The following is a 111272-nucleotide window of genomic DNA, read 5'->3' as shown; positions in this document are numbered from 1 at the left end:
GAAGAAACAACAACAACAACAAAAAGAAATGGAGTACGGAGAGGGAAAGGTGACTTCTTGAGAAAACAAGCTGGGGTAGACATAAAAAAGAATTTTCATTAGATGCATAAGTAGAAGTACTTGGATCTAGTAAGGATAAAGAAATGAGATAGGAGACGAATAGGACAAGTAGGACTTAGTGGACATTTGAGATGGGGAGGGAATTTTATGCTTGAAAAAAAATCATCATTTCATTATGGAAATTATGGTACAAATAAATGTGATGCCAGAGTGTTTTTCAGACATTACTGACTCCACGTCCTATCCCCCAATATTACGCTTTTAGTATCCCAAATTTATAATGGAGAGATGTGGACACAAATTGATCAACATATGAAGCATTCATTAATTTGGGGAATGCATTCTGAGACATCCAGTAGATAATTTTTAAGGGAGCTCAGCATTATGTATGTTTGTAGCAACACTCCCCTTGAGTTCCATTTTGCAGCCGTAACTGTTTAACATGTCTACAAATCAAACTCCAAGCTCTTAGCTAACTACCTAGAAAAGAGAACACATAACAGTTGAAGAACTTGCTAAGTATTGCATTATATTATCTCAGTGGTGGAGACAGCAGTACAATCCAGGTCCTCAACACAGCAATCTACTCAAACCATGGGAGTCTCTCCATGCTCCTGTGAAAATGCTCACCTCCCGGCACAGTTTCCAGCTTCCTGTAAGAACTGAGAAGGAGTCACCAGCCTCCTTCAAGCTAAAAGTGTTTTGTCCCGGGAAACAGGGGAACAGATCTCTGCTGCCATCTCTCAGTAACTCGAAGAATTGGTGGAACAAGCAGATGTCGGTTTCAATGTTAACATCTATATCACTGCCAACATTTTTGTTGGTTTTGGTTAACTTCAGATTTTGAGAAACAGCATGGAGAACATTATCCTATTTGCACCATTGTAGAAGTCACAAAACTGCACTTAATATGTACTATATGGCAGCTCTGCTCTGACTGGCAAATGAAGTTAGTTTATCTTAAGAAAGCTTTGGTGTTTTTTCATTTCCACATTTCCAAACTGTCTCTAGGAAGTTACTGGTCCTGCTGCAGAAATGTCTCATTTCCTTTCACAGCTGCTGCTCAGCCACTACAGCTTACAGCCTTGTGTTTTTTTAAGACAAATCAAAACAATTAGAAACATTTTACCCTAAGATACCAAACTCTAACGTGTCCCTGGTGGTTCCTGACTAGTGAAGCCATGCATGCAATAAGGATGGAAATCTGTGATGATGGGGCTGGGAAGACGTGCAGTGGTGGAATCAACTAAATTATCTCAAGATGAGATACATCCATTTGTGAGTCAGAGCCCACCATCCATAAGTAAAGGCATGGAAACAGTGCTGTAAGGCTTATATTTTGTAGGAGAATGGTGCATTGTCTGTGGAGCCATTGTCTCCGCTTAAAACTCATATGCATTTGAAGTTACAGCAAGGATTGCAGTCCACAGACGGGCTTTCCTCGTGGTTACTTGGGCTCTAAAACTAACCACTGACAGAAAAACAGGCCTCATTCACAAGAGCAAGGCAGGGAAGTGAGGTGTGAAAGGAACCCCCTGAATCATCCTGTTGGAAGAAAGGGAAACAGACAAATTACTGCCAAGGTCCTGGTGGAGCAGATGTTTTACTTGCTGCTTAAGCACCCCCGATTCCCTGCTGGTGGATTTCACCTAGTTAATATTGTTTCCTCTTTTAATAATTGTTCCTTTTTCTATATGCATTGACTCCATGTTTCCAAAGGATAAGGCTTTTCTTCAGGACTCAGGAAAAGCTTTTCTCCCCCTCCCCCCAGCTTCCTGGGGGAAGTCAAGCCAGTCAAATCTGCTTTAGATGGTAATTTTATGAAAACCTGAACATTACTGCTCTTCATAACAGCTGGCAGAAAGGTTACAGCTACACTGTTCTGACTCATCTTAAGAAAAGGTTTGTCTTGTGCAATGAAGGAAGCAGGGGCACTTTGGGAAAAGTAAGATGTGGTCATGTAATTAAGGAATTTAACAGAATGCATGTGCCTCACATCAGAATTATATTGCATTGGCAGCCTTAATTATATCATTTATTAACCTTAATTGCATGATTTTGCCTCCTTTAAGTTATTATTTTAATATTTCCTGTACATACTTTTAGTGAAGTGTAAAATCTCTTACTTAACTGTTTCATCTTATTAATCATTAAAACAATATGGATGTAGGCAGATGCAAACAAATACTGTATGTTTACCTGATGTAAATATATACATCAATATGATTGATCTTTTGCATAAATAATTAGCATTACACAAATATATGCCTAGATGAAATGCAGCTACCTTTTTATTTAACCAACTTCAGCATTTCTTTTTCTTAATTAATAGGTAGATGTCTTCTGAAGACATTAATATTCACACACATACTAATTTACTACTGATACAGGCCAGTTAAGTTTATATGGAAATAAACAATTCAATTGTGATGAAATGACATGCACAGTATATCAGCACCCACTCATTTTACTCCTGCCGTGCACAAAATGGGATTGCAACTTGAAAAGTCACTGGCAGAGTCATTACTTTGCCCAGTTCAGAGGAGATACCTCCCCATGATCTGTCCTGTATCTTTCATCAATCTATTTTCTTTGCTTTCAAAATATCAGTTAGAAATATCACACAATGCTCCCAAGAAGCATCAGAGAGTGTGAGATGACACATTTTTTTTTCTTTCTCTACCCATTCTCAGTTTGACAAAGAAAACAGATAACGTATATTCTTCAAGTAGAAACCTTTATCCTGACTACAATGAAGTCATTTATGATTCATCTGTAGGTGTTTCTCTGCCTTGACAATAAAAAGGAGTCTTTCAGCTGTGCTTTGCTAACACACTTTGCCTATGGCCAGTTGAAACTTGAATCACTTTTCCTAGCCAGAACAAGCTGTGGAACATGTTGTGTTGATTGTAAAGGGCAGAGGTGCCAGTGGAGTTTTACATCTTCATTTATATTCCAGTCCCAGTGTAGCTGGTTTGAGAGAAGCAGGAGGGTTTTCTGAAGTATTACTGATGGGTCTTTTTGCTTGTACTGGAGTATTTTGGTCTTGTCTTGGGGGCACTGACTGGATTAAGGGTCATACCTGGTACACATCTTGAAACTCATTTCTTTGAGGATCGCAGATCTAACTTGAGCCAGAGCTAAGTCTGATGAACAATGCTCTTACCTAAAGTTCACTTGATAACTAATTATAGAAGATTATGAGTTCTTAGTCAAATTCTTATTTATAGGCAAGTCCATGTAACAAAAAATAGCAAAAAACCAAACCAAACCAAACCAAACCAAACCAAACCAAACCAAAACAAAAACAACAAAAAGCCCCCCTCTAAGTTGTCCTCTTGTTGGTAACCTTAGATAGGCACAACATTGAATTGGCCACTTTCTTTTCTTTTTTCCAGAAAAGGGTCTCTGAAATGTAAGATGAGTAACAATGGTAGCAGCTTCAGCACCCATCCAGCTGCATTCCAGCAAAGTGGTCTCTGAATGATCGAACATTTTTCCATGAGAAAGAATTAGACTAGTTGTCATGTGTACTTTGTTTTTCAACACCTTTTGAACTTTGCTCCTAACTTTTGAAGGGGAGAGGAAAGAGAGAAAGAGGGGAAGCAGCCAAAAGATCTGTTCTCCTCCCTTTTCCCCAAAGTCATCTGATTTCCCGAAAATCCCTAATATAGACCAGTTCTGTGTACTCCCCCATGCAACCTGAGCCAACAGAATTGTGCAACTGGTTCTGGAAATTCCCCTTTCTGTCGAATGCTGGTAAGTAGAAGTATCTCTTCTGAACGGGAAGGCTGGAAAGCTACATCCCACAGATAGGGGGTGCTGCGATATTGCGAGTTAGAGCAGTCTTCCCTAGATCTCAAGCCCGGGTATGTTTAGGGGGTGTGAACACGAACAAAAAAGAAAGAGAAGAAAAGGGAGAAGAAAACCAGACACAAACTAGGGAGAGAAGGTAAATATTCAAACATTAGAAATGGGCAAGGCAAACATTTGTGAGCATTACTCTGTGTGTGACAGCTAGAAGGGGCAGGACATGCATTCCCCCAACCCCAGGGTCCTATTATATTTTTTGGGGTGCTGGAGGGAGTGAATTGGGTATCTTGGCAGGGAGGGTGCTGTCTTAATTTGCTATGAATGGGAATGCATCAGCGTGGTGTTTGGGGACACTGAGGGGTATAAGGGGAGAAGAGGGGTTTTAGTGACATGATAGAGGTCATCTCCCCATTTTGTCAGTGCTGAGCCCAGCATCTCTTCTTGATGCTTGGGATTGCTGTATGCAGGAAGAAATGATGATATAAAACTTGCTTTTGAGGCAAATCATTGGCATATTCCCCACAAATTGGGGTATTAAGATCTTTGACCTGCCTACCAGACACACAGCTGCACAGACATTAACGAGTCACACTGTTTTTGTCCCAGACTGTAACTCCAAAGTCCAGTTCCTGATAGCTTTCAGAAAGGAAGATCAGCTTTATCCAGATGTGGTAAGTTATTGAATCTCCAAGGGAAATTCTGGTTTGTTAATTATTTTGTTTTATCAGTCAGGTGTTAAGACTCCCCTGTTCAGCTCCTGCAGCATTCCCAGCTTTTAGAGGGCTGGAGAATAGACCAGACAGCAGGACTGAGATTGCATCCCTTCTCGTGAAGGGTTACAGGAGAAAGACCAGCCCCATACAGCCACAACATTGAGCATCAAACTCCAGAGGCTGGAGGCCATGCTACATATTACATACAGCCAAACACCAGACTTTCCCCTACTCTATGCAGTTCATATGCAGGCAGAGCAGATCTCCACAATGTTATTTTCTTTCCTCTTCTCAGGTGCCTTATCTTCTTCTGTCTTCCTGTCTGGGCTGACGCAGCCTCCATGTACGGTGAGATCTTGTCCCCTAATTATCCTCAGGTGTATCCCAATGATGTGCAGGAGTCTTGGGAAATCCAGGTCCCCCCAGGATATGGCATTCACCTTTATTTCACACATCTGGATCTTGAACCATCGCAGAACTGCGAATATGACTTTGTGAAGGTACTGTCCCCCATCCATCCTCATGTGAGAAAAAGATAAGAAGATGAGGTAGAGGGCAGAACGGCAAAGCTGCATACAAAGCTTTGGGCTGGAAGAAGAGATACATGCTTCCTGTTCTGAGCCCCAAGAAGCCCAAGTGATTGAGTGTATCTGCACTAATAGTGATGAAAATGGTTTGAATTTTGCTTCATAACCATATGAACGTTGTCTGCCAACTGAGTGTCCCATCTATGCTCGTGTCCGCATGTTTATGTTATATCCAGAGGAAGAGCCTTCTTCACCATCACTAATGTATTCCTATCGCCACGCATATTATTAACTAGTGAATCATGTGTATAAAAGGGCCATTTTCTTAGAAAGGGCATTGATTTTCTGTCTCTGAAATTTTTCTGTTAGAGTTAATCTGTAAGTAGACATAGACAATTTAATGCAATCAGAAATTGATTGGAAATTATGAGAGTTAAAAACAATTGAAGTCAAGTGGGTGCTGAGATGAAGTGCAGTGATCTGTTGTCCTGAGCTGTGCTGTTCTTAAAACTTAGAGCCCCAATAGCTCTGTATCATGTTGTCTTACAAAGCACTAAAGATCAAACATTTCTATCTAAAGAGAAAGAAACAAGACTAGCCTATCCTGCAATGGCTATGTGTGAAAAGGGGCAGTAAGATCAGGTGCAGCACCAAAAGAAGACATTGAGAAAAGACCAAGGTGGGTCTGTAAGATGGATGAGTTGTAGTAAGAGCTGTAATAACGTCTCTTTTTGCAACAAACTGATGATAGACTGCTCTGCAGACCATCAGGGTTCTGTTTCACAGCCTTAACTGCAGTGTTAATTTTTTATACAAATGGGCCTCAGGAAAGAATGTTAACAGAGAACTTTCTGGATTAATTTGTATCTGAAAAAATTAAGACATATTTCAGAGCTTGGATGTCATTAAGAGGGAACACTCCTCAAGCATCTTGCAAATGTCGAGAGACTCGTTCTCCAGAGGCTCCATTCAGCTGTAGGGTCTCAGGAGTCCCTGCTGGCTGTCTGCCACCCTTGATTAGCTTTGTGGATCACATAGCAGTTTTGGTATGAGAATGGCCCCTCCTGCTAGCTATGTGACATAGCTATGCCCTGGAAGATCTATCCGAATATCTTGAGAAATGCATGCAACTTTGAAGTCACTGGTTGGCCACTTGTAACCTGAAGGAATCAAATATTGGTCATTACACATATTCCAGTAGTGAAATAAGACCTTTCTCTGCATCTTTCTGCAGATCCTATCTGGTGTCCATGTTGAAGGCCTGCTCTGTGGACGAAAGAAACCTCGTGTCCCTGGTTCCCCGATTGTGGAGGAATTTTATGTCCCTTATAACATGCTGACTATGACCTTCCAGTCTGATTTTTCCAATGAGGAACATTTCACTGGTTTTGCAGCCTACTATGTTGCAGTGGGTAAGGCTAGAACAGCCTCCTCTGAATTTCTGTGGTGTCTGGGACTAAGAGTGTGAGGAAAGCTAAAGGAGGGATTTTCTTACAAGAATACCTTATTTAAAAGAGATCCCAGCAGGCAGGACTGCTCTCCAGTATTACCAGTTTAAATGCTGCTATAAAGATCTCTTTTCCTTGATGTCTGCTAGTGTTTACTTCACTTTCTTATCTTTATTCTGCCCTCAAAACCCTCTCCACTTTTTGGCTCACTCACTTTTTCTTTTCACACTTGCAGACTTGGATGAGTGCACTGATTTTGTGGAGGAACCTTGCAGTCATTACTGCAATAACTATATTGGTGGTTACTTCTGTAGCTGTCCACCAGATTATTTCCTTTATGAGGATAAGAAAACATGTGGAGGTAAGAGACCTACACACGTTGTGGTCAATGGCAAGAGCTAATTTAGGCTGAGAGGGATACTGTACTTGGAAGACCTTTTCTATCAACCCTTTGAACCTGTAGTGACAGATAATGTATCTTGGAAAGAGCAACATCCCAGTGCAAAATCTGAACTGACAGTAGATCCTGACTTTGGGAATTTCCATTAACACGTTCTTATTTTTTGTGTCAAGAAAATTAAGAAACTATTAAATAACCTTCTCTGAAGATTGTGATGGAGACCCTTCCTAGCACATCTAGGAGACACTTCTAGCTGTGAATCTTTTAGTCCCTGAAAAAACAGAGTGCTTCAAAGAAGATCCCCAAATGGCCAAGGGGCTGCTTGGCTTGAATCAGAAAATGGCAAAGTCACAAATGGGGCATGTTGAAAGGGGTATAATATGAGGACCTGAGCATGAGAAAGAGAGGCGCAAATCACAGATAGACAGTAAGAGAAAAGATGGGGGGATAATGAGATGACACTAGGAGATATTAAGCCAGAAAGCAAAATTAAAGATGTGCTGAAGCTGTCCCCTAATACTGAGGACTCCAGGAAGTCATCTTCCAAGGGATGGGCCAGAGGTGCCGTTGCTCAGGCCACTAGGAGTTAAGGACCCTGGCAAATTGCCCCTGGTTTCAGTTTGAATGAAAGATGTCATATTGTGATGTGGTTAATCCAGATGACAGGGGCGACTGGAGATGTAGTGGAAGAGGGGATGTTTATCTACTTCACACATGAATGAGTTCCTTTCTGAGTCCTACCTGTATTCCTTCCTCAATCCTAGTGAACTGCAGTGGGAATCTCTTCACTGAGCCATCAGGAGAGATCACCAGCCCCAACTATCCCAATCAGTACCCAGAGAACTCGCAGTGTGAGTACCGAGTGGTTCTGAGGCCAGGCTACTTTGTGGCATTGACCATACACAGCGGGGACTTCGACGTGGAACCAGCTGATTCGAAAGGGCGCTGCCACGACAGTTTAACAGTATGTGTGGGACTTAGGGAGGGGCGTCAGGGTGCTCTGGGTCTCCCTCAATCCTCTCATATCAAGCAGATTCTCTGATTTCTTAACCATAATTTCAACTATATTGCCTTTTAAAGTTCATGGGAATTGCTCTCTTTCTATTGATTCCAATCAGTATTTCTCATTTCTTCTTGTTTTTTTCCCAGTTTGTCTCTGGAGAAAAGCGTTTTGGTCCCTACTGTGGCAGCAAATTCCCAGGTCCTCCAGAAATCAAAACTAGGAACAACATTCTTGACATAATCTTCCAAACAGACCACAAAGTACAGCGCAAAGGCTGGAAAATACGCTACCATGCGGATTGTGAGTAAACACTTGGGAAAGCATTTTATTGGCTGCTGAGTCAGGGAGAGGGTTTGTCCCAGGAGGTCAGATTCATGATGCAACAAGATGTTAACATGTTCACAGTTACTAGGTTTGCTGTACACAGCTAAATGGCTATTGGCGAAACAGAGGATGCCTGTTGACTGATGAAAATAATGACTGGGGAGAAAGAAGTTGGGAGTTGGAAGGAGAGTAAATCTCAAACCAGTTAATCACCAATATCCTCCTTTCTCTCCAAAGCCATAACCTGTCCCAAGAGCGTCATCCCCAACTCTGTTCTCGACCCAAAGAAGGACAAGTATATCTTCAAGGACAATGTGAAGGTGACCTGTGTGGAAGGCTATGAAATTGTGAGGGTAAGTTACATACAAAAGCACACACACTCTCAGCAGCATCCTGCTCCTATTTCCTTCCAGATGTTCCAAGCACCTGTGGGACTCAGAGTTTTCACCACAACTGTAATAAGTGGGAGCTTCTTCCAATAACTTTGAGGACCCTCCACTGGAGTGCCTATTTCAGAAATGTTTCACTGACAGTGACTGACACAGGCCATGTGTTCTTTTCCCCAGGAACGGGACAGCCTGATGACCTTTCACTCCAGCTGTCAGGACAATGGTGAATGGAGCAACTCTCACTTCCGCTGTGTTCGTAAGTGACCCATCCCTGTATGGAGGGAAGCAGTCAGGAATGGAGTCTTTATGCTCTAGACTAGGAGGAAGGTGAGGATTGGGATGTGAGCACACTGAAGGGACAGAAAAAGTAAGCACTGATGACCACACAGGGACCAGAGGAGCTGAATGGTTCCCCACTTTACAAGAAAAAAACAGGCAGATGGGTGGGGATGTTCCTTTGATCATTTTTGATCATTTCTGTTTCTTCTCTACAGCTGTGAACTGTGGTGAACCTACGCCTATTGACAATGGCCAAGTCATATACATCTCTGAACTTCATGAGCCTCTGTATAAAGCCATTTCCCGCTATATCTGTGATGCACCTTACTATACTCTAAAAAACAAAGGCGAAGGTAGGCATTGCCTGTGCTACACAAATACGTTCCTTTAATCAAAAGCCTAAAAAAAGGTACTGGCATCATCCTGGAACTGAGATCATGTCCCTACAGGTTAATCCTGGGAAAAGGCTCCTGTTGATATGGGGTTGCAGCCAGTAGTTTTGTGTTACATTTTTGTTTAATGCATTGTCATAAAGTCCATAACGTACTTGGGCTGTTGATCTTAAACATATTAGTAAGCCCTCTCTCTAGTTCCCAGGTGTATGAACCACAGAGATTTTTGTCACATCTGGCACACATTTCTGGTGAAGAAGTAAAGGACTTATGAGACATATTAGATGACATCCCTCCAAAATAGGGGCAGAAATACCCTAGTGGAGTAACAGACTTCTAGGGGGATCTTAGTAATCCCCCTCTTTACCAAGAGGTGCTTGCTTTGGATGTGAGAAGGTCAATACATCAACTTATACAGTAGCTACTTATCTCTCTTGATCTTGAGCATATCTTTATGAAACTCTTTTTTTTTTCTTGTGTTTTCCAAGCGGTATATCAGTGCTCAGCCAATGGACTATGGGTCAGTGAAGAGATGGGAACAGAGCTACCAAAATGTGTCCCAGGTACTACTAGAAACTGTGTATATATGCTTGTGGTGTGTGAAGACCACTACTTCTTTCATTTCTCTGTTTTTAAATTGTTAGGCTTGAAATAACGGTTGATTCCTTCTATGTAGTTTGAATCGTATTAGACAGGATATTTCTGAAAGCTGTGAGCTCCTAAGAAAGATCAGTGGAGAAAGCAGAAAGAAACTAGTAGGAAAGGTAGGCGACTCAGTAGGATGTCTGACATAACAGGACCTCTTCAAGTGTCGGTGTGTGCTTCTGCACCAGTTTCCCCACCTTCTCAAGTTTTTCAGAGCTTTGAATCTCTGTTTGCTTTGGTGATAGCAAAAAAACCTGACAGATCAAAAGAGATATCCAACAATGCCATACTGGACCTTTCCTTCTTCAGTCCTTCCCAGGCTACACTGGGAGCTGTAGCTTCTCTTCAAACTGTTCCTAGGTTCAGCTGTCCACTGGGCACTACTGGTGCAGTACTATAGGGAAAGAACTTTCTCCACTCTCACCGGAAGTCATAGCCTCAGCTCTTAAGGAGCATCTGTTGTTCAGTATTCAGCTATACTTACTGGGTCTGACAATTCAAGGAATGTTGCTGTTCAGAACCTTTTAATCACCTTTTTGCTGTATGTACTTAAGGGACACTGAGAAGGGAAGTAGATGGGTACTATTCCTGCTCCTGACAGCAGATAGTTATGGCTGAATCTTAATTTCCATCTGATACAAAGCACTTTAAATCTTATATATTTTGCAGGCTGTTTAGATTACCACTGCACTCTTAGGAGGCAGCATCCCTAGGGCTAATGATACACCATGCCTGTTCAGTATACCAACCTCCCAAATCCTCACTGGCATTTTACAGTACAAGGCCCAGCTGAGGATGATTCAGGTCTCTTAAAGGCCAACCCAGCCAGTGACTTGGGCTACACCAATGCACAAAACCATTAGAAAGCAAATAGAAAGATGAAGCCATGGGAATTTACTACCTTAAAGGAGATTATAAAAAACATAAAGCCAGACTTTTCTCAGAGGGAGGCAGCCAAAGGACAAAAGGCAATAGGCACAAGCTACAACAAAGAAAATTCTGACTATATGCTCCCTGAGAGCATTGAAACAGGTGAACAGGGAGGCTGAGGAGTTACCATCCTTGCAGATGCTCCGAAGTCACCTGGACAAGGCCCTGAGCAATCTGATCTAGCTTTGCAGTTAGGAAGGCAGGGGGAAAGGCAGATAGGGATGGCTTCCAGCATAAATCTTTTTATTGTTCCACGAAATTATTTAACAAAGACTATTTCATTTAAGTAGCTGTAATTCTTTTATCTCTGACCTACGTGACCAGGGGTTCAATGCAAATGAAGCATTGTGAAAAGAAATCAATTTCCTTGTTATGTCAGAATGATTGGCCTAATTTTTGCCCTTATGTTCTTATTTTGCAAAACCTTATGAGTTCTTACTCAAAGATCATACAGCATCTCTGCATTTGTGAGACTCACAGATAAAATCTTCATTGACTCACTGCTTAAGATTCCACACACTGAAAGAATGAGGAGGAAAAAAAAACCATCAATGACAAATAAATAGAAACAAGAACACTTAACTTGAAATGATCTGGAGTTCAGATAGATATGGTTTTAGCTATCAAAGCTAAAACCTAACTATCTAGTGTCAGATTTCTAAGAACTTAAGCAAATGTTCTTTCAAACACAATCCTTTTGCCTACAAGACATATCCAGCAAAGCAGACATGCTAAGCAGAATATGATGAAACTGTGAGTTTGAAATACTCCGTGCTGGTTGGGTGACAGCTGTTGTGAATGTTCTGTTTTCTTTCCAGAACAAGATTTGAAAGTGGGTATTTTTAGCCTATATTGAATGTTGACTGTATTTTTGCTTAAGTTTTCTTGAATTTTTCTGTAAACATTAGCTGCAAACCCTGGGACACAGAATATAAATTACTCAGAGCTAAAAAAGGTTTACAGGAGACAGAAAGGAGGGCACTATGGCTTTTTAGAAGCACCAAAGAATTTCCGACTTGTAAGTGCTAACATCTGGTTCTTTCTTTTTTCTTTTCTTCCTAGTCTGCGGGGTGCCCAGTACACCCATCCAGGAGACAGCAAAAATTTTTGGAGGAACCCGTGCAGAAAAGGGCAACTTTCCCTGGCAAGTCTATTTTGAATACCCAAGAGGAGGTGGGGTGCTCATCTCTGAGAGATGGGTGATGACTGCAGCTCATGTGCTGGAGGGATATGACAAGCCCACCATGTATGCTGGTGTAATCAATGTTGGTGGAGAATCTTTAATCCGGGAGGCCAAAAGGCTGACTGCAGAGACTTCATTTATCCATCCTGCTTGGAAGAAGCAGCCTGCAGAAAGTAGGACTGATTTTGATAATGACATTGCACTACTGAAGCTGAGTGAACCTGTGAAGATGGGCCCAAATATCTCACCCCTCTGTCTCCCTGGTAAATCACCTGAATATGAGCTGCAAGAAGGGACTCTGGGCTATATTGCTGGCTGGGGCCAGAGAGAGAGAGGAAGACTGCCTATTTATCTTTGGAAGGCCCAGATTCCTGTGGTGGACATGGATGAGTGTCGTTCTGTTAAACCAGAGGGCTCTGCTGATTCCAGTGCTTACCGATTCACTGACAATATGATCTGTGCTGGTGGTGGCAAGGACAGCTGCAAGGGGGATAGTGGTGGAGCTTATGCCATCCAAGATCCCCTTGATGACAGCCGGTACTATGTGGCTGGGCTGATCTCCTGGGGACCAAGATGTGGTACCTTTGGTCTTTACACCAAAGTAGTGCGTTATTTGGATTGGATTAAAGAGACAATGAGCAAGCATGAGGACCCAAAAACAAGGCAGGATTAGCTCTTTATACCTTAAGCACTGTCACTCTTCCTAAATGTGAGAGTCTCATACTAAGTTAGGAAGGCTGACTATGATCTGTTCACTTTTTGTGTATAACAACCCAGCGAGGTCATTGTCTCTGTGCTGAGTGGAGAGTTAGGAATATGTATCATTCTCTCCCTTTGTCCTTATGTTTGGGAATATAATTTCTCTTTCTTCCTCCACTCATAGCAGCAGCAGAAGAAGATACTATTCTAAATAAAGAGGCCCCTTCTGTTTTCTCTCATTTTTTCTATCCCATCTTTTCTCACTTAGATAAAACATAGTCATGCTCCACCTGACAGAGACATATTAATGAAAACAAGAGAGAATAACTGTTGATTCCCAGGGTATGTTCAGAGCCTGGCTTCTGTATTTCTTGTATGATTCAGAATATCTAACAGCATTAAAGAATGTCCAAATCTGCTTATCATGTGCAAATTGCCTTTTTTCTCAGATTAGAGCTAGTTCTCACTGAGACTCCCTAATCAAGCAATCCTGTAACAACCCACTGTGCTGCCAGCTCCAAGGCTTTTGTTAAGGTGTAAGTTGTGGTACCTAACCTCTCTACCTAGGAGTATGTTTTGAAGTTCTTCTGAGCTGGTTGCATCTCAGTGACCAACCATTACCGGCAGTAAGGATTTCATACTTCTGCACCAAGCCGAGCAGAAGAAATATCTTCAAACTTCCTATATTCACCTACCCTCAGGTAGATTTTTCAGGATACCTACTTCAGGTAGGTATTTTTCAGACTTTGTTGTGTTAGATAAGAAATAAAGGTTGCTTGAATTAGGGAAGGCAGTATTATGGGAGAATATTACTTGACATGCTGTAGGGGTGTCTTCTGCTCCAGAATGCTACTTCAGGTCCTGAATTTCTCATAGATATTTTTCCACTAAGATGGTCAGGGACTGATGTATATAAAGAAAGGCTGAGGGAGGTGCGTTTGTTCAGCTTGAAAAGGAGAAATTTAAAGGGAGATCTTACTGCTGTCTTCAACTCCCTAAAGGAGACTTAGAGAGAAGACAGAGCCAGATTCTTTGAAAAGGTGAACAGCAGAAGGACAAGAGACAACAGGCACAGATTGCAGTAAGGGAATTTCTAATTGGACATAAGTATTTTCTTCTCTCTGGGGGTGTTTCAGCACTGGAACGGGTGCCCCAGTAGGCTGGGTAATCTCCATCCTTGGAGGTCTTCAGAGCTTGCCTAGGCAAGGTCCTTAACCTTTGAACTTAGTCCTGCTGCCATCAGAGGTTCTTCCAGCCTAAATTTTTTTGTTAGTCTATAAAATGGTGAGGAGGGTCAGTGCAGTGCTTGGGACACTTCATATACATTTCTGCACTCAGCTCAAGGACCTTCAATTCCTAACCATGTATGACATCCAAACTGTCATTTTGTTGTTGGGCTAGTAACTATATGTTACATTCCTGAGGAACTGTGACCTAGTGGTTATTGAATGTTTTTTTCACAGAATTACAGATGGTTGAGAATCTCTGGAGATGATCTAGCCCACCCTGCCTGCTCACGCCTGGTCACTTATAGCACTTTGCCTAGGACCATGTCCAGTTAGGTTTTGAATATCTCCAAGGATGGAGACTCCATAACCTCTCTGGGCAACCTGTTCCAGTGCTCAGCCAGCCTCACAGTCAAGAAGTTCTTCCTCATGTCCAGATGGAACTTCCTATGTTTCAGTTTGTGCCCATTGCCTCTCATCTTCAGGTTCCTCTCCTGATCACCACAATCTTTCAAATACGATTGAGAGCGGCCTAGCATTGACATCCTCCAGCTTCCTCAGCACTCCGGTGTGTATCCTGTCAGGGGCCATGCACTTATGTATGTCCAGTTTGTTTAAGTATTCCTTAACCTGATCTCCAGTTAGAGAAAGTCTTCCTTTCTCCAGACTTTCCACCTGGTCTTTGAGGAAGATCTCTTCCATATTTTTTTGGAAGTGGCTTCACACAGACAATTTATTTTTGCTCCCCTCTTACCCACCTGCCCCCCACACCCTTTGAAACCATATAGAGTTTCAGAGTGGTTAATCTTTCCCGTGGTAATTTTGTGACCACTGAGCAACTGCCATATGGCCATTACAGACCAGGAAACACTTTAGTAGTAGGTAAAGCAATCTCTATAGAGGTGCAGTCTGTAAGTTGCTTTTGGTGGTGGGGAATATTAAGTAGTTATTAAAAACAGAAACAAAAATGTAACACATCTGCTCACTATAGCAATGATTTTAATATTGATAGAATCTCACTGATGCCAACAGGCATATGCAGACTGTACTCAGCGCAAAGTACTACATCCTTCAAGAAGGTCTGCTGTGCTGCAGGCTTCCCATGCCACAGCGAAGTAGACTGCAGTAGCCTTATGATATCAGACAATATGCTATTCAGACAATAGCATCTTGGATGTAACGAAATTTGCCGATAGTGGTAACGCTACATCCTATAGTTAGATTGCATCTGAAATAATTAGAATGTCCCCAAAGGCTTCAGCCAATGGGACAGCAGCTTTGGCGAGTTTTGATGATGCCACCAAGAATTAAACAATGCGGTGGCCTCCAGAAGCCTTCACGATGAGGCCAACACGCTCCGTGTGCCCGAAAAGCCTTTGTGACATCATCATGAGCGTCAGACAGGACTTGCTGAGTCTGGGAACCTACGCTATCAGGGATTCTTCGGCTGTAAGGACAGCAGCATTCAGAGCCTGTCCTCCCTTATTATCCCTTTGATCCAGTCCAAGTAGTTGAGGACCTTGGTATAGAAACCATAACCTTGGGCACAGCCAATACCCCAAGAAACAATACCTGTAGCCACCCAGCGACCACTCTCTGTATCTAGAACTGTGAAGACACTCCCACTGTCCCCCTGGCAGGTATCCTTTTTGTCTATGAGGGAGCCAGCACAGAACATGTTCTCAGAGAAAACCATAGGTATCTCTCTGTTCAAACTATTTAGCCATCTCTGACACCTCTCCCGAGCAACTGCTGGCAGGTTTACATACTTCAAATGATTTGAAATAAAATTTTTTTCAACACCAAAGCCACTTACATAGCCCACATGCCCATCCAAATAGAACGTTGTGTTGGTAGCATCTGGAAGACAGATGGGCAGAATGGTAGGGCCCAGGGTTACTGGGTATTTCAGCTCCAGCAGTGCAATGTCTCCATTGAAGTTGTACTCATCTTCCGGGTTGTAATCTGGATGGATAAAGATCCTGTGTACAGGGTGGTTACCCATCTTGTGGAGCTCTTCTACCTGAGTGTGGCCAAGGAAAATGTTAGCCTTCTCTGCTACTTCGTCCAGGCTTTTATTGCTCAGTCCTGCACCTTTGGGGAAGATAGTATGGGCCGCGGTCAAGATCCACCGATTGCCTAGGAGTGCACCACCTCCACGTCCATGTATGCCAGTCAGAGCCTGCCAAGGGAAGTTGCCATTCTTTGCTGACCTGCCGCCCAAGATCCGCTGGACTTCAGTAACAGGTTTGACTGGCTTTCCACACACTGCAAAGAGAAGCAAGGAGATTGTCACACCCTCTGTTACACTGGCTGGTCTCTCTCCTTCCTACAGCATCTCTTTGCTTTTCAACTTGATGTTGTTTTTATCTTCCTGGATGGATTTCCCTGTCCTCCTTCAGTGTCATTATTAAAAATATTTCTTCACCTTCCTCCCTGCATGTCCTCTTTGCTATATGGTAACTTCCAGCATGGATTGCTAAGCATCAGACAAAATTAGAGCTTTTTACTGACCTGGCAAACAGATAGGAATCTTCCCCTGGCCATCTTGATCCACCCAAGTTCCCTCAGGAGAGCAGGTGAATCTTTCTGGAAGATGAGACAGGAAGTGAATGAGAAACAGGCCTGCAGATGTGGAGTGGGAAGAAAGAAAGGGTACCTCTTTCCAGGGTATCCCACATACTGCACTCAGCCCTTCCATCATAAAGGCACCCTTTCCCAGGAAAAACCCTTTGCAGTACAGTCTGAGATGTTCCCTTTGGGATAGCATGTTCATCTCTAAGCATCTCAGTTCCAGGTGAAGAATGGTAAAGTTCAGGCACTGCTTCTATGGAAGAAAAGCCTAAGGAGAAAGCTGAGCGAAGTCTAACTTCAGTCCACATGCTCACAGAGCACTGTTTGAGCTTATTTAGCTCAAAGAATGGAGAGAAGAAATAGGGAACTTAGATTCAACTCTCTCATCTCTGCAGTTTGCAGAGAACAGGACAACTTGGTTCCAAGCTAGTTCCAGAAACAGGAATAAGATGAAGCAGCTGCCAGACGTGTTCAGTATAAATTTCTGAAGCTATATTACAGCTCAGCTAATGTATATGTCACTTCTCAACACATATCCCAATACCTCTAACGTTATTGCTCTTCTTAGAAAGTTTGTTAGTATATCAAATGCTAGTGACTAAAAATAGTTTCCATACAATTTATCTTACACTTTATTAAAAGCTCTCAATAAAGTGTTTGCTGTTTGCTTTGAACATTGACTAAATCACAATCACCTCTCAATCAGAGTTTTACACACTCGATACTTACTTGTTGTTGATTATTATTATCCTCAGCTGCTTGTTCCTGGCCGCACAGAGTGTTACCTCTCTTAGGTATGCTGCACAATTGTCTGTGCTGGCACTCATATCGAGGAATTGATTCAGGTTAAAATCCTACATTTTTTTGGGGTGGAGGCTAAATGAGTAGCCAGGGCAAGGAAATCAGGAACTCTTTATACTGTTGTTGTAAACCAAGTTCTGGTATAATCAAATCAAAGCTCAGGTGCAAACAGAAGGCAAATGAATGGTTTTGAATGTTCCCTTAAATATCTGATCAGCTACATAAAAATAGATTTAATCTATGTGTATAATTAGCCCCCAGATGTCTCTAGTGCTGGACAAAATTCTAAATAGGGTGAAGAACATTACACTGGAGTGGAGTGTGAGTTGATTTAATGCATCTGTACTATCTTAGGTTTGTGTGATCAGCTCCTCAGGTTTCAGAATTTGGGTGAATCCAGGATACTATGCCCCATATTTCAGTGAAAGAGTGAAATCCATCAGAAAAGAATCATGACTACAGATGCAAGAATAAAACCCTCCATAAATGTTTAAGGTGTACCTGGAAAAGGAGCATGAAGGATTCTGGGAACTAAGCAGTGTGGGAATAGGCTGAGGCAACAGGCCTCTGGATCTGCACTGCAGAGCCATGAAAACACCGGAGAGCCTTTGCTGAGGAAAGCAAGATCCTCAGGCCTGAGGAATGCAGATAGAGGTGATTCCGTCTGGAGATCTGAGAGGGCTTTTCATGCATAGAGTTCAATATCTGTGTGAGATTAAGACTCACCACCTCCTTTTCTGGTGACAATGTGGTAGTATGGCGCATTGCACTGATACGTGATCACTGACTGGTAGCTGTTGCTTGCCGGTTTGTTAATATAACGAAATGCTCCATTGGCCAGTTCTGTAGGGTTGCCACAGTTAACAACTACAAAAAAGGAAAAAAGAACAAGGAGATGAATCAAAGACAGACTTATTGACTGTAGATACAGGCTGAACTTAGATGGTGGCCATTATGTGAATGATGGAGAGGACCAGCTAGTACAGCTGGTGGAGAGGGATAGTTCCAAAACTGATTCCAGACTGCATATATTTTGCCTTTAGATGTTACAATATTGTATCAATACTTTAGTGATATTCTAAGTATTTTTGTAAGGGAGGAAAAGCATTTAAGATTTTACTGGAGTTTACACATGTAACACAGGTCAACAGCGGGCAGTTGGAGGAGATGAACTACACGGATCCTTCCAGTCAGGCAAATTGAGTCATAGAGGATGAAATCTCCACCTGTTCTTGGAGGGATAATCCAAGACAGGAGACATATTCCTAGTTCTCAGTTCACTTACTCTCACAGCGAGGCATTGATTGATGCCATGTTCCATCAGCCTGGCAGACAGCAGTGAAAGACCGCAGCTTCTGGTTGCCCTGCATGGGAGAGAAAAGCATCATCACTGGCTATATACAACCTGACATTCCCTTCCCCACGTCAAAATATTATCTGCCCATCATTCATTCCATTGCCATTCAGTTTCCCCTCTGCTGCCCTTTCCATATCCTGGCCTCACCCCTTGCTGCCTTCCCTCCATTCTATGTTTGCCATAGGCTACAAATTTTTCATAGTAGGTCAAGGCAGCAGTAGCCAGCAAACCTCAAAATGTGACAAGACTGTGGCTCTATCCAGTCCTGGGAATAGGATGGCAAGGGAGGCAAGTAACATTTTTTGCTTCTCATGTCATTTCATAACCTTCCAAAGAGAAATTATTGCTCCCTGGTATTTCCTGGGATCTTTGTTCTTTTGTCTTCTACCAGAGCTTGCTCCTGTGTGAGACGGGATGCATAAAGGAGGGGGCTAGGAAAGAAATGGATACTGGAAGAAAGCCTACAGAAGTAAGGAAAAACAGATACTGAAAGAGGCTGCCCGAGTGAACTCTCCAAAAAAAGCTTTTCTGAAATGTGAAAGTCTTACAGAAACTGAAGAGAAGCTAGAATGTAGCTGAAGGAGAGGATAACGGATCTCACCTTCATCAGGTTATATCCAGTCTTGCAGCTGACAATGAAATAGTCCTGAAATTGATACACAGGCTGCAGGTCTCTGATGATGGTAAACTGATCCCCTGGCACAGGCTGTGGGCACCGGATTTCTGTTAGAGAGTGGGATGAAGTGAGTGAATATTAACAAATGGCATAGGTAGACTACAATAGCCTCTGGGAAAGAAAATTCGTACTCTCTGAGGTGTAGTGGATCTTCCAGCCACGGCTGAACCCTGACTCATCAGTGAGGAAGAGTATATCCACCTCATTGCTGTTGGTTTCAATGCTGCCGGGTGACGCCTTGCCACAGAATTCACCAATCTCTTTCCCTTGTGCTTGGATCTGGCAATGAAAACACAGATCAGAGAAAGAAAGATACTTGTATACCTCTCTGCTCCAGTATTCCCGTATCTGTCCAGACTGAGTTTGCTACAGTGTCTATCATGGTGGACAGGGCTGGATGACTGATCCATCTTTGCTGGTATCTGCACTATCAGATCAGAACAAAGGGATCAGAACAAGCTCTGCTTCTCCTTTATCATAGGAATCAGACTTATTAACCCATTGAATCCTCAGATTAGAGCAAAGGGAGATGAAATTGGAAGAAGGGGGACATTTTTGGCCTATTTTGGGATATTGAGTCCTGTGACCCAGGGCTCTGACCTCAGAACAACGGTACTTAAGAGTGCTGAAGGCAGGACAAGGTAACAGCTCAGTCCTTCATGCTGAAGCACTCTCCTTTTACTGATCCCAGATTTCTTGTCCCAGTGGTGGTGTTTGCACAATCCCTGTCCAGGGCTGCCAGCAGGGCTGGAAGCAGAGTTTGCTAATCTGGAGTTCTGGTACCTTGAGCTGGTCATAAGGACAGTGGACTTGCTGGTGGTCATCAATCTCAAAGGGTTCCAAGAACTTGAGAATGATAGACAAGCCTTTCTCCAGACGGATGCTGTAGTTGCACTGGAGGTCCTCAGGATAGGGCTGGGGGTACTCAGGGCTGCTCAGGTACCCAGATGCCTCTGTGAACAACTCACTGCTGCACTCCACTAGTGGAGAGGAAGAGAGTAGAGGTCACAACAGGTGGCTATGTCTTCTGTTACCCTGTCAATCACTCTCAAAATCATCCCTTCCAGTCTGGAAGTCTCCCACCCTTACTGAAGAGCTCCCATCCCAGAACTCTCCTCGGTTTATCCAATCTTTCAATTTACAATCTTTCAATCTATTCAGGCTTTCAATTTACCTTTGCAAGAGTGCTGATCACTCTGAAGCTGATAGCCAGGCCGGCAAGAACAGAAGTAGCCAGACACATAGTTGTGGCAGAAATGCTGGCACACAGGTCTCTCATCTTCCCCAGCAGCATTGTTAGAGGCACACTCATCTATATCTGAAAAGACAAGAGATACAGGGATAAGGCGAGGAAAGAGATAAATCTATCTATTGTACACTGAAAGTACATAGAGATCCACATCCCGCTCAAGGCTTCTCTTTATTTGCTTGACAAGAAGAAAATTTGTTTGGAGTCACATGGGCTCCCTTCTTTATGTTGAAGGTATCACCTACTAACCCACAGCTTGGTAATAGGCCAGGAAGCCCTTGTAGGGAATGACTGTGCCATGGTCTTCATTGGAGAAATCAGAGTGAAATGCCAGATGCATCCTGTTCCCCTTAGATACAAACTCCCTTATTCCAGGGTGATTGCCTGTGGTTGACCCAAGCTGGCCACAGTATCGGCCTAGGTTCTTCTTGTCTGCTGTGATCTGCCAAGATAAAGGGGAAATCACTGTAGCTTCATGAGCTTCAGACTGCTCCATGCATCACTACTAATCAGACATGAGTTGCCAATACTTGTTCCACCCATTACCATCTTTAACACCTTCCCTTTCCTCTGAGGGAAAAGTCAGAGGAGACCAGGAGCTAGTGAAAAGTAATTGTATGTGGTGGTCACTAGATTCCCGTCTCCATCTACTCATTGGCCCAGGTATCTATTGCCCATACCTTAACATAGTCATAGAAGCAAGACTCGGATGGCTCCAGGTCAAAATGTCTGAAGGTCAGCTTCACCACAAAGCCTTTTGGAACGAGGATATCCCAGTTGCTGATGTTGTTGTTGGGGTATGGCCTGGGAAAATTAGGGGATCTAATCTCCCCAAAAAGCTTTCTTGGGACTGGACTGGAACTGATCACTCCAAAAAAGAGGGAGGATGCCAGAAAAAAAAGAAGGTACCTGTGAACATGGCAAGTAAATTATAACATAATGCAGAACTAGGTCATCCAAAACCAGAGGAGACTTCACAAGTGCACTGTCTAGTGGAATCCAAACACGGCAGGCCTGATTGTAGGTCCAGCTTCTGGCTTGTGTCACTCATGAACAAAGAAGACTGCTGAAATCGCAACATCAGCAAAACCCAGGTACCAGCAAGGCACTGTGATCCAGTCAAGGAGATGCATCAAACCAGGAAGCAGTTTGAAGAAACATGGGTGAATTCCCTGAGCAATGGCTGCTTGTTCCCACTGGTCATGGGGTGGGTCCATTGGGAACGGGGCAAGAACAGCATGAAGGCAGAATTATCAGTTTAGTTCCTTTTGACTTTGGGCCAGGAGGTCATTTCTGTTCATTGCTACTCTAGGATCTTTGCCCAGTTCATTTGGTTAGGGTCTGAAGACCGCAAGCTCAGTTTTCTGGGGAGCAATCCTGCAGTGCCTCCAGTGCAAGCCTCTGCCCAGCAATGCCTGATTCTCTCTCCTGCAAAAAGCTAGGCCTCTTCTAGGGGAAGAGGATCCATGCAAGGCCTCATTTTTTCTCATTCTGCCTCCTCTTTCCTTCTGAGAAATGGGACTATTAGCTTTCCTCCAAAACACTCACTGTTCACATACCATGAGAAGATCAGCGAGGAAGATCCTTCTCCCTTAACCCTGTCTACTGGCAGAGGTTTAATGGAGGGAAAGTAGGGCATGAGTTTGGCCTTTTTGACTCCTTCCTCTTACTAGAAGGGTCTAATTCTCCAGTTCCCTACCCAGAAAGATGCCATTGTGCCTCTCCCCCCCCAAAAAACTGGCCACACTCACATGTCCATGTGCTCGTCCACGTTGCCCACGCACCTCTCCCTTTCCTTCCTGCTTTCCCAGCCGCAGCTCCAGAGCTGTGACCAGCTGGAAGCCCTTGGCCCCTTCAGATAGGTGGGGGAGAGGCAGAGGGAGGGAAGAGCAAGTCACATTACAAAGTGTCTGGCACAAGAATAGTACTTGTTAGCCCGGTGACTGCTGCCCTCTGCTGCTGAATTGCTGGAATTCCGATATTGACATTGACCTTGGAAACAGATTCAGGGGAATGCTTTGGTGGGCTGTTATATCCTAGCAAGGCAGATGTGATCCATCTCTTCTACAGAAGAAGGCAAGAAGGCAGAAAAATGATTACTAGAGATCTCTCACTACCATTTTACTTGCATTCCAACAACTGCTTTGAGTTTGTTTGCTCCTAAAGACGTCCTCCTACAAAGACTCCCTCATTTCTTGGCAGTTTTCTGGTATAGGAAGAAATTCATAAATTTTAGTGTTAACAAATTGTTCCATGTAAACTTAAAAAAATCAAACTGTCAAAGAAGTCAAGTCTTTCTCCATGCTGCTTTGCTGAAGAGCACTTCACAGTCTTTGAGATATGAACGTGAAGCTTCAGAGAAAGCAAGAACTTCAAACCTCCGACATTTGAGGTACATAGATATTAATAAAACCGTACAAAATTATAGAATTAAAAACACTGTCAGAATGAATCCTTTCTCAAAGACTCTTCTCATTGGTGTTGTACAATTGTCTGAAGCATTTTTAGGATAAAAAAAGACAGATAATGCCTTTGCTATTTAATAGGAAAGCAAAAAGACACAGCAACTTACAAACACATGTCTGGCTTTTATCATCACAGTGCCCAAGTCTGTATTATCACATTCTGTGGCACTAACTTCATGAAGTTTAACATTTCTCGGCTTTCAGATTTTGAGTTAACCAGTAAGACACCATTTTAGTGTTTTCCTTTAGAAGTTTTGGATGATTTCAGAGAAACTAACAAGTTGTTTAAATGAAAACCATAGGAAATAGTTTGTATCTATGAAAACATGTTGAAATAGGATGAATATAGCATTAAAAAGAATGAAGTAAATTTCCTCAGGGTATTTCTGGAAGTGTATTGAAGGTTAGAGAACCTGTTCATCACACATTTTTGAGTTATTGTCTGAAAAAGATCACATAAATACATAATTAGTGCCTCTGTCATAAGAATGCATAGCCCCACATGTTAGAATTAGGATTAACTGGAGGATATTAACCCTAGTACTTCCTGATTTCTGAACATTTCCTTTGCGTGAACATCTTAGGTAGCGCTACTGCTGTCCTGTAAAGGATCAGGTCCTGCAGGCTTACTGGCCCATCAGAAGGGAAGCTTGTGCTCTGTGACCACATCCAGAAAGAAGCTGCCAAAGACTAAAAGCTATTTTCCAGAAGACCTGTTACCAACAGGCTGATGAGAGGGACTCTCTCACTTGCAAAACACTGATAGACAGAAGGGTTTTGGGATCATTTGTAAAGAAATATAATTCCGATGTGTTCTTGACAAATAACCCTTCATGCATAAGGAACTCCTGAAAGTTCCTAGTGGCGCTTTCAAGGCAAATCCCCTTTTTTTTTTCCTTTCCCTGCCTACACAATCTGCGGTACTAGGAGAGTGCTTTTACCGGTAAAGCAAAGCGTGATAGTCTGGGATGTGCCTGTCTGGAGCAGCTCACCTCTTACACGTGTTCAGCAGAGCTACCTGATTTGACCAATATATCTATGCCCTCAGTCTTGCACCAGTGCTCCTACTGGTGGTATCCCCCTTCAGATACTCTGTGCAATCCTCTCTACAGAAATATGGTAGCTAGGAAGTGTCAGATACCACTTGTTCCTAGGGAGGAAGTCTGTTCCTTCCATTGCTTATGGGTAGAATACATGTAACACCACAGAACTCCAAAACTAGCATCTATTTGCTGCCTCCTTGATTCAGCTGGGTTACAAGACACTGGACAATCAGTCTTGACAATGACAGTGCAAAGTAAAGATACTGAAGGAGACTGGGAACAAAAACTGCTCTATAGCCTAGGAACATGCATGATATCATCATCTGATGTGCGAACTCCCTCATTTACTGGGAAGGAAAAGATGGAATGGATACTTGATTCTCCAGCCTCAAAACACATCCAGGAAGGACAGAGAAATACCTCTGTTGATCTCCAATGGCTACACCACTGGCCCTACAGAACACTCCCCTAACCAGAGCCACAGACCAGACTCATCTGTAAACACTGATCTTCTTTCCCTGAGCACTATACCTTCAACCCTTCGGACTGACTATCTAATAGTCAGACGTCTGTCTGGTCTTTCATTGACTTTTTGGGACACTCCACCACTAGTCTCAAGGCTTGGGCTTCACACAGCCAGGCTTGTGCCATCCAATGGCTTAAAACTTTTCCAGATAAATCGTGTCACTCCTGCAGCTTATGCTGAAGTGGAGAAGGACAGGGGCTTCCTTGGTAACCTGCTCCAAAAGAACGCTCAGGACTGTAATAGCTGGTCTTCCTCCTGGTGTGGCAAGCGGCAGCAGCACCTTGGAAGTCTGTGTCTTCTAAATCATAGAGCAAAGCAAAGTGGAATATGCCTGAAGGGATATGGTTCCACAGCACTAGCTACTCTCTGACAGGCAAGAGCAATGACAGAACATACTCCCAATATCAGACCTTATCACCAATCTTCCACTAGCAGCCTCACTTCCTACAGGCTTGTCTAAACGATACAGTGTGGTTGTACAGTCACCATTTGGCTTAGGCGTGGGCCAAGCATCATACTTACACATGGCTACAGAAGAGAAGACAATAAGTTATTAGTGATGGTAGTTACTACTGAAACTCTGGAATGGATTGGAATACTATCTCTTATGATTATTATGTCTGTGGATCACCTCAAGTGGATATGTTTCCTATCCATTTTTCCTATCTGGAAAATTTGTTCTATTTGTTCTGGCACAACTGGATTGCTTCCTGAATGCAAGATGCTGTCATGGATATAATGGTTGTCAACCACTCAGAAGCAAACCACTTATCATATCACCTCAGAGGCTTCCATGAGAATTATGTGGACTATTGAACTCTGGCATAGTTAACTACCTAAAAGTAATGGCCATCTAAAATCAAACCAGGATGTAGGCTCAGAAAGGAAAGTTTGTACTGGTACAAACCCCCCCCCCCCCCCCCGGTACAGTGCTTTTCACGCCCTGAAATTAGTTGATTATTTGTTGATCACAGTCTGGAGGATATCAGCCTGGACATGGTGAAATGAGCTTGATTTTGGCGATCAGAAACAGCTCAGAAAGGCTCTTACTGTATGGAGGACTGAAAGGAGGATAGCAGTTTAACCAGGCTTTGGCTGCTGTCAGCCAAAGTTCTGCCTCTTACAGCCTGACAGCATTATGAAAGTAATGTAGTCCTTCAGGACTAGGAAGGGTCCTGATGACAGACTGTGTCATGGAGGTAGGCATGGAGCAAATAAATGAAGTGTCATACGACATATGCATACGACAGGTGCCAGCTGGCCTGGCTATGATTGCCCTTGGAGTTTGATTGTGTCTCACACAGTGGCATCCTTGCACTGTTGATATGGACAGGGTGTTGCAGGATGTACTGTCTTCAGAACAACCTTCAGGAGCGTGAAGTCAATACTTACAGGTACAGCTGCAGCTTCCCCATCCTTTGCTTTTTGTGCATTCTGAAGAAGGGCTCTTCTCATGGCTCTCATCTTCTCATTTCCCTGAAAAGAAGCTCTTTGGAGAATACTACTTGCTAGATCAGCTGCCGGAGGAAAAAAAATCATTTTCTCAGCATAAAAAGAGCCCATATTTTCAATATTTACTAGCTTTTGGCTCTTTGTGATGTTGGTAGCCGCATATTTCTGAATACCCAGCCCTTCAAACTTTGTGGGGGAAACAAACTCAGGTTTTCTTCAGAAATAACTTTCTGTAGGTATGTCTACATCCCTTCAGATGTCTTCATGGAAAAACACCTCTGTCTTTGGCACTGGTGCCTCTTTTCAGGGAATCTTACCCTCTTTGGGTCTGTCCTTTGTTTCTTGATTGTAGAGAGGAGCTGTGAGCCAGGGGAGCTATGACAGCCATGGGGAGACAGCACAAGAAAAGCCAGGAGTACTGGGAGCAGAGGCACTAGTCTTGGTTTCTTTCACCAGTGCTGGGAAGAGAGCCTGAGACTTCCTCAGCTTCTGGACATGCTCATGAGTGCAGTGAACATGGGTTAGTTCCTATAGCCTTAGTCCTTGTATTGCACACAATTAAATGAAAATCCTTAACTCTGGGGACTATTTCTGGTTTCTAGCTGTTCTGCTTGAGGCCAAGATCCTCAGAAAAACATGGTATGTCCCCAGAAAGCAAGAGTTAGTGGTTTGTACATGTGGCTGTGGAAGCAGAGGCAATCTCATTCTTGCCCCCTCATTCTTGCTGACTTGGGCTAGCAATTTCTGCTTTCCAGAGGGAGCTGAGGAGCTGCATGTCAGGGAAAGGGTTTCATCTGGGGAGTGTGGAGGCTACTTCAGAGGAGAGAGTAGAAGCAGCACAGGGAGCTGTGAGGTGCTGGGCCAAGCCCCGTGGTGGTGGCACCTACTGCCCTAAGCAGGCGGTGTGGCTCCGGCGCTGCTCCTTTCCTGCCCAGCTCTTATTGTGAAGAGATCCTCAGTGCAACTCAAGCTGCATCTTCCTCCCCACCTCGGCCTACCCTTGCTGCCTGTCTCCCCGCCCCTGCTCTCCCACAGGCCTGGCCCCATCAAGCTCCACCACGCCCTCCTGCCTCGTCCGGGGCAGGGCTCCCGAGGCCTAGGGGGAGGGGTCCCGAGGCCCAGGGCCAGTACAGCCTGCTGCTGCCCAGCGGCAACAGCCTTCCCTGGCTGCCTTCCCACAGCAGCCTAGAGAGCTGCACGGGCTGCTGCCAAGTGAGACGCGAGGTAGAAGAAAACACACTGTGACAGGGGTCTCAGCCCACTTGCATCTTGCTGTTTTTTTAATCCGTGGGGAGTCTGCTCTTGAAAGTGAGGATCCAGCTTGGGCTGCTCCTGCTGACGGTCGGGCTGGGACCAGAGAAGCAGTCACTTCACTTTCTGAAAGACCTGAACACAAACCTCATCCTCAGCCGTCATGCGCTGGGGGAAAGGTGGGGATGAAAGAGGAGTTTAGCCTGGATCCTTTCCGTCTCTCCTCTCCACCTCCACCCTCACTTGGCTCCCGGCTGCTGTGCTCCAAGGCAGGGCTGCGCCACTGCCACTGCCCATTGCCCACAGCCCTGCCTGCCCTCTCGGCTTGTCTCACCTCCCAAAGCCCCAACTGGTTACATTGCGGGCAGGGAAGAGACATCAGCTTTACGGAGCTGAGTTAACTTTGAGGTCATGGAGGCGGATGTTTGTGTGAAGTGGTCATTGCCTCTGAGGAGCCAGGGCAGGCGCCTGAGAGGAGCTGGAAGGATGCTGCACAGGCTCCTTTACAGCCCTCACATCCACATGGTGTATCCCCCCATTCTCTGGGATATAGCACGCTACACCAGACCCCTCCTCACCAGATGCAGCAGATCCCCATTCAGCCAGTGCCTCCAGCCTCTGTTCTTCTTCTCTCCTAGCTGCTCACACACCAGCTGATCACCTTCCCAGGAGACAGTTGTCTGAAAAAGGAGGAGAGGGGAAGACATAATCCCAGGAAAAGAAGGTCCTGGCAGTACTGATTTCCAGGGCTGACATTCACCATTCCTCTCAGACACATACTAAAATGCAGTCCCTGATCTGACATTTTTTTTTTTTGTGGCTCCTAGGGACTGATGCTTTTTGTGGGGGGTGAATGACCCCTTGGCTCTGCAACTGAGTACTGGTAAGTGGGCTGAGTTTCTGACTTTACAGAGCTTTGCTACAGAGGGTAGTATCCTCTGTGTCCCCAAAGAGCTGGTTTTCTAGCCTTCTGGTATACATACTTCTGCTGTGGGATATTTGCTCATAGAATCACTTACTCCTGGACCTCCAAGATAAGACCAGCTCTAAGCTGGGCTCTCTCCTGGTTCATGCATCAAAAACTGGGTAAGTCCCTAAATTTCTAATCTAGCCTAGGACCCTGACACACCACCCTGCTTGGGCTTCTCACCTGGCACTTGCGTCCATCTACAGGTCCCAGGTCTTCCTCAAACTGGACTCCCAAGTCAAAATCCATCACATAGTCTCTCAGGGAGGTGATTGTGCGGATGATCATGTGATCTCCCGTGTGGATGATCTCTTTATCGGGCTTCAGGAGGCAAACCAGTTTCCGCAGGACCACATTGATATCTGGAGGATGAGATGGGAAGTGCAAGGTCTGTGGGCTACCTATGCACCTCCTCTAGCTGCACCCTTGCAGAGCTCCTCCACCTCTTTAGCTGGGGAGTCCTGGCCATGATACCCCTCCTTCCCTCCACCACATTGTGGGGGTATCACGGGGCTAAAAGTGAGAGTCACAGACAAAAGGATCAGAGGGTTCCCAAATCTTTTCTTCCTCCTGCCTTATTCTTTGGGCTACCACGACTGGAGACCGAAAGAAGGAAAAGGGGAGGAAGGAGCTGGAGGGGAAGGTTGGAATTACCTAAAGCCCGCAGGTAATTGTCCATATTCTCTTGAGAGACGAAGCGGTAATAGCCGGTGAGGTTAGGAGGCATCTCGGGGCAGAGGACCTGGCCTGACGGAGAGGACGAGAGCGGGGAGTGCTGCCTGGCAAGGACGGGACAGGCATGGGGGTGGGTGCGGGTGAGCTCCCGCAGCCGGGCGGTCCCTCTCTCTCTCGCTTAGCGAGGTCGGCGGGGCAGCCCAGCTCCGGGCTCCTTGCTGCAGTAAGAGTCCCCGCGCCGGCAGGCGCAGGAAAGGCCTGCACTGCCTCTACTCCCGCCGTCCCCGCCTCAGCTCTGCAGGACGTGAGGGCAGCAGGTCGCCTCCTCGGAGGCGGTTTTTGTCAAACTCCTGACTGCCAAGCAGCAAGCAAGGCCCTGTCCCCTCCTCGCTCCGTGACGCTAGTGGCTGCGAGCTTCCTCGGAGCAGTGCTCTGAGCCCTGCTCCCCGCGGCCCAGCCCGTCCAAGCCGTCGAGGAGGCGCCGTGGCAGGCTGGCAGCTCCGCCTTGATTGACCCTGTGTGGCTCGAGGAGCGTGTGCGGCGGGGTCTGGACGCTTTGGCTGCTCCCTACCCGGCATCCTCCGGCCCTCCGCATCCCACTGCAGCGCACAGCAGCTTGCTAGGGCGAAGCCCCGAGCGCCGCTAGGGGAGGCGCCCCCTCCTCGGGTTGCAGCGAGGGGCGAAAACAGCGGCGCGCCCCCGCAGCTCGGCTGCCCGCCCCCCTGCAGCACCTGGCCGGCGGGCCCCGCGCATTGGCTGCCGGCGCCCGCCTGTCACCGCCGGGCCCGTGACGTCATGCTGCAGTGGCGGGGCGGGGCCGGGGCGTGGGGCTGCCGGCGGAGGTGCAGCTCCGTCCCCGCGCCCGCCGCCGCCGCCGCCGCCGCAGCCAGGGCGTGGGCCGGGCTGGGCCGGCGCTGTCCAGCTGCCCTCAGCGCGCCGCGGCCGGTGCCGCCATGGGCAGCCCTCGGCCCCGCGCCTCCGTCCTGCTCCCCCTCCTCTGCCTCTGTGCCCTGCCGCTCGGCGGCTCCTCCAACAAAGGTGAGCGGCGGCGCCGGGCAGAGTCCCCGGTCGGGGCCGGGGTTGCAGCACTGCGCTCCGGTGGGACCATCCGGCCGCCCTTCGCGGCGGGGGCTGCGGGGCAGCTGTCAGCGGCAGCTCATCCATCCGCCTCCCGCGACCGCGGTGTGCAGCACGCGCTGTCAGTCGCCTGCATCTGTCACATTTCAGTCTCCGCTGGCTCCCAGCACCTCGGGCTTTCTGTGCCGTTTCAGGCACTCTCATCTTATCCCTCTCTTTCTTCAGCTACTCACTCCATCTGTCTCTTTCCACTCTTTTCTGCATCTTTTCTGCCAGTGTTCCCTCTTCCGTCTCCCTTTCCTCAACCACTTGTCTTGCTTTTGTTTCAGTTCTTGCTCTGTGGGTTTAGCTTTCCCTCCCTTCCTTAGCATGCTGAGAGATAATGTGTTGCTTTTCCACAGATCCCTTCAGTTTTCCAAAACCCACCCCCCACATCCATCTTTCACGCATCTGAGATCTGCCTATGGGAATTATTATACGGTTATGCGTTAACTATGCAAGTTGCTTACATAAAACTGTATTTTATGTACTAAACAATAAAAAAACCCCTAATGCTACCACTCTAACGTTCTGAATGCAGATGTTCTCTGAACACACAGAGTGATGGAGAAAGAGGTAGGTTCCCAGTTCTGTGGCTGTAGGCACAGACACAAGAGAGCCGTTCTAGGGGAGGCAGTGAGACAATCGGACAGAGCAGGGGACTCTGAAAACGTGCAAGGCGCTTGAGGGTTATCAAGGAATGTGACATTTTAAGGTGCTTTCTGGCTTCAGCAGAGGCAGGGCTAGTTCCGGCTGCAGACAGCAGGTCACAGAGCACTGTGTATGCTGATATTGGCAGGGGTATTTATTTGTATTACTTTAGTGCTGAGGGGCCCAGCTGCAAGGCAAGGCCCCTTATGCTCTTTTTTTTCTTTCCTTTGTGAGTTTGCAGTCTATGAAACATCTGTCTGTCTGTGGCAAATGATGTTAGTCATCTAAGAGCTTTCCTGAAGGTGGTAGAAGCCTATTTTTCTAATCCCCAGGAACTCTCTTCCCAAGAAACCAGGCTGGTGATTCCCAAGTTGCAAGTGGATGCAGCAAAGGTTTTATCCCTCTACCACCAGCTTGTTACCTCAGCAACAGGGCATTTTTGGCATTTGCAGCTACGGATTCCCACCTCAGTGGCATAGTGCATAGACTAGAGCCATCACAGAGAGGAATCTGGCAGGGGCAGTAAAGGAGTGGGGGGAAACGTGGGCATTTGCACACAGGAAGAATTCTGCCTGCGTGCTGAGCAGAATGGATGTTTCTCTGGGTTTCCTATGCAATGCTTTATAATCTTGATCAATATGGCGAGAGAGAAATCCAAACCTCCAGCCTTCCTTGTTATGCCAGACTGGCTCTGCTGGCTCTGTCCTGCTGGTACATCCCTGTTCTGACCTGTAGTCCTGCCCGCTGACCCACCATGCTGCTGCAGCAACCTCTCTTGGTCTTGATTTGTAGAAGTAATCATGCCTGAGTTTGTAATGGATGCTGTTCCTTTTGAGTCAATACTTAACCCCATTCTCAGTACGGTGCTGTAGGGTACTTTGCTGCAGAGAAGGGATTCACATATTGGAAGTAGTGCCCTTGAGGGGAAAGGCTCTGTATTTTATTCTCCACCCACTCTGAGCCATGCTGTGCTCAAAGAATTGCCTGGTTGTAATAAATCTTGGTCTCCATGGGGTGGGAGAGTGGGGGATTATCTGGGAATGAGGGTTGTAACTAGGCCATGTACTATAATCTCTGAGGCCCATTTGGCAGGGAGTGGGCATGGGGGAGGAGGGGAGTTAATTTGTAATGATTTTTCTTCTCTCTTCCCTCCCTTCCCCCCACCCCTTTATTTCTCCCTTTTCCTTTCCCAGAGCCTGTGTAATAAAGATTAATTTGCTATTTCTGGGCCTGTGACATTTTTTGGAGCCTCCTGCTGGTTGCTGCCTCCATGCCAAACCTGGCTGGGCTCCAGCCAACAGGATAAGCAAGGAGGGGCCAAGGGAATATGGTGCTCATCATGGAGTAAGGAAGAAAGGAGCAAGAGACTCTGAAACTAGATTGTTATGTGTATAGGAAGACTGACTGGGAGTGGGTCTGGGCCCACTCTCCTTAGCCCTGAGAATTCAAGGCAGGAGTGTTAATGGCTGCACAGAACAGTTGTCCCCTGGGGACACTCCAGGAGAAGATATATCCTGGTTCCTTAACTATGGCTTCAGTGAGCTAAAGGATTTAGCATTTGGAATCTGACCTCAGAACCAGGCTACTTCTGTCTCTTGTTTTTTTTTTTAAAAATCTCTTCAGCCTTCCTGAGCCCCAAAATGCCTCTGCACACATGTCTAACAAGATAGTAATGAGGAGACCAGAAGGAACACAGTATTTCTGATAAGGTCTCCCAAGAACGAGGTAGGATAGAACTAAAGAAAGATAACTGTTTCCTCCCAACTTATTTTTAGACTTCTTTATTGTCAGTAAAGAGGGTGGGAAGGGGTGATTGTCACCTGCTGGTAGATGATATTCTGCTCTTTCTCTACTAAATCTGTCATCTGTGGTTAACACATTCCTGTGCTCCATCCCTTCCCCCAAATCCATCTCAGCAAATAAGCACAAGCCCTGGATTGAAGCCGAGTATCAGGGCATCGTCATGGAGAATGATAACACAGTCCTGCTCAATCCACCACTATTTGCACTGGACAAAGATGCTCCACTACGCTATGCAGGTAGGTGGGTAACAGCTTTGGGTAGGGTGGGAGGCAGGAGGAGACGGAGACAGGGTCAAATATAACCCTGTGCCAGATTCTAAGTCTGTTCAAGAATGACCACCTCCAAACCTTATTCTGGAGGAGCTCCCCAGGGAAGTCTAAAGACAGTTTTGGCTCTACCTTGATTTAGGATCCTGTGAGCTGTTTCCATGTGGGAGAGAAATGAGGATGGAGCCAGCTACTTTTTGACACAGTTCTGCTATTTACAAAGATCACATGCACAGTCCTGTTTCTGTGAGTGGTGAGGAAAGCTGGTAGGTCACACTTTATTTGCAGGTGAACACAATTTCACAGTGAACACAGATCTCTGAAAATTCAGACAATGCTGCTCTGAGACTTTTTTGTTTTCCTGGTGCTTGCTTAGGCTGCGCCTGGAGCTTTCTCATGCCTTCTCTCTCAGCTTTGAGAAAGAAAAGGTTATGCCTGAAAGCTGAACTTTAGGATTTAGGTGACCCATCTGTAATTCTCTGAAGGACTGTGCACATCCTGTGTGGAGGTAGATGAGACACCAGGGATTTGCATGCTTTGGCTGTCTATCTGCAATAAATAGCCTATTTGGCCTCCCTGGAGATGAGGAGGAAGGGAGAGGAGAAATAACGATTGCAGGAGGTGCCCCCAGTGCTGTGACTATACAACCTTAATAGAGCTAGTTTGAGCCTTGTAACCTCTAGTCTTTGCTGATGCTGGTTGTCTCCTTGCTGTGGGAATAGTCTCCAGTAGAGGGCAATCTATACCATAAATGGCTGCAAGAGGTGGTAGAAGGAACTCCTCGGGAACCAGAAATTGCACCAAACTGAGTGAGGGAGAAAGGAAACTGTCAGTTACAAAGGAAGAAAATACAGGAGGCGAAGGGACATACTGCAAGGATGCAGGTGCACAACGAAAGGAAAACAGGGAGAAGGGTTGCAAGGAAAGGAAAATCACTGCTCTCCTCAAGCCTTTCCTTTCTCCCCTTCTTCTTTCCCCCTGTGGGTACCAGGTGAAATCTGTGGCTTCCGGATCCACGGGGCAGGGGTGCCCTTTGAAGCTGTGATCTTGGACAAAGCTACAGGTGAGGGGCTGATCCGGGCTAAGGAACCAGTGGATTGTGAAGCACGTAAGGAACACACATTCACCATCCAGGCTTATGACTGTGGAGAGGGACCTGATGGGGCCAATACCAAGAAATCACACAAGTAAGTCCATGTGGTGCATACTGCATATTACAAAATGCAGTCTGTCACTGAAGCAGAAATGAAAAATGCTGTGGGAGCTCCTACTGTAGCCAAAAGGATTTTTCTCTAGCCTTGATCTCATAACATGTTAATAATACCCAGAGAGAAATGTGATGGTCCTGTTTGCTGACTCTGTGAGCCACGTGAGTGAATACAAAAGAAATGAGGAGTGTTTGACAGTTGTGCCTAAGGGTAGTATCTTATGCTGCTGCATATGCAGGAGGTCCGGATTATATTTTCAGTCCTTTTACTCTTTCTCAGGGTTTGAAAACCTTTGTCCATACTCCTATGGACCAACACTACTGTGCTGAAACCCAGGTCCCTTTCTTTGTCCTTGCCTTCGATGGCTGGAACTAGAACTAGTGCACTTCAGAGGCACTGATTTGCAGGGAAGTTTAGGTGGTGTTTGGTTCCTCATCAACCAATAAATTCTTACGTTTCTCTGCATCAGGGCTACAGTGCATGTTCGAGTAAATGATGTGAATGAGTTTGCTCCTGTCTTTGTGGAGAAGTTGTATCGTGTGGCAGTGACTGAGGGAAAACTATATGATCGCATCTTGCGTGTGGAGGCCATTGATGGAGACTGCTCGCCACAGTACAGCCAGATCTGCTACTATGAGATCCTGACCCCTAACATTCCCTTTCTGATTGACAACGATGGTAAGAATCTGAACTGACCATGACCATGTCACACTCCCTTTCTGCCTTGTTCTCTCTCTGCCTGTCCCATTTGTTGGCAGATGTCTGCTATATGAACTGTGATTCTCCTAGCATTCCTATCCGTCTGTTTCTATTCTATCCTTGTGCAGAAATGCAGCACCATTTTGTGGGATGCTGTAGCATGTTACAGAGTGGCACTCCTTTTTTGTTGTTTTTGTAGTTGATCAAAAGTAAGAGCAGTTTCTAGAAGGATCATCTTTGAGGAAGCTGTCTTTCTTCTCCCTTGACCTCTTTGTTTTGCTTACCAGGGAACATTGAGAACACAGAGAAGCTGCAGTACAGTGGAGAACGTCTCTACAAATTCACAGTAACAGCCTACGATTGTGGAAAGAAGCGGGCTTCTGATGATGCTGAAGTGGAAATCCAGGTGAAACCCACCTGCAAGCCCAGCTGGCAGGGTATGAAACCTCCGGATAGAGTTTGGTCTTCCCTTTGCTTATGCTGAACTGCTTAGACCTACTGATTGGGAATGTTTATATATACCTCTATAAATATGTGTGCACATACACATAAATCCTGGCACCAACCCATCAGTCTCATCTAAGGTCACTGTATTGCAAAACTACCAGAAGGCAATTCTAACATGGGGAGATCATTCCTTGTATTACTGGGAACTTCTGTGCATTTGATAAGGCCCATAGACTGCATTCAGTATAGATCGATTTCTTTGGTCTATTCATCTTGAGAGTCTTTGGCTTTTCCAGAGGTGGTGTGTGCTCACACGTTAAGCTAAGTCAATAGAATTAAGGTGAAATCAACAGATAAATGTCTGCTTTGCCTGATAATAGAGGTTAAAAATCCAAGAGGCTAGCTGTAGAAGATGAGTATTTTGACTTTGTGCTTCTAAGAATTCCCCCCTTGCAGTGACCCCAGGCAGGTAAGGTTGAATGGGCTGATTTTTTCAATTCAGAAAGGGCCAAAAATCTTTGGTTTTGGCCTAGCCCATAGACGTTGTTTATGCGAACCAAATGTTCTGACCGTAGGTCCTTGGCAGGACATAACTCCTCTTTTTCTCTCACTCTCCTTTGTCAGGCTGGAACAAGAGGATTGAGTACACACCTGGTGCAGGCAGCCTTGCGCTCTTTCCCAGCATTCACCTGGAGACCTGCGATGAGCCCCTGTGGAACATCCAGGCCACGGTGGAGCTGCAGACAAACCACGTGGCTAAGGGCTGTGATCGGGATAACTACTCTGAGAAGTCACTACGCAAACTCTGTGGTGAATGATTCTTTCCTGAGCCAAGCGCAGCTCTGACAAAGCACCCTGCCCTTTCCCCTAAAGGGAGGCACAGTAATACCCCTGTACTTCACACAGGAGAGCTGCTGAGACACAATCCTCATATCTGCTGTGGTCAGCAGCGCCATGAGGTTACCTAGCTCATGAGCTGCACTGAGGACAATGAGACACTGTCTATATTACTAAGGGACTCCCAATGCTCTCCATGCTGGGAAGCTGGAGATTTCTGTTCGCTGTCTCATTAGGCAGAGTCTGTGGGACTTTCAGCACAAACGGAAAGTCACCATCCCACTCCACATGTGACTCATAAGCTCCTCTCTCTGTGCTCTGGGAAGTTACAGTGGGCCCTCCAGCACCCTCTTCTTCTGAGCCCAAGTTCCCAGGCTCCTCAGTCTCCTGTTATGACATTTCTGACTATTTTCTTCTTGGTAGGTGCTGCCTCAGGAGAGATTGACCTGTTGCCTGTGCCTAGCCCCACAGCAAACTGGACTGCACGTCTCTCAGTGCACTACAGCCAGGATAGCAGCCTCATCTACTGGTTCAATGGCAGCCAGGCTGCCCAGGTGCCTGTGGTGAATGGGCTGAATGCCCATGAGGGTCTGAGTGACCACTTCACCCTGTCTGTATGGATGAAACATGCTGTGATGCCTAGCAAAGGCAGGAGGGAAGAGGAGACAGTGATCTGCAGTACAGTGCAAAGTGGTGAGACACTTTTCCTAGGGAGCTGACACTTCTGCCCACTTCTAACATGTTAGAAGGGATTGCCCTTTCAGGTGGAAATTTCTTTATTCTGGAATGGGACCTGGGAAGGGGTCTATCCTTAGGAACAGACCTTCTCCAGCCTACCAGTTGCTATTACATTTTTGGGGAACAGTCAAGCCGACTGTGAACACATGGTGCTGAGTGCCAATCATGTAGGCTGGCATGTGTTTCTGGGCTCTGGCTAGTGACACTGCTTCAAAGAGTGATATGTAACTCCCTGCACTTGCCCCCTTGCAGAGGATGGCTACTCACATTACTCTCTGGCTGTACATGGCTGCCGAATTGCTTTCCTATACTGGCCATTGCTGGAGAGTGCAAGGCCTGTGAAGTTCCTCTGGAAGTTGGAGCAGGTGAGGAAGTGTTTACTTTCTCTTTTTGTTTTTTCTCCTTCTTATTCTTGCTGATCCCTCCTTCTACTGTTTGCTATAGGTCTGTGATGATGAATGGCACCATTACGCCCTCAACCTTGAGTTCCCCACTGTCACACTTTATGTGGATGGCGTCTCTTATGACCCTGCTCTCATCCATGACAATGGCCTCATTCATCCCCCACGGCAGGAGCCCTCCCTCATGATTGGAGCCTGCTGGACTGGTGAGTGCCCACTCTTTGACCTATGCTATTCTCATAACGGAAGTGGAGGGAGAGCCAGAAGAGGTGGAAGAAACACTGCCTAATACTAAATGATGCAAACAATATTGCAGCTGTCTCAGCTTGGCATCAAAACCAGTGTGGCTCCTCTCCTCATGGGCCAAACCAGGAGGTTCATGGTAACAATAGCTCAGGAACAAGTGTCAGTGGCAGCTTTCATGGGCAGCAGCAGTAGAACATGCAGGAGGATAACCAGCTTTCAGGCAAAGGAGAGATGAAATGACCTCACTGAAGCTCTGGTCTTTTTACCAAAACTCACCAGAGGGCAGGCAGTACTGTTTATGCTGTTGATTGCGTTGTTGAGGATTCGTGTGCCTTTAAGGTCTACATGGAGAAGTCACAAATCATTCTGCCCAGAAGATGAGACAGTGGACAAAGACCAGGTTAGGAACTTAGTTAAACCACTAACAGATTAAAACCAGTGCTGTGGAGATGAAAGGCTGCCTTTCCCAGGTCTTTCAGTTCTCCTACAAGAATGGAGCAGGACAAAAACCAAAGAAATTTGTCTGCTGCTTGTCATCACTCCAGCAGATACTGTCAGCTGGTCAGACCTTTCCTATAGTCCTGCTTCTGCCTAGTCAGGGATATTAATCAGGTTGGGACACTCTTGAACCATCTGAGTTTCAAAGAGTGACAAAAGTGGCTTTGTTGAGAACATGGCTAGGATCAGTGATAAATGAAAATCACTTAATTCCTGGAAAAGGTATCACTGTGAAAGGAGGAAAAAAACCACACTTTATTTCTTTTATCAGTAACTCATCCTATAGTCTCACCAACCCTTTCATGAGAGAGACCATGCCATCTCTCTTCCAGGATGTACTGTCTGCAGGGTGGAAGGGTGCACTGTGTAACATATGACTCCAGAGCTGTTCTTTTGCAATAAATGATACCAGAGCTTGCTTGGCCCTGAGTCTACCCTCTTTCAAGGCCTAATTGCTTGTCTGAATGTTCTCCTTTTGTAGAGGAGGAAAACAAAGAGAAAAACAGAGGAAATGAGAACTCTACCGATACTGTACAAGGTAGAGTAAAGAAACAAGGTAGCTCTCTTTCTCTCTTCACCATGCATGACTGTCACTTCTTGCATCGTGCCTTTCTCATACAATTCCCCTGCCCTGGCCCTGTCCTGCCACCTCCCACTGTCTTGGGAGGAAAACCCTTATTATCTGACAGACTGCTCCTAGATGCCTTGATCTCTGTGGAGCATGAGAAGGCCAATGGCAGGACTGCAGCCTGCTTTGAGAGACTGAATATGTTTTTCATGTGGAGAAATAGAACAGTCCTCATGCCTCGTCATTGAAGTTGGTCTCTGAAGAACACAGCAGCTATTAGAGACATCAGGAGATGTCACCTCATCCCTAACTGTCTATAGAGCATATCATTTTTTTTTAAAAGCCCTCACAGAAACTAGAGTGAGAAGGGAAGGAGAAATTGTTTCCATCTGGCATTCAGTGGTTTGGCAGAAACTTCTGTACATTACCCACTATTCACTGCCCTAGTCTTTCTGTCAGTCTGTTTTTCTCACTCTTCCTCCTGTCTGGAATTTCAAGAATTGTCATCTCCTAACTTTAAAAACCCCTGTCTTTGTTGTCCTTGTTCTTCCCTGTCCCATGTACCCTTCTGTTTCTCTCTCTCTCCTTTAACATTTATATGACCCTCACTGTTGCTTTTGTCTTTTCTCTCTTCCTCTCCCTGTCTCACACCATTGTCCTCCCATGTTGCTCTCAGGAGATCCTCTGCCGATACACCACTACTTTCATGGTTACTTGGCTGGCTTCACTGTGCGGCCTGGCAGCTTGGAAAGCCGGGAGGTTATTGAATGCCTCTATGCCTGCCGTGAGGGGCTTGATTACAGTGACTTCGACAGTCTGGGCAAAGGGATGAAGGTATGCCCATCTTCCCAGCCTGCATGGGTCTCCTCCACTTTCCTCCCTGCTTTACTTCCTAGGACTTTGCCTGCTTCTCCACCTCAGACAGCTCCCTGCCTTTCTCCTTTGCATTTCTCTTAACCTGGGCTCTTGGTGTTTGCCAAAGACTCCTGAGTATTTTCTTCTCTTCCTCCTGTAGGTTCATGTGAACCCCTCTCAGTCCATGCTCACCTTGGAGGGTGATGATGTGGAAACCTTCAACCATGCAATCCAGCACGTGGCTTACCTGAATTCACTGCGCTTTGCTACCCCTGGAGTCCGGCCGCTCAGGCTCACAACTACTGTCAAGTGAGTGGACAAAGCAGCACCTCTGGCTAAGCTCAGTAGGAAGATTACCTTTCTCTTGGCTAAAATTGCACTCCCACACCTTTTACTGTAACTCTGATTGATGCTCCTGCATAGTTAAGAGTCTTCGTAGAAAATAAGCATTAAAATATCCAGATGCTTGCCTGGAATCCATTCAGGTGTAGCAGAACTTCTGCTTTTGCTCATGATGTTCCAGGCATGTGGGCTGGTTTTAATTTTTCTCTATGGTGTGTGGATATCAGCAAGTCACCTGAAATACAGTGATGTGATTCCCAGCACATCTCTCTGTCTTGCACAGCAGGCCATAGGGAAGCTTTTGGAAGACTGTCAGGGAAAAATATTCCCTTCATTGGCAGTAATGGGCAGGAGATGCTCTTTGCCAATGGTGTGGGTAGAATCTAGGGCCAACTAGTGCGTTCTCCTTCTGTCCTTCAGGTGTTTCAGTGAAGAGTCCTGTGTCTCCATCCCTGATGTGGAAGGCTATGTTGTGGTGCTACAGCCTGATGCCCCCCAGATACTGTTGAGTGGCAATGCCCGCTTTGCTCACCCTGCATCAGACTTCGAAGCACCTGATGGGGTTCCCCTGTTCCCCAACCTCCAGATCACCTGCTCTGTTTCTCACCAGGTGGAGGCCAAGAAGGATGAGAGTTGGCATGGTACCGGTGAGTGGAGAGGTATAGGACACACCAGAAAGATATGCAAGTGATGCTGTTCTGCATAGGAAGTAGAGCCCCTCATGACGTCCGGAACAGGAGAGAGCTTACAAATATAGAAGAAAAACGCATTGTCTGTAAATATGTAGGGTAATCGGTTCTTATCCCTTTCTGCTCCTCCCGGTACTTTTTCCATCCTCTCAGTTCCTTGCCACACTCCCTCCTCTTTCTTTCCCAGGCTGCTGCTTCCTAATCCCTTTCACATTTTACCTACATTCCTTACTGAATCTAACACTGGATGTTATTCCTCTTCTCTTCTCCACTCCTGCACTTCCTCAGTGTCCTTCTCCTACTGTCTCTCCTACTTCCCATATTTCTTTATCCTCTAGACTTCTCCTGCCCTACTTATTCTTATAAATTCTCCAGTTTGTTTCCTCACACCCTAAAATACGTAGTCTCTCAATTTCCCTCCATTATACTCAGATTCCTTCTCTGCATGCTATGTTCCACATGACATTTCACCTCTTTTGTCTCTCTTCTGCTAATCAGATTCTTTGCTCATAGTTTTGTGTTTAATAGCTAGAGATATGATTACCTTTCCTGAAGATGCTCTGGATGTCCTCTGTTTGCTTCAGTTAGTTGTTAGTAGATCTCTTTTCTGGGGCCAGCTTTGCCTTTGCCTCTGAATATCACTGGGGGATATATACAATGATGAATATCATTGGGACAGATTGGTCTTAGCCCTGCTGAAAGCAACTAGTCATTGAAAGTGATTGCCGTTTTGAGTAAGAGAGGATCTCAAACATGGTTACCAGAAGTTATGAGATACGGGAAAGCTTTCAAAAGCATTCCGTATCTGGGAATGTGTGATACAGTTGTTGCTAATTTGCACATTGCCATCACCAACAGAGTCCTTATCGCCAAGATGTATTGTCATGAACCAGTCCCATAATGGTATGTTGTTCCAAAACAGTGACTTTATTATGTGCATAAATAATATCATTAGAAACCGGGGGACTCCTCCAACAAATTATTAGACTTAACAGTGATTTTACTCAAGATCAGTGCGAGCAGAGAAAGAGAAGTTATTATCTATTATGTGGGCACCTCTAAGTAAGTGGGACCATTATGAGTAACTTCTGCCTTGATTCATGTCTTGTCTGGCTTTCTGGCCCTGTCTTCTTTCCTTTCAGTGACAGACACACGAATGTCAGATGAGATTGTGCACAACTTGGATGGCTGTGAGATCTCACTGGTAGGAGATGACTTGGATCCAGAGAGGGAATGTCTGCTGCTAGATGGGGCATCCTTGCAACAGCGGGGCCTCGAGCTTGTTAACACCTCTGCCTACCTCACCATCACAGGTATGTCTTCTCCTTGGCCACAGTTGTCTTTTTATGCCTCTTTCACTGCCTGTAAGACATTGCTGGGAGAAGCGCTTAACCTAGTGTAATAGATGTTCTTGTACTTTGCAAGATTTTGAGAGGTAAGCGTTTTCTGAACTACTGGCTTTTGATGTCCCAGACCATTTCCTTGCAGAGATGGTTCCTTCTCCAACACACAGTGCTAGGGCACAGTGTCTGAGCTCTGACTCAGCTTTGCATCACTCCTCCTGACTTTCTCACGTTGCCCTTGAGGCAATGTTCTCAGATGCCAGTAGCACTGGTGCAATACTTGTGCCCTCTCCAGAACTTAACAGGACTGTTGCTCTAGATCTTTCCTTCCCTTTGATGTGTTTTAGCAATGCAAAAAAGGATTTCATTAGATCCTTTGCAGCTGGTTCCAAAACTGCTCCCTTCCATGAACCCAGCATTGCCTTAGATTTCTGTATAGCTCTTAGACTCTACAGGGCTATGATGCTAGATAAGAGAAGCAGGAGCTTTCTCATCCTACAGCAGTTCTCTCTTCTTGGTCTCAGGGGTGGAGAGCATTGCTGTATATGAGGAGATACTACGCCAGGTTTCATACCACATCAGCCACGGTGCTGCTCTTTTTGAAAGGAAATTTCACTTGTCCTGCACTGAGATGAATGGACGCTACTCCAGCAATGAATTTGCTGTTGAGGTACAAGATTAATACATGTACATACAGTTGCTTCTGCATGCATGGAGAGGAAATGGTGCATAAGAATGCACAGCAATGTTGGTGGGATCATAAGGAACATAGGGCTAAGTCTCACTCTCCCTTACTCTGATTTTTCTGCAGGTGAATGTTCTCCACAATATGAACCAAGCTGCTCATCCTAACCATATTCTGAGTTCCCAGCTGTTCATGCACCAAGGCCATCACTTACCCCCAGAACTATCTGGGCACAGTTTGGCAAGCACCCATAGTGACTCTAGTATGTAACTCTGTCTTTTGGTTTTATTTCATTGGATCACAATGTTCATTTTCTGATAGCCTGGTAGCATCTATAGTGCAGAGTTCTGTTCAGGCTCCCTACTCTCAACTTACTGAGTTTTAATTATACTGTCCCATCTTGCTCTTCATGAGCAAATGGACTGCAGTCTAGATCAAATTGTGTTTTAGAGCTTGGTGTGACAGTTGTTCCTCTTTGTTGTGTTGCTTCTCTGATCTGCATAGAAGTTGTCTGAAACCTACATCTGCAAAGGTTTAAAAAGAGCAGCCATGAGCTAGTGCTATTCCATTTGTGCATCTTGCAAATGTGCTATGCAGGGCTGGGTAATGTGATTTCAGACAGCAGTGAAGAGAAAGAGAATCAAGGCTGGCACTGCTCTAAGAGGAAATACAACTAAGTGGCAATCAGTAAGGTGAAAAAATACAGGAGGACAAGAGGCTAAGAGGAAGATTTTTGCCCACCGAACAGAGAGCGAAATGAGGACTGAATCCCAGACCAGAGATTAAATATTTGGTTTGACCTCACAGCTCTGTGCACAAGCATGAAAGCAGCCTAATTGGTTCTTCCTAGGCTGTGAAAGCTCAAGGTCTGTTACAGAGGACCCTATGTCATTTTTGGTCTCCTCCTATAGGGAGCATGGATGCTTTCCCTTTGGTTCTAGCTTCTTGCAGCAACTGATTCAAAACTAGTCCAAACTTCAACTGAAACTGAACAACTGCAGGGACCGCCTATGTGCTGGGAAAGCACAAAAGATCTGCCTTTGCCACTCCCTTCCCCAGCTCTTCCAGAATGCAGGAGAAGCAGCTAGGAAAAGTTGTCCCTTGCTGTACAGAACCACACAAAACTAATCCAAGAAGAGCCTAGATAGGTTGTCCAGGAAAGATGATTTGGGAGAGAATCAGGGCTCAACCTAGAAACCTAAAGGGTTGGGCTAAGGCTCTTAGATGAATTTGAAGTCTTCTCCTGTGGAGAAGCTACACTTGTACCGTGACATTAAATTAGAAGACCATCAAAACCCTCATCTCTGCCCTGTATGCAAAGCACACTTCTCTGAACTTCCTTTCTTCTCTACTGCTTAAATAGAAATCACCCCCTCATGTTTCTACCTCCCAAGGGTAGGATACAAATGACTACTATGTGACAAATTCTGGTTACCTCAGTAAGTGAAGACATGCAGAGCCCACAGGCAAGACCTGATGTTAGAAGACCTGAACATCCTGGGAAACTGTGCAAGCATTGAGTGAGGATGCAGCAGCAGAAGGCAGGAATTGCCTGTGCCCAAGAGAGTGGAAGAGTCAGGACATGATCCTGCCTAAGCTAAGAATGCAAGCTTTGCCCAGAAACCTGGTTTCTATGGGTTAGGTGTGAGTCTGGTTGAAAATATAGTTTACGTAACAGATTCTGACCACTCCTTGTCCTTTTCTCCCTCCACAGTGGTCCCCAGTGCAGCCACTATCATCATTGTGGTGTGTGTGGGCTTCCTAGCACTCATGGTGATCCTTGGCATCCTGCGCATCCACTCACTTCACCGCCGGGAAGCAGTACAAGAGGTCCATGGGGCTGCTATGAGGGGGCACACAGGCACCAGCAGTAAAGACAGTGACATGTTCTGGGATGACTCAGCCCTCACCATCATAGTCAACCCTATGGAGGTGAGAAGCAGTCACAGTAGGTTGGGCTGGGGGGCACCTGAGTTGCCAGGTCTTTTGTCTCACTCCATGTCTCATCTCCCCAGTCCTACCAGAGCTGCCAGGAGAGGGCAGCAGAAAGCAGCAAGGGCAGAGCTAGTGAAGGCATGGAAGATGATGACAGCAGTGACTCAGAGACACCAGACTCCCCAGACAGCAACGATGTGGATGACCGACAAGTCATGGGCAAAAGAGATGGCTCTCACCACTACCAGGAGCTTTAAAACATCATTCCAATGGATCCCCACACCATACGGCTGGAAGGAGGGGGTGTCTTATTTTAATCTTCTCCTTCCCCTGCCTTGTACACATACTCTTCTCTCTCATTTCTGCCATCCATGTTCCTCCTTCTTCTGTCATTCTCATTGTGGACATTCCCCACATTACTGATCTCCCCCCAACCTCTACCCCCAAAAATCTGGCTCTCTAAAAACACGTATTAGAGCACTTGCACCTGATAGTGGCACACTTCAAACTATGAGGAAGGAGGAGGGGCATGGAAAGAATAGCAAATTGGAAGAAGAGCCAGCCATAGAGCTCAGAGTGGGGGTTCTCACTACCCTTCCCCCTTTCCCAGATATTATATATATATATATTGTATATTTTTTCAATGTTGTCATTTGAGGTTTATTCTTGTTTCATGCAAAAACCAAAACACTGCAGCTTGTGTCGCTTTGTAAAGTTGTTGATAATCCTAGACTAAATGAATGAAGGAAAGAAGGATGAGGAAAGGAAATGGATTTTAAAATAAATGGATTTAAAATAAAATGTTCAGGGCTTCTGTGGTTTTTCCACTATGAGTGGGGAAAAAAGAGCCAGCATAGTTTTTTATGTGTAAGACTGGAGATTGTCCAGCCCATATATTTACTTAAATAATTGCCATATCTCTGTGAAAGACTGTTTGTGCATGCATATGTTAGAACAAGAAAAACAGATCCCCCCGTCCTTTTAGAGAGTCAAAATACATTCTTTTTGAAGACAATGTAGCTTCCCAGCACATGGAGTCTAGGAACCCACACAGGACAGAAGGCATTCCAGGCAGTGGCAGACAAATTTAACACAGGTAGCAAAGTATATTCTTTGATTATAGAAAAAATAAGGCTCTTTTCATAGGTGTAGTATGTCATCAGTAAAAACAGGTCAAATCCTCTGCTTCATTCACCTTTTCTCTAGATCCACTTCCTTTACCAGCATAAAAGTGTATTTCATACCAAAGATTCCAACCTGCAGCATAGTGGCCCCAGCACTTCTGAGGGAAGCAGTTGTCATCCTCTTTCTGTTGCTCAGGTAAGGAGGAGGTGCAAGAACAACAGATGTAAGCAACACAAGGCTACAAGCTCAGTAGCATGAACTATTAAGGTAGTGCTTCATAGCAGGTTGTGTTTCTTCCCTTAATCTACTTGGTCCAATTCATCAGATCGAGCAAAAGGAAGAGGCTGTGTAACTACTCAGCTGCCTGACATTTACTAGGGCCCATGGCTACACTGTACTAAGGACCCAAAGGAAGATTCTGCAATAAGACCTTTGTGGACAGTCAAGGTGGAAGAGTCATCTTTAGAGGGCAGTACAGTAAGAGCACCTCTGAGAGCATGAAAGGTCTCACCTCATTTCTCATAGATGTCTCCACTCTAGTCCCTGTCTTCAAGTCCAGCTGTGCCCTCTTATGGGTGTTCCTGGATCCAAATGAAGTGAAGATTCTGAGGCTGACACCCACATACTTTCTCCTTTGTCTTCCTTCCCCCTCCTTAAGTTCCATACCCTTGCTTTGTACAGAGCTAACAGTAGGCACTGTCAAACCAGTGCACCAACACTTTGGAGATTTGAACTCTTCCAGTGCTTCAGAAAGAAGGGCTACATTGTGCACGCTGGAGCTGAAAGTTTCACACAAAATAAACTCCTGAGAATGCTATGCCTGATATTGCAGACATAGTCCTAGTCCTGTTATGTACTGGAAAGCACCAACTCTCAGAACATGGAAAAGGACCAGTCTCCAGAGCATGAGGCCTCTGAGGTCCAGCAGCCTCAGCCTAGTGCTGCAGTGTGCTTACAAGGTGGAGGAGGCCAAACAAACAATGAGTTCATAAGTAGCCATCATAATAGCTGTGTTGGGGATCTGGCGGATCAAATGGGCCAGAAGCCCTCGATATAAAGCCAGGGGTCCCTCTTCATGGACCACAAGTTGCAGAGTCTGTATAAAGGAACGGTACCGGGACCCTTCTTCTCGCAATCGTGTCCGAATGACCTCTGGAGAGGCAAAAGGGGAAGAGGTATTAGCAGACTGATGCTACAGGCAAGGTATCATACACCAAGGAAAACAGAAGTAAGGAGAGTTGGCCCACTCACCATGTGGATATGCAATGCATGAAGCACATGTCTTGGAGACAGCAGCAGCTCCCATTAGTTCAAAGAAGTCATGGCTGTTTGGTGAAAGTCTGAGTGGTGGGGATAGGGAATGACAGCTGTTCCTCAGCTGCTGTTTTAGTGCTTCATATATGACAAAGTGTATGATGGTCTCTGATACTCCAGCATAGGAGGCACTGATTCCACGGTAAAACCCACGCAAGCCTTCAGTGTGGTATACACGCATGGCACATTGGAGGGCATTACCACCCAGCTCCCCCTTCACCCTGTAAAGGGGGAAGCAACAGGAGAGGGTTAAAACTACATATTGCTTCACTGACTTGAAATGCTATTGTGAACACAGCCATACGACTCTTCCCCAGCATGCCCTGAAGACATGCTGTGTTGGCAGGGCAGAAACTCGCCTCCAAACCAGCCTTAATTTGAACCAGAGTGGCTCTAAATTGCTAACTTTACCTGGCTTCCAGTTGCATCCTGGTTTTCACCAACCAGATAGGGTTAGTGAGCGTGGCAGAGGTAACTCCTGGAGAACAAAAGGGAAGGACAGCAGTGAACACTTGGATTGTGCTGACATTTTGTGGAGAGTTCCTGATCTACCAGCTCTCCAACTGCTGCTTGGCAAGTTGCAGGTGTTTGCAATTCGAGAAAGACCTTGAGTTCCCTGAGAGGAGACATTTAGGGCAGACTATTTGATTTTTCTCCCTCTCCACATTCCAGCTTTTGTCTGGTGGTTCCTAAGAACCTCTGCCTCCCACTCATAATACTACTATAGGCCCAGCAATGACAAAGAGGCAGGAAACAACAGACTAAATTTGTGAAGGTGGAACATTTTGTACAGAATTGTGAAATATCCAGAGATGTGATTCTGTGAGGCATCTAAATTATACTTTGCTTTTTTCCCCTCCTCACACCTGAATAGAGCTCTTTTCTTGATAGCAACTAAAGGGCTAAAGACTAAATCCATGACTTCGTGTGATAAGCCTAAGAAGAATGAAGAAGGAGAAAATGTTTGTTTACCCAAGAAACTCGCTGCTGCAGATGGGGGTTTGGAGAAAAGCTTTAGAAGAGGGAGCAGGACCGAAGGGAGCAACAAAGGGTGGTGGTGAAATCTCTCATACTCACAGCTAAAAGGACCCCTCTGCTCTGATTTCGGACAGAAGAGGCTCACCTGCACAGGCTGCTGACAGCATATGTACTTTCTTGGACTCTGGTACAAGAACAGCATTGAGCTTCTCCTTAACTCCAGAATAGGCAGCAAAATAGATAGCCCTGGTAGAAAAGAAATACAGAGAAGTTACAGCTCACCAGAAAAAACAAGAACAGCAGTGCTGTGGGGCCTCACTTCAACTTTGTTTACTCTCAGCATGTGTTTGTCTAATGTGACCTCAGACATCACTTACACTTAGTCTGCAGCAGTCATCTTTCCTTTCAGTTGTGATCAAAAGGTCTAAAAAGTGCCTGAATTAAAGGGTCCTGCAGCACAATGAGCTCATGACCCTGGCTGCTTTCCAAAGGTGGAGTAATAGCTCTTATGGAAGTACTTTAGAAGGTGTACAGCATGGGCTATCCTCACGGAGAAGTACTTACCGTGAAGGAGCAACCCCAACAAGGTTTGGGCCCAGGCCTCGGAACAGAGATCGCATGCCTTCCTTCTCAAGTATGGTCCTACAGAAGAAAACGAACAGAGAAATCAGGAAAAGACCTAAGATGAAGGCTATTCTGTTTCTCCTTCCTTTTTCTTCAGTACTTCCTATAGTCTCCTCTCTCTACCTCCAATACTATTCTTTTTCTGCCCTATCCTTATTTTCTTTCCAGCTACTCCTCCTCTCTCTTTGAGTCATTTCTTCTTATTCTTGCTGACATGTGATGAAACTACTAGCTGTGAAATTTCTCCCAGTCCCAGCGGCTGCCTTGCAGGCTCAGAATTCAAAGCACAGATCAACTGAGCTCATATGAAACTTTTCACACAGCTGCAGATCCCAGAGCCTCAACCCAAACCCTGCTTCCATCTCTCTCTCCATCTGATGGCCAAACTTTCACTTCCCTGCCACTAACATGCACACTACCCCAGCCTACTCACCTCAGCAACTTGAGCATTCCAGGGGATGATGGGGCTGAGTGCATCAGCCTCACACTCGTACCCGACATCTGTATCTCAGGGAGGCATACAGGCCGAAGCATCAATTGGGATGACTGTAGGCGTGTCTTCACCACTTCCAAGGGGCACGTCAGGATGGCTCCAGCTGTGCCACCACATCTAGGGCATAAAAAGGGCATAACAGCATACATAAGAATGACACCAGTGCATGAAGAGACAATAACTGTGACCCTGCTCTGACCCTCTCCCCTGTATTGCTGTTAGGTCCCCTAGCCTGCGTCACATGTGACCTCTTGCTCTGACACTGATTAACGTAATAATGACTTAACTTGGGACATCTCCTGGCAGCCTCACTCTGAAACCATCATGAGACAAACAGTCCCAAGTCCATAGGAACTCAGAAGTCCCTCAGCTTAAAGCTGCTGATCTTTGCATTTAGAATTTTCCAGAGCAAATACTTCTGCCCAGTCTCACTGCAATGCCTTCAGCTGAAATCACCAGGCACAGTACCTCACACCTCCCCAGAGAAGCACTGGCTCAGTCCAAACTCTCCCACCCCTCAGCCTACCTGCTTCTTCAATCTGTAACCTATTCAGTCCCATATTTGCATGGCCCTGTAAGAAAGGTCTGCACTTTCTGCCAACAGCTGGGCTTGCCCCTCCCAGACTTGCCTAATGAATGAGGACCCTGACCTTCAGCAGACAGAAGCTATTTTTGGAATTCATGAACCATCAGTCAACCTAGTCATGCTTCAGAAGTGTTGAGAGGACACGTACCCCCTTTCTCCCTTTTTGCTATCCAGGGACAAATCAGAATCAGAGAACCGATATATTCAGTTCCCAGCTTTTGCCCCTTCAGGTCTTCTGAGAACTCTGTTCTTGAACAGCCTGCTCAGGTAATGCCTGAAAGACTGTTTTGAGATGAATTTGTGTGCAATGACCACAACTTGAATAACATAACCACACAGAGACTTTGACTCGTAGACTTTCATCTCTGCTATAGCCAAATTTGCTTTGTTTCACATGGAATAGAGGGTAAAAATGCTCACTCTAGACCCAAAGAAAATAGTCAGCTAAAGAGAGACAGGATATCAGGGAAGAACTAAGTATATCAAGAGAATTACATGTAAAGGTACAGGACAGTAAATGGCTAGAGTGCTGAAGAACTAAGTTTGAAACAATCTGTACAGCTCAGACCACATACATTGAGTAGCTCACATATGCCTTTACTACTGGTGCTCCATTTATTGCTGCTTGCAGGTTAGGGAAAAAAAAATCAACTGTGGTAACTATTGCAACGAAATCCAAGAGGTGATGTTCTAGCAGCTGAATGAGTCTAAAAACAGTATCTGCAGATAGCAATAATAGCAACTACTTATGGTACTTCATTGTACTCCTGTTGCTTTCTCAAGCCCTTTACAGATCTGTGCAGCTGCGATGACAATCAGCAGCAATTTTCCTCAACAGATACTACAACTGGTAGGAGCCTGGGGATCAGGCAGAGCCTGACCAAAGAACGTAACTCAGGTTCAGAAGACAACAGAAGCTCAGGACTAAGCATACTGGTTTAGGTCATCTGAATGAACAAGCAGCTCAAATATGGAATCCAAGACAGCCTACTTAACCATCCAGGAGTTATGTGAAGTAGGGTCTCCTTTTAGAAAAGCCACATTGATTCTTCCCCAAAAGACCATATTTAATCAGGTGGCTAATAGTCCTGTTCTTCACCATAGTTTCTACAGATTTGCCTAGCAAAGCCTCCAGACTTACATGCCTGTTTTTTTTCTGGATTAGAAGTGTAGTTTCCAGCTCAGGAAAGAACTGAGTGCAGTGGTGACAGATTGAGGAGTTTCGGAAGTCCAAATAAATGCTACTACAAGAACAGCTTTGACTTCTCACCTAAAAGCTCGGCATAAAGTACAATAAGACCACATTTACAGAAACAAGTGCTTGGTATCCTAAAGATTTCTCTCTGGAACTGCGCATGAGGAGACACAACTTTATTAGATATCTGTGCTTCTTCAAGAAGCCCCTGGAAAGAGCAAACTGTGGTCTGCACTAAGGTGACTCCAAGCCCCTGCCTAAGCAGGGTGAGGATATGAATTTGAGCCCATTCTCCATATGTATATGGAAGCTTCCCGAGTTCAAGCTTACCTTAAGCTACCAAAGGTAGCTAATAGAGAAGAATTTTAAAAGTAACAGTAGAAATAAAAGAAATTGTTACTCTTTAACATGGTGGTTGTTCAATCAGCAGTTAGAAAGTCTGAGAAAGAGGGAGGATTTCCAAGCCAGTGTGGCTAAATAGCAAGACTAAGGAGAATTTTTCAGGGAGCAAAGAACACAGACTAAACTAAAGCTATGGGAATAAAGTACTCCAGTCGTTCAAAAAAAGATCTTAACTCTGATGTCTTATCATGCACTAGAAAGTAGTCAGCTGCCCTCAACATATGAAAGGCATGCGAAAGGAGTCTTTAAAATCCTTGGGTTTCAGGAGAAACAGAAGACAACATATTATCTTCACAAAGATTTTTTGATTCAGTATTAATGAAGGCAAAATGGAATGAAATCTAGTAGAAACAAAACATTTTAAAAAAATCAGCAGGCATGAAAAACTTGTGGCCAAGGATACCAAAAAGAGCTGACTGAGGACACTTCTTGCCTACAGATTTAAATGCTTAATAAATCTTAGACCACTGGGAAAGTCTAACAACTTAGAAAAGCGATAATTTACTTAAAAGGGGTATTTGTAATGATTTATGCTGCTAAAGGCTACATAAATGAAGATTCAAAGACACTTTGTATGTTGGTAGAGGAGTTATATCATTTTTATAAAACTTATCAAACTAAAAAAAAGCTGACAAAAGTAACTACAAAGCTGTAAAATACTTCAGTTTTTGTGAAGAGCAGCCTTGATACTTCACAAAACTGCACTTACAGAAGCCTAAGGCTCCTGCTAAGGAGCCTTAGCACTCCATCTACAGCATAGATTCTAAATGGATTAAAATTGAACCACAAAAATCTTTTAAAAAACCCAAACAACCAAAAAACTAACCCCACACTTCCTTCCCTTCCCCCCAAAAAACAATTATAAGGAATCAAATAGCAGTGCTCAAGCAAGAATCTAGGAAAATTAGTTTTAGACCTAATCATTTCCAGTATTTCCATCAACAGTCAGGAAGTAACATTTAAATCCTGATAAAAACCATGAGTGACAAAGACTGTCACAGTGGCAAATAATAAACAAATAATAAACAGAGCTGCAATGAGTGGCAAATAATGCAAGAATATATGGAACTGAGCAGTCACAAAGGATCATTATGCTGGGCTTACATGGACTGCTTTAATAAAGCCACGATCCTGAAGTCACGAGTCTAGAAACAGGCAAAAAGGCAATTCCTGCAAAATAGCAGGGAGAGCAGCAGTGGACCACCAGTATAACATACTCCCAGAACAAAGCAATGGCAGAAAGGTTTATGAAAGGAGAAGGCAGATAATTTTATCTTAGAAAACAATACTGCCTCTACATCTTGTTTCATATTTTAAAAGGAAAACTGGAAAGTTTGAGGTGGAAGAAAAGAACACAAGAAACCCGAGGGCTAGAGAAAAGAGGATTAGCAGGAATATAAAAGGCACCATTAACATGGTTCAATGATCTGAAAGGGTATGCACTGAGGTGACAAGGTTTACTGGTAATTTACACTTATTTAGGCTAGCCAAAAAGGGAGATGACTTGAGAATCTTCATTTAGGAATGGCAGTACTAGGTCAGACCAAATCTCCATTTAACCCAAGATTCTGTCTAGGACACAGGCTAATAACAGCTACCTACAGAAGAGCAGGAATAGAGAGTAACATACACCTCTGCAGGAAGCAGAATATGCTCCCAGCTTCCTGCAGATTTCAGCTCAAGGATCTCCTCAGCCAGACATGTTGCATTATTTAATAGCCTTTGATTCATTTTTCTTCATTAATCTGTCTAAAAGCTTTTTACAGGTGTCCCCAAAACATTTATCCTCTAGTGTCCTGTGGCCAGGAGTTCCTCAGTTTAACTGCACGCTGTGTTAAAAACTACTTTTTGCTTTAGTTTTGAACAAAGCTCTCAGAAATTCCACCTGATCCTCCCTAGTTCTCATACTAGACAAGAAAGTGAACAACTGCTCCTTCAACAATGAGATCTGTTTAAGTAGGTAAAACAATATTAACTAAACATTGCAGTAATAACCCAAACTTCTTATTTATCTTTTGGGTTTTAATCAATTGTCATTTAAGGATTACTGCTCAGTGGGTTGGGGCAGGACAAAAAGCTCCCATGAATGCATGGTCTGTCACTAGCCAAACTTTTGCATAGTTTTTTAAGAATCATAGTGGAAAACGAGGATGAAGAAAAGCTTAAAGAAACTTCCTTATGAAAAAAAAAGGCTAAGATACAGTGACTTTCTAGTTCAGAGAAGAAATTAATAAAGGCAAATAAAGTATACAAAATAATGCAGGGAACAGAGAAGGCAAGCATACACAAGCAATGATCGACATAGCACAACAACTATACAAACTGCAGAGAACTGGAAATTAACTAATTAAAATCAATTAAATAATATTTTATTGTACCTGTTAGACTGTGGAACTCACTGTAATATGAACGCCAGCAGGTCGGCAGAATTCAAAAAGGGATTGCCCATTTGTTTAGACAATTATATTGGGCAGCTACCCAGAAAAGTCCGGAGGGGCAGGGTATCTTCTGCTTTGGGATATCACAAACTTTAAAGTCTACTATTGTTTTGAGGCTTAATGATAGATATTTCTTAAAGAGAGGAGGAACGAAACACGTAGTGAGAGGGGCTTTGCTCAAGGGCGAATTCAGAGGCACGGCTAGGAGCAGCGCCCAGAAGCCTGACTCACCGAAATCAGCTGCACCGTTTAAAGCCACAAAAGACAGGCAGGAATCTGAGATATGCAACCATTAAGTGCTCCTCCCGCCCGAAGACAAGATGCTCCATGACCTGCTCCGCTGAAGTCGCTTTTCGCAGCTCTCACTCCCCGCTCAGCGCTCTGCTCTCTTTCCCCACCACCCACGGTGAACTCGGGCTGAATGAGATCAGCCGCGGCCAGGCAACAAGGGGACGGGCCTCGGCGCCCCAGAGCAGGCGGAGCGCCGCGGCCTGGCGGTGCCCAGCTCGGGGAGCAGCCGCGGCCGCCCCGGGGCTCCCGGCTCCGCTCCCGCCCCGCGCGGCGGCACTCACCCTCCGGCGACCAAGTGGAGCAGGGTGCTGCGCTGCGGCATGGCCCGGCGATCTGCCGTCGCCCCTCCGCTGGCCCCGCCGAGGCGGCGGCCTGTCCCGCCCGCCGCCGCCCGCCATTGGCTGCCCCGGCGCGGGTGGGAGGTGCCGCGGCGGGGCCCGGCCGCGGGCCGGCCCGAGGGGAGGCCCGATCGGGGAGAAGCCCGGCCGGAGGGGCCGGGGCGGAGGGTGGCTGGCCCGGCTCGAGGGCTGTGTGTGGCGGGCTGATCCTTTTGGCTTCCTCCGCGGGGCCGCTTTCCCCCCAGAGGCGTTTCGCAGGTGGGGGAACCAGGGCACAGACAGCAAGGTCGTTTCTTTGAGATCAGACCGCCGGGAAGCAATGGGTCAAAGAGGAGAAACGGTTCATTCCCGACTCTCGTCCTGGCCCTGTGTGGCCGCAAATACTTCCTGAGATGTTTTGTCTTGTGTGAAATCAGGTCAAGATGCTTAAGAGAGAAGAAAAGAACAAATTAGACCCATGACTTAGATTTTCAAAGGTTCAGTGTTGCCAAAAAGGGGGAATATTCAGGGCCGAAAGATCCTCAGGCTGCTTCAACAAACATAATGCAAAGCTTCACATGATGTCAGAGTTTACAAAACCATCTCCACTTGAAAAAAAAAAAAGTAGAATATACAGCAGCAATGTTGTGCTCTTGCCAAAAAGGCGCACATTGTGTTAGCATGCGTAGACAGAAAGATAGTCTGTAAAATAGGTGAAATAAGCTTTCAACTCTACTTTGTTCTCTTGTGACGTTTGCAGGAATAGAACCGATGAAAAGTGGGTAAAAAGTCATTCTGAAGTATGAAAATATTAGGTCTATAAGTCCTTAGGTAAGTTCAACGCTTTCAGACCAGCTGGGCCAGATGAAATTCATCCTGTGATGGTTGGAAAACTAGCCGAAGCAATCTCAGAACAACTCGCATTTATCTTTGAGAATCTGCAGAAGATGGAGAGGTTCAGAAGACTGAAAAAGGGCAAATATATTGGCTATTTTTTTTTAAGTATCTGAGGAATTAGTGGCCAGTCAGCTTTACTTTACTATCTACAAATAAATAGAAAGTAGACAATTCAGATTTGTCAAGAAAACCACGACATGTCAAGCCAATCTTTGATAATGAAGCAATTTGGATGCTTGGATAAGGAAGTAACAATAGATGTCATGAATTTTGATTCTGTTTCCTAAGATAGTCTTATAAACAAGCTAGGAAACATTGGAAAATAAATAAATAAATAGACCTATTGAAAATATTGTTAGGAGAGTCTGTTGCTGATTAGAAAACCTTAATTTAAGATTGATTTTCAATGATATATTGTCTAACAGGAAAAGTGTATCAAGAAGTTCTGCACAGATCTATCCTCAGAGTATTACTACTTAATAGTTTCTTCAGTCATTTATACAGTGGATTAGAAAGTGTGCCTATTAAATCTGCAGACAACACTAGCCTGTGAGGGATTGCAATGAATTTGGAAAGCAAAAATTAATATTCAAATGATCTTCATAAATGGGAGAAATGGCCTGAGAGAATAGAACACAATTTAATAAGGCAAACATGAAGTTCTACAATTGGAAAAGAACGATGAATTTCTAGGATAGGGAAATGGCTTGGCAGAGACCTTTATCCTACATGAAAATATAGAACGGGGAAATAGCTAGGCACAGACCTCCATTCTGTCAGAGGTCTTCATCAGGCTCAGGGCCTTCAGGAGGGTAATATCTACCTTCAGACTGACAATGGTGGAGGGATGCAGAGCCCAGAATAGCCTTTTCTGGAGCTGTACAGTCTACTTTCCTCACCTCTTCATGAGTTACTGAGGCTCTTTGATATTTCAGTTCTCACTGCCAAAATATTTACACTTTGCATGCAAGGGTCTGTTCACTTTGCTACTCTGCTGACTTAACAGAATCACAGAATAGTTGAGGTTGGAAGGGATGTCTGGAAACCATCTGGTCCAAATCCCATGCTTAAACAGGGTCAGCTAGAGTAGGTTGTCCAGGACCATATCCAGTCAGGTCTTGAATATCTCCAAGGATGAAGGCTCCACAACCTTTCTGGGCAACCTGTCCCAGTGTTCAAGAACTCTCACAGGGAAAAATATGATTTCTTATGCTCAAATGGAACAGAGTAAATGGAAAGAAATGGAAATGTTATTGTGGTTTAATTTGTGCCTATTGTCTTTTGTCCTGTCTCTGGGCACCACTGAGAAGAGTCTGACTCCATCTTCCTTACACCCTCTCTTCAGATATTTATAGATACTGGTAAGATCCTCCTCCTCAGCCTTCTCTTTTCCAGTCCCAGCTCTCTCAACGTCTTCTCATGTACCAGCTCCTCTAGTCCTTTAATCACCTTTGCGGCCTCATTTGCTGGACTCATTCCAATACATCTATGTCTTTCTTGTATCGAGGAGCCCAGGATTGGTCACAGTACTCCAGATGTGGCCTCATTAGGGCTGAGGAGAGGCGGAGGATCCCCTTCCTTGGCCTGCTGGCAACACTCTTCCTAATGATGCCCAGGATACCTTTGACTCTCTTTGCTGCAAGAGCATATTGCTGGTTCATGTTCATTTTGCTGTCCCCTAGTTCTCTGCAGATTCACTCTCTAGCTGGTCAGCCCCCAGCCTGTACTAGTGCAATTCCTTGCCAGGTGCAGGACTCTGCATTTCCCTTTGTTGAACTTCATGAGGTGCCTCTCTGTCCATTTCTCAAGTCTGTTGAGGTCCCTCTGAATGGCAGCACAGCCCTCTGGTGTATCATCCACTCCTCCCAGTTTTGTGTCATCTGCAAACACGCTGAGGGTGCATTGGCCCAACCATCCAAGTCATTAATGAAGATGTTAAATAGAATTGGACTCAGTATCGACCCCTAGGGGACATCACTGGTGACTAGCTTACAGTTGGACTTCATGCTGCTGATCACAAGCCTCTGAGCCCAGCAGTTCCATCAGTTTTCAGTCCACCTCACTGACCTCTTATTTGTTCCATCATCTTCTCAAGGATCAAGGAGAAGTTGACTGATCTGTAGTTTCACTTTTCCTCCTTCTTGCCCTTCTTGAAAATAGGAGTGACATTTGCTCTCTTCGAGTCCTCAGGAACCTCTCCCAATCTCCATGATCTTTCAAAGATAATCAAGAGTGGCTTTGCAATGATATCAGCCTGCTCCCTCTGAACTCACAGGTCCATCCCATCAGGACCCAAGGACTTTTGTATATTCAGTTTGTTTAAGTGTTCCCTAACATGATCCTCCCTTGCCAAGGTTCTTCCCTTCTGGTCTCAGGGACTTTGGATTCCTAAGGGCCAGTCTCACCAGTAAAGGCTGAGGTGAAGAAGGCATTCAGCACTTCAGCCTTTTTGGTATCCTTTGTCACCAGGACCCTTGCCTCATTTAGTAGCAGGCCCAGATTTTCCCTAGCCTTCCTTTTGCTGCTTTTGTACTTATAGGAGAAGTCTTTCGCATCCCCTACCAGTTTCTAGGTGGGCTTTAGTTCCCTTAACCACATCTATGCATGCTGGTACAGTGACTCTATATCCCTCCTGTGTCACCTCCCCCAGCTTATGCTTCTTGTACACTTCCTTTCCACGTTTGATTTTAGTCAAAAGCTCCCTTTTCATCTGTGCAGGCCTCCTGCTGCCTTTGCTTGATTTCCTGCTCATTGGGATGGACCAATCTTGAGCTTGGTGGAGGTGATCCTTGAATATCAACCATCTCTCTTGGACTCCTCTTCCTTCAGGGTTTTATCCCATGGGATTCTTCCAAGCAGGTCCCTGAACAGGCTGAAGTCTTCTTGCCTGACTTTAGGTCAGACCATTTGCTTTCTGCCTTTTTATGCTTTCTGCAAACAGAAACAATTGTGGCTTCAGCAGGATAATCACCTACTTGCAGCTATAGCTTTGGTGGTCCTGGATGCTTTGCCACTACTGCCACTTCTGATTCCCCTAGCTGCAGCACAATTCCTTAGCACTGGAAGGGATAAATGAACATCTGACTTTTGCTCCTGGTTCTTTCACTCTGGGTCTAAGACCCAGAAAGCTTCACCCTGAAAGGTCTCTTCCTATTCTTTCTCGTGGTGGGGGGAACAGCCACACCTCACTCTCTAGCCTTAGGACAATGGCAAACTGTGATTGAGAGTTAAACTGTGGAAGATGCTTCTTCAAGGCCTTCTACAGGCCGTCTTCAGACTAGTGGAAATGATACTGTCACATTTTCAGCAGATCAAAGGGTTGCTTAATGTTGGAACTGTTCAGTGGTGTGCAGTCATAGTGCTGCTCTGCAGAAACCTTGGTGAGCCTAAAGGGAGCCAAGAGCCAGGGAAAAGGCATTGTCTTTCTGTGAGAAGAGAAGGGAGGAGAAAAGAAGAGAGGCTGTATTTCTTTGTGTTTTGTTGATGCAGCCAGCAGAAATTAGACTGGGTGCATTCCCTGTGGTGCCTGTTCTTGATGTCCAGACTGAGGAAGGTTTGCTGTGGGGCCATTTTTACCGAACTGTCTTTGAGTCTCCCTTCCCTAAACCAGTAAGATGGGCTGAACTGTCATCATAAGCTGGTGTCATGGATGCACCCCAAGATCCTGGCACAACTGTTTATGAGTCAAAGCTGCTTCACTTGCACTTTTTCACTGCTCCCTATCTCAGCCCAGTCTCTGATTACTTTTGAATTTTGCCCATGCCTTATTACCTAATTGCCTGCACTCTTATCTATGTCTTTATGCAATCTGCTGTTTTCCCTAGGACCAGCACTGTCTCCATCTGTTCTTCTCAAATGTAATTGAGGATTCTGTCAAAAAGCCTCCTCCCTCTGTCTCTCTCTTTTCATGTGCTCTTGCTAACACATAATCATGCTAAGTATGGATAGGGTTAGCATTTTTTAATAGTTGGTGAGTCTTGTTTTTCATTCCAGGGGCTTCTTATTGGAAGGGCCAGGTTAGTTCTAAGTTAACTACAACTTGCAGGCAAGTAGAGAGCAATATTATAAAGCAGACATTTAGAAAAATGAAATGTATTTAACTAGCTTTACATAACTCTTGCAGCCTAGGGCTCTATGTGTAAGAGCAGTCATGTCGATGGCTTTTCAAGTGTTGACATGTTAAGGCAGCTGCCTGCCAGATGTAGGGTGCTTCCACATTAGTGCCTGAATTGATATCAGAAGTGTGCTTTCAAAGTGAATCTCCCAGTCATCCTCACTTGCTGTGTTTTAATTCATATTGCAGAATAGTGTCAGTATGTGCAAACTAGATTCCTTTCAGAGGAAATTAAGCTAGTAGATGTGCCCGAAGAGCATACCTAATGCACTTCAAGCACAAATTGGTGTTCAGTTCATGGGGTCAGAGAAGAGATAATCCAAAGTAAACACCTCAGACATATTTGGTGTAAATCTTGGATCACCAGCCCCACCTGTATCACTTCAGAGATTTGTGCCTGTTGAGCCATGCTACTTGCTAACACAGATCTGCCCATAGATGTTATGAGAATTTCAAAGCTGTGAGGGGAGCAGTTAGGAAGATTTACTGCCAATAAATACAGTGCCTAAAACAGCACCAGGCATCAGCTTTTGGTCAGATGAACTGCATCTGGGAAGCATGGCAGGGATGCTGCAGAGGGAGATATTCTTTTTGAGAAGGAGGAGACAGGATTTGATTCTTTAAACATTTTTTAAGCACTCTTATGTCATAGCGAGCAGTATACATCATGCAAACCCCTCTTCGTGCTTCTCCCTTTCTTTTAGAAGCTATGATTGCATCGGCTCTGATTGCCCATGTGGTTTTCTCTTCCTTGGAATCACACATGTAGTGAGAAGGCTGAAAACTTTAAAGGAGTTGACATTTATATGGCTTATCTGAAGCCATTACATACTTTTTGGCTAAATGCAGACAGTTTTTACCTGTTACCACCAGCTGCAGTATTTTAGTGGTCCAAGAGCAAATAATCACATAACAGTCCATCAACCAGATGAATGCGTGCTATACTCAGCCTAGCAATGTAGTCTCCTGTAAAGTGAGCTACAGTTACTCTTAATGCAAAAATTGCATACTCACATCTGCAATTCAACCAAGATCTGTGGTGAACAGTACACCAACACCACAGCAGCACTGCTGCCCTAAATATATACAGTATATTTATTGATTCTGTGATACAGTTTCAATCATATAGTATAAAACTGTATGTGTGTGCAATATTATGTATATCCGCAAATGAGTGGGCACTGCCTGGAGCCTGGAAGTGCCCAGTGGGATGTAGCGTCTACATGCTGGGCCAGCCTTACCTCCCCTCCCCTCCCCTCCCCTCCCCTCCCCTCCCCTCCCCCTCCCCATCCCCATCCCCATCCCCATCTCCATCTCCATCCCGCCAGAGCTGGCGGGCACCGGCTGTGCGCAGACCCCGCGCTCGGAGCAGCCCCGGCGTGCCGGGTCCTGGAGAGGCGCTGCCCCTTTAAAGCGTGCCGCTGGTGCCTGCTCCTTTAAGGATTAGCCCCACCCCGCGGTGCCCCGTGAGCGTCGCAAGCCCTGACGGACCCACGGTAAGGCACTGGGCGGGGGGAGCTCCCTGGGCCGAACCATCCTGCCCACGCGGCGCGGGGGGTCCCACTGCCCGGGCTGGTGGCCCGGGAGGGGCTGACAGGCGTGCGAGGGCGGGGGCTGCGCCGGCGGCCTCGGGGCTGGCCGGGGGGTGCTGCGGCCTGGCGAGGGGGCTGCTCTCCCGGGCCGGAACGGCACGAGTCGGGGAGCGGAGCATCCCCCGAGACCCCGCCAGCCCGCGGGGCGCCGCTGCCCGGGGACGGCAGGGCGCGGGGCTCGTCTGCGTCGCTGCGGGCCGTTCCCGCCGGGCCTTCCTCGGCGGAGCAGGCGCCGTTGCGGCGGGCGCCTGAGCCAGAACTCTGCCCCGGGCCCTCCCCCCGGGCAGGGCGGGGGCGGTGCCGCCGGGGAGGGGAGGGCAGGGGAAGGCGGCGCGCCCGGGATGGCCGGGCGGGGGCCGGGGCGCCGGACGCGGGCGCCCCCGGCGGCGGGCGAGGCCGGGCGGCGGCCCTGAGGCTCACCGCGGGGCCCGCTCGCGTGTCGCTGTCCCCCGGCGGCAGGTGAGGCCCGGCGGGGATCAGCGCCGTCGCCCCGTTGCGCCATGGCCATGAGAGATCTTGTCGAACCGGAGTGCGGGGGCTCCAACCCCCTAATGAAGCTGGCCTCCCACTTCACCCAGGATAAAGCCTTGCGGCAGGAAGGACTCCAGGGCCCCAGGAGCTGGCCCCCCGGAATCCCCGGAGCCGTGAGTGCTGCAGGAGAGGGGCAGACGTGGTGCCTGCCTGCTGTCGGGGGTGATGAGCACGGCGTAGGGGTGTGCAGGCTGAAGAGAGGGTGCGGGGCAAGCAGCTGCTGGAGGGACTATGGGTACAGGCCCTACTGCTTTTTTAGGGGGATGTTGATGGCTGTGGTGGACTATATGCCTTACTGTGGGAGCTAACCCGGAAAGGAAAGGGTTAGGCAAACATCACTGGAGATATTTCTGCTCCTTCAGCTTCTACGTAAGCAGATAGGTAATGCCAAGAAAATGCTGTCAGCGTAACTTCGAGGAAGAGCAGCATGTGAATTTATCAAGGTTTGGTGTGTGTGGGTATGGAGGTCAGAGCTGTTGGGGTAATTGCCCACTATTCCCTATAGGTATCCAAACCGCTGGGAGTGGCCTCTGAAGATGAGGTAAGAACAGACTGATGTACTGCCTTACTGCTTTTCTTCTCAACACCTTATTTGCTACTTTTTTCCCCCTGTTCATTCTTTCCTTCTACCTAGCCCACTTCCTTCCCTCATGCTCCGTTCCTCTACCCATCTTCTGTGCTTTATTCATTCTCCGTCTGTTTGTTTGGCAGCTTGTTGGAGAATTCCTGCAAGAGCAGAATGCCCCTTTACTGTCCCGTGCACCGCAGACTTTTAAGATGGATGACCTGTTGGCTGAGATGCAGGAGATCGAACAGTCAAACTTCCGACAAGCCCCTCAGCGAGGTGAGGGGAGCTGGAATAGATGCAGAGCAGGAAAAGATCTCAGCGTTTTGGTTAAGTTACTAGCAAGGTGGTTCCCCTCTATTCAGCACTTGTGAGATTGCATCTGTGGGCTGAAATATGTTATTTAAGAGGAGAGGCTGAGGGATGTGTGTTTGTTCAGATTGGAGAAGAAGAGTCTAATGGGGGTGATCTAATTGCTGTCTTCAGCAGCCTAATGGGGAGACAGAGCCAGAGTCTTTGCAGTCATACATAGCAAAAGGGCAAGGAGCAGTGGGGACAAGTTGTCAAAAGGGAAACTTTGTCTAGATTTAAGGAAAGGTTTATTCCCTTGAAGAATGGTTCAGCAGTGGAAGAGGTTCCCAGAGAGACCAAGGAATCACCATCGTTGGACGTATTGTCCCTGGAAGTTGTCCCTGAGCAACCTGACCAGCTTTGGAGTTAGTATGCTGTGAGAAGAGAGGTGACTTATAGAGGTCCCCTTCAAGTGAAATCTTTCTGTGATTCTGAGAGAAAGGAACCTGATCAGAGAAGATGAAGGCTATCTGAAGGAGCCTGGGACACTTAAATCATGTCTCTGAGTCCTCCCATCCTCATTTATGTTTTCCTTCCTATAGCTCCAGGTGTGGCAGCCTTGGCACTGTCTGAAAACTGGACCCAGGAGTTCTTGGCTCAGGCAGATAGTGCTGGCGATGTCTCTTCAGACTACAATGAAGCTGACTGGTCACAGGAGTTCATTGCTGAAGTGACAGGTGAAGACCCTTTTGGAAATACAGCTGAGGTGTTGCGCAGTCATATGCTTTTGTACAGTAGAGAGTTATTGGATGTGAACTAGGAGTAACTGGGCCCAAGAAGTCAGTGTAGCAGTAGCCTGAAGCAGTGTGAATATTAAAAGAAAGTGCTTTAGGAGAGCTTAACCAAATTGTTCACTGTCTGGTGTGCATGCTCCTATTCATGTGTAAGAGGCTTTTGTTTTTGGCCAGGATTACTTGCAAAACTTAGTAGAAGCAGGCTATTGAATCATATTAGTTTTTTTAAAAAAGCAATTTGAAAGTGATGCAAATTCTGTAGGTGGGCTGCTACTACTTTTATTTGTTTACATATGTTTCTGACCCATAGGATAAACTCTGTATTCCAAGCAAGGTACTAGTTTATCTGAAAAGCCATCTTGCACTGTGCCTAGAGCTGTTACCATCTATGACCTAAAGTGGAAGTAATGAGTAAGATTTAAATAGACATATTCTCTTCCCCCAGTAGTGTCCACTGTAGAGAGCCAGGTAGATGCACTCATTCACTTTTTATATTCCTGGAAGTAGGTACCATGAATCCTCAACACTTGCTAACGTCTTCAAGAGAGTCCTAATTAAAAGCACTAGAGACTTGTAATGCATTGCTGATTTTCATGACCTACATGGCGTCTCACATAGAGCAACAGAATAAGTTGTGAAATTGAACTAGATAAAGGTATTGGCATATCACCACAATGAGATCTATCTGAGGAGACTCTGAACCTGAGGCTCAATTTTTAGATCCAAATTAAACAGTTAGAAGAAATGTGCATTAACGATCTTTCTTTGAAGCAGTGTTCCCTGCATATGTTGGCTAATTATGTGTAAATTGGAGAGAGCAAAATATGAAGTTAACCTGAGTGATGTTCTACTCACTCTACTCTGCTTCCCATTATTCCCTGTGTCCTGTGCAGATCCACTGTCTGTGTCTCCTGCTAAGTGGGCAGAAGAATACCTAGAACAGTCAGAGGAGAAACTCTGGCTTGGGGAATCGGAAGACCAGTCATTGGCAGATAAATGGTGAGTTTGCCTTCTCAAGACTAGTTATTGCTGCTAGGCACCTGGATGAGCAAAGTATGGATATGTGTCAGAAATCCTTTGTGACCTTAATGCTATTGAGTGGTGTAACCAAAATTAACATCCTCAGGCCTTTGGTTTCAGAGAAAGGAAGAAACCATGCTTGGAGACTGAGGTTTTTAAGGAATCGCAGCTTTTCTATTTTTCTAGTTCCAGGAAGGCGTAGAGATTAGGTTAGGCTAGATGATCTCACGCCTAATATAAAGTGATTTCAGTAGTGAGCTCAGTAACCCTTACTTGAACAGGATTTGTTTTCCACAGCAGATGCTTTTTTAGACTTGCAGATCTCAAATAATAGACTCCACTAATTGTGAACTTTCATTACCTTATTCTTCCTATTTGAAAGACAACATCCAGCCTTTCCTCTGCGTATTTCTAGATTCAGCCTTCCAGATATTACTGTTTTTCTGTGTGGTAGATTAAAGAACCTTCAACTGTTAGAAATCTGCTTTATATCAGTACTTGTTGACCACACTCAAGGTTTTCGGCTGAAGAAGCAAAACTAGAGCAAATGTTGAGTTGTGTGCTCACTATGAACCCTAAATCCTCTTCAGAGTGCTGCTTTCCCAAGATAGGTTTCTGTTCCATAAGCATGACCTGCTTTCTTTGTTCTTAGATGTATGACCTTGTTTTTGGCAGTATTAAAACATGTGATGGTTGGTAGCATATTAGTTTGCCAAGTAATTCAGGCTATTCTGCAGAACTGTGCTGTTATAATTGTTTAATTCTGCTGCTGTTCATGTAGTTTGCACAATTAACCTAGTAATAATTTTGAATTTTTGCACATGGAAAAAAAAAACTTTGGAGATCCCCCAGAGTTTTTTGGGGAGGAATTGAATCCCTGAATAATGTTGTCTGTCCCTTTGTGTAGACCAGTGTTAATGAAAGAGTTCAGCATGGCCTAGTATCAGACCATCTCTTCCCTTTCACCGTCTTTTTGAACACAGGTACGAGGAATATCAACCTGAGGATGATCTTAAGAAAACTGCTAGTGATTTCCTTTCTAAAGTGGATGATCCCAAGCTCAGCAATTCTGAGGTGAGAAATACCTGGAAGGAAGCTGAGCTGAAAGATATCTAGACTGCATAAGGGATGTGGGGAATTGAGAAGCGGGAAGATGGAGGAGTAACGTCTCCATGCTGTCCCATGTTTCCCCTTTCTTTCCTAATTCCTGGAAGTTGAACCCTACAATCCCTTTCAGATGTTATCTCTCTCTACAACATGAGCCTGGTGAAATAGGAAGTCCTCTTTCGGCTTTCTATGCCTGCTTTGCAGAGAGAAATCCTCTCAGTGAGGAAGAGGCATGGGTAGAGGGATTGTTGGTAAAGCATCTGCCCAGCTCTACCCTTGTTTCATTTCTCTGCCACAGTTCCTAAAGTTTGTTCGCCAGATCGGAGATGGGAGGGTATCGATCGAAGCTAATCAGGTGACCCTCAGAGACCAAGATCAGGCAGAGCAATGGGCAGCTGAGTTTATACAGCAGCAGGTAGGAGCTGAGCCCTGTATGCACCCAAGGTGGAAAGTTCTTTGCTGCAGTGCACAATCCGGGAGCTAGGGAGAATGGCAAGTCAAATTCTCAGCCGTGCTTTACTAATGACCAGCCTGGGGGGAGGTGAGGGGCACAAGACTGCTGGTCTCTTCTTAGCAGAGTCTAGCTAGAAGTTGGGAAGATCTTGGGCAGTGTGAATTTTCTCATCTCACAAGGCATCTGGGAGGAAGGGAGAATCCAAAAGAACTCTTCCCCTTTGTACAGGCCATCAGTTCTTGCTGATGGGGAGGAGAGGTCATCACAGCCTGTTCTGTTATTTTGGGATGTGCCCTGAGGTTGCCAGATTCTAAAAAGAAAAGTATGTTTCTGTTTCCAAATTCACAGGGGGCATCCGATGCCTGGGTGGATGAATTTGCACAATCAGGGAACATGTCAACTCTTGATACAGAATTTGAGCAGGCAAAGACTGCTGTGGAGGTAAAGCTGGAGGAGGAGGAGGGCTGGGGTACCAACAGAGAGCCCATCATAGGGTTATTTCTCTCCTTTGCATGTTGTGAGGAGGGATAGAAATTCTAAGAGAGTGTTTGCTGGAGTATCTCTAGAGCTCTTTACACTTTGAGGTACTCTAGTGGCCTTTTGTTCTCCCTTCAGTCAGATGTGGACTTCTGGGATAAACTCCAGGCAGAATGGGAGGAGATGGCCAAGAGAGATGCAGAGGCTCACCCTTGGCTCTCTGATTATGAAGATCTAAGCTCCTCTTCATATGACAAGGTAATAGAGAACAAGATCTCCTAGCCCTGTTATGGGCTACCCTGAAGAAGCTGGCAGGCTCTTGGCCTCCCAGGTGAGCTCTTCAGACTCAAAATGCTGCTAGGATTCTTCCTCACACTGATTTTTTTGCAGTCATTTGCACCCTCAGCCTGACTCAGCCTGACTCTTCAGTAAGAAGAGTTCTTGTGCTTCTGTACAGAAGTGGTCTAGTTCTTGTCCCACACCAAACACCAGTTAATGCTGGGATTCCTTGCTATGAGCAGACTAATTCTCTGCACTGCCCAATCCAGCCTTGATCCAGTAGGGCCCATAACAGATGTTCAGTCACTGTTGGAACTTATTCCACATCTGGAAGAGTCCCAGGCTTGGGGGATTTTTCAGCACAGAGCAGGCAGGAAGAAGAGTCAGGTTGTTTTCCAGCAGGCTCCCAGCTAGCAGAGTAGATGAGGTGCTGGCTCCTCTGCAGCTTGAGTTTTTCTGGTGGGGCCAGATCAGACTGAGAGGGAGTGCTTCTCTTTCTAAGCCTGTCCGCTCATATTAGCTCCATGCTTGTCTTTTCTGCCAGGGTTACCAGTTTGAAGAAGATAATCCCATGAGAGATCACCCTGAGGCATTTGAAGAAGGACGGAAGCGCTTGGAGGAAGGAGACCTCCCCAATGCTGTCCTGCTGTTTGAGGCTGCAGTGCAACAGAAGCCAGATCATATGGAGGTGAGTGGGAACAAAGCTGTTGGGCGTGGGCCAGTTATCTTGCTACTTGGTTCCTTTTCCAGTGAGATCTCAGGATGAGACTCACTTCAGTGTTAGGAGCTATGTAGGTTGTATAGAAACATCTCAGTTTTCTGTGGCTCTGGGCATGTAGCTGAGGTATGTCAGTTCCAAGGAGGATTGTGGGAAAGAAATTTTATGCCTTAGGCAGATTCAAAAAGCACAAAGCCTTCTTGACCAAAGCTGGCTAAATTCTTTAGACCAGAAGAGACTATGTGTGGATCTGAGATAAGAGGTGTACCTCTCTTAAGTTGCTTCTCTGGAAGTCCTTATTGGCATTGTAGGTGTAGGAATGCTTTTGGTGATGATGATGACTGTTTTTAATATCTGTATTAAAGACTAATTCTAAACAGTTTATAGGATGTGGGATCATGGTTAACATCCTGTCCTGGTATATGGAAGATCTACCCGAAAGGGTTGAGAGAGATAGCTTGGGTGTCTTCACTGTCTTCATGTCAAGCTATGGACCAGAGCGGATAATTTTTATGCTGAAAAGAGGGTTTCAGCTTCTAATTCAGTGAATAATCATTGAATAAATTATTGAATAAATAAGGCTTTATTTACATAAAGTAGTTCGGCTTCTACAGGAGGGATTGAGGAATGGAATAGTCTTTGTGCCTTTCTCCAGAGGCAGAAGACATGGATACCATCCTCAGGAAGAAGAGGAGTGCAAATTCACCTGTGTTGTCACTCCGCTTCTGGAGTGCTTGCCTCAAGGAGCCAGGGATGCTGGCTTCTCAGTGTTTCTAATTTGAGCCTTGCTATTTGTATATAATGGGAAATACCTAGTTAATCCTGAGACTTAGATTTGAGTTTGACCTCTCAGAACAGAGATTCTTGTCATGTGAGGATACAGACATATGAGTTTCTGGGGTACTTGGTGAAAGATGACGAGTAGGAGTTTTGAAGATCTACTTTAGCTTTAAAGTGGTCAAAAGATGTTACTAATATTCCTTGAGAATATGGCCTTCTCTTCTCATAGGCTCTGCAGGCTGAGCATAATAGAGAGGTAGTTTAAATTACAGGGGAAGAAATCTTGGGGCACTTCTAGCTAGCTGCATAGAAAGTGTTCTGAAATCTTCTGCTGTGACTCTGCAGAAAGCAAAGGAGAAGTGCTCTTTGTAGTCAAGCCTTTGCAGGTGATACAGTGATTAAGTAGACTTGTACAATTACTTGCTGAAAGAAATATGATAGTTACTTTGGTTCAGATCACAACCTTACCTTGAATTTCAGCTCTTCTGCCTTCAGAACACTGCAGTTATCACTGGTCAGCTCTGTGTTGTAGGTAGTTGCAAAATGAGCCATTAGAGATTTGAGGTGGTGGATCACTTTCTTCCTTGTATTGGCTTGTGCAGGCTATTGCAGTATGTCTGGGTCTTTACTGATAATATGATTTCCTTCCATAAGACAATGAATACTGCATTTTACATGACTTAAATTCAAGAAGTAGCTACTTCATGCTCACAATACACCCAGCTATCCTTTCAATTTTTGAGCAAGTGGTAAGGTTATCAACATAAAGTGAATAGGTGCTTCAGAGCTAGTGCCTTACTTATATATTCATTATGTCAGCAGCCTGGACATGGAAGTGGTTTTGATTTTTGGGTATGGTGATGATTGATGATTCAGTCAAACAGTGCTTCTGCTTTCAGGTCTCACAATTGCTTCCCCAAGATCATTGCTTGGTAGTGGAGCACTGCATGAGCATATATAGAAGCCTGTCCTGGGGGTCTCCTCATTAGTAGTACTGCTACCAGGCTGTTTTATAAAGTTAGAGGTCTGCTTTTTCCCTCCTTCCTCTATGATTTGGTTATAGTTAGGTGCTCAAGGTGGAGCTACCAGGGTGAACTGCCAGCAGATGGTTTATGATAAGTCTCTTCTCTTATTCACTAAAATAAGCTCTGCTTTATTGGCCTTGATGGCCTATGGACCGTAAAACCTGCATGTCTTTCTAGGGATACTTGGACATCTACGGCTAGTGCGGGTGCTTGACTTATATATATTTGGTCCCACTCTGTGTGGGAGTGTTGTCCCAAAACTGGGTTCTGTTAGCTGGTGTTCAAGCAACCAATAGATACACAGAGTTGAGATATTTGTTTATTTCATTTCTGCACAGAGATGGGTGCTAGGTGGTAAATCCACAAAGCTAGCACACCTTCTCCCCTTCTCATTCTTTATTTATACATACTTTTTCAGGGAGAACTTTATGCAAATTTTTCTATTGGTTACAATTTCATTACATCAGGTATTTGCTCTGCACTTGTGCTTTAACATTCCTGTTAATTAGCATAGGAAGCGGAGAAGAGGTGGTAACACCATTATCATATCATTTCCATCTCATTATTCATTTAGGGGTGTGTAGTATAATATGTTAATAAGCCTTAATGAAGCTAAGGTCACTTCTGGGTTATTCTGCTGTTTTTGTCTTGCCAACCTCTCACATTCTTAGTGCTGTGGTTTCATCAAGGTTATTTGGCCAGAGCTAGTTATCCTTTGCAATACTGTTTTTCTCTCTCCCTTGTCCTTGTTAACAATATATTCTGTGAATATATTTGCAGGGGTTTCTCACAGCATCACTCCAACAGGAGTAGTATCACCGATGTGTGGGATAGTATGGCAGATTTAATCTCTGGGCCTGTGGTTACTTGGCTGATCTTTTTCTTTGGATCTGAAGAAGTCTGATTCGGTGCATTTTTCTTTCCTCCAGGCCTGGCAGTATCTGGGAACCACCCAAGCAGAGAATGAACAGGAGCTTTTGGCAATCAGTGCTCTCAGACAGTGAGTATTGCAGAAGGTCCTCTGAGCAGTGCTCACTGTTTTGTGCATAACGCCATGAGGACCAGCAGGCTAGTGTGATGCGCTCTATCTTGATTATGTTACCTTCTGCATATGAATGTCTCCCATCCTTATTTAATACTGTAGTCACTTTACTTCTTTGGCTTGCAGGTGCTTGGAACTGCAGCCTGGGAACCTCACTGCACTGATGGCGTTAGCGGTCAGCTTCACTAATGAGTCCTTACAGAAGCAGGCATGTGAGACCCTGCGAGACTGGCTACGCAATAAACCAGCCTATGCCCACCTGCTGGAGAAGGAACCAGAGGGGAATGTCTCGGGGACAAACCTTGGGCCTCCTAAGCGTGTGCTGGGTTCCCTGTTGTCTGAGTGAGTTAGGGGTATAAATTTCAGCCTTTAGCTAAAAGTCTTCTTCAAGGGCCAGGACTTGGCCAGACAGGAGCAGAGTGGGCAACCCAAGGTCAGCTTACTCCACAGTGCACAAATGCTCTTGTTCTGTGCTTCCCTAGTTCGCTCTTCACGGAGGTGAAGGAGCTGTTCTTGGCAGCTGTGCGCAGCAACCCCTCGGCTGTGGATCCTGATGTTCAGTGTGGCCTAGGTGTCCTTTTCAACCTGAGTGGCGAGTACGAGAAGGCTGTGGATTGCTTCAGTGCCGCACTCAGCGTGCGCCCCAATGTAAGAAAGAGCAGAGCAGAATACTGTGGGGGGATACCTAGAGCTTTATGAGTGAAGATTGGGGTGGAGGTGCTGCTTACCTGAAGGGTATATCTTTTGGATCTAAGCCAAACACACTGAGAAGGGAGGGTTGATACGGAGTTTAGAGATCAGTTTGTCTCAGTCCCTCTCTCTGCCACTTCCTCCAGGACCATCTTCTGTGGAACAAGCTTGGTGCCACCCTAGCCAATGGGAATAGGAGTGAGGAAGCTGTGGCTGCATATCGCCGGGCACTGGAGCTCCAACCAGGATATATCCGATCACGCTACAACTTGGGCATCAGCTGCATCAACTTAGGTGCCCACCGGTGAGTCAAGGGTGGGCAGATTTGCTGTGGGCTGTAAGCACGCATGCATCTGTGGGAGAGAAATTGCAGTACTTTACTGGGGCAGTGCTGTGCTGCATGCAGCCTTCCCTTGGCACTGGAGAGCAGAGTGTGTCTGAGGACTCTGCCCCGAGAAGAAAGTGTCAGACAATAGCAGTTAGAGAAGAGAGCATCTGGACTTCAATTTCCATTAAGAGAGAAAAGAGGGGATCTCTGACAGTTTTGGAGGGGGACAAGGTTTGGTGAAAAGGGGGAAAGTACTTGGGAAGGGAGGAGGAAGTAGTTCAGGAGGAAATGGGGAAGGAAGTATGGGATGTGCCATCTTCTCCAGTAAGAAAGTGTATGTTCTCATGTTGACAGCGAGGCTGTGGAGCACTTCTTAGAGGCTTTGCATATGCAGCAGAAGAGCCGAGGCCCACGCGGGCAGCAAGGTGCTATGTCTGACAACATCTGGAGCACCCTCCGCATGGCCCTCTCCATGCTGGGGCAGAGTGATCTGTATGGGGCAGCTGATGCCCATGATCTTCCCACGCTGCTTCAGGCTTTTGGCCTCCAGCAGTGACTCTGGGATGGGCTCCCCTGCGAGTGCAGGATTGGCCCAGCCCAGCAGTGATCTTCTCTAGGGGAAAAATGTTCACTAGGGTTCACACATATCTTCGCTTTGGTAGGACAGATCATTGGCAACCATTTTTTTGAAGGACCTTCTATTGAAGAGTGCAACTTCCACTACCCATCTGTTGAGGCCTGCGGATCTCTGAGCTGTTCACCTTATCACCTCTATGGCTGACTGACCTGCTGCTGGTAGGCAGATGATCAAAGTGGGGAAATGGCGACCTCCAGCCATCGTGCAAGACTGTGTGTTTGCAGTCATGCCCAGCAAGGCTTTGAAATCTTACAATAACCTTCAGAGACTACCTGCTGGACATGTTATGAATGCAGGTTGCTTTGGTGGGGTGGGACTGCCATTTGATGAAAGGGTGACAAATTCTGGGTTTTGAGCAGGCTTCCCCCATGTATGTGAGTGCATGTGTGCATATGTGAGTTGCTAGGGAATGCTGGGAGCAGTAACTCCCTTTTCTGGGTACTAGTGACTTTACGGTACAGCCACACATTAGTTTATGAGTGTTTTGGTAAGTCTTTTCAGAGCAGAGCACCGTACTCATGCTAGGAACATGAGTGGAAGCCCTTAGACCATAGGATAAGAGGAGAACATGGAGGGGTGAGAGGGTCAAGTCTTAACTTTCACATGATCATCTGTCATTGTTTCTCCTTTGTACAAAAGTTCCCCATCCTGCTTGTAATTGAATCTTGTTAATTATAAATATCTGTATATGATTCTCTTGGGAAAAATGTTTTTTTTTAATTGTAAAGTATTTTGTATAATATAAAGGTGGGGGGGAATTAAACTTGCCAAAATGATATCTCTCTGTGATCTGTTGGAGCTGCATACAGTGGGTATGTGATTTGAAGTATTTAAGTGGTTTGAAGGTATAATCCCACTATAATCCCACTGGAATTCAAGAACTGAGTCAGCATCCCCCTCTGTTTCTGTGTCCCCTTTCCACAAGATTTTGTTTTATTAAAAGTTCCCATGCAAATGAAGCTTGCAATGAGGGAAACTGTGTTTAAAGTCTGTTGGCTATTTGAAGAACCTGGGATTTTGAGAACCAGGAGCAGGCACTTATCCTTCCTCCTCCACCAGGCACCTGTTTCCTCATACCAAGCCTGCCTCGCACTCTTGTTTTTCTCTCACTGCATCCTATCTCTCCTATAACAATCGGGAGCAGAAAGTGTGGGCGGGGAGCTATTCTTGCTGTATGTTTTCTGATCCCCTAGCTCTACCTGTGCCTGTCGGCCTGTGACAGCAGGATGGCACCAAAACCTACGTGCACCGTTTTGCAATTGCTATAATGCATGCAAAACAAGATGTTGCTTTCTCCAACCCAAAAGACAGGAAAATGGTGCTTCTGCCTCCCCCTCACACATTGTGCTCTTGGTCAAAGATGTTTTCCTTGCTTTTGCTTTCTGTGTGTCTCTACTGTTCTGCCAGATTCTTCTGTTCCTGGTAAAGATAATGTCAATGCCTTTGTAGTTCCTTGCTTTGTGTCCAGGTATTTTTCTCCCTTCCTTAAATTCCTCCTTGCTGTCATGAAGGTGATTCTGTATCCGGTTTTCTGCTCTGTTCCCCTCGCCAAGAATTTCCTCTGCTTACCTCTGACCCACATTCCTCTCTTCATTCACACTCCCACTATCACAGCTTTGCCTTCACTTCTCTCACCTGTAGGCACCATTAAATCCTTCTCTCCTCCATGGTACTGTAGTTGTCTCAGTTTTCCTTGCTATTTGTGGGAGACTCTTGACCTTGTGTTTGGTGTTTTTTCCCTATCATATAACCCCTCCTGCCTCTGAAGGTAGAGTGGTTGTCACCACTTGTTCTCTTTCTCTGTAAATCATTCTCATTTCTTCTGCTCTCTCCTGCCTTAAGTCATCCCAGTTCTTGCCAGTTGCTGTTTCTAGCCCCCTGGCTAGTGTAATAGACCTTGACCTATGGACAGGGCTCCTGTAATGATACTTAAACTAACAAGAAGGAAAAGGGATTGTAGTAGTGGCCCTTGAGCCACTCTACCTTCTCTGGTTTCCCTCCCTTTAGTATTTTGTGCTGTTGCTGAGGTCTCCCTTTGACCTAGACACCATTCCCTTTTTTTCCTCCGAGGGATGAGTGAAGGATAAGAGGTTGAGCTGCCTCAATCTGGACCATGTCTAATTGTTTCCTGTTAAGACTTGATCTTTTGGACAGGATGTTGATTAGCAGCTGCCTGATCTCATCTGCGCTCAGATATCAGTTTAGCACCTTCTGCCTGCCCTCAGCAACCCTGTCTCTCTGGCCGCCTCCAGACCAGACTTGCTTTGGGACTTTGTAGATATCTTGATCTTCTGCTTGAAGTAGGGGAAGGAGCAGGGCCTAGTTTGCCTTTCCAGCCACATCGACCTCTTCTGTCCATAAGCTCTTTCATTCAGTGGAGATGAGTAGCAGACACTGGACATGTCAGACTGGCAGAAAGATCAGGATAGGGAGGAGCTTTTGGAGATTTGTTGTCCAATCCCCTGCTCACAGCATACCTGACTTAAATGCTAGCTCCAGTTGGTCAGGGCCTTATAAATGATTGTGCTCTACAATTTATCTCCTTGCCTTTTTGTACCTCCTCTGGCATATAAAACATAGTGGCAGGACCTATCACCACTGAAAGCATGTAAGGAACTGCAGCAGGCCTTTCTTTATTCGTTACCAATTCCATGAACATCGCTGGATACAAACTAGATTTTTCCTGGAGCACTGGGCATGTGGTCAAAGTGTGGTCCAGTATGTGTTTTTATTGACGCTTCTTGCTCAATTTCTATTTTATTTCTGCCTTTAACATTTTATTTATTTGCTTGCTAAGACCACAAGAAGTCCTAGATTGTCTTGTCTCATGGTGTTGGCCATACTCAATACTCACCTGGAGAAGTATCATGAAATTAAACTTTCTGTTCTTTGAGATACTTACACCTCTAGTCACAGTGCTGTTCATTAGCTTCCATACTATCAGGATGAAGGATGCGCTGCTAGTGTATTCTCTGGGTTCCTACTGCTACTCCCTAATCCTGAGCCTCTGAACTTCATTATGATTCTGGGTTTTCTTGAGTTACAACCCTCCGATCTCTAGTTTTCACTGCCTAGGCTTCTCCTTATTTTGCCTTTATGTGTAGAAGTCCTTTAAATCATAATCAGCCTAGACCCATCCTTCTCTAGAGCAATGCTGTGGGGCAGTGAGCAGACATGGATGTTCATGGAAAAAGTATAAGGATAAGCATAGGGTGGATACTCTCACATTCTCTAGGAATCTACTGCTTAAAGACTGCATGATACAGAAGTTGTATCTATATGTTTGTTTAATGACTTTTGGTGAATTTATTTTCTATGTCATGTTGATTTTTGAACCAATTGGTGCTTTTGGCCTCCGCAGTGTCCTGTGGCTACACAAGTGAACTATATTAGATATCCAGAGTGTTTTGTTTATTTTAAGCCTGCTGACTCTTCCTTTTCAGCCCCCTACCTCTGGTACAGTAAGAAATGGCAAATAATTGGTCTTGGGATTAACCTTCTGTAGTTTTATTAAATCTCTTTCATACCCTTCTTTAGTGTCTCCTTTCTAAGTAGAAGAGTTCTAGCATAGTCCATTTCTCTCCAGAAGGAGCCCTTTCCGTACCTTGGTACCCCACACTTGTGGATCTTTCCTAGTTTTACTGTAGTCCAATGTTTCTTCCCTGTTCTGACCAGCCTCGGTCATGAATAAGAATGCCATGTCTCTTCCTCCTCCTCTGTGTCAAGCCATGATGCTCAGAAATCTTCTGACGGGCAAGTCAGCTCCTGCAAAAGAGTAGAGAGCTGTAGAGCAGCTGTCTCCCATCTGGAGTAGCTACAAAGCGGCAATGGAGACAGGCTGCTTTGTCAACGACTCTTTGGGAGCTTCTGTGTATGGTGGTCCCTCTTTTACCTACTCCCAGGCCTGTATTTCCCTGCTTGGGCAAGGAGATAAGGGGAGAAACCTTCTGCCCACCACCATTATGCTTTGTCTGATATTTTCTACTGCTTTTGGATGCCTGATTTGAGACATTTGCTCCTTGAGACTCAGTAGCTGTCCATGGTTTTAGGCAGAGTTACAGATACAGAGAACCACTGAAAATCAGATCACAGACAGGTAGTTTTTTTGAAACTTTTCAATCTCTCTGTTGCATTTCTTAAGTGAAAGTGACACCTAGCGTTGAGTCAAAGACAGGTTAGTGTCTATCACATTTTCTTTGCTTGTTCCAGGCCACCGAGGGTTAGAGGAGCACTGTCTGCTAATAAATCATGAGAGGGTTACAAAATGCTAGCTACATTTTCTGAACATGAGACTTGTGAGCTGAAGAGGAGAGGCTTTCCTAGGCAAATGTGGTGTCATGAAGTTAGGATCTTGTGAGCATCCGTTTATTTACTTATTTATTTATAAGCTTCTAATTAGTCTGGGCTTTTGTGTTTGCAGATTCCAGTTTAGCAGCCATGCCATGGAAAACCATTTGCACATTTATTAAACACAGGTACGGAAAACAATCCAGTTGGATTTCTGATGTTTCAGACTAAAACAATTATTTACTGAGGACCTGTGGCCCTTTATCTGTGAAGGGGAAATTTTGGGAAACAAATGGGAAAAGGAAAAGTATTTCCCTTTCCTTGCTGGTTTCTGTCTTATGTCAGCTGGGACTCACAAGACTTTTGACAATCTGCATTTGCTGTGCATCTCTTTCCAGTATATCTTTTGTGGGGCTCACCCCCAGTGTTGTGAGTGGATATGCAGCACCCATCCAATAGAGGTGCAGGTCTAAACAGTAATAGCTGAGGCAGAGAGCAGATCCAAATATCCTGTTGTCCTTCCTTTGTTCTTTGCTGTAAAAGTGGTATTGTTCAGGCCTCTTTGCTCAACACCAGCAAACAGCCAGTGCAACAACCAGAGTGGCAAACAAAGAGAGAAAACAAAAAAAGGAGAGTTTGTGTGGGATATTTGTTAGGCAAAAAAGAGGCATTATTTCTTCAAGGGTTTGGCTGTGAGTATATTGGTCTTTTGGTGGCTGGGCTGTTCACAGCTTGAGGTTCTGTGGTCCAGTTGTATATTCATATATTGTATCTTTTGGGGCTGTTTTGTTTGAGAAACAGAAATCTTGGGAGGCAAGAGTGTTCTTTACCCTCTTTCTGGAGAAGAATTACTTGGCCAGTCCTAACATTAGCCAGAAGATTAAAAAAACCCCACTGCCTAGGTGCTGTCAGGCCAAATAGCAAATAGAGGGATGGAGGTTATGCAATCCATGTGTTCGTTCCCCTCCCTGTTTAAAAGTAAGGAGTAAGAAGAGATGAGTAATTACTGAGATACAAACTAAGCTGTCCGCTATGGTGGAGAAGGTAGGTAGTTAACTGTCGTCACTAAGACAGTTGAAGGTTGAAGTACGTGACAAGTGAGGAGAGGCTGATGAAGCTGGGTTTGTTCAGGCTGGAGAAGAGAAAGCTGAGGGCAAACTAGCTGCTGTCTCGTAAAAAGTGGTGCTATTGAGGCATCAGAGACGGAGTCTTCTCAGAGGAACACAGCAGAAGTACAGGAGGCAATGCAAACAGGTTGCTCCAGGGGCAATTCTCATAGGACATAAAGATAAAAATATCTTTCCCTGAGGATGGTTCAGCACTGGAACGGGTGCCCAGAGAGGCTGGGGAGCCTTCTGAACTTCTGAGCCTTTGTAGAAGTTCAGAAATTTTCTGGATAAGGCTCTTCGCTACTATGAGGTCATGCTGATCACATCACCGTTTCCTTTAAATCCTGGAGTATGACTTCTCTGTGCAATAAACACAGCCTCTATCTCCAACTCAGACTGGAATATCATGCCCCCATGTAAAACCAGTCAAACTGTTTCCTGTCCTTGATTTTATTGAATAAATGATGTTTATCTATTTTTGGTGAATGCTTTAAGATCTCCAGGTGGAAAAGCAGTGTGCAAGTGGGCTGCAATATTTTTCAGATAGAATGGTCATGGCTCAGGGACAAACATGCCTTCTGCTGGAGGTGCCTATGTTGTAAGTGAAATGCAGCACAGCTTTTAATTCAGAGTCTGCTGCTAGGTCCTCTGAAGCATTTTGCCACTTTTTACCTAATTGAAATAATTCAGCTTTATGACAAATACTTTCTTCCAGGTAGGGGCATATCTTGCTAGGCTTGACCTGAATTAGGTGGATTTTCATAAAACTGTTTCAGCTTTGCCAGCATGTTCATCATTGACTTTCACGGTATTATCAGCTCTTAGGACATTGTGGGTCTGGTAGTATTGGACAATTTTTTTGCAGTCTGTGTAGCTGATGTGAATTTACTGTCAGTCTTCCTTAAAAGAAAAGTGCACAGCCTACAGGGCTGCAGCGACATACCTCAAAGTGTGAACCAGCTATGCTCCAACACTAGCAGGCAAATGGAAAGAATCCCATGATAATATTATCTTAAAACCACTTTCTTTTCGGTGCAATAGTGAGCTAAAAGAAGGCTGAGATTTCTCACCCTAGCTATGGTTGCTTCTTGTTTGTCTATTTGTTTTTAAGACAAGATAGAGATTGGATGAATAAAGAAAACATTAGGGTTACCAATGGCCAAGATTTGTGTGTTCTCTTGTCAACAGTCCTAGATCTAGGTAATTTGGACTGTTGGTTATATCTGTGTCTCTTTCAAGCTGTAGGTGTGAAACTGTCCCATTCTATTCTGTACATCATCAGAGACAATTGATTCAGACATCCTTCCTTATATGAAAACGTTTTTAGTCAAGCAGGTATGTTCTCAACTCAAAGGAAAATGCAATGATTGCAGTTTATAGTCCATATCTAGCTGAATAGGACAGCCTGTTTGGAGAAGGCTTATATGATGTTGCTCATTCTGGATCAACCAGGGATCAGTTATTGGTCAGTCTTGGGTCTCTTGCATGTTCTTGATCATTGTGTGCTTTTTTTTTTCTTTTTTTTTTAACCAAGGTCTATAATGTGTGTGCGTGCATGTGTGTGTGTTTTAACCTAATAGAGATAGGAAGGGAGAGAGGATCTGGAGGTGGAAGAATTTTATTTTTAATTTGCTTTTCTACCATTTTACCTTTTAACCAGTGTTGTCAATTAGATGCATATGTGCCATCCACAACTTGAAGTTAGATCATTTTAGCATACTGGAATCTAGAAGAAAATAGAATCTGATGGTACAATGACAATCACAGAATCACAGAATAATTGGGGTTGGAAGGGACCTCTGGAGATCTCCTAATCCACCCCCCCCCCCACACACAAGCAGGGTCAGATAGAGTAGGTTGCCCAGGACCATGTCCAGTCAGTTTTTGAGTATCTCCAAGGATGAAAACTCCACAGCCTCTCTGGACAGTCTGTTCCAGTGCTCAGTCACCTTCACAGTAAACAAGTTTTTGCTCAGATACAGACAGAACTTTCTGTGTCCGTTGCCTCTCATCCTGTCATTGGGCACCACTGAAAAGAGTCTGGCCCCATCCTCTTGACACCTTTACTTCAGATACTTACCCATATTGATAAGACCCTCTCCCCCCCAATCTTCTCTTTTCCAGGCTGAACAGTCCCAGCTCTCTCAGCCTTTCCTCATAGGAGAGATGCAGTTGCTTAACCATCTTCGGAGTCCTTCACTGGACTCGCTCCAGTAGCTCCAGGTCTCTTTTGTATTGGGGAGCCCAGAACTGGACACAGTGCTCCAGGTGTGGCCTCACTAGGTCTGAGCAGAGGGAGAGGATCACCCTGTGTCTCTGTGATGCCAGTAGTGGGGTGAGTGAGTGTCCTAGTGCCAGCGGTTGGTAGGACTGTGGGGTTATGGGCTATGTGTCAGGAGTACCAGCTACTGGAGGGACAGATGTGAGTGAATTTGGGGCCAGCCAGTGATGTCAGACCTCAGGCAATCACAGAATCACAGAATGGTTGAAGTTGGAAGGGACCTTTGGAGATCATCTAATCCAACCTGCCTGCTCAAGCAGGGTCACCTAGAGTGTGTTAGACAGGATCGCATTCAGGTGGGTTTTGAATATCTCCAGAGAAGGAGACTCCACTGCCTCTCTGGGCAACCTGGTCTAGTGCTCTGTCATTCTCACAGTCAAGAAGTTATTCCTCATATTCATGTGGAGCTTCCTGTATTTCAGTTTGTGCCAATTGCCTCTTGTGCTGTCACTGGGCACCACTGAAAAGAGTCTGGCCCCATCCTCTTGACATCCTTCCTTAAGGTATTTGTAGACATTGATAAGATCTCCACTTGGTCTTCTCTGCTCCAGGCTAAAGAGGCCCAGCTCTTGCAGCCTTTCCTCACAGGGCAGATGTTCCAGTCCTCTGATCATCTTTTTAGCCCTATGCTGGACTCTTCAGTAGCTCCATGTCTCTCTCTCACTGAAACCTCACGAGGCCTGAGGAGAGGGGCAGGATCACCTCCCTTGACCTGCTGGCAACAGTCTTCCTAATGCACCCCAGGATACCATTGGCCTTCTTGGCCACAAGGCCACATTGCTGACTCATGGTCAACTTGCTGTCCACCAGCACTCCCAGGTCCTTCTCTGCAGAGCTGCTTCCCAGCAGGTCAGCCCCTAGCCTGTACTGGTGCGTGGGGTTATTTCTCCCCAGGTGCAGGACCTTGCGCTTGCCCTTGTTGAACCTCATGAGGTTCTTCTCCACCTAACTCCCCAGCCTGTCCAGGTCTCTCTGAATGGCAGCACAGCCCTCAGGTGTATCAGCCACTTCTCCCAGCTTCGTATCGTCAGCAAACGTGCTGAGGAGGCACTCTGTCCCTTCACCGGGGTCATTGATGAAGAAGTTGAACAGGACTGGCCCCAGTACTGAGGCCTGGGGAACTCCACTAGCTACAGGCCTCCAACTAGAATTTGTGCCCTCTGAGCTCTGCCTTTCAGCCAGTTCTCAATACACCTCACTGTCCACTCCTCTGGCCCACACTTCCAGAGCTTGCCAAGAAGGATGTGATGGGAGAAAGTGTCGAAAGCCTTGCTGAAGTCATTTACACAATGTCCACTGCTCTCCCCTCATCTACCCAGCCAGTCATTCCATCATAGAAGGCTATCACATTGGTGAAGCATGATTTCCCCTTGGTGAATCCATGCTGACTACTCCTGACCGCCTTCTTTTCCTCCATATGCTTGGAGGTGATATCCAGAAGGAGCTGTTCCATCACCTTTCCAGGGATGGAGGTGAGGCACACCAGTCTATAGTTGTCTGGGTCCTTCTTCTTGCCCTTTTTGAAGACTGGAGTGACACTGGCTTTCTTCCAGTTTTCAGGCACCTCTCCCATTCTCCATGACCTTTCAAAGATGATGGAGAGCGGCCTAGCAATAACATCCGCCACCTCCATTAGTACCCTTGGGTGCATCCCATCAGGTCCCATGGATTTGTGAATGTCAAGTTTGCCTGAAAAGTCTCTAATCCTGTCCCCTTCAACCAAGGGAAAGTCTTTGTTTCTCCAGACTTTCTCCCTTGTCTCCAGGCTCTGGGATTCCCGAGGGCTAGTCTTAGCAGTAAAGACTGAAACAAAGAAGGCATTCAGTAACTCTGCCTTCTCTGGATCGTTCGTCACCAGGATCCCTGCCCCATTCATCAGCAGACCCTCATTTTCTCTTGTCTTCTTCTTGCTTCCAATGTATTGGAAGAAGCCCTTCTTGTTGTCCTTGACATCCCTTGCCACTTTTAATTCCATACGGGCCTTAGCCTTCCTCATCGCACCCCTGCATACTCTGACAGTGCTCTTGTAATCCTCCCAGGTGGTCTGTCCCCTCTTCCACATTCTGTGTGCTTGCTTCTTCTGTCTGAGTTTTGCCAGAAGTTCCTTGTTCGTCCATGCAGGTCTCCTGCCCCCTTGGTTGGACTTCTTTCTCCTGGGGATGCATTGCTCCTGAGCTTGGAGGAAATGATGCTTGAATATTATCCAGCTCTCCTGGACCCCCTTCCTTGTAGGGCCTTAACCCATGGGATTCTTCCAGGTACTTCTCTGAAGAGGCTAAAGTCTGCTCTCCTGAAGTCAAGGGTTGCGATCCTGCTTATTGCCCTGCTTCTTCCACACAGGATCCTGAACTCCACCATCTCATGGTCACTGCAGCCAAGGCTGCCCCCAACCTTCACACCTCCAACCAGTCCTTCTTTGTTTATTAGTACAATGATGGTCCCTATGTTTGGGGTGACAGCAGCTGGAGTGGGAGAGCACCCTAGTGTCAGCTAAAGGAGTGGGACCAGGGGTCGTAAAGCCCATGTGTCCTGTGGGCCAGCTACTTGGGGTGCCAGAGTAAAAGTGGAGTGTGAGTCTCAGCATCTGTGGCTCAAGTGGGGACCAAAGGTTGTAGTATGCATGTACCTGGGCTCCCGCTGCTATGGGGGAGACAAAGCATTTTTATTTTCCTCTGATACGGTGTGTGTGGGTGCATAAGTGTGTAATTTGCTAGCAAACTTCAAGCGGAGCTAGCTGGCAAGTAGGAGGCACTCACATAGTGGGTAGGTGGGCCCAGGATCTGCATAGGGATATTAGATGGACAGAGGAGCGATGCTGATATTCGAAGGATCAGTGAATCTGCATGTGCTTGTGCACTAGTGAGTGAGGGTGCCTGTACTTTCACTAGCAAACCCCAATCATTAGTAGCTGGAAAAGAGGAAAGGGACTTGCTCTGTATACTGACTTACGTGTTACGTGAGTTCTGGTAGTGTCAGATACGTGTCTTGTTGAAGGCAGTGCCTTGTCTTTGGCAATCTGTAGCTGGCTGTGTCAATGTCCTCTGTGTTTGTGTGTGTGTGTTTCTGGGATAGACGTTCAGCCTCGTTCCTGATTAAACTTGAAAACTCTTACGGATTCAAGGCTCTGGAATAACCATGTCTGATAATCCTCAGGCCAGTCCAAAGCTAGTCCTGAAGCAGGAACAGAGGTGGTCCAGGCAAGCAGAATCCCCAGACTATCACATCTGCTTTACATGCCGAAGGTCCTGAGTTCAAGCCCCAGTGGAACCAGCACCGGAAAATCTTTGGGAGGTTGGACTAAATGATCTCCAGAGGTCCCTTCCAACCTTGCTGATTCTGTGATTCTGTGACTGATGAGGTCACAAATAGACATTTCTGTGGTTGGGTTGTACTGCTGGTCAGCACCGTCAGGAGCTGTAGGGCTTGAGGCTATGAGTTGCAGTAGCAGAACACAGGTGAAGGCTAAAGCTGCAGCAGCAGGAGGCAGTCAGGAACCAGAACGCAGGGGCCTGACAAGGATTTCTGGCTAGCTTCAGGAAAACCTGCAGACTCAGAGACTTTATGCATTCCCTTAGTGTCTGCCAATATGCATGAGGGCTTGTAGTAAGTCCGTTTCTTTGCCAAGGAGAATTACACAGCCTGCAGGGAAGCAACTAGCTACTATTTCCCACAGATTTCAGATTACTGCCCTGGAACATAAGCTCTTCCTGCCTCATCAGAGGGATGAAAGACAGAAAGTGGGAGAACTTGAAAAAGAGCAGTGCAGAGAAAGATCACAGATTCACAATGGTATTTGCGGAATGGTTCCCCTTCGTGAGAAAGAACTGAATTTTCACAGTGTTGATCTTATGCTTGTAGAGCACCAGAATTAGTTCTTGTATTTGCAGTTTCTAAATAAAACTGATCTGCTGACTTGCTTTTTTCCATCTACTGCTGAAGCTTGGATTCCAGTGCAAAGAAGTCCTCATCACATAGTGAGCTCCAGTGAATTGTCATCATATTGCTGGAGTGCTGTTATGGTCAGACCCACTCAACAAGTATGAAGTGTCTGGGACCAACCTAGCTGTAGTGGTAGGCTGGTTTCCTGCTAGCTGAGAAAGGAAAAAATATTATTTGCAAGGTGATAGCAACAGTGAAATAAAGCTCAATGCAAGATGGTTTAAGAGGGGAAGGCTTGTTTAGTTTTAAAGTAAAACATTTGTCCCTATGGCCTGGTCAATGTTACTTGTGATGACATACAGTACAAGGGATACTGGCTATTGAGTCCCAGGCGTGTCCCTGGGATTCTTTTTTGGATGTGTCTTTTCTACAGTTTAGGAGTTGACAATGATTGTGATCTTTCATCTTTTCAATCCTCTGTCAGTCACTAGGATTTACCCACTGTTCTTTGTCTCCTTCTCTGGCTGTCCTTTGGCTCCAGACTGTTTTTTGTCTTCCCACAATGGCTTGATTCTGTAGATTGTCCTTTGTTTTAGTCTTAGTGGAGGTTGTGCCTTGTTTTAAGTTGTTCATTGTTTTAAGTGAGCCTTTGTCTTCTGTTCTGAGTATCTTGAGAAACTGCATGTTGATGCACTAGGGTCTTGATGACCTGTTGATCTGGGTGCCATCAATACCTCGCCATTCTTAAAGTCATGCACTTGCTGTTTGTTCCCTCTGATAGTTCTGCTTGCAGATACACCCTTTTTCATTCTCACTCAGACTAATTTCTGTGTTTCTATCAGAAATATTTACAAAAGGAAGACGCAGAGAAATTTAGCTTCCTTCAAAATCTGATTCTTGGAATTTTTTCTTCTCCTTCTAGTGTGTGCACATTCTCTTCACAAGATTATAAGTCAGGCTTCCTGCCTGCCTTCACAAATTACTGTGCCTCAGTAGCTTTAGGTACTTCGTATTGAATCCCCTACACCCTTTAGATATTCTGAATAAGGGCTCCTGAAGTGCAGTGTTTTATAGCTTTATAGTGTTTTATGGGTTACTTCAGCTTTGCCGTTGCTGCTTCCTGCTTCTTCCCTAGCTCTGGGTTTCTGTGGCACCTCCAGAACGGCAAAGTTGGTGGGAAGTGGGAAAGTGAATTTCAAAAAGCTACTTAGATGCTACCTCTGTTGCCTGGATATGTTACATTGAAATCCTTTGGAAAACTGACATGATGCATTAGATACGCTCCTTCCTAAAATGAAAGTAAACCAAAATGTGAACTGCAGCAAGCAAAAAATTTCTACAGTCCATGCATCACAAAATACTTTTATTATGCTTCTGTTCCTGTGATTCAACTAACTTCTGGAGAAGGAAACAGGAATCAACACTCCAAGGTCTATCAGGATATTCACTCTTCAACCGCTTTTTGAACTGGAGCAAATGAGATAGTTATAGGAAGATTAAGATCAAAATAAATTAGCGATTGCTGATCTTTGAAGACCTCAGTCACTTCTCATTTTTATTGTATGGGATGCGTCACAAGAATGTTGTGCAATCTATAAAAATGGGCAAGTGGATTACCTCTTGCAAACAGCAGCAACTGGACTGGAGGGAGTGCGGACAACTCTCCGCATCTGAGAAGCTGGTATCAAGGTAAGGCACATACTTTGTATGGGAAAACTTTAAATGACTTCTTGGGTGGCAACTATGAAGCGCAGAGAGAGAGGTTTAAGTGTCAGGATGAGAACTGCAACACATCTATGAGAATCTGATGTCATGATTTTCAGAGGCTTAGCACATCCCTTCAGGTGATGAGAAGACAACTTCAGAATAAACACCCCAATCAAAGAGGGAGTGTGAAAAAGAAGCTATAAAAATTCTGGGTCATGAAAGACCTAATATTTTACATAGTGTAACCTTGGCATAGAATCTTTACTATATGCCAGGGAAATTAACTTTTTTTGTCTGTGTGTGTGTGAACATGTGTATGCACAAACTGAAGGTTATTAAACCACTGCTCTATCAGTCAACCAATATATAAAAGTTCATGTATCCACAGCCTTCATAAGTTCAATTCTAACTGAGCACTGATACCTTTAGTCCTGCAGTGAAGTAAATATGCTTAAGTCAGAAAACTGTCAGTGCTCAGCTCATCTAACAGAAATACAATAAGTTTGTACTTTTAGATACAAATTTGTAGCTTTGTGTAAAATATGAAATAAAATGTCTTGTTCCTCTGAGTAGTACCAGCCAAACAGTGATTATTTTTGTGCATCGACCTCTGGTAAGACTTGTAAGAAAGAAGACTTGTAAGAAAAAAGGTTACTCATAGATTTCTCCAGAAGTCTTGAATGGTTTGTTGTCACTGTTTTGGAGATAAGTCATGTTGCTTAACCAGCTCACTATAGTGGAAGTAACAATGTTTCTACTGATGTGCTAAACCTTGCCTAATATTTTTAAATGATGATTATGGTGCTTAAGTCTTGCAATTTTAGTCTCTCCTCTAAACTTACTTCAGAGATTGAAGGAATAGTTGGGGTTAGAAGGGACCTCTGGAGATGGTCTGCTCCAATCCCCAAATCTATTTGGGCAGGTCTAAGCTTCTGCCCCCTGCACCCATAGAAACAACTAGAATAACTGGTACCTATCCTCTAATATGTCTGCCTTGAGACCTGAAACTTTGCTTCAATGACTGTTGTGTGATTTAGAAAGGGTACTGTTATCTGAAGTGGCCTCTAGCTTCTGTTTCTGAGTTACTATTTACAAATACCTTGTTTCTTTATCTGATTCTGGATAGCTCTGTGTGGAATCAGATGTGAGTATTTATGACAGTGCTATAAAAAGACGTTTAAAACTTGAAACTTACTCTGACTCAAAGAGGCTGGTTCTTTATACTTGTTTGAGTCCCACCTTATGTCTAATGGTCAAGAACAGGAATCTTCATATTTCAACAGAAATGAATATAAAAATAGAAATAGAGTATTTCAGCAAGTCTAAAAAGTTCAATTCTGGTCTTAACAGAATATTTAAATTTTCCATATAAAATGAGCATTCATTTAGAAGTTACTTGAATGTTCCACTACTTCTTTACTTGTATTATTGTGCAGATCATGAAATCAAGTGTGAATTACCAATGCCAGTATTTAAAAGAATTCTCAAGAATCCATTACTAATTGGAAGATCAATCACCAGTTGTTTATATTATTTCATTATTCCTTATTTAGGATAGATCAATAAAATGTAAATTAAATAGAAATAACATGTAAATGTTCAGATATCACTCAGACATGCACAGAACCCACATACAGAACACACAACCAAATAAAAACAGATAGTTTTGAGACACATCTCTTATTCTACTTTTTTTCCCCCCTTCTAAAGTCAGGTTTCCATGTCACACCTTCATTTTTGTGCAGCTGCTGCTAAAATTTATCCTGGCTAAAAGTGATTTACTCTTCTGTTTTTCATTTTTTTCCCTCCAGCATCGTCTCTCTGATGTGAAAAGGCTTCTTATGGACAAGTTTTCTTTTTCTGTCCTTGTGTTTTCTTGCAGGCTATCATCCAACTCTTACAGCAAGAAATCCAAACTACAGAAGTCCTGCTGAGATGGGAAAAATCATCATTTTTGAGCATGCCAACTTCCAGGGATACTCCAAAGAGTTCACTTATGACATTGCCAATCTGGAAAATGTAGGCTGGAATGACTGTGTTTCTTCAGTGAAAGTAATTGGCCAGCCTTGGGTGGCTTATGAGCACCTCAATTATACAGGCCAGCTTCTTGTCTTTGAGGAGGGAGAACATAACTTTATTGGTTCTGAGATGAATGACAAGATCACTTCTCTGCAGGTGATTACTGGAAACCTGCACAATCCCCAAATCACTCTCTATGAACATACACATTATGAAGGAAAGAGTTGGGTGGTAAAAGAAGCCACTGACATGGGTAAGGGATGTGACAAGGACACAGTGTTTTCTCACAAAGTCCAAAAAGGTGTCTGGCTACTGTGTGAACACTGTGATGGAGGTGGTTTTCGTTACCTTGCACGAGAACATGAACACCTTCCTGATTACAATGCAATCAATTTCAATGGCAAGCTCTCATTTCTGCGTCCCCTTCTCCCTGGCAAGCATTGTGGGTGTTAGACTGCAAATTCTGCAATCCTATGGGTAGGTGCAGTCCCTGCAAAGAGGCTGAGACCTAGATTTCTGCCTATGCTTGTACTTTTTTTTTTCTTCGTGGCATCATAGAAACAGTGAATGTGGGAGATCTCTTTAATGTTTTGCTGCAGATCTTTTTTTCTTTCTTTTTTTTTTTAATCTTCTATCTTTTATCTTTATCCTGCCTCATATTGTTTGTCCTCCTCATGATGCTCATGAATGTTAAGAGCTGTCATATTTGGTCAAAGCAGTGGTCATTTGTCCCAGAATCCTGTGCTTTACAGTGATGAGGCAGGTGCTAAGGGAAGAGTGTAAGAACAAGGCAAGTATAAAGTGTTCTGTCCTTGGGCACACATGAGTGTTTGGTTTGGCTACGTCTCATCTGGCAAGTTCCCACTGCCCATCACTAAAGGCTCCTTCTTGTAGGAGACCTTCATTTCTGCATCATCTGTGCCTTGTCAGGAGAGAAATGTCCCATTAACATTGAAAGAAACTCAAAGATGAAGCACTTGCCTTTGGTATTCCATGCTCAAGTACTATGTAATGAAGAAGTGTTGCATGCTGCTGCTGTTGCCATACGCAGAAACAAGATGTGAGCTGGGAGAATCATAGCTGTGAAGTAAAAAGAGCTACAGTTTACAATGGAAAATGTGAATGTATAACCAGGCATTGCTTGCTTTGTAATTGGCTTCACAGTAATCTCTTGCTTTACAATGACCCCTTCCAGGTTCTTGCTTTCCATTTTGTGTTGTTGCCATTAAAGAAGTTGTTGAAATCACCAATGTGTCTATTTCATTATAGTTTGTGGTTTAACATAGATACGTGTAGTGAGTATATCTGCAGAAAACCTGTGAAGAGTCAGGTAACCAGCAGACTTGGTGATAGTAGCCTCAGAGTGTGCTCTTTACACACTGACTGAATTCCTGTCAGGGCCAGAAATGCATATTCCATTTTGTCAACAAGGTGTAGTTCCCCAGTTGGTAATGATTCAAGGTTGGCACAGCTGAGATAAGGAAATAGTTCTAGTAGATTTAAGGGGCCCTTAGGATATGAGTGAGTCCTGTCTTGGTGCCTGACCTGTGTGTCCAGCAGCCTCCCATCAGTGACCGCTCCATGTGGTTCCTGAGGCTCCCTGTGCAGCTTGGAGTGTAAGGCCTCTATTAAATCTAGCCTATTTAACCCGTCCTGAACCTCGGGCATCTCTCTTCACTGGTATCTGACCCTCTCTTGTGGTCACAATATGTATGCCTCATACATGATGAGATACAAGGGGGTATTTCTACATTCAGAGATTTAGTTTGTAGAGTCACTTCTAGACATTTTTCATGGATCTTTCATGAAGGGTTTTATTTCCTTCCATTCTCATTTATCAGTGACATTAGTTCCAAGCTTGAGTCAACTAGATTTGGTATCTTGGTTAGAATGCTGAATATTGCTGTGATCCTGCCCAGACTTTCACCTGGAAACTTTACAAACTTATCACAAGATTGATTGTATCTCAGCACAGGATTTGATATGTCTGTTGAAAATTACAGTTGGTGAGAGTGACATGTGGAGACAGGATTTCCACATTGGCAAGAGAAATCTGGTATAGGCACTAAATGATACATATGAGGAAATAAGGAGAGCACATTAATTGAGTTTGAAGTCTTGAGGGAGGAAAAGTTAATAGAATATGTGATTAAATATTGTGGCTTTAATATTTTATTACACACCTACAGACACCTGTACCTATATGTTTTTACAGCTTCCCAAATTTCCCATTGTTTGTACTAACAATATATTGTTTTCTACTGCCTGCAATTATATAATAAAAACAAATAATTTTGATAAATTTGAATTGACTAGTTTTTTGCAATAGAAAAAAACCCTCTGATATTTTTTAACCTTTTTCATCTTGATATGGGATGAAGTATTATTTTGAAATTGCAGTGTTTCAGTCAGAATGGAGATTCCTTTTCTTCTAAAGTTACTTTCCTTTTAACTTTATATTGTAACAATGTACTACAGTTGTAATAATGTTGAGTGTCAGTGTGCAGTATATGCTACTTCTATCATGGATTCCTAAACCTTAAAAATATAACCTTGAGCACCCTTATAGGGGAATTCTGGAGTCTATGAGTATTGTGAAGGTATTGCCCAGTAAGGGAAGCTAAATTAATTTAAATGACAGAAAGCATGTCTCAGAAATCTGACAAAGAGGCAGATAGGAAAGTGAGATGCAAGCTTGCAAAGCAAGCTACAGTTGAATGGATGCTGAAAGATCTGGAGCCCAGCATTCTGCAAGCCAAAAAGCAGCCTGAATAATGATCTGCTGTTAAAGCTCCTTCAGGACTATTATGCTGTATTTTTACTCTTTACTGCCAAAGCAGCTCATTAAAAACTACATGATAGTCACTTTCTAAACAACTGCATTTGGAATATGAGATCTACAAGGCCTTGCTGCAGATGTGGGATCACCAACTATCTCAAGAACTGTTTTGCCATGTGTAAGTTTACCTGCAAATGTAGAGCTGCAGTTCTGAACTACCACTGCCTAATGGCATCTACACTTTCTGAATCATATATGCTGACAGTTGTCAGGCAGGTCCCCACTGCAATCTTTACCTTGTTCTGGACAGGGCTCCTGTTTACCACATTTTGTATTTATAGCTAGAAAGCCAGCCCCATCATCTACCGGGCTTTGTTCCATTTTGGAACAAGACTACAGACTCTGCTGACTTATCACTTGCAGTTCTAGGTCCAGGTGGGCAGATGCAATGATGATAGCTGAGATTCCATGTGTGGGTCTGGGATGATGCAGTTGACTGTTAGGACAGCAGCGTTATTTGGTCAATTGTCCTTCACCATCTCTGAGTAAAAAACAGTGGGTCATAAGGTGAAATACAGCCTTTGGGCCACTGTGTGGGCTGTATACTTCAGCTTCCATCATGAACAGCTATCTACAGTGCCAGCTCTCTAATCCAGCCAGTCATTGTTCACAGAAGAAGTTCTCATTTCTTGGGCATGGTGCTGTAATCCTCCCTCTGTAACTGCCTCCCACACCTTCCTTCAGCTAACTGTGGTCAAAGAATCAACTCTGATATGGTCCTGTTGCACAGTCTTAACTTAGATTGCTGAACTAATTGCTAAATTGTGAAAGAAAATTTGTGACAAAGCTGCAGATGCAGGCTGAGATCTAAGTAAACTTACAGACATTGGTAGGGTTGCTGAGACAAGGATCAGTAACAGCTCAAGAATTCAGGAGGAAAAATACCAGTAAGGAAAGCATAACATCCTAAAGAACACCTCCTCCATGTCCCCATTTCACTGACATTGTTCAGGTTGATAGATTTGGTGGAACACAGCAACATTGAAGATCCACTCCAGGGGGCAAGCGGAAAGCAACTCATCCCCAGCTGTTTGATAAATTCTGATCAGCAAAGAGGCTTTGGATATCATATCCGAGCGGTGAATGTGCTAATGCTTATTCTAGCAGTTTCTTAATCCTACTTATCTTTTGTGTATCTTAGCCAGTAAATAATAGCTTTATGGTCTTAAGCAGCATATATCCTACTTGCAGAGTCTCTTTCTGTGTAGCTAAAGGTACCAAGCAAAATAACCCCCAAATGGATGGTAGAAGTATCCTGTTCTTTCTTTTAAGGATTCCATAGCCTACCTTGTCAGAAGCTTTGACTAGTCCAGAACATCTTTGTGAGGGTTGGAGGATCTAGATATACCTTTTTTTCTTTCTTTTTTTTTTTCTTTTTTCTTTTTTTTTTTTTTTTAATGGCTTTTGTCACTTATAGGAACAATTAACTTCTCTGGGGCACAGAATGGGCCTGTATCCATACATTAAAATTCTCTTGGCAACCAAAGCTAAACAGCTACTTGCTGTCTTATTTGGGGATGTTTCCTGCTCTCTATCTTCCAGACTATGCCCAGAGGATGTTTGAGAGAGTGTTACATGATTTAGACCAAAACAATGACGGAGACAATTTATAGAGGCAATTAAGTTCCAGAAGTATTTCCTAGTGCCATTTAACTAACTAGTGGATATGCTGTACAAGACGACTAAAGTTTTGGAACACTTCTTAATACTTTGCAGCCAATCTTTGGTTTCCATGCTTGGTACGTACAAGATCTTCTTTTAAAAGGATTTCAATATTCAATTCAAAGCAAATTGAGCATTCTCCCTACTCCAGGCCAAAACACCTCAGAAACACTGAGTGATTTTCAGGGGAAGCTGACTCTGTCAAAAAAAAAAAAAAAAAAAAAAAGGCTTAGGAAGTCTGATTGATATTCGAGGATCACCACCTCCAGACTCAAGAAAGGTTCCTCCCAATGAGGAGGAAGTCAAGCAAAGGGGGCAGGAGACACGCATGGATGAACAAGGAGCTCCTGGCAAAACTCAAACAGAAGAGGGAAGTGTACAGAAGGTGGAAGCAGGGAGAGGCCACTTGGGAGGAATATAGGGATGTTATCTGAATATGTGTCTGGAATGGGACCAGAATGGCCAAGGCTCATCTGGAATTTAATCAGGCAAGCGATGTCAAGGACAACAAGAAAGACTGCTTCAAATACATCAGCAACAAAAGGAAGACTAGGGGAAATGTGGGTCTTCTGCTGAATGAGGCAGGGGGCTTGGTCATAAAAGATACAGAAAAGGCAGAGATGGTAAATGCCTTCTTTAGCATTTTGTCTGTGCCATTTTCCAGAGAAAAAGGGGGACTTCACTTCTAGGCTGAAGAATTGCACCCACAGTAAAACTGATGGGTTTGACAATGGTTCCATTTGTTCATGATACAGTTTTGAAAATCCTATCACAAAGAAAATACACCAGGAGGATGTAAATTGTTTTTTTACATATTTATGTGCAGGTAGTTACTATTTAACATTCAAATGTAAAATAATGTGTTTGAGGACAGACAGTAGCTTTCAAAAGCCTAGTTAAAAGCTTTAAATTCAGCAACAGTAACACTGGTTAGGAGTCACTAACCCATAGCCAGTATCTCACAGTGATAAATCTATGCTCCAGGCAGATAATCAACAGCTGGCCCTGTGTTTCAGTATTTCAGGACTGTGATGCAGCTTCATTGGCTCAACTGCGTAAAACTGAGTAGCCCTAACTCTTATTGTGGTAGCTCCATCTTCCAGCTAGCCCTGAATTAGAAGAGCAGGGGGAAATAAGATGACAGTTATTCCACTGCACATGTCTTAATCTCTTTTTTTGTTGAATGATTTAATGCTTACTTGGGGAAATTCAATTTGCTTTTCAAATATTCAATTCTCAAACTTGCAGTTTACGAACATGCACTTGAATGATATCTACACCTGTAGGCAGATGCACTCAGACAGCTAAATCTGCTAAGTGGCTGCTGCTGTGAAATATCCATCCCGGATGAATGTGACCAGTGCGAAGGGAAAAAAAACAGTTTAGTGATCTAGAGCTGCAGCCTGGTTGATATGGATCAGTTCCCTTTGAAGTGATATGCAGGCCTAGTTAGCATGAATTGTTCTGATAGTAGTATGGGATGGAATGAGCTGTTGTCTATGTGCACTGACAGGCCTCATAAATCAGACAGAGTAATAAACAAGGCAGCAAAAGTAAATCACATGTCTTCAGCATGGTTGGGAACAAATTCTCTTCTGATATCAGAATGAAATCATAGCCCATCAGCCAGCCCCTTCTCTATGGGAAACTAGAACAAACAAATATAGCAGAAGAAAAATTCCTGGGTGTTTAAGAGCTGACCACCAACAGCAAGGCAGGTACTTACTTGTCCTTTTATACCACCTTTCCTCATGTGGTCACTCAGGAACTGATAGAAGGAGATGCTGACAGTGTTAGTGAACAACAAACAAAAACAGGCTGAGACAAGAAACTGATGAACTGTAGCTTAGAAACATGCCTATATATAGCATTTGCTTGCAGAGCTTCATGCGACACACAAAATACACTCACAGTCTTACATGATATATCGTTATCATTATGCAGCTCCATAAAGAGCCTATAAATTTGAAATGAGCTGGAGCTCTGGAGTTTCCCCCTCAAACGCAGCACACAAGGCTGCATTTCCAGCTAACAGCTGTTATCCTGACACTGGAGCTGTGAATTATGATTGTGTACAGTGTACCCAGTAAGAGTAGCCTATGTGTTCTTAGGTACACCATAACTTACCTCCCGCTTCAAGATGTGACTAATTCTTTTGCTGTCTACAGGCTCATTATTTTCAGTCATGCCACTACTAAGAGTATGTCAGCCAGGCACCTCTATAACGAGGTTTTTGAGGCAACTCTGAGCTTCCCCATAGGTATTAATACAATGACTCTGTGTATGCTTGATCCTTGAATTAGCAACAGCACGAGCAGAGAGAGCAGGAAAAAAGAACAAGAAAAGGCTCTCTGTGGGAACCTCAGCATTATAATAGCATAGATTATGCATTGCTTCAATTAGAGAAGGACTGGAGGGAGACAGATATAGGCCCTCAGATAGGGAGACAGATATAGACCTTTTGATCCGAGATTTGGTGACAGCCAAGAGAAGACTGGGTGAGTAGACAGAGCATGAGTGTGGAAAAAGGTCTGCTTGGGCAAGCCTGAGAGTTCCTTCACTGGGGAGCAACAAAGGCAGATGAGAGGAGATGAGTGTGGGTCTAAACCAGATATTTAAGACACACATCAATACCTGCTCACATCAATACCTTTTCAGTGAGCTGAAATATCAAGAACAGTAGATTGCTGCCAAGTTTCCTGGGCTTGTGAAGAAGCAAACATTATAAAGGTTTGTGTGTGCTATACACAGGAACAGACTCATCTCCCTAAGAATATTATCAACTGCACCATCTTCAAGGAGATAACAACGAGCAATGATAGGAGTACCTTGGAGATCAGCTATTGCCTGGCAAACAACAGCACCCAGGATTCTTGGAATTTAAGGATAAGGAAGAATATGTAGAATGTTTCATTAATGGATATGGCAATCCACACTCAAATTATGGATAATTCCTTCCAAAAAAGCAGTTTGTCTAGGTGTACCTTGGATAAGCTATGTCAAAATCTGGAAATAACCTGTCCAGGCCAGTACCTTCACTGTGAACCACAGGTCTCACATCATGAATTCAGGCACAGAAATAAAGCTAGTTGATGCCCTACACCTACTAGAACAGATGCTTTCATTTAATTTCTGTAACCATGAGCACAATAATCCATCTGTTTGTGACTCAAGGCTCAGCTCTTTTAGGTATAAGGTATGTGACCTTGGGTCAGCTTGACTAGAAGGACATGGCTTAAGCTATGAATCTAGAGGCTGACACCAGTGCTGGCACCCCAGGGAGTTCTCAGCAGAGACCTGTGAGAAAAAATGCTAAATCATGTAGCCACAACCTTGTGACATGTACCAACAGTTTATGAGATATAGTGACGGCATGCCAGATTCACATTGTAGAAGAAAGAAAAATCTTCCATGCAGTCTCTGCTTCTCAGATTCCCTCAGATCTTGGCTGGAGAAGAGAGTTGCTCTATGTTGTTCTGCTTATCCACTCCAGGTGTGCCCTTGCAGGCAAGAGGAATATGCATGCCTACCAAAGGAAGGGAATACGTTTATTGATGAGGGCTTAAGGAACTCTGGAACCACTCTGAGAGCTCCACACAGCTCCTCAAGCCAGTCTGCTCAATGTACATCTGCCAGCATACACCAAATGTAGCTTGCAACAGCTTGATCACCATGGTGCATAGGCCCTCCATTGCTTTTTAGTTGCTCTATTGCTCTCCCACACTGTTAACTGCCATGGCCAGTGACAATGGCTGAAGATGCTTACTCATGCTCCCCTTTCTTGTTGTTGTGTTTTACAAATCCCAGATAGATCACAGCCCCCTTAGGGTTTCTGTTGCAGATAGTTAATTAGTAACATCTTAACTGTGGCTTCTTGAGGCAAAGACTATTCAGAATTAGCACTTGTTAGATCTGTGAGACTGACTGAACCAAACTGAAGAGGCTTCAGGAAAGGAGTTCTGAATTCCACTGTGATGTGCGAACAAGAGGTTTTCCTCTTGGTCTTTGACACACTTTTTGTCCTTTAGTAAGTCATTCCACCTACAAGATACAGAGGTTTTCCATCTACAGCATAAGTGTAGTAGCAGTTACCTTCCTCTGTAAAAATACACAAGTAAAAAGTGCTGTCCATATGGGGATATTGCTCCTGCGTTAGCAAAAGAGTTTTCCTAGCTGTATTGTCTTATTTTATTCATTTAAAACAACATAAATATACAGCATCTCAGAATTATGAATGTGTTGGCAGAAGGGAGGCACCTCTGAAGGTCTCTAGTCCAATTATCTGCTAAAATTGGGACCTTCACTAACAATAGATCAGATCACCATGGCTGTATTTAAGCAAGTGTTAAAAACCTCTAGAGACGGAAAGAAGGACAGAGGGAGGGAAAGAAATATTTCTATCATCACTTGCATTTATTCTAGTTGTTCATTGTATTTTGATCCACCTATTGGATGAAAGCAAGATGCAGCCATCTGTATTCAAATGAAACAAAAAGTTTGCAAATTCTCATCTGATTGGCTTGTTATACATGGCTTCAACTGTTTTATATTCTCCTGTAATCTAGATTAGTGTTTTACATGCTTTGTTTCCTTTTCATGCCATTTATACATGTAACCTTTCTATCAAGACCTCATTGGCAGTAGCAAGGTCCAGGCACAGTTTTCAAGGTGCTACTGTGGGCACAAGACTTTATGCAGAAACCTGGGAAGAATCAGCAAAGCTTTCTGGTGGTTAGGACGCTAATTTTCCCTGCTTGCAGACATGAAACACTTGTCTTAATGAGCAATATTATTATCAAAGAAAAGAGAACTCCAAAATGGTAGATAAATAGGCTAACACACAATACTTCATTACCAAATACTTCATTACCAAATACCTTTAACTGTCTTACAGTCTTCTTTCCTCTGGTGGAGATGCTGCTAGGCCACGTGATTGCCCTTTTTCTCTTGCAGTAACTCTTTACACTGTTTAGGAAGGTTATGTATTTGCTAGGTAGTGAAACCCAGCTTAAGCTGTGTTCTTGTGGTGTGGCATGCTCCTTCTATCAGCTCCCCACAACTTCCTGCAGCCGTTGTTGCTCTTTTTCTTGCTGCTCAAGAGAGTCATAGTAATTTTACTTCCTGTTACCTCAGTCCCTTCTAGTAAATGCTTTCATAGTTCTCCAATAACAAATTTCCATCTTCTGTACTTCTTTCTTTCTCCTACCTTTACAACCAACACTTCTAAAATCTCTCTTCTCTACCTCTCTGAAAACTGCTTCTCTTTTCCTTTGTAGGCACTAACTTTTGCACATAAAACCTATTGCCTTAAGATGAGTAATGATTTCTTCCATCTCATTTAGACACACTATTTGTGCCAGTGTTCTATTCAGTATTATTGCTTGTAAGAAATTTGCTCCCAGACATAACTGGGCCCCCTTTTCAACACAAAAATGCCTTTCCAATTACTCATCCTGTGGCCACTGGGCCTTTTAATTTCTCTCCCTTTTGGTCCACCAAATGCCAATCTAGTGAGTCTCCTCTTCCCTTGGGAATTCTTGTTTTTGCATTATTTTTCTTGCTAAATATGATAGATAGGCCTGGAGAAGACCAGAGCAAAAATGTTGAGAGATTCTTAAAAACATAGCGTATGAGAAATAGTTGACCAAATTTAGACTGTTTAGCTTGAAGGAGGTAATAACGAGAGTTCAGAACAGATTCAAATATACAGAAAGAGGAAGGAAATAGTCTGTTCTATGTGCCTCTGCTAAAGAGAAACACTGTAATTATTGCTGGCCGAAGCTGTAGAGTTTTGAGAGATTCATGGATTTCACATAATCTTCATCCTGTCATGAAGAGGGGCTTGAACAGAAGTCTCCAGAGGTCCCTTCTCCCCTAAATTTTTCTATGATTCTGTAAACCCCACTTGGGCATATCATAGGCACAGCTGCTTATGCACTAGAGAAGGGTATGGTCTAGCAATCTTTTGAGGTCAAAAGCCGAATGGGGGAATTTAAGATGACAGCAAGATGTGATAAAGCTCTAGACTGTAGTATCAGCATTCTAGCTGTAAGTAATGTAAAGTTCTCACAGATGTCACAACAAAAGAAAAGGAAAGATGTAGTTGGGATGTGTCTGGAGATATGTATCTGTTTTTATAGAGCTTTTGTTAATGAGAGTCAGAATGTCAGAACATCCTTGTTACCAGCTATGACTATAACTTCTTGTCTTTTTACTATGCACCTCTGAGAAGAATCTGGCTCTGTCTTCTCTGCACCCCACCTCTTGCAGTAGACAGGAGAGTTAGCAGTCAACCTTCTCTTCTCCAGGCTCCCTTAGCCTCTCCTGGTACATGGCATGCCCCAGTGCCATGCAATGGCCCTCTGCTAAACATTTCTCTCAAACTGGAGGATCTCAAATCAATGCAGTATTCCACATACAGACTCATGAGTGCAGTCTAGGGGAATAAATGCTTCTCTGCTACTGGCTTCTGGCTACTTCTAATGCAGTTCAGTAAACAGATGGCCTTCTTCAGTACCAAGACTCATTATTAACATCTTGTCTACCAAGAGCCCAAGTACACAAACTTTCAATTTCTCTCATTGAGGTGTACATAATCTTATCTTTGCCTCCAAGTATGTGTCTTGGGGAGAAGTTACAAAGACAGGGTAGTCAATAAAACATGGCTCAAGTTGGGATGCCTTCAGGGGGTGCATGCAGCTGGGGATATGCATACGAGACATGGCTATAGGGGATCCTCTTGCATCCCTCCTGGGAAACCTGCGTGCACAATTACCTCTATGAAATCCCTGTACACCAATGGATACAGCATAGGGAATAAACAGGAGGAACTGGAGATCTGCCAAGACTGGCCCTCAGGAATGTCAGAGCCTAGAGACAAGAGGGAAAGTCTGGAGAAAGGAAGACTTCTAAGGGCCAAAATTTCATTGCAATTAAAGAGACATGGTGGGATAGCTTGCATAACCAGAATGCTGTCACGGATGGCTATGTGCTTTTTAGGAAGACAGGCCAGGAAGGAAAGGTGGTGGAGTTGCTCTTAATGTGAGAGAGTTATTGGAATGTATTGAGCTCTGTGTAGGGGTGGATGAAGAGTGAATCGAGAGCTTATGGGTAAGGATTAAAGGGCAGGCTAACATGGGTGACACTGTTGTGAGTGTCTACCAGAGGCCACCTGATCAGGAGGAAGAAGTAAATGAGGCCTTCTACAAACAGCTGGAAGCAGCCTCATGATCGCAGGCCCTGGTTGGTCAACTTGTTGTCTGCCAGGGCTCCCAGGTCCTTCTCTGCAGGTCAGCCCCCAGCTTGTACTGGTGCATGGGCTTATTTCTCCCTAGGTGCAGGACTCTGCACTTGCTCTTGTTGAACCTCATGAGGTTCCTCTCTGCCCAGCTCTCCAGCCCGTCCAGGTCTCTCTGAATGGCAGCACAGCCCTCTGGTGTATCAGCCACTCCTCTCAGTTTGGTATCATCAGCAAACTTCCTGAGGAGGCACTCTGTCCCTTCACCCAGGTCATTGATGAAGAAGTTGAACAGGACTGGCCCCAGTACTGAGCCCTGGTGGATGCCACTAACCACAGGCTTCCAACTAGATTTTGCACCCCTGAACGCAACCCTCTGAGCTCTGCCTTTCAGCCAGTTCTCAATCCACCTCACTGTCCACTTCTCTAGCCCACATTTCCTGAGCTTACCTGGGAGGGTGTGATGGGAGATGGTCGAAAGCCTTGCTCAAGTCAAGGTACACAACGTCTGCTGCTCTCCCCTCATCTACCCAGCCAGTCATTCCATCATAGAGGGCTATCAGATTGGTGAAGCATGATTTCCCCTTGGTGAATCCATGCTGACTACTCCTGACCGCCTTCTTTTCCTCCATATGCTTGGAGATGACATCCAGAAGGAGCTGTTCCATCACCTTTCCAGGGATGGAGGTGAGGCACACCAGTCTATAGTTGTCTGGGTCCTTCTTCTTGCCCTTTTTGAAGACTGGAGTGACACTGGCTTTCTTCCAGTTTTCAGGCACCTCTCCCATTCTCCATGACCTTTCAAAGATGATGGAGAGCGGCCTAGCAATAACATCCGCCACCTCCCTCAGTACTTGCGGGTGTATCCCATCAGGTCCCATGGATCTGTGAATGTCAAGTTTGCCTAAAAGATCTCTAACCCGATCCTCCTTGACCAAGGGAAAGTCTTCATTTCTCCAGACTTTCTCCTTTGTCTCCAGGCTCTGGGATTCCTGAGGGCTAGTCTTAGCAGTAAAGACTGAAACAAGGAAGGCATTCAGTAACTCTGCCTTCTCTGTATCCTTCATCACCACAGTCCCCACTCCATTCAGCAGCATGCTCTTGTATATATCCTGGTGACTTTCTGATAGGCTAAACTCACCTGGAGTAGGAAAATAAACGGAGGATAGGAAGACTGGGAGAAACAATTTCTGGAGTTAAGGAATTTGAAAAGACACAAAAATATGCTGGGGAAAGGAAATATCTCCTTTTAGGTATCACGGACAGAAATGGGAACAGGTAATATGTGAAAAATATTTACAAGAAATTTTATTGGAAATATTTCCTTCAGAAAGAATGGTGAATAATGTTTAGAGTTGTATTTAGCACAACATTATTATTATTGCTTGTTAGTTGTGCAAAGCACTATGTATAAATAAATAAAGTTATTTAGTTTCAAAAGCGACAGTATAAAGCACTACTTGCAATATGGGGCAATTAATCCAAATTACAACAAATGTCAATAATGTATTTTTTTTCATGAACTTCTCCTTTAAAAACACGACTTTTTCTCTGTTTTGCACCATAATAATATGTCTCCTTTTATATACTATTTCTGGGTTCTACACTATGACCTTCCTTTCTGCTTGCAAAGGAACAATACTGGTGCTTTCTATTATCATCCATTATATGTGCATCTATTACTATGCCTATATATTATTACACATGTAGCTATAGATATACCTATTAATATATGTGCGAGGAAATTATGCATAATACATATTCCATTTCTTGAAGAAATAAATACATTTTATTTTCAACACGCAATCCAGTGCTGTGCTAATTCAATCTTCCTCTACTCCAAAATCCCAGATTTTCATGAGAAATGTTTTTCTTTCATACCTTCAAAAGGTGCAGAACTCCAAACATGGCTAGAGATCCCAGATACTGCTCACACTGAGCAGGAATACACCTCTGGAGAGCCATGTGGTAGGAACCTGGGCAAGGCAGAGGTATTGTGGCTAGACAGTATTTTTTTCTCCCCTTGCTCTGCTCACAGTACTTTTTCCTGTTATTATCTAGGTCAGGTCTTCATTGCTACAGAATACTACTTCATTCTGCGGTACCTGGAACTCTTGAAAAAACTTGCTGAGCCCAAATCTTGAAATAGTGGGAAGCTCAGTGAGGTCTGATCCAAGATGAGGAAGAAGGGTCCTTTGGGGCTGCTTGACCTCTGTTACCATTCTCTGGAAAGATACAGGATGGAGCTAACCCTAAATGGACTTCATTTGTATGTTCGGGTGCTAATCATTGGTGACAAAGCTAGGTTTTCATCTAGGGGGTGAATATTGCCATTATAGCACTGAAACTGGGCCCAGCATGCCCTGAGAAAATGGTTGCCTTCATGTTGTGGTGCTGTGGTGGAGCCTGACAGTGTAAAGAAGGTCTTAGAGAAAGGAGGAAGACTTAATAAAAGTAATTCCTGTTTTAGGACTTTCATAGATATGTAGGTAAGAGCAGGGCACTACAGAGAGTCAATAAGGCAGTATCATCAAACACTGCTGGCTTGAACGAGCTGTGAGTTGGCTAGCAGCTGGCCTGTGAGACTCAGTCAACACTAGAGAGTTGTAGGCTCTTCCCACATTTGGCTGTGATCAGTTACTCTAGGTGGCTCCAGGACAGCAATGACCTCAAGACAAATGGTAGGACGCTGACATACATCATTATGGGGTGAAGAGGCTTTCTCCACTAAATGGTGTTAGGAGGAGATAGAATCATAGAATCACAGAATAAGTAAGGTTGGAAGGGACCTCTGGAGATCATCTAGTACAACCTCCCCGCTCAGCAGGGACACCTAGAACATGTTAGACAGGGCTGCATCCAGGCGGACCTTGAAGATCTCCAGAGAAGCAGACTCCACAACCTCTCTCGGCAACCTGTTCCAGGGCTCTGTCACTCTCACTGTGAAGAAATTCCCCCTCATGTTCAGGCAGAACTTCCTGGGGTTCAATTTCTGCCCATTGCCTCTTGCCCTGTCACATGGGACAGCTGAAAAGAGTTTGTCCCCGTCCCCTCGACACCCTCCCTTCAGGTACTTGTACACACTGATAAGATCCCCCCCTCAGTCTTCTCTTCCCCAGCTTAAACAAGCGCAGCTCTTGCAGCTGTTCCTCATAGTGCAGTTGCTCCGGTCCTCTAATCATCTTTGTAGCCCTGCACTGGACTCTCTCTAGTACCTCCGTGTCTCTCTCGTATTGGGGAGCCCAGAACAGGACACAGTACTTGAGATGAGGCCTCACCAGGGCTGAGTAGAGGGGCAGGATCACCTCCCTCGACCTGCTGGCAACAGTCTTCCTAATGCACCCCAGGATAACACTGGCCTTCTTGGCCACAAGGGCACATTGCTGGCTCATGGTCAACTTGCTGTCCACCAGCACTCCCAGGTCCTTCTCTGCAGAGCTGTTCTCCAGCAGGTCAGCCCCTAGCCTGTACAGGTGCAGAGGGTTTTTTCTCCCCAGGTGCAGGACTCTGCACTTGCTCTGGTTGAACCTCATGAGGTTCCTCTCCGCCCAGCTCTCCAGCCCGTCCAGGTCTCTCTGAATGGCAGCACAGCCCTCTGGTGTATCAGCCACTCCTCCCAGTTTGGTATCATCAGCAAACTTGCTGAGGAGGCACTCCATCCCCTCATCCAGGTCATTGATGAAGAAGTTGAACAGGACTAGACCCAGTAGTGAGCCCTGGTGGATGCCACTAGCCACAGGCCTCCAACTAGACTCCACGCCACTGAGGACAACCCTCTGAGCTCTGCCTTTCAACCAGTTCTCAATCCACCTCACTGTCCACCCATCTAACCCACACTTCCTGAGCTTACCTGGGAGGATGTTATGGGAGACAGTGTCAAAAGCCTTGCTCAAGTCAAGGTACACAAAGTCTGGTGCTCTCCCTTCATCTACCCAGCCAGTCATTCCATCATAGAGGGCTATCAGATTAGTTAAGCAGGATTTCTCCATGGCGAATCCATGCTGACTACTCCTGACCGCCTTCTTTTCCTCCATATGCTTGGAGATGACATCCAGAAGGAGCTGTTCCATCACCTTTCCAGGGATGGAGGTGAGGCACACCAGTCTATAGTTGCCTGGGTCCTCCTTCTTGCCCTTCTTGAAGACTGGAGTGACACTGGCTTTCTTCCAGTTTTCAGGCACCTCTCCCATTCTCCATGACCTTTCAAAGATGATGGAGAGTGGCCTAGCAACAACATCTGCCAGCTCCCTCAGTATTTGTGGGTGCATTCCATCAGGTCCCATGGATTTGTGGATATCTAGCCTGCCCAGAAGGTCTCTAATCCTATCCTCCTCAACCAAAAGAATGTTTTCCCTTCTCCAAACTTTCTCCCTCATGTCCATGTCCATGCAGGATTCATGAGGGCTGCCCTTAGCAGTAAAGACTGAAGCAAAGAAGGCATTCAGTAATTCTGCCTTCTCTGTGTCCCTTTTCACCAGGGCCCCTGCCCCATTCAGTAGTGGGCCCACATTTTCCCTAGTCCTCCTCTTGCTGCTGATGTATCTGAAGAAGCCCTTCCTATTGCCCTTGACATCCCTTGCCAGACTCAGTTCCAAATGGGCCTTAGCCTTCCTCGCAGCATCTCTGCATACTCTGACTGCACTCCTATAATTCTCCAAAGTAGCCTGTCCCCTCTTCCACATTCTGTGTATTTTCTTCTTCTGTCTGAATTTGGCCAAGAGCTCCTTGCTCTCCCATGCATGTCTCCTGCCCCTTTTGCTGCACTTCTTACTCATAGGGATGCACCGCTCTTGAGCTTGGAGGAAGTGAGATCTATTTCAGGTACCTCCAAACTAAGGTTGAGGTTAGGATTTCTTCTTACTGCTGACCCTTTCTGTGTATTTAAACCCCATTCTTTCACCCTCTGATCCAAAGGATTATTAAATGCCCACCACAGGGAATTCCACTTCCTGGATTTCTCAGTCAGGGATTTTAGCCAGTGATGTTTAAGTGCGTTTTAGTGTGACCCAATAGAAACTGACTTATTGCTCTCTGAAAGTCCTTTTTAGAGAGGCTAAAATGTAAAACAAACATGTCCGGACAATCTTAACTTGCATAGTTCTTTTTCTGAACAATAGTCCATCCTTAGATGGACTATTAAATGCAAACTACAGTGGCCACTGTCAGATCATTGTAGTGATTATAGCCCAAATATTTACTTCTTAAAAAATAAATAATAACACTCATTATCTTCACTCATGCTTTTTATTGTCTGGGCTCTTGGACAGCCAAAAAAGAAGGGGAAGGAGAAGTTGGCTCTCTGAAAGTATTTTTAATTCACCCATCCTTGCAGTATTTGAACAAAAGTCTGCTGAACTTGCCCAGATTCTTTGCAGAACTACCTATTACACTGTCATTATGATTAATAAGATATCGAAAAGAATTGGATTGTTGTTGAGAAAAGATGGCATAGCCCTAACCTTAGGATGTCATTGAATAAGGCTATCATTTTATAGTAAATGAATTTGACAGGAATATAAAAGATTGGTGATAGAAATGGCTCCCAGACAAGAGCAGCAGTTGGAAAGGGAAGTATATTAAGATATCCTCTAGATGAGAAGTTGAAGCCATAAGCAGAACTAAGAATTCATTTACTATTTATCAGTTGTCCATGGATTTTTATGTTATCAAATGAGAGGAACATTGTGCAGAAGGGGCCTCTGGAAGTCTGCAGTCCAGCTTCCTGCCTGAAGTGGGATTAGCCCCAATACCATATTAGGTCACCATGACTCTGTCTTGTTAAATCTTGAAAATATCCATGGATGAAGATTTCACCATCTGATACCTGTTCCAATGCTTCTGGTGAAAAAATTTTTCTTGATGTCCAGCCCAAACCTCCATACTGCAGCCTGTGTCAGGGCAATTGTTACTATAAGTGGGTGAAGGCTTGTGGGAATGACAAAATGGTACCTTCATAGTAAAATGTACTGAGATTACAAGCAGTGGAAGACCATGTGTAAACACTTATTCGTCTAAGGATTTTTCACAGCACAGCACTGCATTGTTTTACTTAAGGACTTTCTGACACTACTAAATACTAAGTAGATGTAGCTTTTTCAGCAGCAATCCTGTATCTCCCTCAGTGTGGGTACAGAATATGTTAACATAAGTGGTTCTGCTTGTGTAGACTATCTCCCTCAACTATGCAAGGAGACGGAAGTACTTTCCAGTATGGGGCACAATTATGCTTACTGGGGCTGGATTTTTTTTCCTATTCCTAACTGACATAAGTACGTTCCAGGACATAAGGAAAAATCCCACCTTGACCCCTCTGAGGGTGGTTCAGGACTGTCACAAGCACCAAGAGAGTCTAGGGAATCTCCATCCTTGGAGATGTTCAGAGATTACCTGGACAAGACTCTGAGAAACCTGGCCTAACTTTGCAATCAGCTCTGCCATGAGCAGGAGATTGGACTTTTTTCTGTAACTCTGTGATTCTGAACTTAAAACATCTCATTTACTTGCTGCAAATTAATTTTCAACAATGTTTCTATGCCTTTTTCCAATTACTCCACGTAAATGTAAAGCTAATTATAGCACTGCAAAGTTATGACACCAAGAATATCCTGCATATTTTCCACAATAGTGTTTGGGTTACTTAGTAGCTGTATTGCTGTAGATCTGAATTTGGCTTTAGATCTTACAGTAGAGCAAAAAATTTGTGTTTAAAATTTTGAGGGACATACTTATTTGAGGCTATTCCTTGACTGAGGTGGATCTTAAAAAAATTCAGCATAACAAAGACTATTGTTCTGGGTAAAGATTTGAATCCTCGCCTAATGCATCAGACCTCACAGACTCAGTTAATTACAGGGAAGAACTCCTAGTTCTGACTTACTGTCTGGATTTTCAGACTTTAGATTTTTCTTCCTCATCTCATTGCAAAAAAGATGTTGATTCATTTATCTACCTGGGTTTCAGCACATTATACTGACTATTCAGCTTCTTCTGCAACATAATTTCCAAAATTACCATTTTTCCTCAGGATTTCCCTTTTAAAGAAATACCTCATGAGATAAGAAGTAAGGCTCTGATTTGGTCTGCTTCCAATTTTCCCATTCTCAGTGAAAATGGTTTTTGATTTTGAGGCATTTACAAATCTCTATTCCCAGTGACTTCACCATTTGCTTTCAGGGTGCCCTTTTTGTTTTTTTGTGAAATGCTCAGCTCCTTGCACAAGTAGAGCCATAATTTGCATCTTGTATTCTACCCATCATGTAGCATTTCCATTGCTCTGTAGTCCACCATTTCTGTCACAAAATGGGCAGTATTAAGTCTAAGATGAGCAATGCTTCCCAAAATGAAAAATCTGTAGGAAAAATGTTTGTTGGGAAAATAATGGTGATTCTGGGAAAGTCTGTGAGACTCCAGAATCAGGCAGGGCAAGTAGTGCATTAAGAAAGTTGAGATAGAAGTGAGGAAAACATTGTCGTTCCATGTTAGGTAAAAGTTGAAGCCTCCATTTTGAACATCTTGAAAACATTTACTTTCTTTAACTGTTGAGACACAATTATTTGCATTGCTTAATTCAAATGAAGTTGATCTTCTGATTTTTCTATCCAGCAGCAAAAGTCCCAATAGCCCCATATTAAAACTTCTACCATTACCCATCTTTCTAATGTGTGGAACATTAACTTATTCTAAATTTCAGGCACAAAAAGGCCAGTGTATCCATATTTTTAATAACATGCAGACTTTACAGAACTTCATCTCTGGTATTTCCAGCTGGAGTTTAAAGACTGAAGTAATTTCATATCCTTCAAGAGTGGCCTATTCACATCATAACTAAGACTACACAAGCTGGAGAACATTTCAGTATCACATACAGCTGATTCAGTTTCACTATATTTTCCATTCATCAGACTGAAAGAACATATGAGTACTTTGCTTGTTTTTTTTTGCTCAGGCTGTTGAAAAGCCTTCAGACTACATTTCCAAATTAGGGAAAATTAGTTTTTTCTAATAAAAATAAGTTGCTAAAACAGAATCTGTGGAAAGCTCTTCACAGTATTTGAATAAAAAAGAATTGGCATAGATCCTCTTATTGGCTAGCATGTTCTCTAATGAGCAGTGTGTTTCTAAATCCTAGACTTTGCACCAAATAGGTCCATGAAAATAAGGCTTAGAAAACATTAGAGGCACACAGAAATCCTAAGCAGCTCTGAAAGTATCAGACTTAGGGTCTTCCATCCAAGATCTAGTTCTGCTCTACTGGTGAGCAAGCATGTAAATATGAGCTTGGTCTCTCACTAAATGTAAATGTGCCCACAAGTGCCCTGCCCTGGACAGGGTTCAAGACTGACAGCCAAAGGGTGTTTGTCAGTGCTGTAGATGCCACATAAGGCTCTAGAGATCCTAGCCAAGCACAAGTCTTGTGTTATTACTACATCTTCACTGGTCCTCCAAGAAGGTGATAAGGACTTGATTATTTTGTCGTATGTTTGCAGTGAAAGTTTAGTTTCACTTCACCTGCCAATCATTCGTGCTTGGGGGAGTTCTTATAGCAAAACTCAATAGAAATAGGTAGTGAAGCTGACTGATCTAGTTTGGTTGCTCATCAGGAGAATAATACATATATTGTGCCCTTCTTCCTCCTGATTCTCCATGTCTTCCTTTAGCATGTCTCAATATACTTCACAGTGCTGCTGTGCCATTCTCTGCCACCTTCAGATCAAGGCTTTTCTCACCCGTGGAGAGCAGGGAAGAAATTAAATACATGATACATCTCTAGACCAGGATCCCTGTAAGCTGAGATTCCTGTCTCCTGCCTCTAACAGGTCCTTGTGCAGCAGAGAAATTATTAAAACTCTGTCTCTCTTGTGTTCGCTTCTCTAGAAACTATTTCTTGTTGACCTGTGTTCATGCAGACCTACATTAGTATCATTTCAGTGCAACTTACCCTTTATTCTGCAGTGATGCTGCACTTCTTGAATTTGTATTAAAGAACAGTTTATTGAATTCTTACTGAGACTTGTTTTAATTATTGCTCTTATGCTAGCTAAGTACAGAGAGATGTGGTGAAGGTACATAAAAAACACAGAATAATGGAAGCGGATAATGTGTACAACCTTATGAGAGAGAAAAAGCATAAATGATGTTAAACAATGCTAAGTCAAGTGCTGAATGGCTCTTTGGTCAGAAAGCTTTCTTCCTTGTGGATTCACCAGCTATCTGGTCCAACAAGCAGCTACTTAAGGTTTCTAAAGCATACCTTCTGTCCACCATTAGTGACATATTGCTGTTGTATTTCACCTTCTCCACATAACTTGCTCAATGAATTGTTACTGAAATAACCTCCAGAGTTCAGGGCTGGAATGGATTCTTCTGCGTTCCTGGTTTCTCTGACCATGCATATATTGACTATCGTAGTTACTCTGCTTAGTTTATCGTCAACTCATTTGGAGTTTTGACACAGGTGGTGGAGGAGCCTATGAGGAAGGTGTCCTGGTGGACCTTATCCTAACCAACTAAGAAGGACTGGTTGGAGGTGTGAAGGTTGGGGGCAGCCTTGGCTGCAGTGACCATGAGATGGTGGAGTTCAGGATCCTGTGTGGAAGAAGCAGGGCAATAAGCAGGATCGCAACCCTTGACTTCAGGAGAGCAGACTTTGGCCTCTTCAGAGAAGTACCTGGAGGAATCCCATGGGTTAAGGCCCTACAAGGAAGGGGGTCCAGGAGAGCTGGATAATATTCAAGCATCATTTCCTCCAAGCTCAGGAGCAATGCATCCCCAGGAGAAAGAAGTCCAGCCAAAGGGGCAGGAGACCTGCATGGATGAGCAAGGAGCTCCTGGCAAAACTCAGACAGAAGAAGCAAGCACACAGAATGTGGAAGAGGGGACAGACCACCTGGGAGGATTACAAGAGCACTGTCAGAGTATGCAGGGGTGTGACGAGGAAGGCTAAGGCCCGTATGGAATTAAATGTGGCAAGGGATGTCAAGGACAACAAGAAGGGCTTCTTCCAATACCTCAGAAGCAAGAGGAAGACAAGAGAAAATATGGGCTTGCTGATGAATGGGATAGGGATGAAGGACCCAGAGAAGGCAGAGTTACTGAATGCCTTCTTTGTTTCAGTCTTTACTGCTAAGACTAGCCCTCGGGAATCCAGAGCCTGGAGACAAGAGAGAAAGTCTGGAGAAACAAAGACTTTCCCTTGGTCGAAGAGGATCAGGTTAGAGATCTTTCAGGCAAACTTGACATTCACAAATCCATGGGACCTGATGGGATGCACCCACGAGTACTAATGGAGCTGGCAGATGTTATTGCTAGGCCGCTCTCCATCATCTCTGAAAGGTCATGGAGAACGGGAGAGGTGCCTGAGGACTAGAAGAAAGCCAATGTCACTCCAGTCTTCCAAAAGGGCAAGAAGAAGGACCCAGGCAACTACAGACTGGTGTGCCTCACTTCCATCCCTGGAAAGGTGATGGGACAGCTCCTTCTGGATGTCATCTCCAAGCATATGGAGGAAAAGAAGGCGGTCAGGAGTAGTCAGCATGGATTCACCAAGGGGAAATCATGCTTCACCAATCTGACAGCCCTCTATGATGGAATGACTGGCTGGGTAGATGATGGCAGAGCAGTGGACGTTGTGTACCTTAACTTCAGCAAGGCTTTCGACCATCTCCCATCACACCCTCCCAGGCAAGCTCTGGAAGTGTGGGCTAGAGAAGTGGACAGTGAGGTGTATTGAGAACTGGTTGAAAGGCAGAGCTCAGAGGGTTGCGTTCGCGGCCTGTAGTCTAGTTGGAGGCCTGTAGGTAGTGGTGTCCCCCAGGCCTCAGTACTGGGGCCAGTTCTGTTCAACTTCTTCATCAACGACCTGGGTGAAGGGACAGAATGCCTCCTCAGGAAGTTTGCTGATGATACCAAACTGAGAGGAGTGGCTGATACACCAGAGGGCTGTGCTGCCATTCAGAGAGATCTGGACGGGCTGGAGAGCTGGGCGGAGAGGAACCTCATGAGGTTCAACAAGAGCAAGTGCAGAGTCCTGCACGTAGGGAGAAATAACCCTATGCACCTGTACAGGCTAGGGGCTGACCTGCTGGAGAACAGCTCTGCAGAGAAGGACCTGGGAGTGCTGGTGGACAGCAAGTTGACCATGAGCCAGCAATGTGCCCTTGTGGCCAAGAAGGCCAATGGTATCCTGGGGTGCATTAGGAAGACTGTTGCCAGCAGGTCGAGGGAGGTGATCCTGCCCCTCTAGTCAGCCCTGGTGAGGCCTCATCTCAAGTACTGTGTCCTGTTCTGGGCTCCCCAATACAAGAGAGACATGGAGGTACTGAAGAGAGTCTAGCATGGGGCTATGAAGATGATTAGAGGACCGGAGCATCTGCCCTATGAGGAACGGCTGTGAGAGCTGGGCCTGTTTAGCCTGGGGAAGAGAAGACTGAGGTGTGTCAAGAGGATGGGGCCAGACTCTTTTCAGTGATGCCCAGTGACAGCACAAGAGGCAATGGGCACAAACTGAAATACAGGTAGCTCCACAAGAATATGAGGAATAACGTCTTGACTGTGAGAATGACAGAGCACTGGACCAGGTTGCCGAGAGAGGTTGTGGAGTCTGCTTCTCTGGAGATATTCAAAAGCCACCTGGATGTAACCCTGTCTAACATGTTCTAGGTGACCCTGCTGAGCGGGGAGGTTGTACTAGATGATCTCCAGAGGTCCCTTCCAACCTTACTGTTTCTGTGATTCTGTGATTCTGTGAATTTGTACAGTCAATCTGGGATGCTGGTGCCTGGGTTTACTTTCTGTGATAGTCTTCTTTGGAAAAACATGCTGGACAAACAGATATGTGTCTGATTCTTAAAATAAGCTTTGGGCTCCTAAGTCGCACAGGTCCAAACATTAAGCTAGATGGCCAAATGTGAGACAGGAGGAAGAGGAAATGGACAATACTCTGACTGTATACATCAGGGTGAGTAATGTGCATGTAGCATCAGCTTGGGGTGATGTCTCCTGTAGAAAACTTCATAAGAGAATGAGCTTTTCCACCATCCCTCCCAGGAGCTGCAGTTACATCAGATCAAATTAAGTAAAATCTTGTTCCCAAGTGAACCATCTCAGCCACTACCACCCTAAGGAAGAGGTCAGGTGGGACAACACCTCATTTACAATTGCATAGGGAACAAAGGGAGGCAATTGCCATTTTCAGATGACAACATCAGTGGGTTTAGCAAGGCCCCAGGGTGCTGTGATCCCAGTCACAGGAGGGGCTGAGCACTGCTGAGCTCCTGCAAAGACTATGGGAGATGCAGCTGCTCCACTCTTCTCCAGATCAATCCGTCTGGCTGAAGGTTATCACCTGCATGTTAAAAAACAAACTTTTAATTAGATCCACAGAGACACTACAAGGTTGTCCAAATGAATCTAAACTGACTTCCAACAACAGAAGAGTTGCACTCTCCAGGTATCTCCTCTGAAATGCCACCAGCTCATTTTGAACACTTGTGAAAGGCTTTCAGGGTGAAGGGGATTGCAGCTCTTCATTAACATCATCTAGTGGGATACACGTGCTCCATTCACACGACTGGTGTGTTCTTTTGCAGTTCTTGCACTCTCAGTGGTCTAGCTCTCCTTTCCTTTCCTCAACCTGATTCCAACATTTCTAAGGCCCTTGTTACTGCACTGGCATTTTGCTCATTTTGTTTATTCTTAGTTACAGATATGCAACTATTTTATGTTTGTTCTCTTGGCCTGCAGCACTATGAAGCTA

At 44.8% G+C, this 111272-nt stretch overlaps 6 protein-coding genes and 1 pseudogene across 14 annotated transcripts; 4 read left to right on the top strand and 3 right to left on the bottom strand.

Annotated features, from left to right (window-relative positions):
* The first annotated feature begins 3912 nt into the window (after positions 1–3912).
* On the top strand, positions 3913–13227 carry C1S (complement C1s). Its single transcript, XM_062594124.1, has 12 exons — positions 3913–4012; positions 4480–4544; positions 4882–5086; positions 6348–6525; positions 6797–6922; positions 7726–7925; positions 8111–8264; positions 8526–8641; positions 8855–8933; positions 9172–9309; positions 9837–9911; positions 11986–13227. Exons 2-12 carry the CDS (start codon positions 4540–4542, stop codon positions 12777–12779), a joined length of 2070 nt encoding a protein of 689 aa, XP_062450108.1. The 5' UTR covers positions 3913–4012; positions 4480–4539; the 3' UTR covers positions 12780–13227.
* LOC134150320 (putative ribosomal protein eL39-like 5) lies at positions 5649–5804 on the top strand (annotated as a pseudogene).
* Positions 13228–15013: 1786 nt separating the features above from the next.
* Positions 15014–22510, bottom strand: C1R (complement C1r). Its single transcript, XM_062594113.1, has 11 exons — positions 22440–22510; positions 21369–21597; positions 20938–21130; positions 20614–20757; positions 20223–20419; positions 19571–19718; positions 19365–19486; positions 18692–18770; positions 18133–18273; positions 16546–16620; positions 15014–16299 (listed from the first exon to the last, which is right to left on the bottom strand). The coding sequence occupies exons 1-11, from the start codon at positions 22445–22447 to the stop codon at positions 15497–15499; spliced, it is 2139 nt and encodes a 712-aa protein (XP_062450097.1). The 5' UTR covers positions 22448–22510; the 3' UTR covers positions 15014–15496.
* Positions 22511–27427: 4917 nt separating this feature from the next.
* On the bottom strand, positions 27428–29401 carry RBP5 (retinol binding protein 5). The gene is made up of 4 exons (XM_062571315.1): positions 29047–29401; positions 28576–28754; positions 28004–28105; positions 27428–27593 (listed from the first exon to the last, which is right to left on the bottom strand). Exons 1-4 carry the CDS (start codon positions 29117–29119, stop codon positions 27540–27542), a joined length of 408 nt encoding a protein of 135 aa, XP_062427299.1. The 5' UTR covers positions 29120–29401; the 3' UTR covers positions 27428–27539.
* A 562-nt stretch (positions 29402–29963) lies between these two features.
* On the top strand, positions 29964–45195 carry CLSTN3 (calsyntenin 3). Of its 2 annotated transcripts, none has more exons than XM_062594089.1 (18): positions 29964–30105; positions 32751–32873; positions 33895–34090; positions 34581–34789; positions 35098–35247; positions 35882–36067; positions 36518–36787; positions 37085–37197; positions 37277–37439; positions 38459–38515; positions 39222–39379; positions 39561–39709; positions 40163–40389; positions 41574–41744; positions 42299–42444; positions 42586–42721; positions 44174–44391; positions 44475–45195. In XM_062594089.1, the coding sequence occupies exons 1-18, from the start codon at positions 30021–30023 to the stop codon at positions 44649–44651; spliced, it is 2934 nt and encodes a 977-aa protein (XP_062450073.1). In that variant the 5' UTR covers positions 29964–30020; the 3' UTR covers positions 44652–45195. The 2 variants fall into 2 exon arrangements, with proteins under 2 accessions (XP_062450073.1, XP_062450065.1); XM_062594081.1 differs by having other exon boundaries at positions 38459–38533.
* A 285-nt stretch (positions 45196–45480) lies between these two features.
* LOC134150294 (solute carrier family 25 member 36-like) lies at positions 45481–54186 on the bottom strand. The gene is made up of 7 exons (XM_062594103.1): positions 54122–54186; positions 48869–49045; positions 48376–48453; positions 47957–48057; positions 47245–47311; positions 46771–47054; positions 45481–46671 (listed from the first exon to the last, which is right to left on the bottom strand). The coding sequence occupies exons 1-7, from the start codon at positions 54160–54162 to the stop codon at positions 46472–46474; spliced, it is 948 nt and encodes a 315-aa protein (XP_062450087.1). The 5' UTR covers positions 54163–54186; the 3' UTR covers positions 45481–46471.
* Positions 54187–60641: 6455 nt separating this feature from the next.
* On the top strand, positions 60642–88026 carry PEX5 (peroxisomal biogenesis factor 5). Of its 8 annotated transcripts, none has more exons than XM_062594002.1 (16): positions 60642–60664; positions 61220–61404; positions 61797–61832; positions 62003–62135; positions 62750–62884; positions 63835–63940; positions 64945–65035; positions 65367–65483; positions 65871–65963; positions 66138–66257; positions 66823–66966; positions 69731–69801; positions 69970–70185; positions 70326–70491; positions 70680–70837; positions 71216–71617. In XM_062594002.1, exons 2-16 carry the CDS (start codon positions 61261–61263, stop codon positions 71415–71417), a joined length of 1932 nt encoding a protein of 643 aa, XP_062449986.1. In that variant the 5' UTR covers positions 60642–60664; positions 61220–61260; the 3' UTR covers positions 71418–71617. The 8 variants fall into 8 exon arrangements, with proteins under 8 accessions (XP_062449986.1, XP_062449996.1, XP_062450006.1 ...); XM_062594012.1 differs by lacking the exon at positions 60642–60664 and having other exon boundaries at positions 61161–61404; positions 71216–71286; positions 71524–72274; XM_062594022.1 differs by lacking the exon at positions 60642–60664 and having other exon boundaries at positions 61161–61404; positions 71216–71286; positions 71529–71647.
* The last annotated feature ends 23246 nt before the right edge of the window (positions 88027–111272 follow it).

Source organism: Rhea pennata, chromosome 1 (genome assembly GCF_028389875.1).
Source record: "Rhea pennata isolate bPtePen1 chromosome 1, bPtePen1.pri, whole genome shotgun sequence".
In the NCBI taxonomy this organism is placed as follows: domain Eukaryota; kingdom Metazoa; phylum Chordata; class Aves; order Rheiformes; family Rheidae; genus Rhea; species Rhea pennata.
Note: the sequence above shows the minus strand (reverse complement) of the source record. Positions and strands in the feature narration are given on the sequence as shown.

Coding starts and splice junctions, on each gene's coding strand:
- C1S (XM_062594124.1), top strand. Junction 6,526..6,796: donor AGCCTACTATGTTGCAGTGG/GTAAGGCTAGAA, acceptor TCACACTTGCAG/ACTTGGATGAGTGCACTGAT. Junction 8,934..9,171: donor CTCTCACTTCCGCTGTGTTC/GTAAGTGACCCA, acceptor TCTTCTCTACAG/CTGTGAACTGTGGTGAACCT.
- LOC134150294 (XM_062594103.1), bottom strand. CDS start 54,162: ATGCCGCAGCGCAGCACCCTGCTCCACTTGGTCGCCGGAGG. Junction 47,312..47,956: donor GCTGTCAGCAGCCTGTGCAG/GTGAGCCTCTTC, acceptor TTTGTTCTCCAG/GAGTTACCTCTGCCACGCTC. Junction 47,055..47,244: donor AGGATGCAACTGGAAGCCAG/GTAAAGTTAGCA, acceptor CCCCCTTTACAG/GGTGAAGGGGGAGCTGGGTG.
- RBP5 (XM_062571315.1), bottom strand. CDS start 29,119: ATGCCTCCTAACCTCACCGGCTATTACCGCTTCGTCTCTCAAGAGAAT. Junction 28,755..29,046: donor CAATTACCTGCGGGCTTTAG/GTAATTCCAACC, acceptor CTCATCCTCCAG/ATATCAATGTGGTCCTGCGG. Junction 28,106..28,575: donor TAGATGGACGCAAGTGCCAG/GTGAGAAGCCCA, acceptor CTCCTTTTTCAG/ACAACTGTCTCCTGGGAAGG.
- PEX5 (XM_062594002.1), top strand. CDS start 61,261: ATGGCCATGAGAGATCTTGTCGAACCGGAGTGCGGGGGCTCCAACCCC. Junction 62,885..63,834: donor GTTCATTGCTGAAGTGACAG/GTGAAGACCCTT, acceptor TGTCCTGTGCAG/ATCCACTGTCTGTGTCTCCT. Junction 69,802..69,969: donor GCAATCAGTGCTCTCAGACA/GTGAGTATTGCA, acceptor TTTGGCTTGCAG/GTGCTTGGAACTGCAGCCTG.
- C1R (XM_062594113.1), bottom strand. Junction 20,758..20,937: donor GGCCTATTACCAAGCTGTGG/GTTAGTAGGTGA, acceptor TTGTCTTTTCAG/ATATAGATGAGTGTGCCTCT. Junction 19,487..19,570: donor GATCCACTACACCTCAGAGA/GTACGAATTTTC, acceptor ACTCTCTAACAG/AAATCCGGTGCCCACAGCCT.
- CLSTN3 (XM_062594081.1), top strand. CDS start 30,021: ATGGGCAGCCCTCGGCCCCGCGCCTCCGTCCTGCTCCCCCTCCTCTGC. Junction 34,091..34,580: donor AATACCAAGAAATCACACAA/GTAAGTCCATGT, acceptor TCTCTGCATCAG/GGCTACAGTGCATGTTCGAG. Junction 37,440..38,458: donor GATTGGAGCCTGCTGGACTG/GTGAGTGCCCAC, acceptor CTCCTTTTGTAG/AGGAGGAAAACAAAGAGAAA.